At 45.6% G+C, this 141,431-nt stretch overlaps 2 protein-coding genes across 9 annotated transcripts; both read left to right on the top strand.

Annotated features, from left to right (window-relative positions):
- Positions 1 to 27,262: 27,262 nt before the first annotated feature.
- Positions 27,263 to 117,956, top strand: SLC4A11 (solute carrier family 4 member 11). 8 transcript variants are annotated; one of them, XM_032186418.1, is made up of 23 exons: positions 33,813 to 34,228; positions 36,599 to 37,399; positions 38,095 to 38,128; positions 44,186 to 44,236; positions 55,656 to 55,808; positions 66,046 to 66,092; positions 70,526 to 70,757; positions 71,380 to 71,442; positions 71,979 to 72,060; positions 80,515 to 80,638; positions 83,657 to 83,863; positions 88,676 to 88,760; positions 94,553 to 94,678; positions 95,344 to 95,457; positions 96,324 to 96,456; positions 96,768 to 96,841; positions 101,223 to 101,472; positions 102,196 to 102,302; positions 103,390 to 103,558; positions 106,498 to 106,671; positions 111,223 to 111,418; positions 113,486 to 113,655; positions 116,663 to 117,956. In XM_032186418.1, the coding sequence occupies exons 4-23, from the start codon at positions 44,203 to 44,205 to the stop codon at positions 116,724 to 116,726; spliced, it is 2,604 nt and encodes an 867-aa protein (XP_032042309.1). In that variant the 5' UTR covers positions 33,813 to 34,228; positions 36,599 to 37,399; positions 38,095 to 38,128; positions 44,186 to 44,202; the 3' UTR covers positions 116,727 to 117,956. The 8 variants fall into 8 exon arrangements, with proteins under 8 accessions (XP_032042307.1, XP_032042304.1, XP_032042305.1 ...); XM_032186416.1 differs by lacking the exons at positions 33,813 to 34,228; positions 36,599 to 37,399; positions 38,095 to 38,128 and adding an exon at positions 27,263 to 27,393; XM_032186413.1 differs by lacking the exons at positions 33,813 to 34,228; positions 36,599 to 37,399; positions 38,095 to 38,128 and adding an exon at positions 31,499 to 31,817.
- A 10,668-nt stretch (positions 117,957 to 128,624) lies between these two features.
- LOC116489288 (5-hydroxytryptamine receptor 7-like) lies at positions 128,625 to 137,424 on the top strand. The gene is made up of 3 exons (XM_032187534.1): positions 128,625 to 128,677; positions 129,508 to 130,061; positions 136,308 to 137,424. Exons 2-3 carry the CDS (start codon positions 129,556 to 129,558, stop codon positions 137,077 to 137,079), a joined length of 1,278 nt encoding a protein of 425 aa, XP_032043425.1. The 5' UTR covers positions 128,625 to 128,677; positions 129,508 to 129,555; the 3' UTR covers positions 137,080 to 137,424.
- Positions 137,425 to 141,431: the final 4,007 nt, after the last annotated feature.

Raw genomic sequence — 141,431 nt, 5'->3', positions numbered from 1 at the left:
AAAGCTGGTTTTAAAAGGGATTTGCTGTGCCTGAGGGTCTTGCAGAACCTGTCTAAGTTGTGTGATGCCTTTGGGTCTGAGCTGAGACCTCTTAACAAGCAGCCTGGGAGGATGATTGCTCTAACCTTCCCTGCACTAAAAGCACAGCTGTCTAAGGCACAGGATTATGGAACTGTTAGTGAGGGCTGCTTAGTTTGGGGATCCAAAAGCCTCATTTAGGGAAGTAATCCCATTGTAAACAAGCTTTTAAGTGTCAGTAAACAGTCACTAAGCTTTCTGAACTTGGAAATGGTGGAACTGAACTGCAAGGGGTGAAATTTAGGGGTAGACTCCTATTCTGCTGATGCTTCATTACCTTTCTGCAGGCTGTTAATTCAATAAAGCACTGTAACCAATCCGTTTCTGCCTCATTTTCAGATGGTATCACATGCTTTTATTGCCCCCTGAATAAAGTATGGAAAACTGTGAATGGAAAGCTGGCAAGGGTTAGAAAACAAGATAAAAGCACAAATTTGGCCTTAAGAGTGTGGGCTGATGGAGGGGGAAGAAAGCTACTGGGGTCAGAACTGAGGTTAAAATTTGCATAATGTGTGCATCTCCAGTTACACTGAACTTTAAAAAAAAAAAAAAAAACTTGGTAAAATTCTTGTTTGTTCAATCTAATTTTGGAGCTAAACTGGGGAAACCCAGTCTCTGCAAGTGGTATATTACTCCTGGTCAAGGGTAGACTTTCTGCTTTAGAGATCTGATGGCCATTGATTAGAAGTAGGTATGCTCTTCTCTCACCAACAAATAGTGAAGCTGTCAAATACAGTAAACAAGCCTTTGCAGTCGCATTAGCAGGATTTCATTTTAAGCATGGGGTATCGCACATGTTAACGCTTTCTTATTTGAAGTTTCTTTGAAGGAAGGATGAGATCAAGTACTGACTCCTCGTACAGCTTTGATGATACAAGTGACAGCAGATTACTTGAAATGTGCTTGTATTATTGATATCTCCTTAGGACTGGAGACGTGTCCTTTATCTGAATGCTGTAGACCTCAGCTATGGACAGGCACTTAACTGTGTAGCTGTACTAATAACCTTTGCATCCTACATAGCATGTGCATAACCAATTTCCATTTCTTGGTGCTATGTACACTCACTAAAGCTGGAAATCTCCAGCACAGTCTAACTGGTGGTAGAATCTGCTGTGGTTGACTTAATTTAGAAAGATGCAGCCCTAACTCACTTTTCTTCTAAAATACAGGGAAGAACTGAATAATGATCAGATATAAGGTTATACAGAAGTTAAGTCTGACTTAGCAAGCAGTGGTGTTTCAGATAGGTTTCCCTTGAGCATAATGCCCAAGACACAACTTCATACTAAGCTGTTAAAATGTACAGGCCACAAAGAGCAGTGCTCTAAAGCACAGCATAATGGAGCTAATGCTGACTGTTTTATGGTCAAATAATTAAAGACTGACTTATACTCTTTCACTCACAAAATAGGAAAAACTTGCAGAAGCTAATTCTTGCCTGCTACTGTGAAAGTGTTTCCCCATGTGCCCCTGATCCCTGTGCTGTCCATCAGCAGGTTTGTGTTTCCAGAGCTGCTGGGTGGACTCTGCTCCTTAAAATGATAACCTCCAAAAGAAAGTGGCTTCCTCACTTGAACAGCTCCAGAAATTCAAAATATGCTTTGGCCAGCAGAGCTTTCCTGACAAGGAGAGTGGGGGAAATGAGGCTTTCCCAAGATAAAGTCATGTTCTGCAGTGGAACCAGTAGAAGACGTCTCACAGTCTGCCTCAACATCTTGTTACAACTCCTTGGTCTTCCGAAGCTGCTAAGCCTGCTGGCTCACATGTGGGTTTTGAATCTTCTTCATTTACCAGCCCTCTTGGTAGCTCTCTCCTGCTGCTGCCAGTTGTTTGTTGGCTCCTGTTCCTTGTTACCTCCTGCCTGCCCTGTACCTGCTTCTAATTTTGCTTAGTGAAGCCAAAACCCTTGAGTCTTAAATTCTAAAGTCGAAGGGTTGTTGAGCATATGCAATTTAGTTGCTTTTTCTCCTCCCCTCAAAAGGCTTATAATTTGCCTAGATTTTTGGCGATGACAAAAATTAAATTTGACACAAAAAGCTATCCCCTGCTCATTAAAGTCCCAGTTCTAAATCATGGGTCCGAGGCTGTTCAAAAAAAAAAAGTCACCAGAAATTGAACAAAACAATGTGTTTATTCCCATGCTGCTTTCTGAGAAGCAGTTGAACTCACATGTTCCAAAACAACTCTGCCTGAGGCAGAGCCGGCTAGCATGCAAACTCCTATCTTGAACAGCCAGGACTTGGTGAATTTATAAGCAACTGAAAACAGTACTGGGAAGGGTTAGGCAGCCTTAATAATATTGTCCAAAGATGCAGTCTTGGAAGGAATATTATCTCTTTAAAGTCTCCTTAAAAAATCAAGCCCTGCTGAATTCCCCCAAGAATGCGATGGATTTAATTCAGACTTGCCACACTCTTGCGCAGACCTCCACAGACCCCACATCATTCCTGTTTAAATAGCCCAGTATTCTTGAATCTACCACAATAGCACAAAAGACAAATGGAAGTGATTGTGTGCTTGCGAGTCTATTTTCTTTAATGGATGCATTTCAGGGGTCATGGGCCATGTGGCCCTCCCTTAGATATACAATCAGACCCTGAAAGAACATTGTCTGCTGGAGAACTTCCTCTGACACACCACCCTGCTGAAACAGCATGACAACAGCCGTGTTTCATTTTTCAAAGAGCTGCATTCAGCCAACTTTGTAATTAGGACAATGAGGAGTACGTATCTCTAAAGCAGCGTGTCTTTTAATAGTTGATTTATTTTTAAGAATGGGTGTGATTTAACAACTTTTTAAAAACTTCATCTCCTACTGTCTGTATCTTAAGGAATAAGCCTGGTGTTGATCTAGTGGTTCCTTAAATGGAAGGCCACAGTTGGCTGGCTTCACTGTTTTGAAAGTATTTTTATCAGTTTTATACCAGTGTCTGGGTTCTCGAGACTTGCTCCTTGGCCTCTCTATTACCGGCACTTTTGCAGTATGTTCGTCTGACCTATTAAAGTGAGCGCCTTGCAATGGAGATGTTTCCTGTGAGAGGTTAGTGACATTTGTCTGGTCTGACATCTGTGCGTGAGCTCTGTGGTTGCCAGCATGAGTGCATGTCTTTGGGCTAGCCCAAGGGGACTGTTGGCCCTTAATTTGGGGAGGGAGAGGTGGAATGCTCTGTAGGTCCTGCTGCCTGCCCACCCCAGGTAGGGGTATGGTGCATCGCTGGGAGCTTCACAGTGGGCTTTTTATGAGAACGCTTATAAAATGTATTTTTTTGTCCTTTTGGCCATCGTTTGTGTAAGGGATGTAGCATGTTAATAACTTCAGTAGTCCAAACTCCACGCAGGCATTGGAGGATCCTTGCTGTCCCTTCCTCTGTAAGGGAAAGGGGGAAGGCTGTAGAAATAACCGGCTCCTGTGATGCTCATGTGGTGTGTCCCCTGTAAAAGGGGTTCTGCCCTTGCTGCTTTTTAATGCCATATTCTCTGGATATGGCAAATCATGTCATATCATATGATATTAATGTCACATACTGGAACGAGAGGGTTTCCTGCACAGATCCTCTCCTATGCCAGAGCTTTCTGCCCTCCTGTTTTCCTTCTAGGAGGTGCTGACATGAGTAATCCTTTCTGAGCAGCAACTATAGACTCCTTTTCCCAGGAGCACACAGCTGGCTGATGCTAGAAAGCAGGGCATGGTGCTGTCAATGGAGCTGGGCTTTGGGTTTTGCAAGAGGAGAAGATTGCAGTGGGTGACAGTGCTGTGCCTGCTAAAATGGTCTCACATTTTGTCACTTCTCTCCCCATCAGAAGGGTCCATAAATGCTCTCTGACATTTTGGTTGTTTGCATATAGTGATCAGGCTATTGTTATAGGCAACTGCTATCTCTGAAGTCCTGTATCTCACAAGTGCATCATCTCATACTCTGCCTTCTGCCCTTTCACTCATGGGTGCCCTGAGCCTTAAGGGCTGTTGAATGTTTATTGTGCAACTTGGGGTGAATGTGGGTGTCAAATACTGAGATGAACAAAATTTACTTTCCCTCTCTCTGCCCCTTGCTACCTCCTCTCTTCAAGTTGAAGCCACATTTACTGATGGAAATTTCAGTTGCTCTTGGCATCTTGGGTGGGCTGAGCATCTCCCTGATAAGCCCTTGAAGGGTCTTGCTTGTAATAATGTTCCTCAGTGCATGGCGTGGGCGAGCAGCACTGAACTCATGACAGAGCTCCATGGTAACAAGCAATGAGATTAACAAGCAAAATAGCCAGTTCTCCTGCTTGTGAGCTCTTATAAAATAGCCTTGCAGCTGGATGAGCACATGCCTGGACCAGGTGTCAGCTGGGTTCACCCTGAAGTTGTTGTGGACCTACAACTATGTCTTGTTCTTCAAACATTAGTGCTCTTGGGTTTTCCACCTAGAAATGCTTAATTTCTGTATGGAAGTGTTAAAGATTTCCCTCATGTGGCCAGACCTCTTTCTTGTCTACTAAAGATGCTGTTTGGTACCACAACGTGGTCAAGGCCTCAGCTGGTCAGACAGCTTCTTGTGGTGCAAGGTCAGACTTAGCAATGCATTTGAAATGTGTTTCCTCCAGCCATTCCTTTCCCCAGAGGAAAGGGATATCATCTCTTACATTGTACACTGGGGTTAATGAATATGAAACAAGTAGGGTCAAAAATACATCAAGTAGCAGGCTTAGGTGCTGAAATCTGAGAGTGGATTTGTCTGGGGTTCAGGGTAAGCAACATAGCTCAAGAGGAGTCTGGGCATTGGTTTCCAGCACTGTCAGGTGTTAAAATTGGGGATATGCAGCCCCTTGAAAGAGGCAGTTCCTGTAACTGCAGGTACTGAGAAACACTAGCTTAAATTTCAGTCAGGACTGAGTGTGGGCAAGGAAAGAGCTATTGAAGTTTCCACAACATGAGAGGGGAAATTATTCCACACATTGAATTCCTATCAGAAAGATAGAATTCAGTAGCTAGTTTTTAATTTGTTGTGCAGAGTACAGGAACAGCTAACCTGAATGGTGGTAACTGACAAAATATTAAATGTCTGCTTCTGGCAAGCTAAGAGATGTTTTTTCTAGTGATAGGGCTGACTGAGGAGCTACAATGAGCAATAATAGTGCTCCCCACTGCATTTTGCTTAAATGTACATATGACTGTTTTGTTCAAATGTATGTATGACTACCATCTTGATGTTAGGGATGAAAATTGTGCAGATAAGATGGCCCTTCTGGAAAGGCACTTGAAGAGAGAACCTTTCTTTATGGGAGACTTAAATGGTTTTCCCTGTTGAATTACCTGAACTTTTCTTAAAAATGGCTTTTAAGTGCCATCATGAAGTACAAAAAAATAACATTTCATCTCAGAAGTACTGAGTGTGCACTAAATTCTACTGTAACTCCTAGGAAATAAGTTCTGGTGATCAGCAGAAAATGAATGCGATGTTTCTGTATTTGAGTCATTGCACCTAAAATAGTAAAAGATAGGGGTCTGGCAGGCAATTATGTAGCCCAAGTGTGACACACTTATATACTGAGGAGACCAGTGCAGGCACAGGCAACTTGAAATGATGAGCAGTAATTATCTGAGGCAGGTTTCTATTAACATGACTATTTCTTGAGTAATTTTCAGCTGTAGCTCTTGTCTGAGAATCTTCAATGTGGATATATTAAATAGTACATAGTGTACCGGAGATAGAGAAATGTACTGGGGGACTGGCCATAACCACACGGAGCTGTGTGTGCTCTTCCCCTGGCAGACAAGGGTTTATAACCCAACTGCCAGAATGCAGCTGGAGACTAGCTGTGTGAGGATGCTACCTGTCCTGTTCAAGTTGCTTTTAAACAAAAGAGCTCTTCTTTTGGCAAAGGGGAGGGATGTATTTCTTTAAATGTGAAGGTTTTAGTTTAATTGGCATCCTCATGGTTCATCAGGACTGTATCTGTGGGTGATAGTGCCCTTCTAAAGGAAGGATAGTGTGGGTAGTGGTTATGAACATATTTGTTTTTCTTCATTCCTTTGATTTTAACCTCTTTTGACAGCTGAGAGTAATGTCTTGTTAGCTTGCTTTATCTTCTTGAAAACACTATTTCTCAGCTGCTCTAGCAGACTTAAAAGATAGATTCAGCATTAATTTGTGTATTTTTTTTTGTTGGTGTTTACGGATTCCCACATCTCATGGGGGATTGATTTTCACTGCTGATTTCTTTGGAGGTACTACAGTGCTACAAGTCCCTTTCCATTTTTTTTTTTGAGCTGCTATTAGTTGAAAATATGAATTCACTCCCTTCACACTGACAGATACATCAGTAAGTTGTCACTTTACTGCAGAACTAAAAACCTGTGTGGTGTTAACCAGCAACCTAAGCTCAGCAGAGCTTAATCTTTCTGTGACACTCTTTATCAGTGAATGTCCCTTCACTGGGTGCAACTCTGTTAAACTCTTCTAGAGTTTCCTGTGTGCTGTAAGGTCTCCTGTATCTTGTTCGTGGTCTCAAGATGTGGCCTTTGTCTGCTCCTACTTCTTCCTCCTAGAAAATGGATTGTTTACTTATCTGTGTTATTTAATATGCTGATGCCCTACGATGTTTCTCCCTTTCTATATGTGCACCTCACCTTGGAGGCTGGTTAATTATGAAGTAAGCCAGTTCCTTTAAAACCTGATGGTGTCCTTTGGGAATGAGAACCCATGGGTGTGTGGCTCTGAAAACAAAGCAGTTGGAAGCTGAGCCTCTTAAAGCCCAAGTGCTCAGAAATAAAAGTAGCTTTGCTTTCACCTTTGAAAGGCAATAGATGACAGCTTTGCTGGAAATCTGTGTAGAGTATCAGGAAACTGAAGACCACAGTGCTGCAATGGCCTGGTGAGATGCTCTAAATTCAGTGCTCTTTCTATTGCCATGCTGATGCTGTACAGTTGAAGTTCAGCAGAATCTCTTTAGAGGACCGGGGTTTGTGCAACATGACTTTTCCCCTTTGAGGTAGAAGTGGAGTCCCTTAGTAAAAAGGGTTTGCAAGACCTCTACCAGAGGTCTCGTGGCTTGCTCAGGAAGACAACTTAGTCCTTGGTCAAATTCCAGCTGAGTTTTGCCTGCTGGCAAGCTGTGAAGGCTCAGTAAGAAAATAGCTGTCATCCTACACCACACGAATGGCTAGGTGGGTCCTAATGTGTTGATGTGGGACCAAAAATAGTGGAAGGCTTGATATAGGTTCTGTGGGCAGCATTGCAAGGACTCTTGGTGGAACAAAGGGCTGTGTTTAACTCTGAGCCTGTCTTAAAATTCTTATGCAGATAAAGATTAACTGGAGAATATTAAAGTATCATGAACATGCCACGGTCACTTGGTCTCTCCAGCTTTACAGATGAGCAAATGTGAGAATGACATGTTTTTGGAGGAGTCTTAAAGGATAGGCTGCTTTGATATTTAAATATGTATCCAGGGAGGCGGGTAGTTGTGTGTGTTGGAGAGGAATGCAAGTTTGCTTGCTTGCTTGGATGATCGTTCAACCCACCACTTGTAGCGTGAAATATGAATTTGGAGAGCAACTAATAGAACAGCTCCAGAGACTGCAGGCAGATGTGGGGTGGGGTGTGCGGTCTTCAATGTGTATTTAACAAGCTCTGTTTTAAAGACTGGATATAGAAACACAGCTCTGCATGTGTATCCTCTGTAACCCTTACGAGATCTTTTGACTATTGGATCCTTAATTGTGACTTTCTGCTGAGAAGATTTGTGTGAAGGAATTGAGGGGAACCTTAAACTGTGCTGGGAGGTCCTGGGGAGCAGTACTGCTGGTAGGGCCCTACTGCTTGCTTCTCATCAGCTTTGGAGGTTTTTAAGCCTCAGCTGTTGCTTGAATGGAAGCAAGGAGTATTGCTTTTATCTCCTTGGGGTGAAATGAAACAACCTTTTCCTCAGGGTGACAGCCATCCAGTAGTCCTTCACTCAGCTATTTCTGAGATGGGCTGATAGGATCTGCTCTACTTGACACTGGGCTGGAGGACCTTGGGGAAGTGCACCTTGAAATAGATCTGTAGTATGGCCTCAGATGGAGTATACTGTGTACATGCAGTTTTAGCTGCTGTTAAAGTCCAGCTAAGAGCCAGTCTACACAATGACATCTTAAAAATGAATCTGATGGATTTTTCTTTGCTATCTTATTGTGAACAAATACAACTGGTTTTCTTTATCCAAGTACTAGAAAAAGCAGAACAGAAGATTAAAAGTAAACTTCTTCCACTGTATTTTGTCCAAAAACCTCTTACCAAAATAAATGCTTCTCAATGTGGAGAGAAGAGTGGATAGGAAGGAACATCTTTAGCCTTTATTTGTCTGACTTCTGCAAAAACTGTGGACAGGGTAGAGAACTCAGCTGTGGATCCATCAGGGCCCTCAAGATGAAAGGCCAATGCCCACCAGCAGTCCCTCTGCCTAAAACCAACTCTCATGGCCCTTAGGTCAGTACATAAGGGTAGATTTAGAAGATTGAAAGCAAAAATACTCTGGTTGCTGTGGTCACTTGTATCTGAGGTAACACTTCCAAAATAAGTGTGCTCTTGAGGTTGGTTACTGTGATACTGGATGTCAGTGAGGTTTTTATTAAGTGACTGATAGTGATGATCTTAATAAGTATGGTTGAAATTGCCAGTGGAAAAGTTTGAGGCAGTTAGCATTTAAAAAATAACACTAATACCTGCTTATATTACCAGGCATTATCTGAGCACTTAAAAATACATTTTACCTCAGGGTCCCCAAAGCGGAAGGTTATGTATCTATTACCTAGCACTTAAAGTAACTTCTTTTAGGTATGTGAAATTCCCTGTGGGTAGATGAACCTTTGGTTCATCCCATGGAACAATGGCAGTAAGAACTCAACAACAAAAACTGGTGCTGATCCACCTTAAACAGCTTTTACCTCAGTATCACCAGCCATCTGGCCTCTGGGGATACCTTGAGCAGACACTTCCTTCTGGTCCTTTATCTTCTGGGGAGGCTCTCAGGGACCAGCATTGTGGCTTGTGCACTGTGTGCTCTACTGCTGTAGATCAGAGTTGTTCCCTGTTCTCTCACAGTGCTGATGTGGCTCTGGGATGCTCTGTTCTGCCTGTGAACCTTCCTCACCTGCAAAATGAAAGGGGCTGAGTGCATTAAGACTGTTACAGGGCATCCCTTTTGCAGAGAAGAGGGAGGAGCTGTGGCTGTATAACTTGCAGGATCCCTCAGTTAACTAATGCACCCAAACTTGTTAGCCTAAAGCACTTCTTTTATCTTCTCTGGCGATGTCTTTTCTTTCAATCCAAATGAACTTTGAGATGAAATGCAAAATAAGTCTTTGAAATAAAAGCTTCTTAGGTTTAAAGCACTGCAAAATTCATACTGGATTGGAAGATAAGGGGTTTTGCAGACACAGAATTGATGGCTCCCATGCAAGTAATTCCTGTTGATTAAAAATAAAGTAAAATTAACCCTTGGTATAAACATCCCTTGAACTGGAAAGTGAACGTGTTCTTTTTCAGAGGCACTAAGTGTTTAATCCCTGAAGGTTCTCTCCCTTCAGACACAACTTGGCAATTTATAGCAGATCTGAGATTTGTTTGAACTCGGGCTCTGGCAATACTTTTTGGCTAAACATCCAGATTCACATCTGATGGCCTTTCAACTTGGAGTGTGTGAAAATAAATTCAGAACTTGCCCATCTGCAATCCAAGAGGGTAAGAGTTCAGGCACACTTCAGAGGGCTTTCTGTCAAGCCATCCTGCTCGTGGATTTGATGGCCAATTCATACTGCAAGTGTGTAGCTAAGGTGGTGGTGTAGAGGCAGCATGAGAAGTGGCTATGATAATGATGTGTGAGGTTGGCAAGGTTGCGATAGCTAAATTGTGTGTAATGTTGCAGGAGATTTCTCTATGAAACAACAGATGTCATAGTAAGGCCAAGAGGAATGCTGGCCAGAATTGAGCGGAGCAAACTGCATACCTATTCTGGACTTCATTTGGTTGGCTTATATAAAAGCATAGTTGTTGCATGGTGGTCGGGGTTCTTCCTTGTGCTGTCCTTGGATTTTCTGGCTGTGCAAATCTGACGTGCCCAGAAAGGCCTCTGACACTCAAAGGCTCTCGTGCTGGGAGATGTCAGCTCTCTAAAATATTCTTTTTGGGGAGAAAAAGCAGACCTCTGCAATTGAATTCAGTCAAATTCAAGATGTGCATAACAGGAATCCTACAGTGTGGGACAAAGCGGGACATGCTGTGCTGTATATTCTGCTGGGGTTTCCTTTCTTATTAAATGACTTCACAGAAGGAAGTCATAACCCAAATGTTCCCTCTTTTGTCTGGAAGAGTTAACTCTGCAGCACAAAAACAATCCGGCACAGCAGAGTGACCGCACTGAGTGCAACACAAATCCATTTATTAAATGGTGGCTTTCTTGAGGGTTTTGGAGAGTGCCTCTCTGAAGAGAAACTCTAACGCTACTATAGCTTTTTTTGATGTAGCAGAGTCCATTTTTGACAAATGCAAGATGCTTATTATGTGTGGCCTTGCTACAGTCTGTTACACTGCAGCTACCTCCTGAAATGGCCTTGGACACCAGCTTGGCTTCAGCTGCCTTAGGTTGTGTGAGGATGGTGTGGGCAGGGGGAGCTGGGTGTAAAACTGCTCATTAACAAAGTGAGCAAAACAGGCTGCACACTTTTCCTCAAAATCTAGGGAAAATGCATTTTTGGGCTATCTAGGCCTGATAGCTTTCTGTCAATAACTAGACTTTATCTGGGTCCAGCTGTAGCTAGAGCTGTGACAGCACTTGGAGGCAGATGAGTCCCCTAGAGGCAAGGCTAAAAGCAGAAAGGCGTTGGTGGCCCTGGCTGTGCAGAAGACAAACCCATTCTAAGTTTTAAAAAATAAAATAAAATCTAAGCAAAGAAGAATTAGTGGGAGAGGCCTCTACCAACAGGTTGTCAATGCCAGGTCAGGCTTCTTCTAGCTCAAATGTCTGGAGTTTGCCCAGGCAACTTTTGGGGCACCTAGAGAAAAGTCTGTTCTAGATGTAGATGCTCAAAAGTGGCAAATGCCTGTGCTTTGTATGCCTCTGCCTTCCTCTGGAGAGCTGAAAACCTCGAGAGCAGGCTTCAAAGACCTAAGGCCTGCTCCCAGGCCTGCCTCGATGTTTCTAAGAACTGAGTGCTGTGACCAGGCTGTGCCTGCACTGGGAATATTGTGACACTCAGAAGCGATGCCCTTAATTGGGTTCTGCCTTATGGACAGACTTCTTCAATAATAAAACACAGCGTTTCTTGCACACAATCCCTGATTATTTTTTTTTTTCACCCCCACCCCAGGCCAGGAAGCTTCAAGCGAATGTGCTGTTCTCGGCTGTGGCTTTGCTCCCTGCTGCTGCTGGCAGGGATGGGCTTTGTCCCAGCAGCAGCCCCTCTGTGGGTGACAAAGGACCAGGAATGGGGGTGTCAGGCTTGTCTGAGTGAGGAAGGATCACCCAGACACATGGCTGGGACAGAGGAGACCAAACTGTGCTCTCTTTGCTCTATTCACCTCCTGAACTTGGACTAGCAGCTCTCTCTCTGCCTCCATCTCCAACTCCTTTTTCCTTTCAGGCTGGAAGTGGGGAGGGTAGGGGGGAGGAAAAAAAACTTAATGCAGGAGCTGGGGCACCTCCCTGGGAGATGCTGAAAGGCCAAGCTGCTCTTTCGAGCATTGTTACCGCTTTCGTGGCTTTGCTCTGCTGCGTGAGCGTGGCCCCTGGGGCCATCCCTGCAATGGGTAATTGTTGCAAGCTGAGCTGAAATGCTGCGGCATCCCCCTGGCCGAGGCTGCCAGCACAAACAGCTTCCCCGGCTGGCCAGGAAGCTTCTTTGGGACTGCTTCCCCTCAGAGATTCTTCCGGAGGCAGGGGGTCTTCCTGCACGGGGACACCGGCCCTTTCCCAGCTATAGCTGGAGGAACTGGACAGCCCAGCCCTGTGTGACTCCTGCAGTGTGGGTCCATGCTTGGGCTATTGTGGGCAAAGGGGGGGGGGAAACCCACCTCTGGGTTGGGATGAAGCAACAGGTCTGCTGGGGGTGAGGTGGTTGCAAGGTGGTGGAGTTGGCATGTGGTTTTGGTCTGTCTCCTCCCAAAGAGGGTTGATAAATCACTCTGACCTCAAGTGGTGAGTCTGGAGGCAAAGCTTGCCATGGGGAATCTGCTTGGTTTGTGTCTTTGTGTCCCTCTTGGGGTGAGAGGTTCTGAGTGGGCTATGAGGCAGATGGTGAAAGCTTGACCTAGTGCAAGTTTGCACCTGCTTTGCAACTCGATATTAGTGTGCCATGCTATTGAAGTTTAGAAAACAAGATTTATCTGTGAAGTGAGTAGGTTGTGTAAGGTGCTAGTGGTGGTACATGTGGTCAGGGACCCTCTGGTGTCTGCACTATGGAGAAATAAAAAGGATGGGAGGAGGGCTTTGGGGATACCCTGGAGAGCTCCTGCACTTGTTGGTCCTGCAGTGGCTCCAAGGGAGTCACAGTTTCATGCAAAGCAGCCTGTGTCAGCAATGCCTGGGACTCCCAGCCCTCATCACCTCTCAGGAGCTGCTTGTGGGGAGTACTTGGAACGCACTCAAAAGCTGCTGGTCTCAAATTTATCAAGAGCTTCCAGCTCTGAGGAGGTGGCTCCAAAGGACACAGGTATAAGAAAGTTGCTTATTTAAAAAGTTTCCTGTGATTGTGCCAACAAACCATATTCTGAGAAAACAATCACTGCTTCTCCTGGTCTGGGTCTACCCGCCTGTCCAGTCTGTTCTCAGGAAGGGCTGTGTGGAAGTGTCTGTGCATCTCCCTCTAGGGAAGCATTTAGCTGCAGGAGGCCACTTCAAAGTGTCTCAGGTGCTTCCCCCAGAGCTCCCAGTACTGTTCTTGTTGGCTGCCATGGTCTCTGCCTTCCAAACCATGCTGCTGAATGCTTGCAGTCACTTTGCAAGTTACACTTGCTTTGGAGCACAGGTGCTATGCTTTAAGAACCAGACTTCTAGAAATCTTTCATGTTACCAGCAACTTATGTTAGGATAATCAATGGACAATTACTTAACCCCTTGAACTTTTGGTTCTGTGTTGCTCCCATTCACACTGTTAATCGAATCAGTCTTCATTAAGTCTGTGCTCCAGTGTCATTACTAGAGCATAATTCACAATGGGAAGTGGAATGTAAACGTGTTACTGAGCCCAGTTTGCTTAACCTACCTAAAATAGCCTATCAAATGTGTATTCCTCTAGGCCATGGCTAATTCTGTTTCAAAGCTGCTGAAGATCTGAATGACTTCACGTGATATGATCTTTATGTGACTTAGGGCGTCTTGGTTATGGGAAATGGAGTGAAAAATTTGTGGCTTACCCAGATGATGATGAGGGAAAAAGCACTTACCTATGGGAGCCAAGGAGAGGTGTCCTCATCTTTGTTCCTCCTGTTCTGTGAACCTGGCTTGTCTGCCTGTAACATGCAGAGCTCTAACATGTAGATGTCTGTGCTGCCCCTCCAACAGCCCTAGGAACCTCTATGGGGTCAGAAAGGCAACAAAGAGGACCACAACCAGCTAGGATTAATAGCAATTTAGCTTTTTTTTTTTTCCCAAGGTGGAAAATGTCACAAGGGAAGGGATTAAAGAGAGCAGTCGGTGGGAAGTTAAAGGGTCTTTGGCTCAAAATCTAGGAGAGAACACAGTCACAAGAACAGTTTGCAAGCTGTTTCCATGCTGTGGGATTTTTGAAGTGCTGAAATGCAGGTGACAGTGATTGACCCCTTCTGTGAAAGGGATTCACTGCAGGCTATGGAGCATGGAGGCCTTCAGACCTGCTGGAGGCTTAGGATATCCTGTATGGCCTCCCTGTAGGATGGGCTGCTGGTGCTAAAGCTCTCTTCCAGGTATTTGCTGGTAGTTGCTATACAAATTAGGCCACTTGCCTGGATACGTATTTCCTTGCCAATGGAAGGAGCTGTTCTTAAGCTCTCAAAATGCTTTTGTGTTCTGCACCATACCCATCACCAGCAATTCCCATTACGTTCAAAGCTAATGTATGAATAGCCATAAAGCCCTAGGCTTCACCTAGCTTTCTCTGAAGGACCAAAACCTTGATGCCATGTTTGTGGGAGAAGCATGGCCAGAAACTCTCTGGAGTGGTAAGGAGATGGACTGTGATTTTTAACTGTCTGTAACCTGCTCTGTTCCCAAGTTCTTACTAATCTGTTCCTTATCTTTTTCACAAGACTTGCTAAACTGTTTCCTCATTTCTGTTGCTTGTTGATGATCTTAACCTTCCTTACAGTGGAAGTGCACCAGGTGACTTTCTTCACCTTACACAAGGTCAGATAATAGCCCTGAATCTGGCTAGGATGGTGTTCTCAGCACTTCAAAGAGCATGTTAGAATTGGGACACTGGTGGTTAGTGACTTCAACCTTTCCATGAGCAAGGTTGAAAGCAATCTGGTGACTCAACCCACACGAGATCTAGGCAGTGATATTTCTGATACAGACTGAAATCAAAAGCAAATTGTTTAATAGTTCTGAGTTAGAGCATATACCTTGGGCAATAAAGGATAAGACAACAGGTTTTGAACTTCTCAAGGGCTGTCAGATATCACTTATCTGGCTTGAGGTAGTTTGAAATCTAAATTGTTCTGTCTATTGAGACAGAACCAGACTGAGGTGTGGACAGGCACAAACTTTTCTGGACACAAGCTGCTTCTCCAATCTTCTGAGGGACAGAAACCAGATGTATGGTGTGTAGGCAGGCTGTCTGGTGGAGGATTGCTCATGGTAGAGCTATGTGAAGCTGGGTAGCAAGCCCAGGTCATCACTTCAGTGAAGATACCTTGCTAAACCTAGCAAGCACTTAATTTAGAAGCATGGACCAAGATGGATATCTTACTCCCAACCTGTTGGGCATTGCCACCTCCTCAGGATGTAAGACTCAAAAGGCCTGGGAAGATGGCATTGTTCAACCAAATATGACCACAACAGGGCTATCAGTGTTTAGTAATCTATGTAGCATTGCTTCAGAGTACAGTAAAGTGTTTTGACTGATATTTTCTTGATTGCTACCGAAACTAGCCTAAAAGCTGTAGCACACCTTGACAGGAGATGGCTTCCAGTTACCTGATGTCTTTGTTTTCTGGTATATAGTTGAAAAACAACAAACACCTTGCAATGGCAGGCAAGCCCTGTATTCAAATGTGCTCTAGTCTAGGTATCTGCTTTATGCTTCCAGGATGAAAACAGCTGCAAAAGCAGCAGTCTCCCCAGATCTTTCATGCTAAATGCTGCTTTGATTTTGCTCACCTGTTTTTGCCAGCTCTCAGCAGCACAGAGCCTGTAGCTTGGACTGAAATAGGGGAGAAATATCTGAAGGAATAAAGCTATTGATGACTTTGACCCAGCTGGGGGAGTGTTGGACAACCAACAACCACCTTGAAATAACTGTGTGGCCAAGGAGAGGTGGTATATCTGCAACTTCTCACCTAAATGTTTCCCTTTCTTGTAGGGAAGGGCAGAGCTACTTATTTAACATATAACAAGAGTGCTTGGCATGTTGTGTAGAAAGGCAAATATACTTTTAGAATTGCTGTGGTGTTTTTGATGTTTTGCAGATCAGCATATTGGGTACCTGGAAGGAGGTGGGAGGTCACTCTTGCTGCTCTGCAGGAGGGATGCTCTGGGCAAGGCATTACTGGACCTCCCCTTCCCTAAAGCCTTGAGCAAGGTGGTGTTACGGTTAACTTGATCACTTAAGGACATCCTCTGCTCAACAGCATGTGCATTAGTTGGTTTAATGATATCAGCTCTGTGACCCTGATTCTAGTTACTTATTTGGTTCCCAGCAGGTCTCGAGTTCAAGATCTCAATGTTCAGAGACAAAATGATCCAAGGCTGGCACTGGCTCAGAGAAAGATGGGAAGCGATTAGCAGGTTTTTGGGAGGAATGAAATGCTGTGAATAGAGGAGCTGTTCCTAGCTCTGAACTAAAATGATTCCAAAATGAAACTGCCGTCTGGCTTACGAGGGTGTAAAAATACGCTCTTGTGGGAATAGCAATTCTAGGCTGGTCTAAGCTGAACCCAGCTACCTGCCTTCATACCATCTGCTGGATTTTCTCAGGTGGTACTGGAGGTCTTCAGGGGTTTTGAGGCATGTGATTTCTCCCACAAGTATTTTTTTTATTAAGGGAGAAAGCAAAACCTTTAGACTACCAACAGTATTGAGTAATTCAGTGAGGCTGAGTGGTGGTTCTGCATCTCTAGTGAAGACAGTACAAGGGAAAACTCCCTCTTTGAGCAGAGCCCAAGGTTTGTCTGGCTTGGTGCTGAGATCAGAAAGCCATCGAGCCTTCTACAGACCCATCTTTGTGGTAGTTTGAACTGTTTCAACTCCTGTGGATTTGTTGCACAAGGATCTGTTCCAGACACTTTACTCAGGCTCTTGGTGTAATTTCTTGTCCCATGCTAGGTCTTCAGGACCTTCTCGCTGGAAGGCTGGTAAAAGGGCAGGGCATGTGGGAGCTTCCCAGAGAAGGAAATTACTGTCAAGTTGCTCTCTGCTTTAATTTCAGTCTTTTCTATCTACTTCCTCAGTGCTCTTAGCCAGGAGCCAGCCTGTCTGCAGCAGGAAACCATCTGAATGGGTGACAGCGTGCCAGCATTTCTGGGGGTGGCTTTTGAAGTCTTCTCGCTATCTTCAGCCAGGACACCCAAAAACCTGGAAGCAAAGGACAGGGGAATAGGTGTTGTAATCGTAGCTGTCTGCAGAACTGGCTCTGCAGCTTGGCATACACGGGTCTGTCGTGGTGAACATCTCTGAATGCGCTTCTCAAACAGGCAAGTAAGGGCTGGTGTCTCTCAGTCTGTGTGAAACTCATCTCTGCTCACTGGGGTGAATATTGTCATAGTAAGGCATTTAAAGGCACTTCATGTATTTCTGCGACCTTGAGTGAAGATTGAGGCAAGGGTGGGGAAAATTGGAGTATGGCATCTCAAAAAAAAAAAAAATCTCAAATGAAAACTAAGTGGCAGAGTCCCAGAAATATTAGCCAAGCTTGAAAGCCACAACCTAGAGGTTTTGTGCGTTAAGCCTTCTGCACTGTGGATGAGTTTGGCCCATTCAATATGTAAGATGTGAAACTATCCAGGTGGGTTACAGACTCTTGACTAGGTAAGAAAAGCTCTTACCAGTAAAGCTTTGTAATTGCCTTGAAGTGTTTGTGCACTTAAATGTGATTATATAGCAGTGTGCAAACACAAGGTTTTGGAGATGAATCCTACACTGAATATCTTGCATCCTTTTACATATAAAGCTGTTTTCTGCCACAAGGAAGTAACTTTATATTCCTCTGGCACAGAACTAGAGGTAAGACACTGATTCCAGAGATAAGAACCACTTGTTTTCCTTCCAGCTCTGTTTTTCAAAAAAAAAAAAAAAAAAAAATGCTCATGTTTGCTGGATGGCAACCTTTGGGTTTTTCCAGTTTGTGCAGGAATAATAGTCTCCTGGGAGAGGATGGCTAGATTGCAGTCTAACTGGATTAATAGTTGAAGACTTTCCTGCTAGTCAGCCAAAATTACCTTGCTTGGGATTTTGTTCTGTTCTTTTCCAGTTCCTCAGTCTTGAAGCCTATCCACAATTGCTTTCCTCACAGGTCAGCCTTCCGAGAAACTGTAATCATTTTATTGTTTGCTCTCAGGATTTCGTTAAGCTCTGCCAACAACGTTGGAGTGAGCATTTCCAACTGCAGCCCTTAAACCTACCTGCCCAATGCTTAATGCCAAACCATGGATCTCAATTATTTAAGATGGTGACTATTAATACTCAGCTGCTTGATTCTGAATATGAATGGGACAAATGTAAGCCACAAAATAGCTGTAAAATATTCTGGTGGTCTGTCTGCAAGTTTTCATGGAACTGCTTTTCCTTGAGCCCTTTGTAGACTGACTGGTGACTTCAAGCTTGTTATTTGGGTACTAAATGCTTAGAAGTCTCCCCTTCTGCCTTACAAAGACTTAAAAGAAAACTAGAAACCCTAGATAGCTCTGAAACAGCTCCTTCCTTTTATGAAAGGAAAAAGCAGGCTTAAACATCTCAAGAACGGCTTGTCTAACTGCATGTGTCCTTGAGAACAGCCCTCCCATGGAAAATGGAGCTGTGTGGCTGGTGTTACAAGGGGGGGAAAAAAGCAACTAGTGTGGTGGTGGGGAAAGTGCAGGTAGGTAGGATCCAGCCACAGCCAGGTAGATCAGTGACCTGTTGCCTGAAAAGCTTCTGAGCTCCTACAGGTAGGGATTTTATGAAAGTTAGCTTGTCCTTGCTGGCAGGAAGTCCTTTGCTCAAAGCTTAGGAAAGCCCTGGCTGAAAATTGGTTGGCTCAATGTGAGCTGTGGGTAACTTTCTGTAGAACAAACCATGGACTGAAAACCAGGCCAAGGAGAAGGCCTCAAGCTTTGAGTTGACTCCCACCTACCCTTAAGATATAGCTTTGCAGCATGATTATTTGCATTTTTCTTCTGGTACCTAATACAAGTGTACATTCAAACGAGGTCTAAAAGTGGTGGAAATAGCCATCTTTCCTGTTCCCCCCTGAGCTTTGTTACTACTCACAGAGGGAGTAGATAAACCCTTGGTGCTATCAATTTGACTTTTACTGCAAAAAAAAAAAATATAATTATACTAGTATAGAGGTGCTTCCTAATGGCATTAAGGGTTTTATTTATCCAGTTCTCCAGGCAGTGAGACTGCTACTGGTCTAAACTAGTTTTAAAGAACAAGTGCTATCTAACAGCTTGCATATTTGGGTCAGCTGGGCTTTTAACATCAAAAGGGCTTGGTTTTGTTTAATCTGGCAGTAGGGAAGGTAACTTTGGGAGCTGGGTTTCCAAATCTTGGGTTTGCTGTTGAGAGGCGCTGCTGGTGTTTATGTCAGAGTGATGGGGAGGGTGAAATGCTGTAAACCCACAGTCAGTGATGGTCTGCAACCACATCTGCCTGCACATGGAAATAAGGCAAAGCTGTGAGTGTCTTCAGGCAGTGGCTTCTGCAGTCTATTATGCCACTGATCTTCCAGCAGCTGATTAAGTCTTTGATTAATGAGTACTATTTTAATGGCCTGTGCTTCAGTATGTGCATACCCAGCTACTGCTTTCATGCTCTAATTAGCTCTGAAAGGCTCAGTGGTAAGTGGGAGAATTCCTATCCCACATCTGTAGGGCTGGAATGGGATGGATTTTTAATTAAGCTCAAGCAGCTCTTAAGGAGATGAATGCTATCTGACTGCTCTGTGTCTCTTCCTGAGGAGGGTGGTGAAGGTGGCTAAGACATCCTTAGACCTGTCCTGGAGGCACATTTTGGTCACCTACATTTCCTAGTGGGAGTAGAAGGTTGCAAAGTAGACAGCTCTAGACTTTTACCAAATTAAAATGGGGGGGAAAAAAAAACTTTTAGCAGTTATCTGTGCCATTGAGGTGCCTTAGTAAACCCTGTAGATGTTCCTTAATAGTGGGGAAAACTGATCCCTGTTTCCTTATTGTAGCCTGTAGGTCATGTTGGTGCTAATGGTGTGGAGGCAGAGCCTCAGAATGGTTTGTCCAGGGCTGAGAATGAACTCTCCAGTTAGCTTGGCTTCATCTGATCACTTATGCATAAGCTTTGTGTTTTAACAGGGCTTTGTATCTTTACCTTAAACTCTTGTATGTGGCTGGCCAAGAGGCTCTCCAGTCTCTCCAGAGGCCAGGAATTAGCATCGGTGTTCCCTTCCTAATAATCAGGCTGAGTCCCAAAATGTCCCTCTACTGCTGAGTTGTGCTGCTGTCAACTTTTTACTTTCATTTTACTGGTTTTCAAGGGCATGTGTCTTGTTTAAGATTAACATCCTGTTAAAGCAGAGGGCTCACAAACCTGAGCAGACGCAATAGCTCATGGATATGTGGAAAACCTCTGCTCTCAATCCATGGGAATCCCTTGGGAATTCCCCATGGAAGACAGTGATGCCCATTCTCAAAGAGAACCTGAGCAGGGATGCTGCATCTCACATGCTTGGCTCAAACTGCCTTCTTGTACTTGACATATTTCTTAAAATGCCTCTACTACAGCATTGCTTTACCAGATACCCAGCTCTGAATCCAGTCTGTGCAGTGTCAAAGCTGGAGGTGCCAAACTGTAGTCACTTGAGTCAGAAAACCAGTGCATGCCTGCTACTGTCACACTGCTGGGGGAGGGTGGCACCTCCAAGAGAAGCGAGAGGCTTTTCATGCAACTCAAATTTAATTAAACAAGCATAGCAAACTGCGAATCTGTTTTAGCAGCGAGTAAAAACACTACAGGGCTTTGAAGCCTGTTGTGGAACTTGAGGTTTTTTTTTTCCTGTCCTTGTGTGTTTGCTGCCAGCAATTGTATCTGCTCGGGGAGATGAAAGTCTTCGTCCCAAAGTGTGAAGAATCTTCAGAACCGCATCCCAGCATATGATCCTTTTTCATGTCAGAAGTGGGGGTTTTAGCCTTGTTTAAAAATGGTCCCAGTTGCTCTTGACTACCAGTTGCTGTGTGCTGCGAGCCCTTGTGAACCTGCTGCTGAGTCTGTTAAAAGTGACTTTGCCTGGGAAATGTTGGGCTTGATCTGTCTTGTTTTCTTCTCTACTGCTTCCTGTGTGCTTTTGCTTGGTATGAATCTGCACCAGTGCCTGGTGCCCTCCTCTTCCTGGCCTTGAAGGCTTCAGGTAAATATTTACGTCTGTAGATGTAGCATGATCTAAGTGGATGTTAGGCAAGGGGCTCTGCGAGTGTGCATAGCTAAGATTTAAGGCTATTCTTCATCAAGCCTTTCGGTGTTGCTGAGTGTTCCTGTTTTTTATCTGTTGCCTTCAGTTGTGTAATTCTTTATTGCTCTATTACATGACATCATCTGGATCTGCTGCTCTGGTCTGTTCTTTGGGCTTCATAACATGTTCAGCTGAGTCTTGGGTAAGGACCATCATTTATTTCTAAATCTATTAGTGTTCTGAAAATAACTAAATAAATGCCATGCTAAACTCCTTATCGCCAGCACGTTGCCTCCAGCAGTAGTGAAAATATTCACATTGTTTGAGTTGCTGCTCAGTGCAGAGGGGAGGCTGGGTTGCCAGTGGCTGGACTGGGTTTCTACCGAGGGTTTCTTCTCTAAATTGTGCTCTTGCACACAAAAAAAGAGGCTGGCAAGTGTCTTCTCTACTGGAACCAACAATCTTCTAATGCTCTGAGGCTAAACTGAGGCTGAACTCAGCTATTCAGCTGTGGCTGTGTATGAAGCTATTGTGTGTTTATCTCTGCCTGGGACCTTCTGAGGCTAGCAGGACTCGTTGCATGGCTGTAATGTTTAAGGGGGTGTCACTTTCCCAAAATCTTCCCCATGTAGAAAGCAAAGAATGAAAAAACATCTTTATTGTCACCTCTTAGGAGACTTCAGTGGCTGGATCTCAGCAGTCCTGCTATGCCAGTGTGTGTCATGTCCTGTAAGGATGGGGATGTGTCTGGTAGAGCTTAGGGATATGGTTTAGTGGGGACTGCTAGTGTTAGGTCAGAGGTTGGACTCAATGATCTTGAGGTCTCTTCCAGCCTAGAAATTCTGTGATTCTGTGATTCTCCTGCCTGTGCTGGCAGGAGGGAGATGGAGCCCAGGCTGGCCCCTGCTGGTTACTTGCTCTCTGGTCCCTGCTTGCTGCCTGCTATGGGGTCTGGAGAGCAGTGGCCCAGGCAGAGATGTGGTGTCCTGTTAATGAGCCATGAAGTGGAGATGTGCTTCAGTAAGCTCCATGGAGATGCCCTTTAATTGTCATAAAAAGGTAAAAATGACTCTCCGGTGTTGGTGTCAGGCTGGAGTTAAATCCAGTTCCCCACCAGTAGCTTACAGCATCATACTTAGGGCATAGAGCTGGTTTGGAGTAGCAGTAAGCATCATTCCTTCAAATGCTGGCTCCAGTTTTTTCCCTTGGGTGGAACCTCCTCAGGTGCTGGAGGACAGACCGTAGCTCTAGGAGTGGTGAACTCTGCAAATGCATGTGCTGTTGCTCCTCTCTGAGCTGCTCTGTTCACATCTTTCTTGCCCTCTTGAGCATCCCTACTGATTGAAGGGTGGTGGAAAGCCTTGGGATGATGTCTGGTGTGTGGTGGCAGGATTATGAGGTCTGGGTGAGACTTAGGTTAGGCTTTTATAGGTTGGGTGTTTCCTTGGCTTCCCTGGGGAAGCCTCTCCTGCTTTCTGCAAATATTTTGCAGGGAGCTTGGGAGGCCCAGTGAAGAGTTGTTGTATGATACTTTAATCAGATAACCTGATCTTTAGCAAGCAGGAGGGTTGGAACCAAATGATCTGTAATATCCCTTCCAACTTGAGCCATTCTATGATTTAGATAGCCAACAGGATTGCTTGAGGCTAAATTGTCCAGCAGAAGCTTTCTGTGGCCAAAAGTCCATGTCAAACTGGTATTTCACAGGTAGCTTCTTGGGAAGAGATCCAGATAAATCATCTGCTTGCCAAGATTTCTAGAGGGGACCACCAAGTGTCCCTCTGGCTCCCTTCATTTCCCTGGGAAGCCTGACTAATGTGGATACGAGTCTGACCATGTCTTTTCTTAGTGCTGTGACCCCATCCTTCCAGTAAGGAGGGAGCTTGGCCAGTCTCAGACTGCTTGAGCAAGTGTTGCTTGTGAAACATCTTGGGGGAAATAGGTGGCTGGGTGAGGAGCCAACCTTTGATGTTCCAGTTATGGGGAAGACCTGAGTGTCCCCAGTTCATGGGAAGAGATGATATTCTGGCACTGTGCTCCAGGCAGCTTCCAGGTATTGCCAAGCATTTCTAGCTAATATTTTCGCCCTTAAGCTCCAGGCGAGGAGAACAGGGTCTGTTGGGTGACTTGTTCCCATTATGTGCTTGCAAGAGAAACTTAGACTTTTCTCCTGGAAGCAAGAGCATCTTTTAGACTAAAAAAACTGCATTGAACCTGAGTTCAGAGCAGGGGCTGTGCAGCAAATCGTTGTTTGAGGGCTCCATCCTGCTCGCATCTCTCTGCTCTGCTTGGTGGCAACACAAGCTGGCTGCACGGCGCTGGCCTAATAAAACCTGCATGCTGGTGTGACTTTTTTGCCAGGGAGTCTCTGCCTCTGGCTCTGGCAGAGCCTGCTGGGGAGGCTGGCTGCTTTCCCCAGCTCCTACCGGTGCCAGGAGGAAATCACCATCTGGGTGCAATCTGCATTACAGGAGCCTGACCTTCCCAGCAGCTGCTGGCCTCAGCGCCAGCCCTGGTCCTTGCAGGCTCCGAGTGCCTGCAGGAGAGAGCTAGAACTGCTCGAGGAGCTGTAAGAAAATGGATCTGCAGGAGGGAGACAAAGGAATGAGCATTTGTGTGCCTCTTGTTTGATGATAACTGGTGTCTCCTCCTGCCAGATGTGGCCAGCTCTCTTCTTAGCTGTGAATGTGAGCCTGGAGAGGTGCCACCTGTAAGGGGCAGAGTGCTGTCTTTCTTGCCTTTACAGCATCAGTTTTATTGGGTCAGCTCCTTGTGCTGCTACTTCGGGAGCTCCCTCGATTCCCCCTCCTGCTAAAGGTGCTGCTGTGCCTTTCCTTGGGCTTATTTTGTGACTGCTCCTCTGGTCCTGTCTCCTGTTTGGGTGAGCCTCCCTTGCACGGAGAGGTGCAGAACAACCCTGGGAGAACAATACTGGACTCCTAAGGTATACCTCAAGCTACTTTTTCACACTTGAAGGGACTGATTCAGTCCTGCCTGAGGCTTGTTTGCCTTTGCTGTGGGCTGGAGGAAAGGCACCAAGCAGTGATGACAACCGGGCAGCTTGCCCCATGTCTCCACCTGCAGCTGCTCGAGCTGCGAGGCCACTTGGCCTTCAAAACTGAACTTCCTGAACTTGCAAAAAACAAATCTGGTGCCCCAAGCCACCCTGGGCTGCTCACAGCAGTGTGCTAGAGCAACTTCAAACACATGCAGTGAAATGGATCTTTTAGTGCTGTGGCACTCCAGGGGTGAGGCCAAAGGGCGTTTGAAGCAAATGGTGGTGGGATAAACCCTTAAACACCCTCCCTAAAGACAAGAACTGAAGTTCCCACCTGGTTGCTGCTCCCCCAGAGGGGGATCCCAGCAGGACCCTGTGCTCCCTCTGCTGTGCTGCAGCATTTATTGCACTGCCCTGCAAGCACAGCTGCTCCCCTGCAGCTGCCTGCACAGCCCACTCGTGGAGCAAACTCCTTTCCTTGGAGTCGCAGTCGAAGCCACAGGAGGGATTTAAGGAGTTCAGGGCATGGTTTAAAAAAAGGATAAACCAACTCTAGCTGCAGGTTATGGTAGTGTTTAAATTTTTTTTGATCCCATGAGCAACTCTGTTTTAGTCTTGGCTGGATTGGATGCATGGGAATCCCAGCATTGCTCTGCATGAGTACTGGATAGGAGTTTCTCTGCAATGCTAGGGTCCACCTAGTGTTTCTTTCTGGGCTCCGAGCTCTGTCTTCAGTATTGGCCCACCAGAAAAATCATGGTCTGGGCAAACATGTCCCACTAACAAGCAAATATGCCTGGTATCTGTCCCTGACTTGGAGGAAACCCAGGAATCTTCTGCTCACCTAAGCGGCTGATCCTGCTGCACCAGGGAGTCTGGTCCTATATGATCTGGTCATAAAGACAAGCAAAAATCCCACTTCCAGCTGGATTCAGCCTGGGTACGAAGAGCTACTTCATGCCAGTCAGACATTGAAGAAATAACTTGCTGAGAGTATCACAAACATCCTCCTTTGGGGAGGCTGTCTTTGTTCATCACATCATTTTCCTGCTGGAGGCGATTCTCAGATGAGGCTCCTCAGAGGCTGATGGGTTTGGGGTAGGATGTAATGTGTGCTCCTTGGAGGCAGCTCCCTCTGGGTGGCTGTGCTCAGCTGGGCTGGTGGGGACTGCAGAGAGGTCTGGAGCCACCAGGGTAGACCAGATAGCGCCAGACAGAAGATATCTGGTATCTTCTCTGGTGCCTCGCCTCAAATCAGATAAGCTGATATCTGTGTTCATCTTCTCGAGAGCTATACTGGTGGTGGGGCTAATATTTCCAGCAAGGGATACCTGCTGCTGAATCTTCATTATGGGGGAGTAGGGTTTGGCTTGAGGTATGAGAGGAAATGAATATGGGGCCCTGTTCTCCGTCATTAGCTTCGTGGCTATAGGATGGAGGTCTTGAAGGAATTGTACAAACCTCTGCAGGACACTTCTGTGGAATAAAGCTCTGAAAAATTGCCTCTGTATGCTTTGCATCGCCCTACCAGTCTGGTGAACTCTTATCCAGTGATGGGTCTTGGTGGTGGAGCCATGGGATGGGTGTTATGTAGCACTGCTCTCTGTTAGTGCTGATCTTCAAAAACTGTAAGTGCCTCTGATCTACAAACTGCTTATTCTGGCTATTTTCCTCCATACCTTGAATTTCTATCGCGTGTAGCACAGCTATTGCCCGCCCAGCCGCCAAGGAGCTGGAGGAAGAGCTGCTTGCCCTACAGAAAATGCCAGGCTCCCACTTCCAGAAATGCATCCCACTTACTGGGGAAAAAACTAATCTCCAGATTGGGATCAAATGGCAGGAACTTAATCTGAGCATTTTGCCCTCCTGGCAAGGCGACAGCTTGGGAGACTGGGCTCCTGATCACCTGATATAACTGAAAGCAGTGTGCTCACCTTGTGCAAGGGGTTAATGGTTTAAACTGGCGACCTTTAACATAACATTTCAAATGCCAGATGAATTCTGCAGCATTATCAGAGCTTCAGCAGAACCACAAATCACTTAAAAACTTTAAAATATACCCTTCCTTGAAAACAAAATTGAATGAGAAGTAGATCTCCCCCCACTCTTCTTCCCAGGATGATTTATGGGTGGGAGTGGGCATTTCTTGTGGGCTTAAGGTTGCACTTAGGGTTGCATTATAAATGCAACTTAAGGTTGCATTTGAAACAGGAAAGAAGGTGAATTGCTTTCTACAACTGAATCTAGGTGCTAAATAAGCATGAACTTCTTCCTCCAGTATTTGCTACCTCGATCTGTACAGTCTCATAAGCCTTTAAAGGGGGCAGGTGGGAATTTTAGGTTTCTTTTTTGTCTGGGTGTAGTTTGGTATTCAGAGGATGACGGGGAAGGCTTAGTCTGGATAACACTGCCTTGAGACCAACATCTGCAGCAATCAAAAGCTGAGATGTTTTAAGATTTCTTTTCTATCCAGCTAGGAGACCCTTCTAGAGGAAGGAAAGATGGAGGAAACAAAACCAAAACATCCTGAGTCAGCCTTCATGGCAGGATAGCTATTCACCCTAATGTGTCATGGTATACCTGCTGCAGACAATACTAAATGTCCTCTTGCTAGCTTCTAATCGCCACCTTGCTTTTATTTCAGTGCAGGCATTAAGTTTCAGTTGCTGCCTTTCTCTGCGAGAAGTTACACCACAAACCTGTGATGGGCTCCTAGCTGAGCCCCTGTTCTCCAGCTCCTGGTGCTGGCACCCCCTTATTTCTGGGAGAGGGGTTTGAGCAGGGAAGCTAAAACCACCAGGCTGTGAGCAAATGAGGTATCAGCAACTGGGGGAAAAACTCAAATTTCTTGTTTTTTTCATAAAGCAGAGGCTTGTAGGCTGGGGAGCAGTGCTGTATGGTGTGTAGCTGCTTGGGTTTTGGGGGGGGACTTGTAAATCACTGCGGTGCTCCAGGGATCAGCTTGGAAACCTGGCTGCTTGAATTCCAACTCACCTGTGTCAGGCCATCTCTTGGGGGGAGAAAAAAGTGGTCCAAGGGAAGGGATTTGATGTACATCATCCCCCAATCTGTTTTTTTTTTTTTTTCTTGTTCTGCCTTGTTTTGGGGTTCCCAACAGCACCGCACCTGGCGATGCTCCGGCCGCATCGCGCCCCTGGAAAAACAAAATCCCGTTTTGTAACAAACCTCAGGATAAGGAGTTACGTGTGGGGAAGGGGGGGAAAAAAAAGGAAATGGCATGAGATGGTGGTGTTTTGAAAGCGGCTGGGAGGGCGCTAGGACCCGGCGGGGTGTGCCCGCTCCGTCCCTTCCCCTCGCAGCCGCCCGGGGACTTTCAGTTTTGGCTGCGCTGCCTCTTTTTTTTGGGGGGGGCGAGCAACTAAAAAAAAAAAAAAAAAAACAAAACTCAACAAAACAAGGCCGAAACCGCAAGAAAAGTTCCCCCCCAAAAAAGTGTGGCAAGATGGTGAAGACGGGATGAGAGGAAAAAGCGAGGCAGCCATGGCAGCGAGAAGGGTTTTTCACCTCCAGCCCTGCGGTGAGCAGCCGAGGTGGCAGGAGGGGGGCAGGCACCGGGGCTTGGATGAGATCCTACAGCTGGGGGGGGGTCCTGCTGTGTCCCTGCTTTGCTTCTAACTTTTTTTCCCCCTCCCCACAGCGGTGGAAGCATTTGCAATGGGATGCGATGGGGAGGGTGGGCTGGGGATGCGTGTGCTGCTGTCCTGGGGGCTCGCGGTCCCTTTTTGCTAAGGGCTGGGGGACAGGGAGGGTTTTGGTGGTCCCATTGTTGCCAGGGGGGCTTGTATGGGGTCGCCTGTTGGCTGGGAGGTGGGATGAGATGCTATGGGTCGGGGCTCCCTGGGCAGCTTCAACCCAGAGGGCACGAGTACGGGGCAAAGGTACTAAAGGAGGAGAAGGGAGCAAAGGGACTAGAGGGGGAGAAAGGAGCCAGCCCAGTTTGGGGCTGGTTTTGCTCTGGGGGGTGCTTTCGACCCCCTTTTGGTGTTGCTTTTGGTATGGGGTCGGTGGCTGCTTTGGGGAAGGAGGGCACCATGCGGTGCTGGCTCCGCTCGGGTGCGTCGCTGGCGGATGCGGTTGCTCGACTTGGTGCTGGTAGTGGGGCAACCACCACAAGAAAAAGGTGAAATCCGAGCAAAAAGGGGCTCGGGCAGCCGTGTGCGTTGGCAGGACCCCAGCCATGTGCCTTGGAAATGCAGCTTTGGAAGGCTGGGAGAGGAGGGGGGGGATTTACGTGCGCTTCCAAACGCGCTCGCGTCTTGGCTCTGGCTGAACTTTTGGGTTATCTCGTAAAGTGCCTCCCCCCCCCGCTGCCCTACCGAAGGAAGCACTTCCTTCATCAGCATGGCTGTGCTCGTGCTGGCTTTCCACTCAATTAAGGGACAGGGACTTGAGTTTGCATGTAGGGAAGTTTCTTCGGGAGTAAAAGCAACTGTAGGTGGCACACCAGCTTTGCCTGAGAAGCAGCCGGTGGGAGAACGGTCCTAAAGATTCCTGCTGGGAGGATTGTACGTCCCCCACCCCAGCTTAAACCGAAGCAAACTTCTCTTTTCCTTACTTTCTTCCTCAAAACTTTCTTCTGTAGTGCTATTTTTCACATCATTCTGAAGTCCCGATGGTGCAGGCTGTCTGACCATCAGCGGTGTGCACACCAACAGCCCCTGTTGGGAGCACACAGATTCCTTTACAAGCTGCTGCAAGGTCTGATGCATGCAGTATTTCTCTCTAAACCTGTAAGTTTTTTTTTTTTTTTTTTTTTTTTTTTTATCTAAGCCTGTAAGATTTCTCCAGGTGTAAGCACAGCCTCATCCCTCCTGTGCAGTCACTGCCTGTCAGGCTGCAGCTGAAGCATGGGATAAATTGAGTGAGGAAATCCCATAGTATCTCACCTGGGCTGCTGCTGGAGTTGATTTTGTGGCTTTTTTTTTTTTTGAAATGTGAAGGAAATGGTGATGCAAGGCTTTTAGCCCTGTCTACACTTCCACCTCAGTCACTGCCACCACCCCGTGTGCTGCACGCTGTTGCCTCCCTGCCATAACCAAGGCACGTTGGCTAACCCAGCTCAGCCAGAGCCCTCTGCTTCTGAAATATCTGTGGCTTTCATACAGTTGCCACTCTGTCAGAGTTATGTACCACAGAGGAAGTTCCTCGCCAGCTCTCGTGTCGTTCCTTGGCAGTTTGAGTGTTTCAGCTTGTTTAAATAAGCGTAGCCAGAAATAGGAGTCGGGCTTTTAGATGCTGTGTGTGCTCGACTCCCCCAGTGGCACAAGATCTGTATGGAGACTCGGAGACTGGACTTAGGGTAAAGCCTGCAGGGAATCAGTCGAGGCTGTGAACAGTCCTTAAAGCAAACTTCATTTTTCTGTTGAGTCAATGGGGAAACAAGAGGGCTTCAAAAGAGAAGGAATCCAAACCAGAAGCATTTTGTGTCTGAAAAGTAGGTTTTGGTGAAAGTTTGATAAAGGTTGGATGTTTCTTGCTGAAGGGAGCTTGAGCTTAGCTGTGAAGCTTGATTTTAGTCCTGAGTTATCAGACTTAGCCTGGTGCCCTGTCACTTGCCTGGTTGACCCTATGTAACAAACCTCAAACCTTGTCCTTGCAGAATTGTGGTGATGCTTTGTGTGTATGCTTCATGCCCAAAGGCAGGTGTGAAATCATATCATGAAGGGGGAAACTGTTTTTTCTCTCTTGTTACTCTAATGTTGTGCTGTGATTTAGGTGTCTCTAGGAAGCCCCAGTGACTGCAATCCAAAAGCTTTCTATTGCTGCACCTTGGGTGGCACTTAAGCTACCAAGAACGCTCCTTGTGCAAAACTACCTCTCCAAAAAGTCCCATTTCTGTCTGTAGGGCTTCTCTGGAAGTAAACAGCTCTGGGATGCCTTAATGACTTGTCATCATGAAGCTGTCATCCACCCTCTGAACGCACAGGCTGCTGCCAAGTGCCCCAGCAGATATCCAGCACGTGTTAAACCCAAGCTACCTTTGTGGCTGCCGCTAGAAGCAGCTGGGGCACGGCGTGATGCCATCACCGCTGGGGTTAGGGAGAGTGATGTGAAGGATAAACCACACTAAGGGTGAAAATTAGGAGTGTTGAGCCTGTTCCTCCAAGTTCATCCGAGTCTGAGTGGTGTTTCGTGACCCTGAGGTCTGCAAAGTGGCTCCTTTAGGAGTTTGTGATAGGATGTAGTGAAATGGGATTTTAATTTATCTTTTTCTCAGTGTGATAGAACTTTCTAAATATGATCTAGCATAAGCTCCCCGTAAAGCCTTGTCACCGAGCATGGTGCCATGCTGGCCCGGGAGCAGAGCGCTGCAGGCTTCGGCATCTGTCAGTGCTGGCTTTGATATCAAAGAGCAGAGCTGTCACTTGTAACTTCGTGGGTTTTTCTGTTCCCCCTTTCTAAATTCATCCTTGGCTCTGACTTGCAATTAAATTTAAAAAAGAAAAAGGCTGTATAAAGGGCTTCAGTCTAATTCTGCCTGCCTCTTACTGAAGAAGGGTCTGCTGGATGGACCGGTGGGAGCTGTGGCTTGGGTAGGACACCAAGGGAACAGAGAGGCCACTTTGATTTATTATGGATGCTGCGCAGAGAAACTGCAAGAAATGGGGGGATAAAAGCATAAAAACCTGGCATAAGCCACTGGATGGGGTAACACTGATGCTCTTTATACAGGGGCAGAAGCTTTTTTTTTTCCCTGTGGGTGTTTTTTGGCTGCTCAGGTTTGGGGGACCTGATGCGAACTGCAGCAGAAGGGCTCCCAGGGCTGGAGCTGTGCACCCCTGTGGCTGCTCTGTGGTGGGATGGATGGGACAGGTGATGGCAGGAACAGAGGGGGAAAATAAATTTGAAGCTGGTGGAGGGAAGATCTCAGCTGGGCAGCTTTTGTTTTGCGATGCTGAGAACAACAAAGGTGATGGGATGAGTTATTGGGGGTGCTACCTGCTGGTGAGGGCAGAGGAGTGGTAAGGAGAACTGGGAGGGGCTGAAGATGAGGAGGGGCTGGAGCTGAGCCCCCCTAAATCTTGGTGGGCTTCTAAAGATGAGGGTTGGTGAGGAGGGAGGCAGTGCACATAGGATTTGGTTGGAAGTGCTCTTCTCTCTGGACTTCTTGGTGTCAGGGCAGGTGCTGGCCCCCCACAGCACTGGGGGCTGCTGCTTGGGCTCACCCCCGGGGGGGGGAAAAAAGCACCCAAACCACCCCGTGGGTGCTGTGTCAGGCTTATTTTTCATCTTGCCTGCTGCCATCTCCTTCTCCAGGAGTTAAATGCCTCCTCTCCTTGCTCCGAGCCTAATTGTGTCCCCGGGGTTTAGCACGCGTGTGTTTGTTTTATTCAACGCGCTGGCTGTTCCCACCGGAACAGGCTGATTCTTTTTTTTCAGGGATTGGGATTTTTTTGCTTATTGTGCACAACAAGCTACAGCCCAAGATATTCATTGGGGGTGGAGGGAAGGAATTGTAGTAATGCCAATACTTCTTGAATATTATAAACCTGGCTTATCAGCCCGACGCAGGGCTGGAATTTGTCTCTTCCTGTGCTGCATCTCTGCTTTCTGAGAGACGCGTTTAAATACGGGCTGGAGACGCAGCCTTTCCAGTGTGCTCTGCTAGGCTGTGACAGCAGGAACGGAGCTTCTTGAGAGGCTCTCCTCTTTTCTTTCTTTGCATCAATTCCTCTCCAAAAAGGAACTTCTCGGGGAGAAGGCTCTGAGACTGCATGTCCCAACAGTACCAGCTGCAGGAGGTGAAGGGAGACGCGGTTTGCTTTGTACCTGGCTCTCCTCTCTTCTCCGTCCTCATGGAGCCAGCTTCTTTCTGCTACCCCCGGCTCACCTTCCTCCGCTCGCCCTACGGCCAGTTTGGGGCGAGCGCTGACTCTTCGCAGGATTTGGCCCCGTGGCCACAGCGCCTGGTGACGCAGAGATGGACCGGGGCAGTGGACGGTGCGTGAAGGGCTTGGGGACCAGAGGAGAGGGTGGCGTGGGGAAGCTGTGAAGCCCACCACGATTTGGGGGGGCTCTAAAGATGGGGTGATGGTGAGGAGGGAGGCGGTGCACCTAGGGTTTGGAGGATGTGTTGATGTTGTTGGTGCGCTCTGTTCGCTGGGCTTCTCCTGGTGGTGCTCGCTTGGCTGCTGGCACCTCCACCAGGGAGCAGCTCCGCTCCCTGCTGCACCCTTGTCCCGGCAGGCTGGCCAGGGGTGCTGATAAACAACCTCAGCAGAGAAAATTAAAAATAGAAAGCAATCTTAGCCAGCCTTTTGTTTCATAAGCTTGTTTGCTTGCCGAAATGAATCGGGCAGCGTTCGAAACCTGAAATACCTGCTGGAGGCTAGGCGGCTCGTCTCACCTTTAGGGCTGCGATGCTTTCAGCTCTGGCTGCTCAAACTGTTAGTGGAGGGATCAGGTGTGGGGATAGGTGATTTAAGCTCCTTTATTGTGAATTTTTCTTCTTACAAGAAAGTGCATTAGGTATGTTAACCTGGTTCAGGACTGTATGTGTTGCATTATTGTGAATAATCCAAATGGGGAAACTCAGAAAATCCTGCTGTGTTAGGAGCTGAGACCACTTTGACTGCTGATCCTGAGGTTTTATGTTCTGCTGAAACTTTTTTAGGGGAAGGCATCACTCAGATATCACCCAGATCACTCTGAGATGAGGTCCCGAGCAGCCTGGTGCAGCTTTGAAGGTAGCATTGCCTGGAGCAAGCAGCTGGGCTGGGGACCTCTTGGGTCTCTTCCACCCTCAAATCCAGCATCCCTTACATCTCAATAACGAGCTGACCGTGATGCTCCCTACCTGGAGAAGCTGTCAGGTGTCCTGAAAAAAAAAAATAATAAATATGGAGGAGACTGGATGAGCAGTCTCAGCAGAGAGAATGCGTGGGAGGTGTTTAAAAACATGCACTGCCTGTGGTTTTGTGCAGCGGAAACAAGTCTGTAGCAGGGACCGGGGACGGGCGATGTGGCTCTGAATCCCACTGCTGAAAGCGATGCCTCTTCCCCAGCTGTGCCCTGCCTCGCCTTGCCTCGCACTGGAAAGCCTCTTCTGCCTCCCGGTAAATACGTGATCACTGGGGATTTTTATTTAAATCGCGCTAATCAGTCACTGGAAGGGATTGGGAGATGGAAGTGACCCTGGTGTTTGGAGAACTTGCTGTTTATCTTTTTTATTTTTATTTTTTTTTTTAGGGCTCTGTCTTTTCTAAGGCTGGCTTGATGTTGCTTTGGGGAGCTGAGTTATTCCCCCCTCCTTTTTTTTTTTTGGCCAGAATAGACCATTCCCCTGTGGGCTTTAAGTATCCAGCTGGGGGAGACTTGGCTTATTGTTATGAAAATGTTGAATTGTGAGGAAAGTGAAGCAGTAGAATAGGCTGGAGGGAGGGGGAGAGGATGTGGCATCTTCCCTCCAAAGCTTTTTAGACACTGCTTAGCTGGCTGCTGGGCTGACAGGCTCGGGTATAAAGCTTCTTGGATCAGGTGAGGTCTCTCCAGCTCTATCTTCAACTTGCTGTAATAGTGTGGACTTAGGGAATGAGAGCCAGGGCACTAATGAAGGCTCCTCATTTGCTTCTGAATGCCTGCATTAACCCTTGCTTGTGCTGGTGAGCTGGATAGCTTGAGGGGGATTAAAAAAAAAAAATTGGAGCCTAGCTGTGCAGTCAGGCACGCAGCATGGTCAGTTCAGCATCTATGTCTTTAAGAGATTTGTTCTATCTACCTCTCGGCAGCAGCTTCCCCCTGCTTCATCCTGCATCTTCGCATCCTCTGTTTCCCCTGCACTTCTGGCCGCAAGGTGCGGTATCTTCTCTATCTTCTTCTTGAGCCTGGTTGCCACAAAGCCTCATTTAAGGAGGCGCACGGGCTTTCTCCGCACAGCATCCAGCAAAAAAGCACCGGCTTCGGAGCGCGGGCTGGCTTTAATCCTTGCTTTTCCTCCTTGCTCCCAGAGGCAAATAGCTGGGAGAGGATGCAGATCGGGGTGGCTGGAGGAGGAAAACCGAAGCCCAGCGTGGCTGTGCTGTGGCATGAAGTGAAGGCGTGAAGTTAGCAGCTTGCTGGCATCTCCTCTTGGGGAGCCAGGGCTCGGAGGTGCCCGGCTGGGAGCTAATGGGTCGCCCTCTCACTCCACCCATCCGCCGCTCGCCAATTGGAAGTGAGGGAGAAAGATGCTCCGGATGGATTAATATTGGAGCTGTTGAACAAGCACGAGCCATTGCCTCCTCGGCCACCTGAGCAAGTGGTGTGGGGGGTCAGGATTTGGGATCGAGCGTGCTGGCTCAGGGGGGAGCAGTGAGGAGAGGAGTGGGGGCTGTTTGAGTGTGAACAGCGTCTCTGCTACAGAAGTAGTGCAGGTAAGTTGTGGTCTTGAGCGAGTGCTGAAGCCCTGCTGGGTGATGCTTTTGGACAGGAAATCCAGAAAAGCAGCCCTGCCAGCTCTTTAATTATTTAATTTGCTGAAGTAAGGCAGGACTTGATGCGTTTTCAGCGGGCTTTGCTGCTTGGTGATGCTATCTGTTGCCAGCACCGGATGTCTCTGTATTGCTGTGCTTAAGGATGGAGAACACCTCCTGAATTCAGTTTACATCAACCAGTGTGCTGCCGTCCAGGGTTTGAATTTAATTTCAGGATATGCATGGGGAGATGAGTGAAGATACCTTACCTATTCTTTTTTTTTTCTCTGAAATTAATGCTAAAGCATCCTAACAGCCTGTCAGAAGGGCTTTACATACTGATGCTTCACGTGGGGAAAGTGCAGTGCTGAGTGAAAACAATGTGCATGCATGTAATCTGCCTGAAATGCTAGCAAGCATCATCCCTGTTGCTGTAGCCATGGAAGCCATGTAGACGAACCGTAAACAGTGTCCTACTGAATAACACCCTACGTGCACTGTCAGTCGGCAATGATTTCATCTCTGGACCAGAGTGTTTTTATTTCGGGTTGTTAATCCAGGGCAAAAACTGAGCTGGTGCTGCTGGATTCCCCCTGCCCATGCCTGCTGTGTTGTGGCTCACTGATGTAGAAACTGTACGGGGTGATTTGTGCCATCCTACCAAGCCTGTTGTGATTTGAAATCCCTTTGTGGAGAGGGCTGAGGCTGCAGAGTGCGTCTCGGCCACCTTTTCTATATCCCTTAGGCTATTTCTGCTTTTAATCCCAGTGTTTTTTTACTTTGTCTGGCACCACAACTGAAAATATTAAAGTTTTTGTTGACCAGGTGGCTGATCACTGCTCTACTTCTGTCTTTCCATGTACAAGCACAGACCTTGGTTTTGATCTTGTGGCTTTGAGTCAGAGCGGGTCTCCTGTCCCATCCAGGTGTCCTCTGGGTGCTGGAGGTGGGAAGAATTGCAGGATTAACTTTGGTGCAAAGCTTGGCCCTGCTACTGCTGCCTCTCAGAGCTATCTTCTATCTCGGTGGCAATGAGATGGAGGATAAAAACTTTGTGGTAATGCACTTTGTGTTCCAAAACATGATCCTGGTCCCCTGGGGGGATGCTGCACCTGCTCCTGGAGCAGCTCTTCCACCAGAGGAAGGTGGAACCGGAGGTGTCTGTGGTTACTTGTTTACACCTTGTAGCTGCTGAATTGTTGCAGTATTTAACGCAGATGAAATATTGCAGGGAACATCTGTTCCTCTGGATAGCTCTGAGCAGGTGAAATTTTATAGACTCTTAACCAAGTTTGTGTTTTATGCAGTACCACTGTGGGTACGTGGCAGGTGGTGGCCTTGGGAAGGACCTCCCTGTCCAGGGAAAGCATTTCAACAAAAACATCAAAAACACCTTTACAAAACACCTTTCCCAACCTGTATCCAGCTCTGAACAAGGTTTGGGACTGCTGCTTTATCTCTTCCGATTAAGAGTTATGAGGTTCTTTTGATAGGGCCCTGTAAGCAAAAGAGCTGTCTGGAAAGCTGTCAGTAAGAGTTAAAGCTTTCTAAATTATTCAAATGCTTCAGGAAAAGTGTGCTGAAGCCTCAGCTGGTCTGTCCTTGGGTCTTTGCCAACTTGTGGGATCTCCGGAGGTATTTGCTTTCACTCCTCGCTGTGTAGCACTCCTGCAAGAAATCCTTGCGAGTCTTAAATCACATTTCTAGAGGGCCCAGCAAAACAAAACCTTGGGGGGAGGAAAGAATGATAATAGCCCAAATTCTTCATCTGGCAGCCAAATCCCAAAGAGTCCTTGTTCCCCAGTTCCTCAGCTTGTCCTGCTCACCTGCTAAATGCTGGCCAAGAAACCTGGCTGAGGAGGGGAAAGAGATCCCATCAGCAAAGCAGCTGCATGGCTCTCAGTTTACGGGGTCGTTTCCTCTTGCAGCTCACCTCTGGGAGGCACCCTCGGATATTAATTGCTTGGGGTGGGCTAAATTGTGATGAGTCAACCTTGGACAGCCTGGTGCTGCTGGTAAACCCAAGCACCACTGACACCAAAACCTCTTCTGCCTGTGTTTTTTTGGGGGGAGGAGGTCTCCTTGCTGTCACTGCTGCAGCAGGCAATTTTTTATTAGGTGGCTTTATTGCAGTGGGTGCTCCGGAGGAAGCCGGGGAGGAGATGAAGAGGGGGATTTTTCAGTGCAGCAGCAAGGAAAATGCTTTTGCTTTGAAAGCAGGCATGTCTGATCCCCAAGCTCGTGTGTGGGTGTGTGTTTGCCTGGGAGTGAGCAGGCAGGAGGGATGCTTCCTGCTCTATCCTTTCAATATCATGTTTTCTATTTCCACAGCCAGCAACTGTGAAAATGAGTCCTGAGGTTTTGTGTACTGGAGTGACCGTGGCATGATTTAAGACCTCCTCACACCACTTTCTGTATCAGAAGAATATCCAGCTCCTTGCATACGATCCCCAATTAAGTGCTTTAGTGCTCCCTGAGCTGTGAAGCCAGAAAGTCCTTTCCTGTCTGGATCAGGACCAGCATCCCAGGGTGGCCGTGCTGTGCTGGGCACTTTATAGCTAGACCTAAATGATTCCTGCACCGCCTAGGTTAGCCTAGATGTCAGAGGGCTTGTGGTGTCCTCCAAAACATGAATAAATTGTTTTCTATGGGGGTTTAGAGCTATTAGCCTCAGGTCAGACAGACCTCATGGACTTAAAAGTGGGAGTTTGAGGGGTGTAGGACTCATGTAAGGAAGCAAAGAGGAGGGTGCAAATCCCTTAGGGATGCTTCTTTTTGGGATGAGGGGTGCAAGTGATGCTTTGCCACATTTTTGTGGCAAGAAAAGTATATTAAACATCCATACTTGTTTTTTTGAAGTGTCCTTGACTGGCTGTGTCTATGAATAGGGAAACCAAAGCGGGTGTCCTTGCAGGTCCAAACTTCTTGGCTCAAGTCGCAACTGGCCAGTAGATCGGGCTGCTTAAGAACAGCTTCCTCCTTAGTGCCTGTTCTGACCCATGTTGTCTTTGAAAAGCTTACCAAGGCGAAGGGGTTTGGAGTAGATTTAAATAGCCCTTGTAACAGCTGTCTTCAAGACTTCACAAGTTGATTTCTTGTGTTTGCAGATGCTGTGCTGAACAACCTGCTTAGGTAAAAGTCTCCAAAGAAAATCCCTGCTCTGTTGCATAGCCGTGCCAACTCCTTCCATACCATACCAGCACCTGCTTTAAACCTCTGGGTGTGCTGTGTGGGGTGAAGTCTCTCAGGCTGGGTGTGCTTGGTATGCCGTGGCCATCCTGCAGCACCCAGTTGTGTTTTGGGGCTCTACTTTGCCCTTCTCCCTGGTGATACCACCAAGATGAGTAGAGGACAAGAGGAGGAGGGATAATAGGGCACCTGCATGTCTTCTAGAAGGGTTTATCCCTGTTAGTCTCTGCTTGGGAATGATGATGGGTGTCTGCAGTGAAGAAGCATGCATGGTGCTTGCAGGGGAAGAGAGGCTGTAAGGAGGTCTTTAGTTGATCTTGGTTTTTATCCCTTCTAGGTGAAACACCCTAGAAGGCAGCTGAGTGCTGATATTGCCCATTTAATGAATCACAATTTCTTTTTACCCTTATAGAGTCTTTTCTATTATGTTGTCCTATGTTTTTGTGGCTGCAAACCAGTGCTTTCTGGGGAGAGGTCCGTGTTCAGGCTTGTCACAGGCAGCAGTGCTCCTATAGCTGTACTTCCCAGCTGCTTTTTTTCCTGCCCAAGTATTAACAAGCATGCCTTACTCATCTTACAGTTCCTTGAATTACGGTGATTAGTTCTGAAACCTGGACTTCTGTTTTGTTTTTTTCTAGCCTTTGTCACACCTCTCAGGTGTAGAGAAAACAGGTAAAATTTCAAGCTTTTGTCCTGTATGTCGATCATTATTGCTCGGAAAAGGAGCATATTGGCATGCTTCTTGTCTCTCTTTGCCAATATGAGATGAGTTCTCACCAGCCTCTTCCAGCTGAAGTATTAAAGGCTGTGGGAAGGGCTCAGCTACTTAACGTGTAGATAGAAATGAGAAGTGGTAACTTCAGGCAAAACAGCTTTTCACATGCTGCTGTCCATCCGTTCTTGCTGACTTGAAGGGCTTTAAATGATTTGCAGCAGATGTCTCCACCGGGAGACCTCGCAGCTTGGCTCTTCCATGAAAACTGCAAAGATCTTGTTCTGTAAGCATGATGCTATGCAGGGGAATCCTGCAATATTGATACCTTTCGAGTGTGATCAGTGAGTCAGTGTGATCGGAGTCGCAGCCTGGTGAGCTGTTTTTCTATTCCTCTACAGTGATGCAGTGGGGTTACAAAAGGAGCTTGAAGCTTCCTCTTTCTCCAGCTGTTGTTAGTCTCTTACTGTATACAGAGACTTTCAGATTCTCACTTACAGGTTCCTTTCAGTCAATGCTTCCCATAAATAAAAGCAGCCCCCTTCTGAAGGTTTCTCTTGAGATATTCCTTGTTTATTTTCTTACATCTGTCTAGTTTTCTGTGGACTTTGGGTGGAGGAGGGAAGTGGTATAACTTGGTTAGTAGGCAGGTGAAGCAAATATTCTCTCTCCACCCCAAATCCCATGGACCTTAGTGCATCTCCCTGGTCACCTGTGAAGCTGCAGCCCCTTGTCTTGTGGTGTTAAGTCATGGTAGGGTGAAGAGAACCAGAGTGATGATTGAGCTCACTGTTAATATTAAAATAAGAGGTTTGATGGAGCCCTGGTTAGGGGTAGCTTTGTATTGTCAGAATTAATCCTTAGATAACACCCTACACATCTAAACTAGGCTTGGCCTCGGATCTCAGTTTGAGGTAGGGAATCAGCTGCAAACTTCCCCATTATGCGGGGGAGCTGGCTCAACTATTTAGTGGTGGTGATGGATGCTTTTAGCATTGACGAATGTGTTCATGGAAGGAAGCCTGAAGTGGCTGATGACCTTTCTCAAAGCTAAAGCCCTGCGTGTCTTCTGGAAAGGACATTTATTTCCAGGTAAATGTGCTGTTTAGGGTGGCGTCATGCTGAGAATTGGTAATCCCTCCTGGGAGAAGACCGGGGAAGTCTGAAGGTTTTTCAGCTGACCCTTTAAGCAAGAAGTTAAAACAAACTGTCTGAAATGACTTGTTTTTCTTTGAAATCCTCCTGAAGGCAAGAGGTGTGTGTACTGATGAGTTCCAGAAGCATCCCCGGAGCAACAGCAAAACAGTACTGGAGGAAGGCTTGAAAGTGCTGGGGACTAGGGTATTGCAGCACAGGCTGGCTGAAAGGTGCTGAAGGTACCTAGGATGTTCTCCTCGGTACTTACCGAGTAACTAAATGTTCCAGATGTGCTACCTGAATTGACAGACCTAAGAGGTGCCATCATTAAAAGGCTCAAAAGTGATTTTTTGTCTGGTTACTCTTTAAAAATTGAGTTGCTTCAAAATAAGTTCTAGTTATAATACCAAGACACCAGGATGTAGAGAGCTTTACTGGAGGGAAATCACAAATGCTGAGGTTTGTAGTCAAAATTCCCATGCTACCCACTCGTTCGAAAGCTACATTTTGCTTCAGTAGAAGGCTTGTGCTGCAGAGCTGTTTACTTGGAAGATGCCAGTAGCAGAACACTTTAATCGAGTTATCGAAGTATCCAGAGAATGTGTTTTTATTTATAATCTGCTAATATTGCAAGGCTCAAGAGAGCTTATTACTAACCTTAAAACAAGAGAGTTAAAATGGGTTATTAGGAGATCTGAGAGGCATCCCCTGCAGGAATTTAATAATGGAGGATGGCATGGCAGGGTTTTTTCTGTTCCTTTTGTTGTGAAATGCAAATGTAAAAATGGTAAGAATGTAAGAAATCAGGAAGCTCATCCACTTTTTGTCTGATGCTTCCCCCTGTGGATCACTTCAGTCCTAAGACTGAGCACCTTAAGCTACAGCAAACTCGAATGTCCTACCGGTTAAAGTACTCTGAGCTTCATATACCTCCCCCCAGTGGCTCTTTCCAAGTGATTACAGTGGCTTCGAGTCAAAGGGCAGTGGCTTCCTTTTGAGATCTAAGCTCTTATCCCTGAGTCTAGAAAAATAAGCGCTGCTTTCCACTTTGCAGCACTTCACTGGGTTTTGCCTTTAAATTCAATGCTCATGAAGACGAGAAAACAAGTGTTTTATGTGAAGGAGGAACTACGTGGTGATGCTCTTAATGCCCATCCTATTTATTTAATGGATGTCTTTGTAGGGAGCAAGGTGGGGTGGTGGTTGAAGTTTGTTGGAGTAAATTAACTCTTAAAAATACTGAATTTATCAAAAGAGCTATACCCTGTGCTTTTGGGCAGGTAGGAGGTAGCATCCCTTTGGATAAGGAAAGCAATTGAAGAGTCTGGTTGTCCTTGTAGGTGCTGGATGAGAAAGGAGAGCCTAGAGAGTGAGGACGTAGCCTCTTCATCAGATATTGAAGGCATGAGAGGCAATTTGCTGTGGTGTATATCTTAGCTCCTCAGGGTAATCTGTTCCAGCTTTGTCTATAGAAGCCTGTCCTTATGTCTTGCTGAAACTGCCTTGTTTGGATTTTAATTGCTGAAATCTAAACAAAAAAACAAACCTGGGGGAAAGAAACTATATAAACATGGCTTTGCATCTGATGGAAGTGGCATGGGGAGAAAAATCCTGCCCTGCAATAACAAAATGCTCACCAGCATGTAGGTCTGTTCCTCCAGCCTGCAAAGGTGCAGGGGCTGATTTTACTTCATGGAAACAAGTCTGCAACTCCAGACACACCCTGGAGCATTTTAACATGCATCTCTAATGTACCTGAAGGCTCATCCAAGGCCAGGCTTCTTTAAGCTAAGCAAATGAATTAATTACTGCAGTGTTTTGTAGCTACCTCTTGGATGGGCTTTTGAATTTTAAGGACTGGAGGGAGGTGAGATGGGAAGAAATGCTGTTTTGTCTCAGGCTTTGGGTATGTACCTTCTTGATAGAGGAAAGACAACTCTGCTGTGATGTCAGTTGTGTGCAACTCAAACCCACTACTCAGGAAAACATGACCAAGGAGGCAAAACCTCATTAAAATCCCAAAAGCCTTGTGGAAGGAGAAGCACACAGAGCTTGCTGGCGTGTTTTGCCTTGCTGACTGCTGCTGAGCATCTACTGAAGCACAGTCTAGCTGGTTCTAGCTGGTGTTGCTCTTAGCTAGTAAGCCACAAATATAAGCAAGGCTTGCTTGTGCCAAACAGCTTGGAGAAATATGGGGGTTGAAAGGGAAAGGTGATGTATAAGGAGAGTTGCCCTTCTCTCCCTGAAATGTCTCCTTTTATTCTGTGTGGTTAAATTGGATGGATCTGGGGATGGATCTCGCTTTCTGTAGATCCTCTGAGATGCAGATGGTGTAGCCCCCAATTTACCCTTCCTACCTCCACTTCTGCGAGCACGTTGACCTTTAAGCTAGTTCCATAGCTCCATGTGTGTCTGTTTTACACTTGTGTAAACACCCCATTGCCTTTTACCTCCTGGGCACGTTCCCTACCATGCTTGATGTCAATGTGCGTGGCCCCTTCCGTGGGGGATGCAGCAGCTTCTGAAAAGGCTCCGCCACCGCTGTTCTGAAGCCCAAATCCCATTGGCACTCTGGGATGATATTACGTAGGGAGAAGGCAAATTTCCAGGGCTGAACTTCAGCCAGGACATAGTAGGGTGAACGCCCGACTTTTTTTTCCTAAACGTGCCATTGCATCTTTAATTATAAGGTTAAGACCTTTATTTTATGACTCATCTGAAAAAAAAAAAAAAAACAACACAACACAGCACCTCAAAATAATTGCCTGAGCATGTTGCCTAGGGGACTACTGCTTGTTTGTGACTCAGAGGAGCGAGTGCCACCTAATGAAATGGCACTGGTGCTGTAACACTCCAACCTTGCTCTTTTCATGCCTAGTCCAAGCAATGACCAAGCCAATCTCCTGTGAAGACACCAGGTCAACCCAGGCAATGCTGCAGATGGGTGTTCCTGGTGAATAAAGCACTGGGTGTTATCTGACCTGTAGAAATAAGTGTGTTCAGCTAAAGGAAAACCAAGTGGCCTCATTCTGCCTACCGAAGGATGAGCATGCTGCTTCAGGCTCCCTCAGAAGCCATAGTAGATGTGAGGGATTGATATACCATCCCAGGGGAGTGCTGGCCTCTGTTCCTTGGGTAATCCGTCTGCCTAGGAGGACTTTGTTTGTTTCTCTGAACTACGTAAATGCAATCATTACACAATAAGAGCCTCTTTAACAACCTTCCTTTGATCATTAGCATGCTAATCAGCCTGGATGGCTCTTCTCCTTCCCTTCCAGGTGGAGGGAAACAATTGACTCGTGTAATGGGTGCCCCTTGGCCACGGTGCGTTTGTTCCTCCGGCCCATTGTTCTGGGATGAACTTGGAACATTGTGTTTCTCTCTTGGACCAGACACTTGAATTGCCCTCGGATTTGTGTGTGTTTTCTTAATAGTCATCAGGGTGTCCCTCCAGGAACCTGTGCAGCTAATGCTGTCTGCTCTGAAATGTCTGAGCCATGCTGAGCTGTGACAAGTGTTAGGGCTGGAAGATGCTGTCGTCAGGGGTGTGACTTGTATCCGCCTGGTGCACAAAGGCTCCCGGTGGGCCAGGATGAATTGTAATGCTTGAAAATGTGACACCCTAAAGGGAGAGGGGAAAACAAGTGCGTATAACCTGTAAGCCAAAAGTTATGGGGTAGAGAAAGGGTCTTTGGGAAATAATCTCATACCTCAAACGAAAAAGCAGGAAACCTAATCTGCAGAACAATAAAGCAGGCGAGACCTCTTTCCTTGTTGGCCCAAATTCATCCCAGGCTTGCGTAGGTAATGTTTGATTAGCCTAATGAAGTGGGGAAAGACAGAGCAAACCTATTCCTCTTTCTGATTGCATTTTGGCTGGGAAGCTGTGAATAGAGAGGCAGCATCCAGGAGCTGCCTTTGCAAGGGACTGCTCAGGTGACCTGTAAGGCTTGAAATAGACCTTTATCAACTGGCTGCTAAAACAGGGCATGCACCTGTGTTTGAGTTGGAGTTGGTGTTTCCAGCTCATGCAGCCTGAGTTGTCAAATACTGCTAGTGTTATAAGCAATCAGCCTGGGTTTGGCTACCAGACTTTGATTGCACTTGAAAGCAGGTGCTCCTGTGCTGTACGAACATCTTGGTAAATACCAAACTTCCCAGCAGTAATTGCAGAACTGACTTGCTAACAAATAAAACATCCCATGATGAATGAGGGACTTGGTCCTGGTGCTGCTGTGTTGGTGGATTTGCTCTTGGTCAGTCATCTCCCACTTGTGGTTTCCTTGCAAGACCCTCTTGGTGCAAATGGTGCTTCCTGCAGGACCCCAGCTCAGGAAGCAGGCAAAGGAAGGCTACAGGGTTTTGGTGCTTATCTTCAAGTGCCAAGAGCTGTTTGGGGGATGTCTTAATGACTAAGATTGGTAGGACAGGATGCAAAAACCTGTTCTTATCTGAATTGCGTTGTTTTTACTACACAAAACTAGTTCTTTTTTATCCAAGACTGGACTTCATTATGGCCTATATTTTTAAAAAGGATTCTCTTGCACGCTTAGCATCTATTATTTGTGCATGCATTTGCTTAGGTTCAACAGGTCGCTGTGATACAATCAGGCTTGTCCTGATCTTTGGTCTCGCTGTTTTGTGGTCCCAGCCCAGGATGCCTGAGACAGCCTAACTGTTTTCATGTGGTAATTGCAACTGTATGGGATATTCTGGTAAATGCTAAAGTCAATAAACAAAAGGTTAAAAGTTGCCACATCGAGGAAAATTTTCTGCCTGTGGTATTTTGGGGCTGTAATCCAGGCTTAAAGTGAACTTAGCAGCGAGGTGAAGGCGTTCAGTATCGTGATGATTCTTACATTTCCTTTTTCTCTTTCTAGAGTCTCCACCAGCAGCGATGTCAAGAAATGGATACTTCTTTGAAGAGAGTGGCAAGTATTATTTGACTGACTTATGCCTTGTCTCACCTTATTGGAGTGAGAGCCGTGCTACAGGGTTAGCTGAGAACTCAAAACGGGTGATACAAAATTCATGTAGCTTAAGCAGCATGCGAACACAGGCTTGCATCATAGTTGTGTAATCTAGTACTGGAAGCAGACTCTGCATTTTTATATCCTGTAGATGGTCTAGATATTCAAAGCAGTAAATAATCACCTCATGTTGTCAACGCTGACTATTCTGGGTGGCTCCTTGCTTTTCCAGTTCTCTCAGGATGTTTTCCTGTAATGCAACCTGGCAAGTGCACTTGTTTCCCACTTTTTGGAGTGGAGATCAGATGTAGGTGTCTCAGATCTCTTTGGAGACAGCCTAAGAGCATCAGGCAAACATTGCATGGTTCCAGTAAATGCATCTTTTAGTGCAGAATGTCCCAAGGATTTCTTTTGAACTATGATTAGACTGAGGCATTTAGAAGCTTGTATCATCATCTGCCTTAGCAAAGGTGGCTGAGCTCTTAGATGTGGTACTGATAAGGGCAGAAATAATATACAGCCAAACTTGAGGTATGGGAAGTTCCAATTTTCTGTGGTTTTAAAGAAACACGGGCAGGAGGTTGTTAGGGAGACGACATCTTAAGATGTGAACCCAAGACCAGTCCCTGTGATATCTGAAGGCACAGGGTTTCTTGCCCATGAGGAGGTGGTGTAGTGCTCGGAGTGCTCAGGATTGCCAAATGGGGAGAGCACAGGACTAAAATGCTCCTTTATTTAGGTTATTTAGGTCTGCAGATGCTTGTAGTTGTCACAACACTCATCTTCCAGAGGGCCAAGCCTTTAGGTTAACATCTGGGAAGGGGAGGCTGAATATCTGCCAGATGCAGCTGCAGTAGATCCAGTGTTACTATTGACAATCCTTCCTCTGGCACTGGCTCACTCATCTTCTGCCTTCTCTGAAAGTACTATATAAGCCAATTTCTCAGAGGAAAAAGGATGAAACTGGGAGCAAGTCCCATCAGCTCTAGCAAGAGGTCTTTTGAAAAGGCTGGGTAAACTAAAAGAAGGGCAGAAGCTAGTGCTTGAACTCCAGAAGGCTTTATTTCCTTGGTATTTGTGGGTTTCCTAAAGGCATGTGGGGTATGAGGTTTGGGTAGCCCTGCTTCTACCCTCCCTGGATTGCTTGTGTCCCCTTGGGATGTGGCTGGTGCTTTCTTGTGAAGGGGAATGTAAGAGGGTGATCTGGGCTGGAGCCTGGAGAGATGACAAAGCCTCCAGTCCCTGGCTGAGAGCTGTGTAAGGGTTTGCTATGGGCTAAGGGAAAAATACAGCTGCATTTGTCCTTCCCAATTATGCAACAATCTCCTGGATCCACCTATTTCACCCTAAGCCCTCCTGCCACAGAACACCAGGGTAGCTATCTGTCCTGACATCGTATACTGTGAAGCTGCTGAGTGTCCATTTTCAGGATGTAGCTGCCTCTAGCAGATGAACTCAGTATCTTCCCTTCCTCTTATTAAAGAAAAATATCAAACCCAAGCCCCAGCAGATTTCTGGATGTTCTTTAGAGTACATGGTTTTTGCGTATCTTGTGTAAAGCTCTTCTTTGAGCTCTGCCTTTTTTCAACTTGATGCTGTGGCAGTGAGAATTTATTTTTGTCCCAGTTGTATTATCCAGCTCCTTCATCTTGAAGGAGATGGCACCTTAGAGCTACCAGTAAGGGCTTGATAAAACTGTGCTTTTTTTTTTCCTGTTACGCTTCTGTGTGGATTGGGGAAAGGAGGGATTGTTGCTTGCGAGTTCATCTTCAGCCTGTGTGTGGTATCGAACCGTGTTGTGATTGAAAATACGGTGTATTTTCCTCACCCTTAAATTTGCTGTCTTTCTTGTTCCTCAGAGCCTTCTAGTCATTACAAACTGACCTTTTTTGAAAGTTCACTTGGTGTTGGGTGATGAGTCACCTTATTCTGCCTGGTTGAGCCGAGGGTTTGTGTTTCTGCACAGAATATGCAGGCAGCGTATCCCAGGAGCCGCAAATGCCAATCCCCACATCCCTCTGCAAGGCAGCACCTTGGCTTACTGTAGAAATTCAATGTGGATTTTTCGAGGGGTTGCCCAGAAACTTAATCAGGCCTAGAGGAAACCGCAGAGGAAGAAGTTACCTTTTCATGTCGTTTCAAAACAGCTTGTTTTGAAACAGAGGCTACGTAATCATCAAGCTGTTTCTTTGCACCACTTGTTTGGATCAGCCAGTTCAGTCCTGAGACCAGTACATGCTTTAAAATTCGAAGAAAATCCTATTTTTTTATTTTTTTTTTTTTAAAAAAGCAACCCTTTCTTTGGTTTCCTTAGCACTTTCCTTAGCACTCCTTTCCCTCACCTCTCAGCTGAGAAATCTCTCCTGATGCTGTTGCCCTTTGCACAGCTGGGCTCTTTCCTTATCTCCTCCTGAGATCTCTCATACATATGGTTTTCAGTATCCTTCGTAATTAGGATGTTTTTGTTCCAGGCCATATCTGAGGCTCTGTTTGAAGACTGTGTCTTGCCAGCTAACTTTTTTTTTTCTTCTTGTTGTGTTCTCAATAACAGCTGCAGCAGTGTCAGACCTTAAAAGTTGAGATTTCAATTTTAGCTTAAATCATTATATGAGGGGTAATTGCTGCACCAACACAATGCTTTGTAAGACTTGCCTGGATATTTGCTGTTCGCAAAAACTTACTGTGGTATTTAATAATTTGTAGTTCTGTTTATTAGTCACCGAGGAGCTGGGAAAAGCCAGGAAGGATTTTCTAGCAAACGGATGCTAATATATGACTACTCTGAAAGCTCAGAGGGGTTTTTTCTATAGCCTCCTGTCTGATAACTTCTTAAATGGCTAAAAATCTGGAAAGTTGATCAAAGGAGCCCGTGTATTTAGTCACAAGTTACAAGTTTCTGGTGTACTGCAGTTCTCTGCTACTGCTGGAAGAACTAAGCTGAAAGCCATGGCTGTGTTCTTCAGTGCATTGCAGAAGGTAAATTGGTGTGATACGGCTGGCAGGAAAAAAAAATCTGCCTAACATCTTTCTGTAGAGGCAATATTAGGATGAAAAATGAGGAAATCAGTTCATGTCTGCCCAGTTAGAAGTTTTTCTGATGTGAAGTGTGGTGACAGCAGGTATGTGTGACAGTTGTTGGCCACATTTGGTTTTGATTCATGTATTTCATCAGACTTAATAGCTGTCTTCTGACAACAATATCTCACTGGAAATCTGTGTTTTCTACCCATTCTTTTATGTCTGGATTGAGCTTTTTTCCACAAACAAAATAACCAAATCTGGCATTGTGCAGTAGTACTTTTTGGTGCGGACTGTGCGTTTAAGTCGCTTGAATCATCAGCAAGGTTTTTCTCAAATGAGGTTTGTTCCTGGCAAATTCAGGTGACTAATGAGATTTCGTAGACCCAATCCAAAGCTGAAGATAATGGGAATCCAGATGAAATGTGGCTCTGCAATACATGTTCAGAATAACTCACCAAACTCTGAACTGTTCCCTGGCTGTCAACCTCCTGCACCTTCTTTATGAGGAGATGGGGGTGATGAGCAGCCAGTGCTCACTACAAGTCTATTAGCTCTAAAGGCATTGCTATTAGCTGCAAATGATTAAATTCTGCTGGTGTGTGATGAGCTGCTTAATTGGTGCAAGAACTTTCTCTGATAAGGCACAAAACCGGAGGCTTTCTAGTTCCTCTTGCAAAATCCCACGGAAGGAGTCGCAGCATAGCGTTGGGGATATCTGAATTGTTGCATTGTTTTTAAAGCTGGCTCAACAGATATTGCAGCATAAATTGTCTTCCAGAGCAAATCCCTTACTGCTTGGTCTCCTCTGACTTATTAATTGGTTTTGCTGGCACAACAAATTGCAGTTGTGCTGAAGGGCCCCAAGGCCCCAGTCTGGCTTGGGATGTTTGGATATATTTTATCTACTTGCTTTTGTTTTTCAGTTCGGTTTGGTATGTGTGGTGTTCTTGTGTATTTTTTTTTTTTTAGACTCATCTCTGTCTTGGAATTGTTTGCCCAACCAGGAGATTAATCTTAACGTCTTTGTGAAACAAATTCTTTCACAGTGGGTTTCGCTGATGAGATGCCCAACTTAACAGCAGATGATACACCACTGCTACCTGTGGATGGGGAGACTGAGAGGAGGGTCTCTGGCAGATGTATTTCTGAGAACTGTCTACCAGGAGGCCTATAATAAAATGAACACTCCTGATTTCTGTGGGTTCTGGTACAGAACTGAAATTCCACGTGCTGCTGTGTTTTTTAAAAAACAAAACAAAGCCCCACTGAATTACTTGGATTATTCACAACATTTCCTAGAAATCTGGCTGCAAAATACAATACTGGAATTAATTCAAAAGTGCCTGGGTGTTTTTTTTTGTAGCAGATCAGTCCTTTCAGTTCTGTTATGAATTATTACTGAAGTGGCAGGGGAAAGTTTATATTTCCATCTGGCTCTTCATGACAAAAGAGGGACTCAAAATAGGGTTGGAAACATGCAAGTGAAGTTATGGCTGGCTGGTAGTGTTACCTCAAGGATGTGGATCTTGTCTCAGCAACTCACCGGCTGGATGCTTTCTACCTTTTTAACCAGATGAAATTCTGGTTTAATTTGTGGCCTTGAAGCACTCAAAGCTCAGGGAACAGGTTGACATTTTCACAGCAGGTGGCCATTCATGCACAGAGCTGTATCTGATGGGCTCCCAATAGCTTTTCCAGAGCCAAGAAGCATCACCAGCACATCCCCAGCTATTCTGCTTCTCACAAGCTACCTGTGGAGGGGCTGGAGCTGGAAGATGCTTTCTAAATCTCACCTAAATGATCCAGAAAAGCCATTCGTATACCTGTGCCAATGAATAGCATTCAGCTTAATAAAGGAGGTTGTCCAACACAAGCAAGGGAGGTAACATTTGGATGCATCTTGCCAATTTGTTGTCAGAAGACCTCAAGCAGTCCAACAACACAGCCTGTGGACAACCCCCTAACCCCCAGTAGCCTTCTCCTGAGCTGGCATAAACTGTCCATGTGGCTGCCTGCCACTGGGTAGGTAAATCTCCCTAGGTTGAAAATAGTGAGATTTGCCAAGGAATACCTCAACTGTGAACCGAAGGAAAAAGCTTAAAATTCTAGCAAGCATCCAGCTGTATACAGAGCTGCTTTATTTAATCAATGGCTTAAATTTTTAATTTTGGAGACAGCCTCGCAAAAAGTGATGTGATAGCAGCTTTTGGAGACTGTTGCTCTGTGGCTGCAGCGCTAATTTGTCTTGTCGATGGCATGGAGTAATTTGTTAGGAAGGAGGAAATCTTTCATGATTTGCTTTTCAGACTCTTATGAGTTACCAAAAAAAAAAAATCTGAAAATAAGCTTTGAAGTTTAACCTCAGCATGAAGATATAAAATCTAGGCAAATGTTTACCTAAAAGCTGCTCTCTTGTTCTTGTCTCAGATGAATTTCTGATAAGAAATTATGCTGAAATCTGCCTGTGATGTGTGACCAGAAGCTTGCCTTGGTTAGTGTGTGTGCAGGATGCCATATAGATCCTTGTTTCTGAAATACTGTGCGGGCTGGAGAACTGGTAATGCTTGTGCAAAGTGCTTCTAACCCTCTCTGCATCCCTTGATAGCTTTATCCCTGCCAATATTAGCCAACTGTAAGGTAGGCTACCCTTTGGAGGCGGTAGGAGTCCACGTTTTTGTGTGTTGTGTAAAGGTCAATATGGAGGTGGAGGCTCTGTTATTAATTGAGTTTACTTTTGCACTCAACACAGGGAATTTGGGTGTTTTCTGAGAGGTGGGATGAATCCACAAACCTGCAGTGCTCAGGGAGCAAAGCAAGCCCTCTAACTTTCAGCTCAGGCTGATTACTTTAGGCTAATTAAAACCTCACACCTTTCTTGAAAATTAGTGTCTACTGTTAAATAAGTTGAAAATCCAAAGGATTGGAGAAAACAGATGAAGCTCACTGTTAAACTCAGTCTGAGACCTTTAACGTGGTATTATGGCTGAGCACTGGGATGCTTGAAGAACCAGACCTGATTTTAGGGTAAAGTCTGTATCTAAGTTGATGTCCCCTTATTTTTAAAAGCTGTAGAATGTATATTACTGCTCCTGTTCATCCTTCTATAATTAATCTGCATTTCCTTGGAGAAAGGTGGTGCACATAGTCCTTGGCCTACTCAAACAAAAATTAGCAAACTCCTGTGCTTGATCAAATACAACTGCAGCAGTGCTGGCCATTTGGCTTATGTGAAGCTTATGGTTTGAGACACTAAGGGTGAGGCCAATGGTTGGGTTTATTTCTGAATGGATTAGGATCAGTGACAAAAACATCTAAAGCACTGGAGTTAGAAGGCAAGTCTGACAGGAGCACAGCGCACGCTGCTAGCTACTCTGGTGGGGTGACCAGTGCTGCTTTACAAAAAGGACTGTCCTGTGACTTGCTACCTTCTGTGCCTAGAAATTAAATCATGAAACCAAATCATTTCAGCTTTCTTAAACGAATTTAATACGACTGCCTCATCTTGTTAAACTACCGATTGTGTGAACCCAAAAGAACTCATTTAATGGAACTTTTTGGCTTTTTGAAGAGATCTCATGGGCAGGGACAGCTACTGCTTCAGAAGAAGGGCAGATGCCATCCCAGTATTCTGGAAGCTGGAGTTTGATTTGGGTGAAGGAATTGACTTTGCTGTGCAAACAGGTGCTTGTCTGCTTTTCCAGGCTTGTAGTTTAGGCAATTTTGGAAGTTGAGGATAAAAATCAGTCTTTCCAGAAAAGCTGCTTTGAGAGTTTTTAGTGTTAAGGATCACATATGGCGTATTCAGAAATAAAACTTTTTGCAGAGATTTGGCAGAAGTAAGCAACTCTCGATAAGCTTTGATCTTAGCTAGATTGGTAGAGTAAAATAGAAAAACTGTGGATGTGTATCTTACTCTCATCTATGCTACTGCTGTATAAACAGTAGCAGCAATCTATACTGAAACAAAACTTTCCTCCTGTGTAATACACACACGCCTAGACTGTGCAATGTTTGGGTAACAGTAAAGCAAAAATTCCCAATTTTCCCCCTAAACCCTTCCTTAGCACAGGAAGACAAGTGAAGCATCTAAACAATCTGCAGTGAGGTGTGAATGGATGCATGTGTACTAACCTCCTGGATAGTGTGCACGCTTGCAGATGTTGATTTAAAATAACATGATTGGCTTTGTGTCCCCTCTGAGGCATACCTGAAAGGTTATGCTGGGGCTGTGTCTGGCATGAGTCTTGTAGCCTGGCATGTGGGATGATGTCATTAGGAACAGAGCTGCTTTTTTCCCAGGAGAATTTTCTGATTAAGACTTTCGGCTTCCTTGGAGAAGCCTGCAGCCCCTGGGCTGTGAGAGCTGCTCCCACGGAGCAATTAAGCTTTTCGAGGGAACGTGCATGGTGTTGGAGTTGTGCTTTGTGATAACTATTCCTCCACTGATTTTTATTGCTGCAGGTGCTGCTTAGACAGTGGTGGGAGAGGTAATGCCACCTCCACTTGCTGCAGCTCAATTCAGGGCTCTTCCAGTTCAGAGCCCAGAGCTCTTAAAGTCCAGATAAAAAAGCAAAATATCTGCAGGGTAAACACTTCATGAGAGGGTTGATAGGAACAGAACTGGGGTGGTGATTGGAGTGAAGTTGAGGCTGGGGATGGGTATTGAGATGGTCCTGGGCCCTGCATGATTTACAGGGAGACTGAGGAGGAGAATTAGGATCAGTGATCCTTTAGAGGATAATGTCAAGAAAAACTGTAGCTTCCTCCTAGCCATGCTATAAAATGCAAAGGTGGCTTATTTTCCTATTCCAAGTGATGAGCTGAGGTGCAGAAGGACTTAAAGTCAAAGCTCCTTCTGGCTGCACACCGTGAGGAGCAGATTTTGTTTCAGTAGGATGATGCCTGCTGTGCTTGGCCTTGTGGACTTCTTGTGACTTTTCATTTCTGTCCCCTGTGAGATGGGTCCTGTAGGGCTGGGGGAAATAATCCTGTGACCACAAGGTGCTCTTCAAGGTACAGGAGGGCTGTGCTGATCTTCTCAGCAGCCTTTGCCTTTCTACCTAACTCTAGCCTCAGGCTCAGCAAAATCTCTTTTCTGTATCTTTTCTGTAGTGGTTTTAGACTGTTTCAGGCTGCAGTGGCCTTTCCTGTGCTCAGGGGTCTGACTCACCCTGTCATGTAACTCCTGGCATTTCAGCAAGTGCTGCCTTCCTATGAAGATAGCAATCTGCAGAGATAAAGATGGGGTGTCAAGGTGCTGCTTTGGAGGTCTTTAACTCTTCCCCAGCCAATTTAAGGCACAAAAGGTGTTTAATTACATCCCCTGAGCAACTACTAGCACAAGCCACAAAGCACCAGAGTTCTTCCATATGGAAACACGATCAATATTTTCACAAATTATGCAATGGCCGCATCAGATCCTGCTCCAAACTTCTGCAAAACACTGCCAAAGCTTTCAGAGAAACAGAACAGCTTCTGCTGTTGCTTGTGGCATCTGCCACCCCTCGAGGAGCAGGGGTGGCACTTGGCAGCCCTTAAGGTGATGAGGGGAAAGCAGCTGCTGGGGCTGGAGGTGGCTCTCAAGCTCTGTGTCCACAGGGAAGGTGCATCTGCCATGCACACCGCTCATCTCCTTACCTCGAGGAGACCCTGTGCTTGACAGGTATAAGTTGTTTGCATTTTAAAATACCTGGCAGGCTTAAGCAGATGAATTCAAAACAGCCTGGGTTGAAGCCTTGAGGTGGTTTAGTGATAAAGCAGACACCTGCCTGGGAGTGCAGTTCCTGTACAGCCCAGGTTTGGGATTATTTGCAAGCAGTGTGTTTTGTCCGCCCCTTGCCCAAGGGACAGGAGACTCGGCTGCCTTTTGTTTTGCTCTTTCCTCCCCTAAGGAGGGAGGAACTGAGGATGCTTCCCTTGCCAGAGTCCTCACTGACCTCTGCCCAGCCCTGTGATCTTACTCCACCCTTGCCCTTCTTCCAGCTCCTGCACATTTTCTCTCCCATCTCTAGCCCTTTCTGCTTTCAGGGCTTACCACTATTGCTCTCCTATCAAGCCAGTTGCACTGGGATTGGGAAACAAATGCAGAAGTTTTAATGCCTGGCTCTTACCTATTTGTTTTGAGATGAGGTGGTGAGAAAACTAAATCTCATGCTCTGTGAAGTGTGCTTAAATGACTGTGTGCCTCCTGTCTGACCCACTCCTCAGGAAAGATGAGACGCAGACCTGTTGTGACATCTTCCCTGGGATTGCCATCCAGGATATAGCTGAGATGGAAAAGCCAGGATCATGAATTTTGGCCCACCTGTAGCTGTTTTTGTGTTGCAGGGCTGCCTAAGCTTCTTGGTATCAGGGGTGTGTCAACACCAGTGGGTGCTCAGCATGGGTGAGGAGAGGTTATGGTGTCCACTAAGTGTTTTGGAGGAGCTAAACCCCAGGTTTTGCACGTTGCTTGAGGCTGAAATGCTTGTACAGGAGTCTGTAGTGCTGGCAGGCAGCCTGCCTGGCCCTTGTCTGTCCCTCCAGGGCACAGGCTGCCCCTCAGTCCTGGTATATCTGCCAACCCTATTTCATACCTGATGTGTTTGTCTCCTATGCTCTCCTTGTCCCTCTTTCTGGCTGTTTTGGGCAAATTTCCATTGTGCAGGGATGGAAACAGCTGCTTGAGCTCCAGCAGCAGCAGAAGACAGAGCCCTTGGTGTGTATTACTGGCTGTCTGACAGGCTGGATGGGGACAGCAGGAGCTTGAGTGCTTTTTGAAGCCTTGAGAGCTGTTCAGATGGGACCGGTTCATGCTTTCCACTGCTGAGCAGGCAGATGGAGGCAGAGATGGAGAGGGATAATTAATTAGATTTTTTTGATAAGTTTCTAACACATCAGAAAAGTGGCTTAGAAGTCACGTGAAAGTTTGAGCCCCTTTTGGTCTTTGAGTCCTTCCTTGGAAGATGCAGAGCAGTGGGGACGAGCCCGTGTCGGTGCAGGGCTCGCAGCAGGAAGTGCTGCAGCCCCTGTCCTGCCTCACAGTTCCTGTTTGTGGCTTCCCTGCTCACAACTTGTTTTTTTTTTTTTTTTTTTCAGTGGTGAGCTGTTGGCTCGAGATCCCTCAGACTGTGTGCACTGTTTTTAGCTGCTTCTCTTGGTGCTGCTGCATCTACATTGGCTCGTATGAAGCTTTAAAAAAAAGCCATCAATATTTTAGGGTTTCTATTCAGGCTCCTGCCTTGAAGCTCACCCTTTTCATTCTGCTATAGTGCCTAAAGCAAGCTAATGAAATATATCCCTCCTGCTTCAAATTAGGCATAAAAGACTTGTCAGAAGATGGGTAGGAGCTGCTGAATAATCCTGGTAATGTAAAAAATTGACGTTCTATAATGTCCCTAATTCTTCTAATTATACATGATACATGAGCACACCACAAGAGTTTTCCAGCTGCTTCATAATAAAATGTTGCAGTGAACCAGCTTGCTGTTGAATGTGACTAGGTTAAACTCTAATTAGAAACGTTGCGAAAGGGTAAGGAGTTGTCTGCTGTAATTAAGAAACTTGTCTCTCTCTCTCTCTCTTGGTGCTGCCACCTTCTGTGACCTACTGCTTGGCTCTGTGGGGAGCGACAAGTCTGTCTGTCCATCTGCATTGGGTGTCTCCTTGGAAACCTTTTTTTTTTTTCCCCCTCTCTGTTTTAAATTGCTAAAATGCAAGCACAGCAACCACCCTGCCAGTGGGTGAACACACAGGGTTTGGCCGGGGAGGGCTGTGGCACTGTGCTTGCTTCAGGGTCACTGAAAATTGCAAATGTTTTGAACCCCAGTCTGTTTTCATACTGGTTTTTGATCCGAGTGAGGTGGTGCCTAATGAATTTGGAGCTGATTTACTACATGCAGGGCCTGAATTTCCACAAACAATAAAAAAACTGCTTGGTGGTGCACCTGGAGACTTGATATGTGCCAACCCCACCGGTGGGGTCACACAGAATTGATCTGAAACCGCTTGCTCCAGGCGCAGGGTGCTGAGGAGGTTTGGTTGGTGGCATTCAGCCCCTGGTGACACTGCTGGTGCCAGGGCCGCCACTCGCCCTGACCCCACACCCAAAATCAGGCCCATGTTTATGTGCTAAACTGGATTGTGGAGCGGCCATTTTGGACACAGGCCTCAGCATCGCCAACAGAGCCTTGTGGAAGCCGATTCTTGCTTCCCTGTGGCAGTTGCTGGTTGAAGGCTCAGAGAAGGCGCTTGTGAGGCCCTGGTGCCTCCACAGCTGCATGGCTCTGGCCATTAGCGGTGATGATCAGTGCGTATGCGTGCCCCCATGGCTCTGTCACAGCACGCAGCGTGGCTAACTTCATGTCCTTCTTGTCGGCAGGGTACCTCAAGTGCGACACGGACGATGGCTGCGAGGCCAAGGAGGAGGCAGGGGGAGAGGAGCTCTTCGATGCTGTGAACTCCTCCATCGTTTCGGGGGACAGCATCAGGTTCTTCGTCAATGTCAACCTGGAGGTGCCACCCAATGCCACCGGTGAGTATCACCCTGCCACTAGAGCTTGGGAGGACAAAAACAGGGGTGAAATGGCTGACCCTGCTTTCCCCTGCTTCCAGGCTGCACTGTGAGCGTGTTGGTTTTCAGCTTTGAGATTTCTAGAGTGTTTTTTGGAAAACCCAATAAGAATTGGCTGCTGGGAGCTGTTCTTCAGCCATCTGTATGAAGTGTCCTGATTCCTTTTTCCCTATTTTTTCCCCCCAAACAAAAAAAGCAGCACCCCATGGTGAATGCTTACCTATCTGATGCAGTCACCTGGGCCATACAGCACAAGGCTGTCAAGTGTTGTGCCAGGTGACTTTGAGCCCACCCTTGCAAAATTATTTTTTTTTTTTTTTTTTTTTTTTTTTTTTTTATAAAAAAAAACAACAATAAAAGTGTCCAAGAGCCTAGATCAGGCCCAGTAGGACTCAGTTCTGCATTTGTGGCCTGAAGACCTTCAATTGTTTTTCGTGCTGCAGGCTGATCACTGGAGGAGAGATCTCCTAATGACAAGTCTTTCTTGTGAGAAATCAGATGGGCTTTCTTTGGTGCATGTACTGTCTCCAAGTAGCTTTCATGTGCCTCTGGGATTTCCTATGATGCAGGGGTTTTAGAGCTTTTTTTTGATGTTCTACATTGATTCGATGCTGGAGGTGAGTCAGGGCTATGGTTTGTACAGGTCAGTTGCTGGTGGTAAAAAGTGTGTGGAGGGACTTGTGGTGTCGTGTATGTGCCTCTTGATTTTAACTGTGCTGTCTGGAATCAATCTCCACACCATTTGCACTGAGACTGGAAATAAAGGGGGAAAAACAGCCTGTTAATCCTCTGATAGAGGTCAGGTCCCTGCAGAGTAAAATCAGAGATTCACCTGGTGCAAGTGTAGCTTTGTATCAACAAATGCAATCGCTGTTCCTGTCCCCTTTGTGTTGAGCAGGGTAAGCATGTGCATGCAGGACTACAGCCATGGGTGGTTTTTTGTTTGATAAGCTTGCTGAGGTAGGCTAGTCCCTGTTCTTGACTCCTAGAGGAGCAGCAAGCCACAGGACAACACGGTGTTAGTGAAAATTGGTTGTTTTTTGGTCCTAACCAGAAGCAGGCTTGCTGAAAAAATTGGCCCTTTGATTGATGGGGAAGTGCAACAAAGCATCAATTGTGCATGGGCATCCAGTGTTGTATTTAAATTATTCTTAATCTGCCCACAACAGAGGGGAATGCTGTTGTGTGCCAAGCTCTGGCACTTGGCCCTGGAGCAGGTAACTCTATAAACAATCTCCCCTAAGCCTTTAGCAATATTCATGCGTGCTATAAGGCAGCTTCATGAAGGGGAGGAGGGCCTGTGGGACAGCGGTGTTGGCATTGGTGCAGAGTAAGCAGTGAAAACTGAACCCATGGGACTTCTACCCTCATTGAGCTGTGGTGTCTGCTTTAAGTGGTCAATTGGTTTCTATAGGCCAAGTGTTTTGGGAGGGGGAGAGGAGAGCTGCTCAAAAAGCAAGTGGCACGGAGAGCACCAGATCTGAGTGCAGGGATTTCAGGTCAGCCTGATTCTGCTGGCACCGGTGCTGTGCTACTCCTCAGGGGGAGAAGACTGAGAATAAAAAGGTGGTTGTGCAGCTGTGTTGCAGGGGGACATGCCTGCCCAAAACTATGTTCTTTGTACCCCTGCCAAGCTGACATCCCTTATAAATTTTGCCTGACATGGAGAGCAACATAGAGGGGGCTTCCAACCAGCCTAGTTAGCACTGAACTGTGAAAATATCAAAAATGCTTGCTATGACTAAAATACTTTTTTTTATTATTATTTTTAGCTTTTTCTATGGATGACTTTTGCCCTAGTACACAATTTGAATGCACTCTGCAATGCATGTGCTAAATGTAAAGGAGAAGGGCTAGCTAACCTGGCTTTTGTGCTATGTGCTTAGGAAAAAGTGGCCTCTGGAACATGAGTGACTTGGCTTTTATCCTGGCAGCTGGAGGAAGCCTGCAGCCTGCGTGAGTGGGTACTGACTGTTCTGGAGGTTAAATGCAAGGGCTCTGGATTACACTTGGCATCACATTTTCAGAGAGTCCTTTAAGTTTGCTCGAAGTTATTTTTGGATTACAAGCAAGTCCTGATTGATCTATAGCATGCAGTTACTGGAAGTGGTGATGCAGAATAGCCATAGCACGGCCCTCTACTTGGCTATATAGAAGCCTGCTTTCTGAATCTGAGTGGTGACTTTAAGAGTAATATCTAGCAATTTTCAAGCCTGCAATTCTACAAATGCCATCTCAATTGAAAGACCTAAGGGGGACTGTACTCAGCTATGACAAGTCTGGGCTTAATGCCGTGGGGTGCATTGTTCAGGGATGAGGAATGTGAGCGCGGTGGATTCTTCTGTATCTGAGGAAGCTTGACTTTCCCTGTGTGTCCTCCTGGGCTTTTTTGTATTTTCCCTTCCATTTGAAAAAGGACAAAAAGGACTTCCTTATCTGCCTCGAGCAGTGATGTTTGTGACTGTGGTATTAGTTGTATCCCTTTTCTTCAGCTGAGATGTTTGGAATGCTTCAGAAAAAATGGACTTCTGATGTGCTGGAATCTCCTTCCCAAACACAAGGATGGAGGTTTTAAAAACAGGCTTCAGGCAGAACTGGAATTGAAATTTTCAAGAAGGATAGGTGTGAAGTGAGATGTTGATGCTGTCAAGGAAAAAAAAAGTGGGACAAGCAGCAAAAATCCAGGTCCTCTGAGTATCAGCAGTAGGATTCATCAGACCCCAGGTGTTCATTATCTAGGCTGTCAGCTCTTTCTCAGAGGTGGCTTTGAAGTGTTTTCCAGAGTTGATTTTACATGTCACATTGGTCCCTGGCTGTAGAAGAAGCATAACTGACTTCTCAGGTGGTTGAAAGTAGCCAAGATGAGCCCTGGAAGCTCTTCAGCTGATGGAAGTAGCCTGAACTTGGGGGAGGAGAGATGCTCTCTTCACAGTCTAAGCTCTTTCCAGAAATGAGGTTGTCATGAAACCCATTGAGGGACCCCAACCATGGGCCCATCTTCTGAAGAAAGTCCTCCAACACTGTCTGTATTGACTTAGTCCCTAGCATTTGATGCACTCACTGCTTAAAATACACTTGTTCAGTCTCCTGAAGGAAAAACCTGAGAAAAAATGCAGCTCTGTAGTATCTGTGAGCCTGTGGATGGTTCTTCTGGTCATCAGTTTAGTTTCTTGGCTAAGCGTGGTGTCCAGATTCTCACTTGTTGGCACCTTTTCTGGCAAGCTGCTGCAAGGTTCCTGCCTGCCTTAGCACAGGGCTAACAAAATCCAAAAATCTCCCTTGGGGAGGGGATGAGTTGGTACCCCAGGGGCTGGGTGCTGGCAGGCAACGTAAGTCGAATCACAGACCCGGTGACAGCTCTGCCATCATCCTGTCGAGCTGTTAATCTCCGCATGATGGATGTACAGCTTGCTGCAAGCGTAATTGGATGCACTTCACTGTAATACTGTTTTTAAAAAGAGCTCTGCGTGGGATTAAACATTGAGCCAACAAAACCAAGCACGGCCCATAAAACTCTGACAATTAACCATTGTCATAAAACGCTGGGCTGTGTGCACAGATGTGTGTAAACCAGGAAAGCCTGAAGAAATTTAGGGGGTAAGGTATGGCCTGTCTCATTTTTATTAATACTGGCTGCTGTTGCATTGAATATTGAGCCCAGATTGGTGCAGATTCACAGGCTCTGAAATGTTTCTCTGTCTTGACACTTGGGTCCTTTCTCCCGGGTGTTTTATTGCTTCCTTGTGGAAGCTGATGAAATGCTTTTTTCTTTTTTTTTTTTTTTTTTATTCTCTTCTGCCTCTGAGCCTTCCAGCTTAGGGTTTGGTGATAAGACGTCTGCTTTCAGCAAATGCTGGTAGCTCTGCCATATGAAGGTGGGTCTCATCTGAAGCTGGTTGGTCTTGGATTTGGGATCTGCATTTTTGGGGGAAGGTCAAGATGATTTTTAAAGAGATTAAGCTGTATGCTGAGGTAGCAATAAACACATACAAGTAAAAAGTTAGGTCTGTACCCTGTTGTATGTGCTCTTTCAGGAGTTGGTGCTGCAGTCCTGCCCTGGATGAAGTACCTCTCCCCTGACATCCCTGCCCCAGGCCAGAGGGAATCCCTGCTGCAGGAGCAGAGGGATATTTCTTGTGCTGCAGGTGGAAAATCAATCAAGCTTGGTGCTCTAGTCCCTGGGGATTCATACCAGAGGATGGGGGCATCAGCACATTACTATGCAGGCTGGGAGAACCTCTTTCCTCTCCAGACCTGTGCTACAAGCCCTGCATATTTCATAACCACCAGGCTAGCCAGATAGTGTCTTGCAGGCTCCCTCGCCTGGCTTTAAAACTCCTTTCCTATTCTCACCTACCCAGAGGTGTGTTAAGCTTTCTGTATTAGTACTATCTGGATGTGAATTTCATTTTTTTATGGAGTCTGGTTTGCAGCTGCTTCAGCCTGCTGCAAAAACATCAGACAAAAACATCAGACTAGGGGGTAGCTTCATCCGCAGCACCCTTGGAAATAAATCCCTGCAAACCAATACAGAAATTTGGTTTAGGTGCAGCCTTGGAAGTTGGCAGTGGGTTTGCAACAGGCACAGGGGAGGCTGCTTTGCAGGCAGCTGTGGTACACCCTGATCTGCTTGGCAGCTCCCTGAAGCCAGCCAGCTGAATATTTTCATGCTTCAGACCTGATTCTTGCAGCTTAGGGTTTTTCAAGCAGCTCGGAGTTCGCCTTCTCTTCCTTCCCCAGATTTCAGTAGTGGCTTGCATGGTTTTTTTCAGGGTGTGGTTTCCCAGGGATTTGCAGAGCTGTCATTGCTGAACTTTTTGCTGTATGCGTTGCTACTTGCAGCCGATGCTCATCCTGGTGGCTTCAGCTGCAGAGGGGGGTGCCTGGAGCAAGATTTTTGGGGTGGAGAGGAGACAAAATCCCGCTGGCAGCGCGAAGCCAATCCACGGCCAGGCCGGGGCTTTGTCGGAGAGGGAAGGGGGGGAAGTAGCGGAACACGGTTTACGCTTCACGAGAAATTAAAGCCTGTTCCACCCCTCCGGACAATTGATCCTTCCTAGATATGGAGAATCAACAGTTTCCTGTAATCTGCTCCAGCGGCACGCACGTGCACGCCTGCCACCGCCGCAGCAAAACACGGTGCTTCAGCTTCTCCTGCTGAGAGGGCTTTTATTTTATTTATTTATTATTTTTTTTTAAGGGGACGAGGAGAAAAGCTAGATGCTGGCGCCAAGGATATTCCAGGGAGAGTAGTGTCCAGAGACAAGTGGTCTGGGCCTGAATGGGTATCATTCTGCACACAATAGTCACATTTCCTCACATTAATGCCGAGGTCCTTTTTATGTCTCACGGCACAATGCTGACCCACGCGTTCCATCTGATAACTCCTGTTTTAGCAGTTTGATGTCAGCCTGGGATGTTGGACTCCCGAAGCTTCCTATACCCTAATGGAAAGTGGATGCACCGATTGTGCTGGGGGGGGGGGCCGGCCGGCCTCCCTCCGAATTTCCTGACCGGGGTGGTTTCAAAGTGGTGTTTACAGAGGCGGGGGGGTCGTAGTGCATGAAGGCAACATTTGTCCTTCTGGGTGCTTCACCTTGTGCTTGCCTCAGGGCAGCTCCCCTGGGATTTTTGGATGCCCTGGCCCTTCAGTTGGCACGAGAAAAAAAAACACCTTTCCCCCTGTCCCTTCCCCTGCTTCTAATTTAATATAAAAACCTATTGCAGCTTTTTTTTTTTTTTGAAAATTCACTTTTGTGTCTGAGTTAAGGGGTGTGATAAGCGATGCTGCTCAGCTCCTATCCTGTCCTTGGCTCTGTGCAAAAGCCCTGGTCAGTCTGTCTGCTTCTCTAATCCCTCTGCAATGGTAGGAAAGCAGTGTGAGGCAATAAACCTTCACCTGCCCAGCTTATAATGCCTGTGCTGAGCATTATTCAGGTGAGGTTTTCCTCTGTGCCCTGCCAACCCCTTTCCAGCCTGCTCCAAACACCAGCAGCTATTGCCTTGCCCCCCTGCTTTTAACCCGGGTGTCAGTTTAAGGATGAACCCAGCTGGTTTTAGGCTTTCTCCTGCACCTCAGCCCACTGTCCTGTTGTGGGAATGTGGGATAGCAGGGGCATAATTACTTAGCTAACAACTCTATCTAACCAAAATTACTCAAGCCTGTTGGGAATGAGTCCAGGGTCAGCACAGACATGGCAGGACAGCAAAGCAAAGCCCCCCACCTTGAGATCCTGCTTGTGCAATACCTCGGTGCCAGAAAAAAGCTGGTAGTACCTCTGTAGCTTCTTTGTGAACTGCTCTTGTCCTGTGTGTTGATGGGCTTTAATTTTCTGAGGCAAGAAATTCAAAGACCAAAACAGTTTTTGCTGCTTGCGACGTTCTTCAGTGCCAAGTGATTGAGGCTTAGATTTGCTCAGGGCCCTGGAGAAATCACCCCTGCCTAGATGAAATAGCTGTTTGAGAATAAATACTTCCACTTATGTCAGATCCTTGTTTGTTGAGGAAAACCATGGAAATGCTAATGTAGGATTCTGCTCTGATTTATTAGTCTATTTACTGTGCGGGCATGCTGGGGAGCACATGTAGATCTAAAGCAATGTGCGCTGACACCTGCACAGCCAAAAACTTCCTGCTCTCCAATTTTGCACTCCTATTTATAGGAGAGATGCTGTCAACATCCAGAGGTGCTTTGGACCAAAGGCTTTTGGTCTTCTCGGGTGTTAAGGGCAGCACTGGGGCCCTGTGCAAGGAAGGGATGGTGAAAAAGCAATCTTAAGTGAAAGGGGAGATAAGGTAAAAGGTGAAAAGCCTTGAATTTTATGGTGTGACTTCCATGGGTTTGGTTTTGTGTTTTCAGGGCTGTCTTTGCATAAAAAAATATTATCCAAAGAGGGAAAAGAGGGGCAGGGAGGCAAGTAGGAAGCTTTATTTCTCTGCATTGCTAGCAGTGAAGTTATGTAAAGGGGAAGCTAGGGTGGAATCCCTTTTAGGTGCAGCAAATGCATTTTTTGCCTCCAAGTATTCAGTTGCCTTGTGAATGTCTAGAAGCTGGTCGAGTCCTGTTCTTCCCCAAGTGATGGGAAAGAAAAAATGGAGGCATGCCATGGTGTCCCTCCAGGGCTCGGAGTGTGCTGACACGAGGCCGCGAGAGCAAGTCTGATGTTGGCAATTCATCACCGCTGCTAACATAGATGTTAACTCCCAGGGAGCTGCCTGCAGCATATTTGGTAATGCTGTGAGCTTGCGTGCGTGCCCTAGAAATTTGGGATGCGTGCGTTCCTTGGTGGGGCTTCCAGGGGATGTCAGAGATGCGCTGCTGACTTTTTGGTTGTCCCATGGGCAGGAGCTGGAGCGCAGCCTAACAGATAAGGCTGGCCAGCCCTGGCAGCTCTCCTTTAACTGTGTGTGGGGACAAAGACAGCGAAATGCCCATAACTAGCCTACGTGCTTAAAATAAACTTCTGCAGCCTTTGTCTGTCCAGCAAAGCAGAACCACAGAAATAGAAATGGGAATGTTATGTGACCCTGATCTCTTTCTAGTTAGGTGTACTTCATCCTGACTCTCAGGTGTGAAATCTGGTGATTATTCCTGGTAGTAAGGCATAATTGATGGTTGATGGGTAGGATCCTCCTTGCTGTTAGAGGCTGAACCTGTGGCTTTCTACATCCTTTGTGCCTCCAGTGAAGGGCTGCTCCATGAGATTGCAAGGATCCAAAGGTATTACATCTTTCCAGCTCCTCCAAAACTGGAGGAAAGCAATGACAGCGCCAGAAGGAAGAGGAGAAGTGGCAGGCACATCTGTAGGTTTTAGCTTCATCCCAGCCACCCTTTAATAGCATAGGCAGCCTCCTGCAGGGTTTTATCCTGGGTTTGCTTAGCAGGTTCCCCTGCAGTAGGTAAAAACACACTTGAGGTGTATATTTCCATTTTTCATGTCCCAGTTAACTTGCTACTCTCCTTTTCTGATGCTACCGTGCTCCAACAGCCCTAAAAGTGACAGCTCAGAACTGGTGACATCCATCAGCCTCCTTTTCCCTGGGCTGAGTCTAAGCAGCGTGTTGCTTGGCTGAAATGATGAATGAGGCTCTGAGCCTTCCAAAACATCACCTCTGTACCCAGAATGGTACATCTGAGAAGTCTTCAGACTCCTCTTCTTCTAAAACCCCTGTCCAAGGGACGTAATGAGATGTTTTTGCTCGCTTTGATAAAGCACGCTCGGCGCTCACCTGAGATGAGAACCAGAGAGCTGTCAACAGAGGATTGATACGCGCTTAAAAGCGGTACGAGGAGCTGAGAGATGCTGTGTGATAAAAGGACAACACGAATTTCTGCTGTCTTCGTGCATCCCAAAGGGTGGCATGAAGGACAGGCTGCGGATATCGGCCTCAACGCGTGTCCGCTATTGTTCGGGGCTGTGGGTGCCTTTGTCTATCTGGAGCTATTTCATGCGAAAGCTGCAAAAACCAAAACATGTTTTCTCTCAATGAATATTTATGGCCTCCAAATCTTCCAGCATACTTTTGCATGTGTAATTAGGCTGTAAATTGAGTAAGTGAGCACTGGAGAACTACAGATGTAAAAGCCCGGGGAAGATGCTTGATGTTTCTGGTTTAGTTGGGTGCTTGCTTTTTAATAATAAATAGCATTTTCAAGATAAAAACAGCTTGTGCTTTCCAAACGATGTGTCAAAAGCAGTAATAATTGGGGCTGTTGCACCAGCAGACTTGTCTTAAGTGATGCTTTTAATCACATGCACAGCATCCAAGTGAACTTTGGAAGAAGTTGGGTGATGTAACCAAAGCCTCTGAGCAGTCTTATTTTGTTTAGAGATAAAGGCAACCCTCTCCCTCTTTTCCTCTACTGCAGTCAACTCTGTTCCCAGTTTGAGTCCCAGTATTTTAACCTTTTAAGTGGGAACATGACTTGAATTTCTGGTTTAGGATAAAGCAGCTTTGTGTGTAATAAATCAGTCACTTTGTGGAGTTCTGGTGTTTTCACTCTGTATGCAACTTAATCGTGTTCTCAGTCCTCTCTTTTCGGAGGGCAGCAGGGCTGAGCTTGTAGCTGCTTTCATGCTGGGGTCAGCCTGCGAAATGGGATCAGAGCAGTTCTTGTTGGTTGGGACTTAAAAATCCAGCTAAGTGTAGGAAACAATCTCCTCTGAATATCTGCAACTCCGTCTTGCATCTCTGTACTTTTCCACAGCTTGGCCTCTGGAAAGGTTTTTGGTTTTCAGTGGGGTTTTTCCATGCTGTCACTACACTCATTCGAATGAAAACTGTTCATGTGTTTCCTGTGTAATATTGGTAGCAGCACAATCTTGGGGGGCTTTTTTTTTTTCCAAGTGTGAAGACGGGGGAGAAGAATGAACAAACAGCAAATGCAGTATGAGTGGTGTTGCAGAGAAACTACCTTGGATGCAGGCAGTACAGAGGGGGCTGTGGCAGAAACAGCTGGGTTTTATTTATGGCTTTTCAGCTCTATACCAAAAAAAAAAAAAAAAAAAAAACTGCTTCGTAGACACTCTAAGAAAATAACGTTGCTTGGAAGTCTGCACCGGGAACTTCTGGGGTACCCCTGTCCCTGTAACTCAACCGCCTAGTGACACTTAATAGCCTCTAAACAGCAGTTTTCTTTCTCAAGAGCTCTGTTGCTTTATGCTTAGATTTATGGAGGCAGAGTGGTGAGTTGACAGGACATTAATGTGCTCATCTTCAAGTCACTGTGTGTGATCTGTCACAGCCCGCTCCCTTGGAAGTGCCTGGGTGTTATTGTTGACTTTTTAACGAGGACAAGAATGGTTTCCAAGCGAGCGTGACTCATGCAATCTTAGCCTCAATCTATCAAACAACGATGCATGGGATTAAATGATTACCTAAAGTATTTGGAATTAGATTTTATGGAAGCGGGGGGGTGGAGTGAAGGATAAAAATACATGGGGAATCTGAAAAACAAAAAGCTGCAAGGCAAACCCAGGCTGATCAGATAACGATAAAGGATGCTTCTGTACTTGGTTTATATTTCCTAAATGGGAAATGTTGTAAAAATTGAATCTCTGCTTTTCTCTAGAGAGGGTTCTCTGCCAAGAGTGATACTTCACCTTGTTCTGAGCCTCCTGTTGCCTGTCATATACCTGTAATCGTAATGACCTGTTATAGTAACGCTGTCTACGTACCTTTTCTTCTTGTTTTCCAGCTGAAAATGAAAGTGCTGGCTGCGTGTTACTACACACATCAAGGAAGGTAAGCAGGAATTCTGTGTGGTAAACTTATTTTTCATATACTTAATCATTTAGAAGCAGAGAAAAGGATCTTGTGCTCTGTGGGGATGGGAAGGAGGTTTTTACTGGCCTAACCAGGGCTTGTTAATACCTCTTTTCCTGAATTCCTCTGTCTTTATTTAAACCTAAAGATCCATGTGCTGCTTGTACTCCAAACAGTTTCTATGTAATTCTGATTGTTTCACTGTTTTTTGTCCCAGACAATTCCTTGACATGTTAATTCATCATTTTCTTTCTGCAGCTGCCTGCAAAGGGATCCAAGTGTACACCATAGAGATTCAGGCTGCTTAGCTGCTCTCTAGCCGAAAGCAGAAACACCCAATAGACACTGCTGTGATTTGGTTTCCTGTTTATTCCAGCTAATCAGATCTGCCTTCACGAGGTTCAGCAGGAGCGAATTCCCTGGAAACATGCAGTCTAGGAGGAGGATTGGGAAATGTTTAGTTTACGCTTGCGTTTGAGACCGTAACTCGATAAGGATAAGGCGGAAACGCACCAAGCCTCGTGGAGGCTGGAGTAGTGCAGACCTCCATCTATGCAAGTACAAAGTTAGCAGGGAGGAAATGAGCTGATATTTAATACCACTTTCAGTCTTTGGGGCTGCCAGGCATGACTCACGGTGCTCGGAGTTGTTTCAGCTCTCATCCTACCTGCTGGTTGGAGGGACTGCCGACGTGTAAACTTCTAGCATCGCTGAAGCTGGCAAATCAAATATTGCAGGCTTCGTTGCAGGCTGTAATGTCGGTATTTAAATCTCTGCACTGAAGCCCTAAGGGCATTTTAGAGAATCCCGGAAACTTCCTTGACTTCTTTTAGGCCTCTGAGCTCAGATCCTGAAAGGTGTTTCAGCAGGCTGAACTATTATGGGGAAGAAAATGCGTAAATACTTCTAGCAGAAAAAACTTTCCTCTACTCCCCAAGTTTAAAAATACATCAAAAAAGACTAAATATCGCTTGATAATAAGGCATGGAAGTTAAAATCAGCTATTCTGTGCTCAGGAACGGAAATGTCTGTTAATAATTTGTCTTGTCTAATACTACTGCCCAAGCTGCTTTGAGTTCTCGACACTTGACTGAAAGTAACCTAAGAACTTGGTAACTTAAAGTGCAATTTCTAAGCCTAAATGCAGGATCTGCTGTTGATAAGAAATAGCTGGAAGCTGCTAACGTGTAAGTGGCTTGTCTTCTGCTCTTTTCTTTTCCAGAGCTGTAGGAGTCCTGCTTTTCTGGCCTATAGTTCATGCTTGAGCATTTTAGTGTGCTGTTGAGCAAGAAATACCAGAGGGATAGCAGGCTTTCTCAAGGCTTGAGGAAAATATACTAATTGCCAGTTATTGCTTCCGTGGAGGACATGTAAAATTGTTGTGCTTGAAATATTAAGGAAATTGGGTCCTGGGTCACAGGAGAAGTGGCTCCAAGTGCCTGGGAAGAGAGAATTGTTAAAATAAAAGTGGTTGGGTCACAAATTTTATAGATGTTTTCCTTGGGTTGTCACCACCTCTGGTGGTAGTCCATGGTTCCTGTGCCCCTTCTGGAGCCCTGGAAGGGCAATCCATGTCTTGGGCAAGGTTGGCATGGTCCTTGGTAGGCATAAGGAGGAGCTGCTGACAGCTCCAACTGCTTAATCGCCATCCCAGAGTCTTTCTGAAGAAAGTGCCATCAGTATCTGCAGCAGCAGCATGGAGGGAGCAGTGCTCAGGGCAACGTGTATTTTAGGAGCACCTTTTCCTAAGGTTCTTGCGGTGTATATAAACGTGGGGTTGGTCTCTAGAGCAGCAGCAAGGCTGATAACTTCCATTTTGGACCTTCCTGATGAGCGTTGAGGGCTTTGTTTTGCATGGATTGAATGTGCAGCTTTGTCTTATGGTGGTTGACCAAGAGTCCTGCCTGCCTGATGTCAGGAGAGGCTGTTCCAATGTGATTGCATTGCATGACAGCTTCTCTTGCCAGTGTATGGCTTTGCTATTAAGGGTACTTGATGCTATTAAAATAAGTATTGGGTAGCTGTCTCATTTCTTTCTCGGCAGTTTCCAGCATCGAGTCACACCAGGATACTGGATGATCTAGCTAAAAATATTTGTGAAGGAGTAGTCATTAATTTCTGCTCAAAGCAGTGGGTGTCCTGACTGGAGTAGGTTCTGTTTGAGCTATCTCTGAGGTGTTGCTGTACCAGCAATCCAGCTAATTTGTTCTTGGTTTGTCTCAGCTAGGCAGTGATGTATTTATTTCCTCTCATCATGGCACGTTGCCTTGTGGTGTTTTACGCATGTATCATACCCAATGTTAAGGGAGTGATAATAAAGACAGTTATTGCCCCTATTTCTTGTAAAGGACCAGGAGAAGGAGGATAGAGAGTCTGATTTACAGAAGGCATTGCCAGGAGCTGGAGCTGAACCTTTAGGACTTGTATTAAGTAGCTGACAGAGCTGTCCTGCCACAGCAAGCAAATGGTGCTGTCTCGTGCAGATCGCTGGGGAATCAGTGTTGATTGAGATGATGTGGGCAGATAACAGCCCTCTGAATGCCTCTGATTCATTCCTGCTCTCCATCAGCCAACTTCTTGCTTCCACAGTTTTCCTTCTGGTGGCATCTCAAGCGTTGGGAGCACGATGACACGAAGCCCCTTTTGCTTGCTTGAAAGCTCCTTGATGCTGCAGCACTCCAGTTGCTCTTGACCTTCCCAATACTTCTTTTGCTGCCTCCTTTGCAATCCATCTCAAGTTCTCTCTAGGTTTAGTCCCTTTGCTGTCCGAACCTAAGCCCTAGGTCGGACTCTGCGTGCCAGATGAGCTGAAAGAAGACCTCAGAGAAACAGCTGCTGGTCACCAGGTGATCCCATGAACATTAATGGGTATTTTAACCTGTAATTGATGGGTATTTTAACCTGCTCTCATACAGGGATCATGTAAGGCTGATTGGGCACTTGCAGTTAGACACCTCTTTTAGGGGGGTGATAATATGGCTGTGTCACCCTCTCCTAAAAGCAGACAACATTAAAGCCTTGGGGGTGGCGGTGAAATCCTTCAGAGAATCCTCGGTCCCAATCCTCCAAGGCTCTGGAAGAAGTGATTGATGCAAAGTAAAACAGTGTTAATTGCAATGGATGTGTACTGACAACTTGATAGTTGCTGTGATAATTACAGTAATTAGTGAGATGTTAGTGTTTTTCCCTGTGTCTAGGCTATAAATGGAAAAGGTAGAAAGGGTACGTGTGAGAGGAGCGGATCTGTGACTCAGGCAGTGGGGTGGCCCCATAACACGGGGAAATGTGCCAAGGTCCTGCTTGTGGAGGCAACTTGGTGGCAGATCTGTAAAAGCAATCCAGAGCGTGCTTCTCACTGAGCGTAATAGGAGCTGAAGGCTTAAATGTATCTCTAAAATCTTGTCCTGACCTCGTGAATTCAAGCTTGGCTGGCCTCCTGTGGGATGGGAGATCTGCGTAACAAAGTGAGATTCCTGGGTTCCCACTTCCTTGCTTGGTCTCAAGCTGTTGAAGGACAGGACTGTCGGCCGCTTTTGACTCACTACCGTGAGCGTTAACTGCGTGCACGGATTTCTAAGAACTGTGAAACGGGAACGACGCATCTGTAGTTTGATAATTCAATTAACAAATGTCATAGCTGACAAACGCAGAAAAGGTTTGAGGTTCTGCAATACAGCGTGGCTGTTCCTTCCATCTCAAGGAAGACTCCGTGAGTCTGTCTGCGACAGCAGAGAGTTGAGGCAGTACCAGCCTTTGTCTGCCATCTGTTTTTCCTCCTGTCATACATAGATTCAAAGCTAAATGTTATGTAGAGAGGAAGAAAACTTCCTCAGGAGTAGGAACAATAGGAGTTTAAGTATAAAAAGGTGATGAGCTGGATGGGATTCCATCTCCCCTTCGAGCTCCTGAACTAGGAGGACAGAGATGGCTCTTGGAGAAGAGCTGGCTTAGATGCACTGAGATGCACACTGACAATTCTTCATGCTTCTGAGCTGAGAGTTCATTTCTTCCTAGTAACTTTGCCTGTGTTGTTACAAACATCTTGAATTGTTTAGACCAAAAGAGGCTTCTAAATGCTCCTTAGGCGTTTATGCTTTTTAGACTTAATTCTGTGCTTTATCCTCGGCAGTGAAATTGATTTTTTTTTTTTCTGCTTTCAACATCAGGGTGTAAAACTGTGCCTAGACATTCACCCATGGTTACTAAATGAGCAAAAGCGTTGATTTTGCAGGCCTTCAATGTGTTAATAACATAAAACAACTTCTCTTCTACAGTGGGATTTGGAAAGAGTGATTCCAGAATCACTGGTTTTGTGGCAGTAACTTGAAACTGTCTTGTGGACTACACAGTTCCTAGTCCTTTGCTAGGTGTTACGTACACCTGTCTAATGCTCTGACCTCTTCTTAACACAGTACCTGAAGTTAAAGAACTTTGAGGAGGAAGTCAGAGCCCACAGAGACCTGGATGGGTTTTTGGCCAGAGCCAGCATCATCCTCGATGAAACAGCCACCTCCTTGGATGATGTTCTTAGAGAGATGCTGAAACATTTTGCCGAAGATCCTGAGAACACAGAGCCAAGCTGCAACTTTGAAAAAATCATGAGCACTTTATTCACAGATTCAGGGACCCCACGAGAAGGGAATGGTAATTAATTCCTTATTTGCAATTATTATTTGTTATCCTTTCTATTGGGGGGGGTGTTGATTACTCACTATTGCATGATCCCCAGGTTTGCATGTTGCATGTGACACTAGGGTTTTATTTTTTGTGACCTAGACTGAAGGGACTCATGTCTCCAAGGTTTTGTTTTGGTGGAGTTTTGTGCCTATTTCATTAAGATGAGATGTACTGGTGTTTTTTTGGGGGGGGAGGAGACTCCAACACTGGAGTATCTTGTCTGGCCCCATCAGGTGTGATTGTCCATAAAGTGTTAGATCTGTTTTTTCAAAGAGATGCTTGCTGGTGTCCCTTCAGAAGTGGCTCCTTTGCCTTGTGATTCTCCATCTGAATTCACACAGGCTGGGAGAGTTTGACTGCTTTGAATGAGTAATTGGCTGGGGAGGGCTGAGCATTTGTGTTGCTCCCAGCCTACTGGAAGGGGTGATAAGCTCCTTGTTTTACTCCAGAAATTCAAAACTGGGGTAGCCTCAGCCAACTTCAGCTTACGTGTCACTATGAGCTACCACTGAATGTCATAGCATAGTCTAAAACACTGCCTTTTAGCCCAAAATGTGAAGAAGCTTAACTAAGCATTGTTTCTCTGTAGGCACCCATGACGTTTCAGAGCCAACAGGAATGAATATACAAACATGTACATCGCATCTCAAATGTAACTGTCACAGCCTGAGTGAATTTGTTTAACAGATATGTCAAGTCCTGAGCATGTAGTAAGCATGTTCATGCTTTGGTTACTTCTTGCTGCCTGTCTTAGAGCTTTGCATTTATAATCTATTTAATTTAGGCTTTCTGCCAATAAAGAAAAATTAAGCAGTGCCATGAAATGATCAGAGAATAGTAATTACAAAGAGGGGAGAGAGGGCAGGGGAGTTGGAAGATGAAGTCTCTTCTAGTCCTGTGTGTGTTGAATAATGCTAATATAATGACTTAATATTGCAGTAGGCTGCTGTTAGGGGGAGAAAACAGCTGCCTTCTCAAACTGGAGAGTTTAGGGACAGAATTCAAAAGCATCAGGTCAAATGCTTCCACTTTCTCCTATTGTCATCCCCAACCCCTGCATCAATCCAGTATGCGGTTAAATAAGTATGCTTGGTATTAGCATTTAGCTTCAGTTGGAAAGGAAATGTAATTTGCAGTGGCAAAACAAATGTAGACAAACCTGTAATGTTTCTATTTTTCTTCTCCTAGTTCACCTCTTATCAGATACAATTCAAGGGGTCACAGCAACAGTCACGGGGGTGCAGTATCAGCAGTCCTGGCTCTGTATCATGTAAGTACCTGGGTTATTAATTATAAGAATACACAAACGGCTTGAAACTTGCAGCCCTTTTAGCTGTAGGAAGGAACAGCAGTTCAGAACATGCCCTTGTAAATTTGAGTTGGTGATGTCTTTGACCATCTGTCCTGGCCTGTGGGTTCTCTGAGCATTGTGCTGCTCCTCTCTGCAGATGGTCATGGTCTCTGCAAGGCATTAAGTTGCTGGATACTGTCTAAATCTGGGGTTAACAAACTAAGAATGCTGAAAAAATCTGAGCCAAGAAATGCTAATTACTGAAAATGTTAATCAGGAACTCCTGAATAGGGCAAGTGAACTTGATCATGGACTACTTTGGCAAAGCCTGAAATGTTATCCTGAAAGACTTCTTAGACCCTTTGAAAGCGTCTAAACTTTGTAACTGAAATTGAATTCAGAAATTCATGCTATTCAGACAGTGATTGTTGTCTGGCAATTAATTCAAACCCTGTCAACTCAGTTAAATGTTGGATCGGTAAAGACTCCGTCACCTGGGATTTATGAGGCATGGTGGCTTCACCCCAGCTTCCACTTGACTAAAACTGGATTGCTGGGTTTTGAAATCACTGTCCCAGAGTCAAGTATGCTGGGTGAGCCAAACTGTCCCTCTGCAGAAGAAAGCCAAAACCTGAGTCACTGAGCCAACCAAAACAATGCAATTTGACTTTCTGTCACAGTATGCAGATGTAATCTAAGTCAAGTTGTCAAGAAATACCCCAGTAATTTCTCTGGGAATTAACCTATGTTGGATGGGTGCCTAAAGGCTCTGAGTAAATGCACATACTGTAGCAAAATTCACAACTGGTTTGCTAGAACTGTCATAGTAGCTTTCCTCCTCCTAGCTGTGATTTTCCTATCCTCTGCTTATGACTGGAAAAAAAAAAAAAAGTAGATTCTGCCTTAGAAATAGATTGTTTTAAACTTATTTCTAATCTCTTATGAAAGAGAAGGATGTGCTTTCTACGTAAAAAGGTATCTAGTTCACTTATTTAATAGAACAGGAACCTGACATGCAGTAATGTCTAAGTGCTACTGTCAGCCTCTACTTTTTTGCCTGGGATGTACAGGACAGCTTGTATGAATGAGAAAATGAGTTCCTACACCAAAATGGTCTTTCTGTGCCAATCAACCAGGAGGGCTTCTGAGTTTTTTTCCCTTTTGCATGCCACAGGCATAAGGGCACTAAGGGAATGTGTGTGCTACTCTAGGAAGTGCAGAGGGTGGAAGCTTCCATGACGGTATGTGACATGGCTCTATAGAGGACTTTAGAGAGTTTAGAGTATTGACTTAATTAAAAAGCACTTCTAGAGGTCATGATACAAATGCTGTGGTTATATACATGAAGCTGAAAAGGGTAGGTTCAGCCTTCCTACAGAAAGTGAGCCAAAACTTTGAATGTGTCCATGTGAGTAATGCTAGCTTCCATGACAAGACATGATTTGAGGAATAAGCTTACAGCCTAAAGGTGTCTTGTGCAAAACTTTCCTTGTTTCTCCCTTTTGTTGCTCTGAAGAGGGAGAAGAAAGTGGTGGGAAAGCAGTGATGAGTTATTAACTATAATTATATAATTATTGCACTGTATTTCTGCTGCAGCTATTGTGCAACAGATTGAGAACCATATTTTTAGACCTTACGTTTTTCTTGAAGTCAGATTGCAAAACAACTTCCAAAACTCTGAAGTAGAAGGAATTTGTTGATGATTTTTTCCTGTATGAGTGGGAAGAACCTTTAAGATATCTTTTTACTGTTCTTTCTCCTTGTGCTTAATATCTATACTCTTTGTTAAATCTTAAATCAGCGCTCCTGTTTTGTGTGCCTTAACTAACTTGTTATTTGTAGCAAATGACATAGGCTTGAGTATCCTAAGATTATATTGAGGAATAGCAGCTCAGGGATGGCTTTGGTAGTACTGCTTCTGCATTGATTTTGAGGAGAAATATTAAATCCTAAATTAGCTTAGAAAGAAAAACATACCTGTGTGTGGGATCTTCACTGAGTTTTACAGAACCTATTTGAGGAGGAGCATTCCTAAAGGACACACAAACTTGGTTCCTTCTCTCTTCTGTGCTGGGAAGAGAGACTGTTCTTATCACTCCACCTTAGGTTTTACACTGCATGCTTCTGAGGTTAAGTAGCTATTCTGCTCCTGCTGTAATTTGCACTCTCACAGTTTCAGGTCTGTTGAACCACTAGCGAGGTCAGATACCATATGCATCTGGGCTACATCCACAGAACAGAATAAGCTGCCTGGGGAAATCAAAGATCTCAAGATTCAAATGTTCTGCTGAAGTCCAGCAAAGCTGGTTTCTGACTCAGACTTCAGGGTTAGGTTTTGCCAATTCCTGACAAAAATGATTTTTCTGAAGCCATTACAAGAGTATGTAAGCATATGAAAGCCTTGAGGTTGCTTCATTAAAATGCTGCTTAGCTGAGTGCTGATGTCCCACTACCAAGTGAGTAGTGGGCACTTACTACCCTTCAGCTGCAGAGGTGTGAAGATTGCTTTTTCTAAGGAGAAAGCAGATCTTCAGAGATGCAGCTTAGCTTCATCAGTCAAGTTTGTAATCACATAGCTTAGAATCCACGAACACAGCTTTTTTCTTCTGTTTTTTCATTTGCCAGAAGAGCAAGACAAAATGGTATGGACACCTCCTGTCTCTTCAGTGTGAAGCTGATTCATTAGAGAACTTGGGACAAGGGGTAGCCAAGACCTGTTTGAGAGTGGGGAGTGCCAGGAGTGCTGAACTGTCATCTGCAGGTTTAATTGGTCATTTAGCATGAGGAAGCTCAGATTTTAGGAGTTCATAGACACTGTGGTACCCCTCTAGCATGTAATGATTGCAGCATTGCTGAGTTCCCCAAGGAACCAGCCAGATCCACCCTGATCCAGAGTCTGGAGGGGGTAAACTGAGTATACTTCACATATCTGGATTCAGAAAGCTGGGGAAGAAGCCCATATAAGAGCTATTGGTTTTGGTTATGCCCAGCTCTGTGGCTCAAAAAGCCCAAGGATAGCCCCCCTTGTCCAGCGGAGAGCATGTGGAGGAGTGGTTTTCATCACAACTAAGTCCTGTCAAACCCAATTGCTTCTTTCACAGTGTGACAAATGGAGATGCAAATGCCAGACTTTTTTTTTTTTTTCCTGGGATGTGGTGAAGAATCCCTAATTCTAAGGGTGTTAAAGTTACTGTCAGTTGACTGCTGGTATATTTCTTTACTTGATGTCCTCTAGGAGAAACAGCAGCTGTTTGGATTATTGAACAAATGTTGCCTGCGCTGAGTGGAACTCCTCAGGCAGTACCACCTCCAGGCTATATTCTCCTTGCCAGGAGATGGGTATGATTTGTTTTCCAGAGTTGAGTCCTTAAAAGAACACGGAAGCAAGCTGCTTCGTAGTCTGTGTTCAGTAATTGAAGAGCTGTTTCCTTTGGTTGGGTTGGTAAGGCACAAGAACTGGTGAAGGGTTTACTTTTAGTGCATTCAACTGATTTTTTAAAGCTGTTCTAACAGGTAAAGCAGAGGAAAAACCTATCTGCAGGTGAAGAGGGTGGTTCAAAAGCTTGCGTCATCCATGTTGCTATAAAACTGCTTGTTTTCATAGTATGTCATTGTGAAAATTCACATGGAGGGTAGCTCAAAAATACCAGTAGCCTTTCAAAAGTTAGTGGTGTGAGGTGACTCGAAGCAACAGTCTGGCTTGATATCCCAAAAGAGTAGCATTTAAGAATATTAACTTTTTTCTACTGTAAAACCAATGGTTGTATGAAACCTTGTTACCTATGCATCTCTGAACAAAAGTAAAGCCTATTGCACATTTAAAAATTTGCCCAGTCCCAGAGGCATGTAGGTCTACAGAAGAGCCACTTACTGCTGGTTTAGGTGTTGAAAAGACTTCAAAGAATTTAGATTTCAAAGAAATCTTAGTTACTGTGTACCCTGCAGAACAGTGCCCTTCTTTCAAATGTCTAAATGGGATGCTGTGGGGAATTGAACGGTTCAACTCTTTAAAACAAAACAACAAAAAAACATTAAAGGAATGATTCCAAGACTCGAAGTTTGCAAAACAAGCCCATTCTCCACACTTTGCAGCAGTCATCTGTCAAGTGCTATTTGGGTTCAAAGATCTTTAAATACATAAAGGCACCCTCGATGGACTGTCCCAGGTAATGTCAGTCTTGCAGATGCTGTGTTATGGAAGGGAGTTCTCAAATCCAAATTATTCACTGCGAGTTTGAGTCCCAAAGGAGAGCTCTTGGCAAGAAGGATGAGTCACTCCAGTGCCCACAATGTGCAGGGCTGTCTCCTTATGCACTGACCCATAGGAAATACTTTCTCCCTAACTCCCCTAGAGAGGATTTGTCTTCCTAGAGCTCCAAATGCATGTACTGCTCCAAGACGATACTCATCCTGGAGCAATTTTTCTCTGGACTGCTGAAACAACCCTGTGCCAAACTGCTGGTGAGCTGGCCTGCTGGTCACAGCTTCATTCCTCGCTTGTAAATTCTGGTTTCTGAAAAGCCTGTGCCTGGAGCTGGTTCACAGAAGATTTATTTGCAGTGGATGCGAATAAGCAGTGTCATTGTTGTTCTGCACTGGGACAGGAAAAGGCTGGCTAGCTGATTACCTCTACTGGGCATTTTTTCTTACTGCAGGGGATAATTTGTTTCTGAATTGACTTCCTTTCTTGCCCTGCTTCAAGGTGGCTTCTGTTTTTCTTGGTCTCTGAAGTTTGGCCATTTTTAGGATTTGTATGAGGAACGTGTTATTGATCTGATAACATCTTGGGTGTGGGGTGGACCAGCAGCACGTGCTACTTAGGGTATTGATGATTTTGGGGGGATGTTGTGGGTTCTCACCATCCAAGTGCCACGCTGGATGCTTGCAGGATAAGCAGCCTGGAAGGAGGAGGACAGCAAAGCAGGAAAGTGTGTTATAATTCAAACAGCCTTTTTTTATGAGGTCAATTATTGGAGAATAATGATGAAATTGCTGAGAATGCAACCTGGTGTCTTGTTAAATCATAACCCAGTATTTCCATATGTGTGTAATACTGGGTGAAAATAGATTTTTCAGCGTGCTGTCCAAACCAGACAAGAATCAAATTTAGCTCAACACAGACCAAAAGGGAACTTGGAGCCTCTGGCCAAACCAGACTGAGTTTAGTCAGCTGAAAATGTCTTGCTAGCCCTCAGGTTTCTGGAGGGGTTTTAGCTATTTGCCCTTCAGATATTTTTCAGTGGGAGTTTAAGTGCTGCTTGGAGTTGTTTTGTTTTCAAAGTGCCTCTGTTTTGGCCAGACCTGTGCAGTTTTACCTACAGATCTGCATAGCTTTTGATTTCTCCATGTGAACCAAATTGTTGTTGTTGTTTACTTTACAAATATTTGCACAAATCTAGGAAGGGCTTCAGTATGAGCTCTTTTTATATTTGTATCTAGCTTCTGGAATTAAAACAAAATGGAGCAGGAAGTGCTAGACCAGGAACTAGCTGGACTTAGGTCAGTTAGGTAACAGCTGAGATTGAGTTGCTGATTGACACATGGGCAGAAGGGACAGGGCCTTACATTGAAAGTACTGAGAGCAGGTTTTTGTCCAAATAACTGGATACAGCAGTAAAACCAAGCTTGGTGTGGATGAGGCTGCACTCAGTGGACAGGCACTGCTCCTCCACTCCATGTAGCAAAGCTCGGGTGCATCAGACCCCGAGCAATAATAATCTGGCAATAATATATGTGCAAAAGTTGACCATAAGTTTAGTGGTCTACCCCCAGTTTTACTGGTGTAAGTGGTATTGGGATTTAGCTGAATGTGTCAGTGCTTCAGTTGACCTCTTTACAGAAGAGTTGATGGAAACTGTCTCATAGGTGTGAAAACCTCAAACTCCAAATCTGTGCATAAAACTGTTCCAGATAAAGATGTGTAATGATGACAACAGGTTTGTCAGTGTCTTGTGAATGTGTTCAGTGTTGTTAAATCTTTAGTAAATCTAAGCATCCTAAGTTCTTTTTAGGGCGTGCTTTCCCAGTCCTTCAAAGTAAGAAATCATCAGACTCCTGATTTAGAGAAATGCAAAGTTTTGGGGTAGCTGCTTAGAAAACTCAGGACACCTCTAGAGAGGATCAGCAGGCTTTGTGGCTTGTATGTGAAAGTGAGCTGTCTTTGCAGAGTTAAGTTTATCCCTTCAAGCTGAAGAAGCTCTCAGGTTGACCTGATATTATAGACTGTCACTGTTGGTAGGACTGTCACCTCAAAAAAAGCACAGCCTTACAGACGAGTTACCAGAGCCCAAGCATGTCCCTGTCACTTCAGGAAGAAAGCTAGCTGCAGCATTTAACCTGAAGAAGAGGTGTAGCTTGCTTAATTATAGCCCTATATAATTTTTTTCTTCAAGTAACCTGCAATCTCAGGAGCAGGGCTCCTGCGCCTTGGCTTTCCAGCCTCAGGTAGGAGCTGAAATCCTGTGTTTTTTGTTTTTTTTTTTTTGAGGTTTCATTTCTTGGATTCATTCAGACATGGTGGGATCAGGCAAGCTGCTGAGCAGTACTACTGAGAGGTGTCTGAGTTCCTACATGGTGTGTAGGTACAGGTTATGTTCCCATGTATGCCTTGGTATCCTGCCCCACCTTCAGCAGTGGGGCACGTGCTGGTGTGATCATCCCTTGTCCTGTAATAAGGCCGTGTTCTGTACTTCAGTCACTCCTTGCTTTGTCGGGAACTGCCTGATAGACACAGTAGGAAAGGAATGATGTCTGGAAAGGGTTGGTACAGCACTGTGAGCAACAGGTATCTAATAACTGTTTCTGGCCATCTCCAGAGTAGAATTATGTTCAGAATGACCAGAAATCCTTCATTTTCAAAGCAAATTTAGTGAGCTTGACAGCTGAGGTATGAACCTCAGGCAAAGCTTGCACTCCATTTCAATTACTTTAGAGAAGACTTATTCCTAACCTTAGGACCTGCCTTGGTTTTTTCTCTCTTCCAATGCTAATTCAAATGACCTGAGTAGAAAGAAGTCAAGACCCCACGGTGGAGGGGAGGTAGGAAATATGAAATGCTGTTTTCTTACTCATAACCTATTTTACAGCTTCATTTCATTACAGTGAAGCTGTTTGGTTGCTTTCAGGCAAGTGCCTTTGTCAGACTAATTTGTGTAAGTAGCTTGACTTCCTGATGACAGACTGGAAGCAAACTCACTAAGAAAATATTTGATGGGGTGTCTTGGTATGCAAGTTTCTGGGAACTTCATGAGAAATGTGATGTGCTCCTAGCTAGTACGTCCCCAGCCAAGGATCTTCAGGAGCCATTACTGGAAGTGACCTTCAGGTTATGTGAGTTTGAGAATACATCTTAAAAAGAAAGACGAGTTGGAATGATGGAAGAGATGATCTAAGGACTGTGATAGGTGACTGCTGGATGAATAAAAGGCAGCAAGCAGTCTAAATGACTTTGAACCATAGGGGAAAAAAAAAAAAAAAAGCACTTTGAATTGGGAAAGCAGACTTTCATGCCACTTTCTGTGTTGATATGCAAAACCTGTGTGTTTCCCTGTGCTTTCTCGGGGACTGTTAGAAACAAGAGAGCTGCAGTCAAGGCTGGTAATAACCTACTGCAACTATTTCATGCCAGTTTGTTGCTTTTTCAGAGTTTCCCAGCAGCAGAAGTGATGATAACGCAGATCACAGCTCTGTTTAAATATCCCATTGTGGTGACAGACCTGGTCTTTCATGGCCTCCAAAAATACCCTGTGTTTATTTCAAACAACCTGTTGCTAGTCTAGGTTGTAGTGGACAAAGAGCCAGTGGGGCTGGCCCCTGAGCAGTAATCCTGCCTGCTACAGCCTCTGCAGATCCTGAGCATAGAGATCAGCTTGGTTTCTGTAACACCTGTACCAGAAAGGGGAAAACAACAGCTGAGAGCAAATTGGGAAATCCATTCAAACAGATCTGCCCAAGGCGAAAGAAGTGGAAATATGTTGGTTTGGCATCTTGCCTTAATGTTTCCAAAAGCGTTTTAGAAGATCAGATGAAATGAAGTGTAAACTGCTCTCCCTTAATGTAGGTGTTATTTTTAAGAGGTCTATTTTGCAGGAGTTTCTACAAATACGAAGTATATTGCAATCTTTTGATTTGTTGGTTTTAAAAAGCTAAAAGGCAGATGGGGGTGAGGGGGGGAGAATAAGCCTTGTAACTTTTAAAGTGACTTCCTTTTAAGAAAATGTGTATAAAAATCTATAAAACTAGCAGAATTGGGCTGAATGTAGGTTGAAGTCACTGTTAAAGACTTCAGAAATGAACCTTTCATAACCAGCAGCACTTTGTTTTTAGAACCAAAATGTGTTTTATAAACTCTCGCACCAAGAGAGCACAGCATGTTTCAAACTTGCACAGCATGTTTCATAGTGCCGAGTATAACCATGCCATCTTTCTCCACAGTTGCACTATAAAGTCCCTTCAGCGACGTCATGTTTGCATCAGCCGCCTCGAGAGACCTCAGAACTGGGGTGAAAACTCTTGTGAAGTGAGATTTGTGATATTAGTCTTGGCTCCTCCTAAAATGGTGAGTGCTGCTCTCGTTCCTTGTGTTACTTCAGGGGATTCTCCCAAGATATTTTCTTGGTCTCCTCCTAGAGTTAATGACAACACGTTATTTTTGAGACATAATGGGATATGAAAAGGCCTGAGATTTTCCCACCCCTTGTCAAGATGGCTTATTCTAACAGTGTGTGAAGGGTGGATTACAATTGTCTGTGTCCTCAACTTATTCTGGGGAATAGCCTCTAGCCTGACACGGGAGAACGCTGCAGGTCAAGTGTCTGCAGTCCCCATACTCTTAATTTTTGCTGGAGGTACAGCCACGATGTGTGTAATGCTCCACAGATTCAGCTTTACCAGTTTAGCTACCTGGTTTTGGAAGTAAAGGCCATTCCTAGTTAAAATAAAGGCTGTTTCTAGTTAAAACCATGCTTGTGAAGGACTATTATAAGTCTGCAAAAGCTTGGGCTGCTCTTTATGGGACAGTTACGCTGCAGATGTGGCTGCATCAGTATAGATGGAACTACATCTCAATTATATCAGCCCATGAGTTCTCTTGCAGTACAGGTGAAGCTATTCATATTCAGAGCCTGGAGTGCTGTGTAAAGTCACTGTGCCAAAGTGTTTTTATAGCTTTTGGAACTTGAAGCAGTAAGGTTAAAGTTTGCTCGGGTGTACTTACTGGTTCTCAGATGCAGACAAGGCCAACAAATGACCTTGTAATGTGCTTGTTCATTGCAATATCAGGGGAGGCATCAAGGTCAATTAGGGATCAACATCTTCCCTTCCTAGAAAGCAGTGGCTTAATCAACTTGGTGTGTCCTGCTAACTAATGGTTGAAAGGTTCAAGTAAAAGACCTTTTCACACTTAAGTTGGCTGTTAACACCTTGGGGTTACTAGGTCTGTGCTCCTGGGAGGTCCTGGAGAGGTTGGGGACCTTGTCTGGAACAAGACAGATCCAGGTTTAATTTCCTGCCCTTCATTGCTATCTGTATGACCCTGGGACCTTTTAGGCTGCTCCGTCTCCTCCCCCTTCCACCATCACTGTTGTTTAAATGGAAATACTGGTGTTTCCTTCTGGCAGATCTTTTCCCAGCTGAGCACTTCAATGCTTTTGGCATAGATCTCAAACCCAGCAGGCTGAAAACAAATTGATGTTCCCTGTGAGAAGCAGCAGGCAAACAACAACCTGCTCACAATTGCATCGATCTCTCATTGTGTGGCAGCTCACTTATCTCCAGCCAGCTATGTGCAAAGCGCCCAACAAATGGCTCTGCATCCGCTTGTGTCCTGAAAGCTTGCAATTCCAATGGGCAGCATCAAATTAAGGAAAGGGAGTGGAGGCCAAGCAGAGATGGAGTTGCCAACATGCTTTATTTTAAATGAGTTTATCTAGCCAGCTCTAAGTACGCATTTCTGGTACAGCAGTTAAAATAATTAACCTGCTGACATTAACAGATTAAATGAGTCTTGGTTGGGGGGAGGAGGAAAAGTCCAGAAAGTAGGCATCTGTTGCACTGAGGAATCTAGTTCCTTATCCATCACTAATATGGAAGATGGAAAAACTAGAATACTCTTTCAAATCTCTATGGTTCTTCAGCTTCTCCAAACTGTTCTTCTGTCTCTGGGAAAGATTGGTTAGAGTGGGGAAAATAAAGCAAAGGAGCAGTGTTGGGTAGCCTGAAGTAACCCACTCTAACACCCAGCCCAAGGAGACTGCTCCTAGGTAAGGAGAAGCCTTCCCTGCAATGGCAAATCTAGGCTGGTTTAGTTTGAATGGATCAAGATTACAAACTCTAAAAGCTAACCCCAGAAGCAGGCTATCTTCTCTTACATCCAGACTCTTCTCCAGAAACTTAAAATGAGCATGTCCTAGCAAGTGTCTGAAGGGAACTTCCCTGTGATGGAGGGAGAACAGATGAAAGGAGAAAGCGGGGCAAAGTGAGTAATAGAGCAAGCAGAGCGTTAGTGGTGACAGTGCTACCTGCATGTCCATGCCTCGGTGTTGAGCATCACTGAATTACTCAGCTGCGTTCATGAAGAAATTGTTCATCTGCTTTGTTATGAATCATGACAGCTTAAATTAATCACATGCTCACTACTACCTTCTACAGTAATGCGAGCAGTTTGGAGGCTGCCCAAAAGAGGGTGGCTGTTTGCGTATGGGTAGCAGTGGCTACCTGATGGCTGTTGAGTATAGCTAAGAGAAGAGGGGAGTTAAAACATTTCATCAAAAGGGGACTTTTAAGGAGCTCTGATTCTGTAAACTGCCTTGGTAAGCATCTTACCTGCCTTGACCCATGTATGCAAGCAGATAAGCAGATCTGGGTTTGCAGAGCCTGGGTTTTGTAGGTTTGTGTAGAGATGAAGAGCTCAGTCTCCTTTATTCCTTCCATATGTACCTAATTTCCAAGGTGCTCAGAGCAACAGGAGGGCAGGCTTTGGATACTGTTGAATGTCGACCATCAAAGACTGGGCCTGTGGCTTACAGAAACATTAACCTAAGTGGGCACTTGCTCCTTTCCTTGGTTGTGGTCTTCTGTCCCTTCCAGGATTTGGTGAAGATGGACAGTGCTGCTTGTGTGTGCTCGCTGCTTTTCTCCCTCTCTGCTTTTTTTCCATGCCAGTAGTTGCTTTAGCTGAGAGCTCTCAATCTCCACTTGTGCTGCCAGAACTGCCCCAGAGAAGCCAACGGGATCGATTTTTATTTTAATGCCCAGAAAACAGGAAGCTGAAGCAGATATGCACAACTGATCTCTCAGAACAGATATCTGTACTGCAGGAGCCTTTACTACAGTCTCTTTTCACCCCAGTAGTAGTAGTGCTGAGATGTTGCAGGGCTAGCAAAGACTTAATTATTTAGTTATAGCAGCCATGAAGAGGGAATAGGGGATGAAGTGCATGCTTAGCTTGATTCAGACTTGGCTCAAGTCCTGGAGTCTTGGAAGATGATGCCTAGTGGGGCAAATATTTCATTTTATGTTCCGGCAGTGAAAGGAAATAGTTTTAAATTTTTCATATTTCTCTTTTTTCCCCCTTCAGAAAAGCACCAAAACTGCCACGGAAGTGGGCCGGACCTTTGCCACGATGTTTTCAGACATAACCTTTCGCCAGAAACTCCTAGAAACCAAAACCGAAGAGGAGTTCAAGGAAGCCTTAGTCCACCAGCGCCACTTGTTGACGGTGGTGAATCAGAGACCCTCGGCAATGAACGATGGGCACAAGTCACACAGTCCTAAGCCCCTCAAGGTAAGGTTGGCCAACATCTCCCAGTGGTTTGGTGTCCAAATAAGTAAATGCAAGGGTTTTGGGGTAAAAATTTGAAGAGCTTGTGGTGCTTGCATCCATTAGGCTTGTCTAGCTAGCTCTCTGAACTGAGCTTTCTATAAACAGCTCCCATATGTATGTCCACTTTCCTCAGCTCCTGCTGTAAATCTAAAGAAAACACTTCAAAGGTGCAGGTGCTGAAGGGACACAGAACAGTAGGGGGGTGAAATGGTTGCAGGACTTTGAATCCAGATGCCTAGTCGAGTGGGGGACTAATGGATCACTGTGTCAGTCCAAGGCACTTAATCCTTACAATCAGAAGTCTCTGAAGAAGCTGCTGCTTGTCTTTCCTACAGCTGAAAGGCTTCTTGGCTGTCCCTGCTCAATAACTTCACTTAAAGGTTGCCTGTCAGTACTTGGCCTGATTTTTCTGTGTTTGATCTGTAGCTCTGTAAAACGTTACTTGCTTTGTACTCAAGTTTGAGGGAAATGCTGTAACTCCGCTTTCTTTTCTGGAATTTCCTGTGTATTGGTCACTGCTTTGCCTTTCCGTTCAGAAATTCATTCTTTAACTAAGCAGCATACCTGAAAAACAAACTGTTTGTACCATCCCTAGTCGTCTGCTCCTGCCCTACAATTGCAAATAATAACCTTAAAGGACAACTTTTGGGTTGTCTATATTGCAGAGGCTGGCAAATTCACCAATTCTTTTCTTACTGAAGTAGATTTAAGGAGTTTTGATATGCACATCTGGAAACAAGTAATGCTCACATTTTTCCAGCATTCTCCCCTTGTTTATAGGTAGTGCTTTGAACTTTGTTAGACCCCGTACCTGCTCGTAAGTGGTGGTTTCCACCTCTATCACTGGGACAACAGCTTTGGCCAGACAGAGCTTTCAACATCTCTGAGCCAATGCAGTGTGTAGTGACAACTCTTTTTTAATAATTCTTCTTGACATTGGTTGTTCTTGGTCTGGATTTGGTAAATGAAGGGTTTTGAAGTTGTTTTAGCCTGCATCCCTTGAGAGCTGAAGGATGTGCAGTAGTAAGTCTGCTTTATCTCTTTTGAAAAGCTGCCCCTGCTTGCCCAAAGTGGGACTTGCCAGGATTGATTTTTAGGAGCTAGGCTGGAGACTTCTTTCCATGTTCCTGGCAAGCCAAATTTTGCCTGGAGAAGAAGGGTTGATTTGAGGTCGTAGCCTGCATTCATCAGTTCTAAGGAAAGCCATCTCCAGAAGCCCTTCTCCTCTGCCTGTCCTGTGTGACAGCCCTCTAGAATGAAACCATTTAACATCAGAATAAACTGATATGCAACCAGAGGTGTAATTTCAACCTGTGAGCCACCCTGAGTGAAATACATACCTTAATCTGGAGCTGCTGTGTTATTACAAGCAAGCCTGCAGGAGGGTCAGATCTCTCAGTGGTATCTGCCTCCCACCTCCCTTTATCCCTTGATCCTGCAGTGACAGGAGAAAAATGGACCTCAAATGCTGCGTGAGTGGGATTTTTAGCAATTGCTCATTTCTATCTGTGCTAAAATACCGAAGGGGGCATGGCAATTGTGTACCATGCTGTGCCCACAGCACAGTTGGTTTGCTTTGCCTCATCTCAGGATTATTTAGACAAAACAGCATCCTCACAGCTATAATCAAGTCAGCCTGAAATCCTTTTGTTTACTGAGGCATCTAATTGTGATATTGCTCATGGAGGAGGCCCTGATGGTTTTGATGTTTTCTAGCTGTGACCATATCCGTTCCATACCACTGTGTGTGATGGAGGGGTGTATTTTCCAAAAAGGGCTGGGCTGTGCCTGCTCAGCAGTGGCAGGATGGAGGATGGTTTCTGTTGCATGAACTTCATCTAGAATAGCTCTGGGAAAGAAAAGCCTTCTGAGTAAGTCCACCTGGTATCAGTATGTCAAATCCAAAATATAGCAGGGCCAAGAGAGCTACCACCACGAATAGGAGTAGAAAGAAGGACAAGCCACACATCCCCTAGTGAAGGGGAAAGAAGCAAGGAATGGCAGGCCAAGAAATTTCTGGCTCCTGAAGGTGTGAGGAAGCCCTTCAAAAAGGGTGAGGATGGAGTGCCAGTGTTGTCCTTCCCAAGATTTTATTAAAACTTTGGGTGGTGAAGACTCAGATGGCAGGAAGTGAAAGCCAGATTGAAACCTGTTTGGAGTAGAGCTACATGATGATGATGCACAGTTGACAAAAGTACTGCCCAAAAATGGCTTTAACTTGAGATACAGTCAAGTTTACTGATCTCTCTACTCAATGTAACTCAAGCTGAGCATGAGGTTAGAGCAAAGAGGAAGGTAAGAGGAGGATCAGCCATCCAGGAGAAACAGCTTTCCCCATATTTAACCACAGACTTGATATCAGTGGTCCACATAGAAACAGCACTGATCTTGATGGCCCCATCCCAAGCTAAACTTGCCCACTGGCAAGAAATAAAATGCATAAAGGGACGAGGAGTCTCAAAAATAACCCGTTGCCTCCCCTTTTCTCAAATCTGCTTCAATGAGTGTCGTGGGGCAAGAAGTTTGGCGGTGTTTTTCTGCTCGTCCACTGCTGCCTACGAGCAGGCAGTGTGCATGAGTGCCCCTTCCAGCCCCAGGCAAGCAGCAGGCGTGTGGATTCTTCCCCCGAAGGTGAGCTGCACTGAGCATCCCTTTCCCATATTCGCCGCAGTGAGACAAGTAAACATATTAGTCATTAAAGCTATTGTGATTCTCTGGCTGACTCGTGCCTTCAGGAATGTCTTTCTGGGGGGCAAAATTAAATTGCTTTTCAAGTGCGTATGGCTTTGATGTCCAAATATGCCTGTTGGGTGAAGTTCATAGTTCTCAGAAATGCTTAAAATGCAGAAATGCTGTTGTCTGTTTTCCTTCCCTCCTGATTTTTCAGGGTAGAGATCTGAAACTGTCCTGAAATAATACAGGTGTATTGGCAAAATGCAACAGAAGTGACTTAAAGAGCCGAAATATAAGAGGTGGTAACGACTGATAAAGGAGTTGGTCCTTTGAGGGATCTCTTACATTGGGGGTTTTGGGTGTGTGCTGTGGAGTATTCCCTTTACAGGCGGTGTTTTTATTTTGCTATATCTTGTGATGTAACCCTGAAATTCCAGACACTGCAAGGCAGATAAGCCCCATGAGAAAAAGCAAAGCTGCACAGAGTCTGTTAAATGAGCACTGTAGGGCTGAGTCCCTTCTAAAGCAGTGCTTTCTATCAGTTTCTACCAGAAAAGAAGTGGGGGAGAAGAAAGTATTCTGGAAAGGAAAAAAAAAAGGGTGGGGGAGAGAGGGTTATGGGTTGAAATAAGGATAATTAAAGGGAAAAAGGAGGGATGAAAGGAGGAAGGTACAAGCAAAGACCATGCAGAAGCACAGAGGGAAGGAAAAAACTCTCCTGTAGAGCCTAGTGATATGGTTTAGTGGAGGACTTGTTATTGTTAGGTCAGAGGTTGGACTAGGTGATCTTCTACCCTAAATAATTTGGTGATTCTGTGATCAATGAGCATTGTTTGGCCACATCCTGTGAATCAGGGCCTCAATACGCCTACCACTTTTTTGGGAGGACTTGATGTCTTCATAAGAGCCCCCCTTCTCCTTCCCCACCTTTTATTGCTGAATGTGACAACGTATGGTAAGGAATATCCCTCTGGTTGCTTTAGGTGAGCAGCCCTGGTGATGTCCCCTCTTTGCCTGTTGGCTTTTGTGGGGACTTGGAGGGAGTCTTGGTGCTGTGCCAGCACTGCTCAGCAGCAGACACAACACTGGTGTGATACCAGGGCTGTTCTAGCTCCAAGTGCAGAGCACAGCACTGCATGGGGCTGCTGCAGGGAAAGTGAACTCCAGCCCAGCCAGACCCTGTGCTCTGAGTTGAGGATAACAGGAAAAAAAATAAAAATCTGACAGGTGCCTCATTTGCAAGTGTTGCCTGCTTTGACGCTTTCCATGTGCTTTTTGTAAGGATGTAGCTGAGAACTGGGAGGCTGTAAGTCAATAGCAGCTGTCGTGTGTTTCTAAAAAGCTCCTTGTTGCCTGTGCAGTGTGTCAGCTCATATAAGCAAACATATTGCACCTTGCAGGCCCCCAGAGCAGGAGTAAAAGGAATGCATCTGAGTTTTTGGAACCCTTTCATGATGATCTTATTGCTTTTTAATGGGCAGAAACTCACAGTTTGACTGTGAAGCTACTCCAGCTTGTTCCCTTGGGGTGGGGTTTGGGGTGTAGATGGTCTTAGTTCCCTTACTATATCCATTTGAGGTCTCTTCTGTAGCGATGCCAAGGAAAAGAGCACTTTCTGGGGATCTCCTTTTAGAGGCTTAACATGGATTTGGGGAAGAGTTTGTGGTAAAATACAAAGAAAAGTTTGCTGAAGCAGTGGGAGGACACCCCTGACCTCATGTTAATCCAGTAGGGACCCAGGCATTACCCAGTGCCCTGAGGTCCAATCCTGCTGTCATCCAGGGTGTCTTCAGCAGGTAACTTCTATGCTGTGCATCAGCTCCCCCACTTGCAAATCAGGGATGCGGATATGAATGGGAGGGGAAAGAGGGAAGGAAGGGAGGAAAACAGGGTGGTCTGGGGGATTTTTCTCTTTTACAATGCTTTTGAGGATACAATTTGAGGTGTGAAGGGTTTATTTTTATTATCATTACAAAATCCAATTTGAATGCCCTATTCAAAATGACCAGTTTTGCTCCTATCAGTATTGAATAAGAAGGTTAATCTCTTTAACAATGCATGAGCCTTTAAACTGACACAGCATTTCCTTCCTTTCTTTAGTTGCACGAGTTTCTCAATGTTGGCAAGGGGATTTCTGATGACATTGCACGAAGATTTCCAGTGTACGCTTTGGACTTCACTGATGGTATGTTGGCCAATGTTTATGGAAGCATTGGCCTGATTTTTAATTTTTTGTGATACAATGTCCTGTTTACAGTGTGCATTGAATGTTCTTTGATATGTGTAATGGCTCTCTTATTTGTTATTCAAAAGAATATGTTGATAAAAGCTGGTGAATAGGTGGCGTGGCACATGGTAGATGAGAAGCTTGCGGCGTTCCCTTAACAAAGGTGATAGCTTTATGGAGATCTTGTTTCTTATTAAACAATGAGGCAGTTAAATAGATTGATTATGGGTGTGTGCAAACACAGATCAACTCATAGAGACCTAATTAGTCAGTGGTGGCCTAATAGAGCCTTTCTGCTGTCCTGGTAAGCCAGAATCTGCAGCAATTATGATGCTGTTGGAGCTGAGAATGCTAAAAGAAAACCCGAGCAGTGCTAACTTTGGCTCTGTACCTCTTAAAAACAGGATAGAGCTTGTCTGCTGTAGCCAGATCACTGGAGCATCAACACAATGTTTACACTGAGCCTCATATTTTGGGCTTTATATAGCTCCATTGATGGCCTTGTCGGTTTTCAGAGTCACTTTCTCCCTTTCTCCTTGGGGCTTTCAGAGATTCTTAAAGGCCATGAAAAATCTTAACAGGGTTACGCAGCTTCAGCCTGATATGGAAGCATGTTCAGTTTCTTACAGCTTTTGGGGGATTTGTTTAATATCTTCAAGTATCTGGTATCAAACCCAGAAGGTTTGCATGAAATAAAGATGTAGAGTGTAGGCAAGGAGAATCCAGGAGCTCTATCAAACGCCTTTCTGCTATTAAACTCCTTATGTAAAGGCACAATTGTCCCAACATGCCCCTCTGAGGACTGTTGCCCTTGGAGATGATATAAGAAGGCAAGATGCCCACCCAAGTCCCATTTTACAGAGAAGTATTTTAGTGCAAAGCCACTGAAGTCTAGCTAACACTCCATTTTTCTGGAGATCAGGGGCACATTGAGGAGGAAGAGGGACAAATTATTTTCAGGGTAACAGCAAGGAGCCAGATTCAAAACAAAATTGTTTCTTGGCAGGTGTATCATTAGTACCAGGTCTGTCAGAGGATATAAGCTCCTGATTTGGACACCTCTGGAATAGTTTCAGGATACTTCATCTCCATGACTCTTGCTTTCTAGGGCTGTCAAAGTCCAACTGTTCATTGTAAAGGGGTAACAAAGCACTTCAGAAGGGAATTGCTGCAAGACTGCTGTTCAAGGAGAAGCATCCTATGGGGAGCATTGAAATGTAGCTGTCTGCTTGCTCTACCTGTGGCTGTCTGCATCCTGAGTGCAGGAAACAGTTCCCAAAGTGCACCATTTGATGGTCCTGCAGCCAACATTGGCTCTCAGCAGATCTTGGAGGGTTTTTTTGGGGGTCCACGCTCTGGCTTTGCATACAGAATAACCTGTGTGTGCTGCTTCTCAGCTCTGGGTCTGTCAGCTATAGCAGAGTGAAACTTAAACTATTGCAGCTCAAATGTGAAGCTCACCTTAAGAGCTGTTGTGCTTTCATGTATGATATGGGGGAGAGGAGGATTTTCAAAAACCTGTATATATTAGGATGCGCCACTTCTTCCCAGAAACCAGAAATTAAGATAAATTCTTTAAGGATCTGCGTGGAATGAAAACCAGATGGAGCTTAAAGCATCTGCCATAAACCACCAAGACCGAAGGTGATCAGGAATGTGAAATTCCTGGACCATCTCAAAGCAGCAGTGTACCAAAACTGTAGGGATTTGAGCTATCCAAATATCTGTGCTCCAGACAATCACATGTACATCATCAAAGAGCTTTGAATTGCAAAGATGCTTCTCTTTTTGAATGGTCAGAGCCTCTAAATCCTTAATCTGAGAAGCATCCTGGGATTTTGGTTTAGACAGATAAACCGATTAAGAGCAGGGTGATAAATAATAAGGCTTTTGTAGGGCCAGCAAGTGTTTTGTCAGTTGGACTTTTTGTGCGATTGATCTCATTCACATGCTGTGCAAAGCTGGCCTTTAAATTATCCTTAACCATCGTGATTTGAAAGGGGCAGAAAGGAGTTATCTTCCTTTATTTTTTTTTTTCCCTCCAGATTAGGAATTGTAGTTTAAGTCTGTTTTGGATTGTGGAAGTCGTGTCTGTTTAGTGCAGCTTGACTTCAACTACTGAACACTCAAGGATCAAGGAAGAGTTTTCTCGACTGTTCCTCCAGAATTGGTGATCTTTATAGAGGAGAAAAAAAATAGTGAATGCAGATGGGCTTCTTCCCTTAGTGCTTCTCCTACCCGAAGTTAGATGTTGGGGTAGCTCCTGCATCACTTCACAGCCCTTCATTCCTAAACATCACCTGGGTGCAAGAGTTCAAAGCCCAGTTGAGGTCTGACTTCTTGGCTGCTTTCTGGCATCATGACCTGCGTTCACAGGTCTTTTTCAGTGGTTGGATCTTCAAAAACATGTTTTCTGTGTGAATGTTTCTCCAACAGGCTGGAAGGAATGAGAAGTTTAAGCTTTGAGTCTTGGATTTGTTTCTTCGAGCTTCCCTAGTCTGAGCACATGCTTGGCTTCTCTGTCACAAGATCGGCTGGATTTCCTTTTTCCAGCAAAGTTCTTGGTCTCACTTGTAATGTGATTTACTCTTCCCAGGACTTTAGGAAAGATTTGTCTTCTGTTCATCTTTAGAAAACTGGGCAGACTCCAGCACTTATTAACATAAGTGAAAGTCCAGCTTGAGAGCTTTAGCAGAAGTTTGTTTTGTGTCTTATGACTAAACTTACGAAAACCTACAGATATCTTTAATGTTTTTACCATTGAAAGGTGACTTTTTTTTAATCCAGGTTTAATAGGCACATCGTTGCTGATGCAAATCCATATAATTAAACTTGCTTTGCATTAGAGATTTCAGAGAATTGGGAAGGAATGTTAGTCAGACACTTCACAATGTCCATTTGTCTCAGGTTTGGTTTAATCTGCAATTAGTATACTTGAGGAGCTCTAGTCCCAGCCTCTGGATCTGTTGGTCTTCACTTATTGGTGCGTAATACCAGGCAAAATGAAGCCAGTAATGCTGCAGAATTCTCTGAAACTCTAACCTGGTAATTTAAAAAGAGACATTTTAGAAATACGAGCAAGTAAAATAGAGCTGTCACGTTGATGAACATAATTGCTTCCTCTTTCAGTGTGTAGATGTACCTTAATTTCAAGGGATTGCTTCTGTAATAGGCAGCTACTCAAATCTCACAGCTGGACTGAGTTGATTTTCAGCTATAAATTTACACGGTGCAGTTGGAGTGACACACTCCTCGATGGCTTTATGAGCCTGCTGCGGATGAAATGCCATCATAATGCAGCCCACCTTCCTTTAAATGAAGTAATGTCAGTCCCTGGGTTGCAAATAAACCCTGGAAATATTTAGCCAGATGTCGATTTTAAAAGGTGAGTTGTGATTAATGCTGGAATTTGGTGCTTGTCTCATCTGAGTCTGTACAAGGAGACAGCACTTGATGATGATTTTTAACTGCAACTGAAGAGTGATTGTTTGTGTGAAAGGGTATGTTAGATTTGTTGTTATTGTCTCCATTATGAAGTGAATTTTGCTGCCCACCAGAAGGGATTCATTGCTATTTAGATCTCTCGTGGCTGAAAACAGACTTCCCTTCTACTGGAAACCTTGAACCCGACCATGATGTGACATAGGGTCCTCCATGGTCAGCATGGACTCCTGCTCTAACTCCTGCTTTGCAAGCACTGAAGCTAAAGCCAAGAGCCACACACAAGCTTTTATGATGCTCTTCAAGGCTTCTCCCTTCCCCCTGCTTTATGCTGTGGTTTATTTAACTGAAAGCTTTTTAAAGAGAGCCTCACCTCTTACAAAGCTTTCTCTGCTCAGAAAATGAGTACTCTTTGATTTATTTCTCTGGTCCCGGTTGCCTGTTCCTTTATGAATGCTTTCAAGTGGTGCTGCTTCTCTCCTTTTATGTTGAAGAGACTCCTTTGTCCAAAACTGCTTTCTGAAGCCACGCAGAGTAACCAGAACAAGGAGTGACGATCTCTACTTGTAGAACTACCACTTGGTCACTACTTGCCCTTTTCTCTAAAGGTCTCAGGCACTTGCGAGCATGAGGTAAGAGCCTGTAGCTGTTTGACTTGATCACATGAGAAGACTTCATCTGCAAAAAAAGACGTTTTAGGCCCTGTGGTTGCCAAGAGTGGTCAGGAATGTGGTTTGTGGTTTCTGAATCTTTGCAATAAGCTGAAAAGAATCTGCCTCAAAGTGGCTGGTCCCATGACTTGTGGAAGGTCAGGCTTATATTTGCATGTTTGAGATGTCTCCCGTTAAGTTTCAGCACTGCCTGTTTTCTCTACTTTCTTTCAAGGATGCTGAGCATCAGAAGTCCTGTTCATGTCTGTCTTGTCTGCAAGCAGCAGCCATCACAAGGTGTCCTTTACTCAGGTGTCTGCCTGATCATTATACACCATCTCTGGTTTTTGGCTCTTTCATCCTCCTTCTGTCCTTATCTCTGCACTGCAAGTGGTGCAGAAAATGGTGCAGAAAACAGATGTTTGATAAGATCTTAAAGTCATTGAGTGATTGCTTTTCAGTCCAGTGATAGCCTGTTGTGGCAATGCTCAAATTTTCTCCATTTGGCACCAGCAGCCTAAGATGCAAAGTCCTCCCTTCTCTGATTCAACTCATTGGCTTGTAGCTCCCTCAGCAAGAGACTGATGCTAGCAAAGGCTTAGGTGGGATTTTTTGGGAGCTTAGGGGCAGATGCCTGTGTGGGTGTTCACTGCTCAGGTGGCTTCCACAAAAGGTGATTTGGGTGACTCCAAGCTTGTACAGGTGTCTGCAGGAGCATCATCAAGGGTGGTAGCACAGGCAGGTTGTTGCAAGAGTGGATTTTCTTTGGAAGAGGCTCTCTGAGGCTGCTCAATGAAAAAACTAGTTCTTGAACAATATCAGATGTTGTCATCTTGCCTCCTTTCTCTTAAGGGGTGATATGAGCACACTGAGGATGGACACCAGCCTGAAAACTGGAAAGGGAAAAGATAAACTACTTCAGAGGTCCTTAAAGTCATAATATGACACTTGAATCCTCTTTCTGGCTGCTTTTGTTGTGGCCTGGCGTATGTTTTCTGATGGAGACGAGAGGGGGTGAGTGGATGGAAAGAAACGAAAAGCCATTCTTTCAGAAGGCTTTTTTAAAGCAAAACTCTCTTAATGTACGCATTCCTGACCTCTTGTGCTATTTGTTTTTGTAAGTCTGTTAGCACTAATTGGCTCAGCATAGCACATTATTGATTCAAGCCCTGTAACTCAGATTTCTGCCTAGGGGAAGATGAAGTGCTTTGTGTTTTCTTGCCCAAAGCATTGTGAGTTGGGAAGATCAAACTTGTTAGGGCTGTAACAGAGAATACCTAAAAAGATGGTATTAAAAGGCAGGGGGTAGGGATTTCTGAAGCCTAAATTTCTGGCTTCTGCTTTGATCCCCTTCAAAAGTTCTTGGGCTGGTAAAAACCAAACTGCTGTTGGTGTTCCCTGTTTTTGATGATACCAGAAGTCTGAAGGACTCTATCTGGTGGCATGTTGGTGCTTCTAGTTCTGGTCCCAGATGAATACAGGTATGAGTGTGCAAAAGCAAATGTCAAATACCACCTATATGTTTAAGAGTAAAGCATGGAAAACTTCTACTTCTGCCTTCCAGTATTAAAAAGCTAATGGTACACGTGGCTGTTGTGAATGTGGTTTGAATGTTTTCCAAGTGAGCACCACTAATGTGACTGTTTGGGTTTACACTAGGTATTATTGGAAACAACAAGGCTATAGGAAAATACATCACAACTATGATATTTCTGTATTTTGCCTGCCTCCTTCCATCTATTGCATTTGGGTCCCTCAACGATGAAAACACCCGAGGAGCTATTGGTAAGTTTTATCCTTTTTTTGCATCTCTTTTTAGGATCCTGTGTATTCCAGTTGGGTAGCTCTGGTCACTCAAAGCTTTGATTGCTTTTCTTTGCAGACTAAAACACCACTGGAGATTTTTTCTAACTTAGGCTCATGAGTTTTTCTCACAAGACAAGCAGTTGAACACTTTGGGCACACTTTGGGCATTCTCATCAGTCTCTGATGGATAGAGATGTATTCTACAGTATTTTTAAATAATGCTTGCTTTATAACAATGCCATTACCTGCACATCCTTCCCCTAGGACAAGCTCCCATGCTTTTGATCTGAATTTGATTGCCAGTGTCCAAACCACTGGTATAGTGGATGATGATTTGCTTTGTTCCAGCTGGGGCCCTGAAGCAGTTCCTGCTGCTATTGCGGTTCATTAGATTCGTAGCTGAAATCTTGTCCTGAAGGTCTCCTGAATGAAACTTGATGGCATCCTAAATTATTGTGCAGTTGGACTCTGTCTTTGTAGGTCCCTTCTTGAACTATTTTATTAATACAAGTTTGCCAGGAAAGGATCTTTTCATGTTTTCACAAAGTCTCACCTCTATATGTTTTAAATATTGTTCTCTGTGAATTCAGTGTTTGTTGATTAGAAAACAAATGTGTTTTTCCATCCTTCCCAATTCTTCATAGACGTGCAGAAGACAATCGTTGGTCAGTGTATCGGAGGGCTGCTTTATGCACTCTTTTCGGGGCAACCTCTAGTTGTACTCCTAACTACAGCTCCTTTAGCACTCTACATTAATGGTAAGCCTATTAAATGTGTGTGTGTTGGGGTCTGATGTCATTGCAGTTGGTGGAAAGGGACTTTGGATGTGAACCCTGCAACCCTGTTAGTGCCCTTGTTGTGTTTTTTTCATATATCAATTTTAAAGGGATGCTTTTGGTGCTGAGAGAAAATAAATTTGATTCATGTTTAGTTAAAGAAAGTTGGTTTTCAATGGAATCATCTTGCACAGAAAACATCTTGAGAATAAGCATTTCTGCTTCAAGGAGGAAATCTTTTTGTCAGATGGTTTTCTTGGGGAGGTGCATTTAATCACCTTGAAGCTAAGAGGCCAGTAGCAAGGGTTCTTTGTTGGTCTCAAAGTGTGATAAGTAGCTTTCCAGTTACGGCTGTGAGATATTACTGAGCTGGAAGTGTAAAGGAGCCAACTCGATCCCCATCTTTAGAAGTGATCAGATGGGCTCCAACTAGCTTGAAAGGTTTAAGACATTTAAAGGTTTAAGGTTTTAGTTCATTGAGGTGACTGATTAAGCATGACACAGAAGTGTGAGTTCCCTTGCTCAACAGCACCTGAAGTGTCAGTGAGCAAACTCTAAGGGCTGATTCTGTGGCCTTGATTCTTAGGGGAAAGATGCTTTGAGCAGTGTGGGAGAATGTTTTTCATGTGCTTCTCCCTGTTTACAGTGGAAGGGGAGATGGAAAAAAAAAAAAAAAATAGTTTGCCCAAAGTTTGTATGGATAATGTAAGAACAGGGTTTTAATGGTGTCCACAATAGGTGTGGTTGGGCTGCCTTGAAAGGGGTTCTCTTTGCCATCAAGCAAATGAGAATTTTGGGGTGGTGATGACAGAAGCTTAATCTGACATGTAAATGCTTCAATTCTGCAGTCATCCGAGGAATCTGTGATGACTACAACTTGGATTTCAGTGCTTTCTACGCCTGGATTGGACTGTGGAACAGCTTTTTCCTCGTGATGTACTCCCTCTTTAATTTCAGTCTTCTGATGAAGCTCTTTAAAAGGTAGCTATTTTCAAGAAGTCATATTTTGATCAGATTATTCAGCAAATGGAAAAATTATACATTCTACAAGCTCCTTAATTACAAACTTGCTGCAAAATGTATTTTGTGAGATGAGGCTGGTATCATTTTGGCTTATTGTTCCAGCTTGAAAGAAGCTTTTAAAGATTCACTGGGTTTTCTTTCCTGAGTTGGAGTCTAACTAAAATTGGTATATTTTCATGTAAATGTATGAATATGCTGATTTCCTTTGAACGAAGTTGAATGCAGACTCTGGTAATGTCTGTATTAATTCATGGGATTTTTTTCCACAGGTCAACAGAAGAAATAATTGCACTTTTTATATCCATCACGTTTGTGCTTGATGCCTTCAAAGGCATTATTAAAGGTAAGTTTTGCAATGATACTCTTCAGTCCAGATCTCTGCTTTGCTTCATTGTCAAAGGGAAATATGAGGCTGCAAATATGCATGACACTTGCTTGTTCCATGTTCTTTCAGGGTCTTCAGGAAAAGATCAAAGTGTTTGAGACGTAAGCAGCTCTGTGTCAGCAGTTTACATGGATATGCAGAATTTCTATCGTCTCTAATTTCAGTTAGCTGAGATAGGATTAGGCTTTTAGCTTTCCAAGAGGAGAAACCATTATTAATGTTGCTGTCAGTCTTCCCCTGATATCACTCCTTTTGAATGATCCTAGCAAAAAAGAGTGATTTACATGCAGTGCATCTAGACCTTTCCTGTCCACATTATTAAACTATATGGATGGAAGTAGTTTTTTTTTAAAAAAAAAAAAGTGCCTCCATTCTTCTGAGCTGACACCCTTCTACCTTAATGGCAACTAAAAGGCTGCAGTGCATTCCAGAGTGCTGCTAAAGCTATTCTGCCTTTTCCAGCCATGTGCTTCCCATTTCTGGGTTAACTTCTGGATGTGGACCCATGAGTAGCCTTCATGTTTAACACATTTCTCTAGCACCTTTTTCTGACCAGGATTGGCAGGAGGTATTTGTGAAGGTAAAAGTCATTAACAGAAATTACATGTGGATGACAGCCTTTCTGTTCATCCCAATGAGGAACTGGCCAAGTCTAAATTCAATGTGTTTTTGATCAATTGTCCAATGGCCCAAAGTTTGGGACTGTTCCCTTGAAGTCCTTCAAGATGAACCTAACCACACTGAGCATGTCATGTAATTTCAATGTCCTCATGCTTCTTCATGGTATCTTGTGTATGAGAGGAACACCTTCAAAGAGGAATCTTGATACTGAAAAAGAAATTGGAGCAAGACATTTCCTGGATTTATTGGGAATCCTTAATTTGGCTCCATGGGCACATGCTTTGATTGTGCAATCAGTGTTTTTTCTCTGCAGAACACCTGCCTCTTTCAAATATCCTGCACAGGCAAAGCCTGGTGAAAGAGAAGCTGCTCTGGGGTGCTTTGCTTTCTCCTTGCTCAATATGCAGCTGTGTTTTTACTAGAAGTGTCCTGTTAGTGCCCTGTTTTAGAGACATGGAACAGCCTCCCTGTGGCACTGAGCAATTGAACAACTAGCAAATGTTTGCAGTGTTTCTGTAGCAGAGAGCTGATTCCCCATAACAAGGGCATGGGATGCAAGTTAAAAGTGCAGAAAGCATCCTTTCATCTTTGTTGCCAAACCTTCAGGAATATATAAGCAGTACTTCAGTGGGGACAGCAGAGGAGGCTGAAAGCTAATCACTAATTGGTGAATTGGAGTAATTCTCCTGTGAACTTGGAAAGGGCTGAGTTTATAGGAAAACGGTAATAAATCAAGCCAGTGCTCTGCTTGTTTGCCAGGTCCTATTGGCTTGAGCTGCATCTGAGGGAGTTTAAGTGCATCAACAAAAGAGATCTCATGTCCAGCCAGGTTCCCAGGTGTAGAAGGGCAGTGATGCTGGCAGGCACAGACTTTACCCTAAACTCTCTCTGTACTCATATTTAAACATGACACCAGCACAGCTCACAGCCACGGGCTTGTTTTTGCTCTTCTTCCCCCATTTTGTAGCAGGAGGTGATGCTGCTGCCATCACCCTTCACACTCAAAACTTGGGTTGAGCAGTTAAGTGGGAGGAAGAAGCTGGTCCTGGTAATGGCTAGCCAGCTGACAGGGACTTTTGGGCATGCTTAGTGTTGAAGTAGATGTTCCTTTTGCTCAGATATGTTTTCCTCAGTCTGTTCATAGCCTCATTTTTTGCAAGGTACCCATAGATATGCAGGAAAGAAGGGGGGAGGGATGTGATACTGTACAGATGAATTGGGCTGTGTGTTGGAGCCATCCCGGTGACACTTTGTTTTCGGCACGTGGCCCAGCCACCAAAGCTGTATTTGTTTGATCTTGACATCTGCACTCTGCAGGAAACAGCGACAAACTGGCCGAAGCAAATAACACAAGTTAATGTTGTTGGAAGGAACTTGAGCATGTGCTAGGCTTCGGGATGGCTCTGTTTCAGCAAGAGCACCACCTGCTTTGCTCTGAACAGGGGCAGCAAGATTCACTTAGCTTTCTGTTATCAAAACAAACCAGTGCCAAAATCTGCAGCAGTTTGGCGTTTTATAGCAAATCATGGTACAGGACAAAGGCCTCCCACTACTGTATTGACACATTCTGAGTGTAGTAAACAAAATAAGGAAAGTTATTCCTATGTATTAAGGTTGAGATGTCAGCCCAAAATGTATTATTGGGGCTGTAGCAATGTGTGGTAAACTGAGAAAATCCCCACGACCCAACACAAAATAACTTGGATTTTGAGTCCAAACCTAATTAGAGGTGTTCAAATGCATTCTGTGTAGTTGCAGAGCTGTATGTGCTGTTTATGCTCAGTAACTGCGTGTGTTTCTGGGACTTAGTAATGGTTAGGGTCAGCTGAGACAGTCAACAGGCTTCTAGCTCTGGCAAGCTGCTGATCCCCAGGAAATACTTCCATAATTTTTATGACAAGAGCGTCCTTTAACATTCAGAGCCGGAAACGGTGAGTCCTCCAGCAACCTGTTTGATGCTGGCGTGCAGGTCGTGGCAGTGTCCCGTGCCTCAGTTTACCTATTTGCAGAGCAGATGTGGGTGTCCTGCCTGGGCTTGGACACAGCTGCGAGGATGGAAGGAGGAAATGACAGCAGCAGAGCCTCTTCCGCAGCATGCGATGCACAAGTACAGGGTGCTAACAGAGGCCATAACGGGATCGCTCCTTGGGGGAAGCTTTCTCATGCTTAAAAGTGCACTGATCTCCTCATTTCTGGCTGCTGCTGCTGGGAGCAGCTTGAAAGGTTAAACCTCAAACTGCAAACTTTCTTCTGTGATGTTTACGCTTGTGTACAAATGTTTTGAATGTGAAGTAACAGGTCTCTTCTCCTGTGGCCTTCGTGTCCTGTTGGACCCTGCTGTTGAATGCCTCAGTTTCTTTTTCAAAATAAAGGTGGTACAAGGAGGGCTGTAACTGCTCTTCAAATGGCACCACAAATAAACGTGAGGCATCTTGCATTGAGATGAGCTCCAAACCAGCAGTAACCCCAACTGCTTCAGCCAAATCCAAGGTGGTTGCAAATACCAGTTGTGCTTCGCAAGAATGCTTAAGGGTTGTTTTTGTCTCCTTTTAAATGTTTAGAATTTGTTTTGCCTGTTTTCCCTGTAGCTGCTGCAGATGGAAAAGCTGAGCTGCTTTGGGGTTTTCAGAAATTATTTATTATTTGAGGGGGTGCAGGGTGGAGAATGTTATGAAGAGCATTATAGCCTGAGTTTCGCTGCTGTATTTCTGTTTTAAAGGGGATGGTCTTGCCTGAAAACCTTTGAGTTTCCTTCTGCAAAGCCTGAAGGAATATTTTTGTCTAAAGCAAAGAAAGGCAGAGGGACTGTAAATTTTGGACATGGTGGTTTCCATCCTCCTGTATCTCCCTGTTGGGGTGGGGAAGAGCGGGTGCTGCCTTGCAGTCACACAACACAGGAGTAGCAAGGCTGCAAAACAAAACTCCTACCTTCTGATTTTACATGCTCCTTGTGACATTTCAGGCTCTTGCTCCAAAAAGAGGTGAAACCACCCCAACACCACATTTATGTGCTTGGAGCCAGCCAGTGCCATAGGAATGGCAACATGACTTGTCTAAATGCTCAAAAGCAAGAGTGCATTTACAACGGTTAATTACTTGTATAAATGACTCTTAACTGAGCTAATCTAATACATTTATGGACAATTCCAGAGGCATTACCGTTTCACTTGTACAGGTTTACTTCAGATGCTCTATTTCAATTTGCAGTGTGAATTTAAATGTTCTGCCAGATTTTGCATATTGTCAACACTTATCTTTAAATCTGGACCAGCCCTGGAGGAAAAGTAATTACTGTGCATTGTGCAGTCCTTTTAAGGATCCAGGCAGTCTGTCTGCTCTTAATTTTTTCAGAGATCCTGATGTAATTTTTTAGCAGCCTGCTTGAAAGTAGGTGTCTGTTTTCTGCTTAAGAGCAGTGATTTCAGTGCTAGGAATAAAATATTATAATTAGCACTGTAAGCACTTACACTTCATACCTGTTGATTTAGATCCGTGTAATTTTTTTATCTGGCAAAAGAAGTGAAAATTTTGTAAAGTGCTTGCTTTATGAGAGAAGCAGCTCTCCTGATTTCTTTTCACTGGTTTGAGGGGTAGAGCTATAAACCTGGTGAAGCGTAATGTTAATGCTGCATGATCAAGCAAGAAAGAACCACATTATTTTACTTGCTCTGATTGTCACAAACCTATCCTAATGCTTGCCTGTTGGTTGTTTGTACAGTTTTTAAGAAATATTACTACCATGGGCGCACAGGAGACAGTTACTTGGAAAAAGCACGAACTGATGCTATTCCAAGCCTCGGCATCAATACCACCTTCTTGATGAATTCATCAGTGAGCAGATCCATGTCCCTAGAGAATCAAACAGGCACGCATGATGTGCATTATGGACGTGAAACTGCCGTCCTTAGTCTCATGTTGATGTTGGGTACCCTTTGGCTTGGTCATACGCTCTATCAGTTTAAGAAAAGGTGAGTTTACTTTAGTCTTAGAGCTCAGACTATTGATTATTTCATATTATCTATGAGGAATCGCTAATGATTTTGTGACCCAGGGAAATCAGGTGGAACTCTTCCATTAGCAGCTGTGGAAGCCAAAGCCAGAGACGAGCTTGGCTGGCCACCTGGAAAATGTTAGAGCAGAACAAAATGTTCAGTCACTGGATGATGCCCTTCCGTATTTGGTTTGGCGTTGCAAGTGACATTCTGGAAAGCTTTGGGTGAATCATGCATTTCATGTTTGGAACTCTTGTAGCTCATCAAGTAAGCATTGAACCATTCTGGGGGGGCAAAATCCCTTATGGTGTAGGACAGCCTACTGGGAAGGTACCTTCAGTGTACTCTTGGAAGTCAAATGGCCACCCCTAACATGGGTTTTAACCCCATTGCCTTTAAAAACTCTTGGAAATGCTTGAGTAAGCAATTAAACTGATGTGGAAATTAGATGCCAATTGGTGCTGCAGGACTGCATTGTATCTCTTGTTTCCTTCTGGGTTTTGCTCATGCATTCATCAACTATCAAAGGCGATATATTCCAGAGGATTTAAGCTGAATTGAAGACTAATTCTTTGCTCCAAACATCTCTTTAGAATGGCAAGATTGGACTGAATTTTCATTTGTTAGTATTAATGCTGTCTGGATAAAGCAACTGTCCGTTCAGTGTGGTGTTGATAGTTTTTTGTCTTTAAATTTCAGCCCATATTTGCATGCGAGAGTCCGTGAAATTCTGTCCGACTGTGCCTTACCGATTTCAGTTCTGACTTTTTCTGTTGTGGGTTCCTACATCTTCAAGGAAATTGAAAGTAAGTTATATTTTTTTTGTTCTCTGAAATACTGGGGGAAGCTTCTTAGGGTACATAAGAGGAATTAAATCCCAGGAAGGCTTTGCTATTTAAAAGAGGCAAAGTTCTCCCATGTAATATTGCGAATCCTGTGTGTATTCCCCCTAACCCAGCAGCTCTGATTTAATCAATATCAATTTAATTCATTCAAAACAGGGCTGAGTAAAGTTTTTTTCTCTAGATAAATTACTTCAGCCTGTCTTTTCATCTCAGTGTAATTTAAAGTGTATCTCTTACAACAAAGGGAATCAACAATTTCTGGCAAAGAACAAAGGACAGTAATTAGCAGACAGGAACTGTTGTTGCCAGTTGTGCAGACGTAGAGTTGATGATCCCAGTCTGTCCTCTTTGTCTCCACTTTACGTTTTCCTAATTTAGGTGAAATGGTGCAGAGCATCTGGGCAGTTTTAAGTTACATGAGGAAATCTAAAAATGATACACCATTCATTGGCCAAAGAGATCAGCTTTTCCATATCAGGAAGTGATAATGGGGACAGGAATTGCATTGTCCTGTGGTGACGTGAATGGGTGATGTGAGGAAATGTATGGAAACAAATAAGAAATGACTTTTCTGTGATGACCATTCCATCCAGTTGTGGCCATGTGTAATTTATCCCTACTGATGGATTACTTCTACTGGCAGAAAGTAGGGGCACAGCTTGTTGCATGTGGGAAAGTTTTTCAAAATGTTTGCTCAGTCAATTAACTGAGCAGGAGGGATCTACAGTTAGGAATAAAGATTTCTAATCTAAAAATGCTTTGCATCTTTGAAAAATAAGCCTTCCGTTTTTGTTTCAAACATAATGTCTCCCTAGAACTAGCCATAAACCATCAAGTAAGGATGGTGGCCAAGCTTTGAGAAGGGAAGAAAATCTGAAGTAGCTAGATGGGCCTGTCTTTTCTGGCCTTCTGGTTCCCACATGCCAGAATGTCACTAATTTTTTTTGTTTGTTCCCTGTAGTGTGGGTTAAAAATAAAATGATTTGAGTCCTTGTAGATGGTTGGTCAAGAAAGTTGCATCCTAACATCACTCCTCTCCTCTTTCCAGTGTCTAAATTTAACTACAACCCATCCGAGAGCTTGTTTGTGCTGGCCCCAGTCCAGTCCCTCTCCATTGGGTCGGTGATGAGTGCCATGGGGCTGGGGTTCCTCCTCTCAATGCTCTTCTTCATAGAGCAGAACATCGTGGCATCGCTCACAAATGCCCCGGAGAACAGGTAATGCTTTCAGTGTGCCTCTCCCTTTACCAAGGTGCGTTCTCAAGCCTCTTCCTAGCATTGCTGTAGGTCAACGGGATCTCAGCTAACGAGCTGTTATTTGTTGTTGTAGCACTATGTTCTCCACCTTGCTGTTCAAGTAAATTCCTCTCCATTCCGGTAGCTTTCCGAAAGATAGCCTTGAATATTAGAGAAGATATTCAGGGAATATTCTGATAGAACTCATCATCACCATCCCCCAAAAACAATATTGGAGTGGTGAATCAAAAGTTCAAAGCATTGGTGACTTACCACCTCAGCCCATTTTCTTCTTTGCTCTGTGAATGCTAAGTAGATATTTGGTATGTTCTGAGATTTATAGGTGTACCAACAGATGTGTAGGGAAAGTCTGGCCCCTGTGGAAACGTACACTGCTCTTGCAGTAGAGAGAACTCCTTGAAAAGGAAGAGTCAGTGATCTGGACAAATGTCATAGCACCATATACTGCAGCTGAACATCAGAAAAGCGTTTGAAACTCTTAAATTCTATTAGAAGTGAGGTAAAACATATTGTGGTTTCATTTTTATCTGGTAGGTCTGATTTATGCATAAACTTGAGCAGAGATATTACATTATTAGAATATTCCCTTTTGTTTTTTCTGCAAACTGCAATCAGATGATTTCAAGAGTGAATGTGTATGACTTTGTCAGGGAAACTACCATGTCTTAGGATTTTTCTGCTAATGTAGTGCGTGGGAGGGTTTTCTCCTTGCATGGCGCATTAGCATTCTCCATCTTACAGCTGGAGTGGCACTGAATTGGGGCAGAAAAGACGAGCTCAAATTCAGTTATACTAATCTGATTTTCTTTGACCACTTTTTTTCCTCATCTTGATTATATCCCCTTTTAGTTAGATATCCCCTTTTACTTACTGTTGCATAAATCTCTAATGTAAGTGGGTCATCTTTTTCCTAGAATGTTTTTCTGAAAATTTGATGCTTTCCTCTACAGTGTCTTTAAGGAGTATAAAATATTCTTTGTAGTTCTTGATAGTGTTTTTCATAACATATGAGGCAGAGCTTATGCTGATCAGGTAGCAGGGCATGGGTTTGTAGAGAAGGAAAAAATAGAACTTGACAGCTTGTGTTTGTGGTACCATCACAGAATAAAAATTCCATCGCCTATCCCAGCCAAACAGAGAACATGTTTTTGGTGTCTTACCAAATGTAGTGATTTCTTCCTGGAGAATAAGCAGGGAAAATATGCTTGCCTGAAAGTACACTGATGTGCTTTGCCAAGGAATAATCAAAGCATGTGTAGGGGACAGTCCAAGGGATAATGGGCTGTTTGGGCACTGTGAAGATAACCCAGGATAACCTAGAGCTGTTATATGCATCTTGACCTAGACAAACTCAGTGGAGCACATCCATTGCTCAAAGTACCACATCATGCTGCAAGCCTGAGGCGTTCTAAGGGGACTAAAATGATGCTGGCATTAGACATTTGGCCTTTGTACATAGAAAACCCTCAAAAAACAGCAGCTAGGACAATCAAATAATAGCCTTGGGGAAGGTGGGAGATGCCTTTGCTCTGAGAAATTTGCACATGGGCAGGGGCCATGCTTTCCAAGCGTAAGCTGAAGCAGGAAGCGTGTACAGCCCTACTGAATCCCACCCTTCCTGCCAGCACCTTCCAGCTTCAGAGGCGGTGTAGACATCCATCTGACCTAGTCACCCCGTGGCCTCAGTCAGTGGAGGGGAGCACTTTCAATGAGACAAGTCTTTGTTCCAAAACTGATCCCCACCCAAGATTTCTGCTGCCCAAATATTGGTATCTGCTGCTGTTTTGAGATACCCATAAGGCACAAATCTTCTGGATGTACTGTGTTGTCTGCTAGCTCCATGCACCTACTATCCTGGAGGATCTCAGGTGGTCCCAAGTTTCTGTCAGGTATTGAACTGAGCCTTCCTGGGCTGCATTAAGACACCTAAAAGATGCCTGAGTTCATTTTCCCAGTCGGTGGTGCCTGGAGATTGATTCAGCTGATCCTTTGTGTTGTGTAGGGGTGAGCTCAGTTGCTGACTGTGCCCTGGTTCAGCCCAGGGACAGAAACATGGCTATAGACCTTTAATTTGGGTATCAAAGTATGAGACCTTTCCCTAGCCTTCATCTAAAATTACTAAAAGTATCTGAGAAGTTAGTACCAGATAAATATGTTCATGAAGGGGACAAGCCTTGCAAGAATTGCAAGGCTAAATGAGGTGCATGGTTACTCTTAGCAGCTGCTCTGTATGAAATCCTTGCAAAGTGAATGATGTGGCTGACTCCTTGGTGGAGGCTGCCAATTTCACCCTCCCCTAACAAAACTGGTGAACACGAGGTAGCATCCCCAAATTAGGAGCATGTCTACTTGGCTGACTACTGAATAAGAGCTGATGTTTAATAAATTTCTGTTTTCTTATGCAGTAGCAATAATTGTAGGGGATTGTTGTAGGGTACCAAGCATGTGTTCAGCTCCTGGGTCTGCTTGTGGGGAAGGAAGGAGATCAGGGTTAGAAGTAAGGCAGGTGGGAAATTCCAGTGTTGCTGGTTTGGCAGCCTGTGCCCAGGTTTCAAACCACTGCCCCTGAGGACTCTGCTAGCAGGTATACTTTATATCTTGAGTGGATGCAGTAATAAACGTAATGGCAAAATGCTGATGTAATTTTTGTGGGCTGTTATTTTTGTGGGTTGCCTTTCTGCTCATTGTTTTTTCCAGCAGATGATTGCTTTGAGGGAAAGCTAGCAAGTTTCATTACCATCCGTGCTCAAGTAACGCCTGCTGTAAAGCAGGAGGTGTGTGAAATCACTCTGTGCATGGAAGTGCACTTTGATATTTAGTGTTCCAGCTCAGGTTCAGCAAGAGCAGCCCTGTTCCTGTTATAGCACCATTTGTAACGTGTCAACACAAACCCATTTCAGGTTGGTGAAGGGAACAGCCTACCACTGGGACCTCCTGCTTGTTGCGCTGATCAACACGGGGCTGTCTGTCTTTGGCCTCCCATGGATCCACGCCGCCTTCCCTCACTCCCCGATGCACGTCCGTGCTCTGGCCTATGTAGAGGAGAGGGTTGAAAATGGACACATCTATGAGACGTAAGTAGGAGCCACAGAGCTATCTTGGATCACTTCACTTTGATTTGTGGTTTCCTTATCCTTTGGGTACAGCAAGATGCATGGTTGGGGAGCTAGCTCTTGTCTTGAGCATCTTCCAAGATGAGGGTGGAAAGAAAAAACGAACCAAACGAAGCCACCCCAAGCACCATGGCTTTGTACTCTGCTTCATTCCCCTTCACCAGAGCACTTGTTTTAGGAGAGCCACAAATATGTGCTCCTATCAGTGGCTAGAAGTAGCCTGAAAGGATTCAGCCTACTCTGGTGTAGATTGTCCTGTGAAAGAGCCAGCCAAGGCCTTTTTTGGTTCTATCCCTGAAGAAAGCCGAGGAGATGTTCTGGCCAAACTTTTCCAGATGTCTTCACCAGAAAAAATCCAGTCTGATTCATTGCATTAGACCTGTCTGGTGGTTATTACAAGGGGTGGGAAAAATGCAGTGTTATTTGAGAGCTCCCATAGAATCTTCCACCATCTTTTGGAAAGGCTTATTAAATTCTATTGTTTTTTAAGCAAAAACAGCCATGAAACCATGCTTGGGTCATGCCTCTAAGACAAGTTTTTTGTCCGAAGTTGTCAAATGCTTTCTTATCAGACACCTATTTAAAAATAAAAATCCAATTTCTTATGAAACCTCCTCCCAAATAGGGATTATCTGGTCTGCTTGATCTCAGTACATTACACTTGAGTGCTTTTACCTCAGAAGTGGTAATTTCTACTCGCATGCCATTAGTTTTAATTATCTCATCTTGGTTTCCATTTTTGGAGTTGTTGCTTACCAAAAGTGAGGCTAAGTGGTCATTTACTTCAAGAGATGGAGTGGGTCTGCCTTTTAATTTCCATTTTGCCTTTATGCTGTTCTTGGTGTCTTCTGGCCCAGCCCCACCTGGCACGGCTGCCTTTCAGATTGCTGATTTCACATGCCACATCCGGAAACTGCTGAGTCCAGCTGCTCCCTGCAGAGCTTTTGCAGTCCTTTCCTGGCGTATCAGTTCCTGGGATCCTATTTCCATTAGTATTAGTTGCTCCTACAACTATATCTTTGTCTTGAATCAATGCTAAGCCCTACCTCAGGGGAAAAAATGTAGAATTTGAGTTGCTTTAAACAGTTCTGTAGAGTTTTAATCCATGCTGGTGCTCGTGGTGTCCATGTTCTGTCCTGTAATACCTCTGCTCTGTTTGAGATGCAGAAATTATCCTTGGAAGCCTATGAGCCAAGCTTCCCTTTTGTCTTCTATTGTTGATTTTTAATACTTGGTGTTTTTTAATTTTGCCACCGTCTTTATTCTACACCCTGGCTTTTCCCTGACAAAGCCCAGTTACCCATTTGAATTAAGGACTACCTGCTGTCTTTGTCCCATGCTTTGTCACCCAGTTTCCCCAAAGGAGCACAGGAGAACCCTCTCTGGCCATGTTAATATGAACATGGCTCCAGCAATTACCCTAAAAAGGGCTGAGGGATGAACTAGTCTCACTGAGTGCTCTTGCTCTGCTGGAGGCAAATTGGTACATAAATGAGTGCAACGAACTGGATATAGGGAGTGAAGACAGGAACAAGAGTTGCCTAGCTGTCTGAACTGCCTTTGAGACCAAAGCTGCTTGTTCTCTGCAAAGCAATGAGCTATGAACAGGAGGATCTGTGTAACATTGTCGTATTTTTCGTAGCCAGCTCTGCTGGAAAAGAAAATGTACTGAAGCTCAATTAGAAATCAGGAGTTCTTTGTGCTGGCTCCCCTAGCAGGTTCCTCTCCTCACTGAAATCAAAGCTCTCAGTGAGGATGATATAAACAAGAATAAAGATTTATCAAAATGAAAGCAAACTTTTCTTGTCCCCTGTAGAGTAAGCACCTGAGCCTGTGAGCTGATCTGGCAATCTGCAAACAGGCTCTCATCCGGCCCATGGAGGAGACTGGGAATGGTTAATCCCATGCTAGCCATATTAAAGGATTCTGGGGAAATGAGCCTGGATTATGCTCTTTAATCTCCATTAATGACTTCATTTCCATTGCAGGCTTTCTGGAACTCTTTCCTCAAGAGCCACACCAGGTTCTGAACACATGCAAGCTGCAGGGTGGCTTCTGTTATTGTGTTGATGTCCTGTGCTGGAAATAAGAGAGGTGCCAAAGTTAGCAGAAGACCAGCTTGAGGCTGTGAAGTTGAGCTTTAAAGATTTCAAATTTGATAAATGATGAGCACCTTTATCTTCTGATAAGGAGTTCCAGACTACTTTAGCAGGAGGTGACAGGAGTAGTTGCAGAACTTGTATGTGATCAAACACTCCAGTACTGATTGCTCCATCCCCAAGAGAAGACAGGTTCATGACCTTCAAAAATCCATTACCAAAGGGCTGCTACTCTGGGCTGTTCTGTTCCTGTCCTTTCAGGCTTGTATCTGATTCCAGTGTTATGGTTTTGCATTTAACTTTGATCCCGAGCACTTCAGTTTCCATTGCTTCACTCACAAGGAACCCAGCAGACATACGAGTGCTCTGTTTGCAGGTCAAAAGCATCCCCAGAAGTGGGATTTATTTTTTTCTGAAATAATTCCCCTGTAGTTTGCCCAAAGACAAAGTCAGGGGAACTCTTGCTGTGCCTGGATGGGCTAAATCAGTTACTGTATCCCTTCCCTTCTGCTTTACAGTGGCACTTGAGAGGCTCACAGTGGTTCTGATAGTGCTAAAGTGGTCTGCCTGCTCCTTATTGTGTTATCAGATTAGCCCCTGCAGTTGCACTTAAAGCTTGCTTGGCTCTCTCATCTCCGAGACTTCTGTTCTGTGGTGATACAGGCCTGGAGGCTGTGAAAACGATGCCAAATTATATCCACCTAGCTGATGTCCCAGTTCTTCCAGAGCTGGCGAGAGCAGTTTGCAGATAACAGGGAAGATGTGCTCTGCTCTGCTCTCCTCTGGCTTCTCTAGGCATGGGTGAGGATGTCTAGACATAGCAGACTTGTTCGGATCCTCTTACAAGTGTGTTTGGAAGGAGGAAACCTGTGGTTTCTGCTGTTTAAATATAGCTTGGGAGGAGGAAGAGGGGTTACTTAGAGGTTAATACCTTCTGTGTATCTCTTCTGTGCATCTTTTGGCAAATGTCTACAATCTGCCCCATTACTCACCAAGGAATTCAAGCGTTGCCCTCATGACTTTGTTCTGTTAACAATATCTGTTATTCATTAGGTCTCATGTTAATTCCCTTATGCTATCCAAATGCTAAGAGCAAACCTTAGGCTGTTATTTCCCCCTACATACAGGTGTGGAAGACTTCTTCATCCATCCCCTCGCAACTTCCTTATATTCTTAAATATATAAACAGTTTGACCTGACCTTACTTAAACGGAAGACTCAAACTTAATATTGAAAGAATTCACTGTGAAACAATCTCCTTTAGGACAGAAGGGATTGTGAAGTGCCAGCAGTACATATGTAAAAGAGGGAAATGTGTTTTCATAGATCTTGAGGCTGGCTCTTATGTTAATCCTCAGAGCACTTTGTGGAGGGGGTTAATTCAGAATGAGGTCTTGCATGCAGGGAATGAGGCCAGTAGATGACACCAAAGCAGCCTGTGATGAGAATTTCACCTGATAATAGGGGATTTACTCACTAGCTTATCCACTGAATTGGTGGATTTATCTTCTCAAAAAAAAAAAAAAAATTACTTTAAGAATCTCCCTTTTCTGTATTTAAGCACTCTTGAGAGATGAGGGTTTTATTTCCTCCTATTGTTTCTAGTAATTTTTTTCAAACTAAACTGAAATGCTCACAGGTTTAGTTGGAGTGCAAACAAAACAACCTCCCCTCACTCTGAAGTAGGCTCTGAAAGTTCCTGCATGCTTTCCTGTCAGTCTTTTATTCCCATAAAAAAAAAAAGTCAGTCTGTGGTCTGTCAACTCCAGAAAATTTGCATTAATTAATTACACGTTTTGCATGGTAATAGGCAATTTGCAGCACAACTGCTGTAATCTGCAGCAGAATTAAACTTCTCCCTGCCTAGTGCTCTCAATATCTCCCTCCATATAAACAAGGAGATCCTTGTGTACATCAAAAGTGCTGACTCTCAGGCAGAGTGCAGACCATCCTTTTCTTTTTTACAGGAGGTTCATTAGTTCCCGTAGAAGTCAATGAGTTTTCTTTTTGGATAGGAGCCAATTGCATATCCATTGGGTAAATCAAGGGAAGAATTAGTGCCCAGAAAGAGGATTCTTGCCTGTTTTCTCACAATGTGCTAAGCAGAATTAGCTTAGAGGGCAATTTAGTTCAGGATAGGATCTGTTGGAGCTTCGGAGAAGGGGAATTTGGCGTTTTTCCAGGTGCTCTGTTTGAGTTGTGGATTAAGTGCCTGGCCTGGATCCAGCAGAGCTCTGCCTTCTCAGTGTCAGCACGGGGCCAGAAGTGCTGATCTCAGTGTGCTGGAGATGAGTTTCCCTTTCCCGAGTGGCACGTGTCCTGTGCTTAAGCCGAGCTGTGAGCCCCGATAATAAGCTTATGTGGGTATTGGGGTATTATCCTTCTCCCCTAATTCCTGTTCTCATGCTTCTAGGATTGTGAGCGTGAAGGAGACGAGGCTGACAAGTCTAGTGGCCAACTTCTTGGTTGGCCTCTCGCTCCTGCTCCTCCCTTTTCCTCTCCAATGGATCCCGAAACCAGTCCTCTACGGCCTCTTCCTCTACATCGCGTTGACTTCCATTGATGGGAACCAGCTCTTTGAGAGGGTGGCTCTCCTGCTCAAAGAACAGGTACACAAAGCGGTGCACCAGCCTAATGGGAATGAGAAATCACGTTTACAACCTTGGGACCAAGCAATGCCAGGCATTTGGGAAGCTGATGGCGTTGGGAATGGGGTTACCTCCAAAGCTCAGGAAGCTGGCTTCTATCTTCAACCTGAACCTTGCGTATTTATTTCACCTTTCTCTGCAAAGAGGGAGTGAAAATTGATGGGTCTGGTTTAGTCTGGCTGCCACTGAGATGTGAGCAAGAGAAATCTTTTGCATTGAAGCAGATAAACAAATGAGAGAATAACACAGTGTCAAACAATAAAAGTGGCAAGGTTTTTGTTGGGTAGAAAAAGGTGGTAGCTAAATTGTTCATAGAATTGTACTGCATCTCACATCTCCCTCAAATTCTGCATAATTTTTTCTGCGTTTTCCCTGCTGTAAAGGCATTAAAGCTTTCCTTTACAGAGCACTGTCCCAGGTAATCCTGTTCTTTTCAGTCTGCTCCAGAATTGCTCTGGAACACCTTTCTTCAGGAGGCAAAAAGGAGTGCATGGATGCAGCTGGGAGAGCTGCTACCTGGGAAGACAGCCCCTAAACTCTCTGTATAAAGCACAAACAAAATTGCATTCAAATGTTACCTTCAAAATAAAGCTGCATGAATTATTGCCCACTGCATGCAAGGTGTCTGTAAGTCTTAAAAATCTCCTGTGGCATCTGTCAGCTACAGAGTACGTTCAGCTTAAAAATGAAAACAAAAAAACAGATGCATAGTGATGACTTTCTACAACAAAGCTTCAGGAAAGGTCATTTTTGCCTCATTTTACGCTTTTGTTTTGACCTGTGTGAAGCACGAGGTAGGATTTTAGACTCAAAATGAAATGACTTGCATTATTGAAATGCTTCTGATGTGGGATGAAAACAAATCTGGGAGATCTGCTTTCAAGCCATCTGTATTACAAGTGTGAAGAAGGCATTCGTTTGCAGTGTAGGTGGTACCTGGAGCAATAACGAGTCTCCAGCTCACCTTCTTATGTAACGAGGGTCAAGGGCTTCATAAGCCCAACATTTGGCTCTGTACTTCTGCTAATCTTTTTTGATCTGATATTACATCTCAGGTTAAAACTGTGAAATCTGGGTGAAGATTACGGTTGTCACGTTGATTTTTTTTTTTGAGTGGAGATTGAATAGTTGCTGATGTATGTGGAATATTACTTCTGGTTTTAATACAAATTATGCGTGGAATTTTCCAAGCTTCAGTTTGGAAAATTAAAAAACATTCTCAAATATGGATCTCCCCCCTTTTCTGGAAACCTTTTAATGAGTCATGGCATAATCTGAAATCCATCGAGTCTGTATCAGTGCCAGCAGACAGTCGCTCATATTCTTCATTGATGTATAGACAGTGAGTCAAAGCTTGTGCTCAGACATGAGCAAGTAACTGTCAGAGGAAACCACGAGTGATATTTAGCCTATTAATGTCACTTTTCCTCTTTCTCAAAAATGAGTAGTTGATATGAGTTGGGAAAATCACTACAGTCTGAGAACAGCCTCTTCGAGCACCTCCGCAATCTCATCTCCTGCTGTATCAGGGTTCAGCTGGAAAATGGGACCACCAGGGCAAGCATAGTCTGATCAGCAGAAAAGTTTATAAAAATGATGAGGAGCTGGATTTCAGGTGGAGAAACCATCCAGCAGTACCAACACTTGAATGTATCTGTTTACCATCACCCTCTGCGCACCCCCACAGGCACTTCACATGTTGCTGCAAAGCCCTGATAATCCTACTCAGGGGAATCTCATTACTGTACTTATCGAGATATTTTCTTGCACTCCAGATGCTCCCCAAGGCAATCTTGGTTGTGTGGTGTGTTTTCTCCTCCAGGTTTCTAGTGCCCAGTCATCTGTGTGTCGTTGCCAATGCTGCAGTTGGTTCGTTATGTGCTTTAACCCTACAAACCCTGTGTTCAGCTGAATGTATTAAGGACTGTTGGTGCAGTGTATGTAAACTGACCTTAAAAGCTTGTGCTGTGTGCTGAATTCTTAAGTCCAGGTTGTTTTGTGTCTAAGATGCTATTCTTCCGTTTGCAGACTGCTTATCCTCCGACACATTACATCCGCAGAGTGCCCCAGAGGAAGATCCACTATTTCACAGGCTTGCAGGTCCTGCAGCTCCTTATTCTCTGTGGTTTTGGCATGTCACCATTGCCCTACATGAAGATGATCTTCCCACTCATCATGATAGGAATGATCCCAATCAGGTATGAAACTTTTCCGAGCAGAGTTTGGCTGTATTTTTCTCATTCTCCCATGCACTTTGCTTTCTGCCTTGCACTACTGGAAGTCTGAATGGGTCTAGAAGGGTATCCAGTAGTCTCCTGAGCAGCCAGACCTTGGAAGTTGATAATGGTGACCTCTTCTCCAGCTGCAGGAGGAGGAATAGTCCAGAATAGCTTGAGGAGGAATAGTACAGTCTGATTTTACTAATGCTGACTGTTGTGCAAAGGGACGTGGGCTGACAGGTACATATCTAGCTGGTGAAGAGGCAAATGGCTCTCCTTTTGCAGAGCCTGTGAGATGTCTTCCTGAGAAGCTGTGGTCTGAGCCTTTCCTCTAGGTGTCAATAATGTTCCTTCTTGCTTTGTGGTCTGATTTCCAAAGACCTGTGCTCAGGGAGGGCAGAGCTGGAAATTTTCCCTTGCACCATATGAATTTAAAGAGGAATCCTTATCTTTTATCTAGTGCTGTGATGCTGTGCAGGTGGTCTATAAGGTCAGTACTGAATGTCATTGTAAATAATCAAGTCAAATAGAGCAGGTATAGACTTAAAATGTGTCTGATGTAAAACAGGGAGTACTGCACACTATCTTGCAATTTTGAAAGAGAATTACTGAGGAGTTGAACTTCTTCCCTAATGTTCATTAGACAGTGACTGCCCATCATTCTTCACTCAAATCATTCATGCTGTCCTCTCCATTATTTGGATGTAATTAGAAGCCCTAATGAGATCTCGGAGAGAACAGATGTGTTTCCAGTCCAGTTGATTATTTTTAGACCTGTGTGGCATCCGGTGGTATCTGGTTGTCTTTGAGCTTGCGGCGTTGGAGGTTTTCCATTTGATCTGAAAGTTCAGGGCTACCAATGTGATAATCTGCAAAGGCAGCTGCTGTGGCATTTTCCTTGGGTGGTGAAGATGGATTCAATTCCTTCTAAAACAAAAGCAAATGTCAGAGCTCCCCTGGCTTTTGACAGGCTCCTGTTGGAGCTATTTGGGTGTGGTTTTTAGAAAGGGACAAAATTGTAGAGAACACTAAAATGATCATTCTTGTGGTAGGAGTGTCTCACCCACCTTTCACATAGGTGGTACTTTAGATGCCTAGTTAAATGGCTGGCAAACATTTTGTGATGGTAGATGATTGAGCCTTGTGGAAATTACAAGTCTGCATGGAGCAGCTCAGGATAGAAAAGAAAACCCTTTTTTTGCCAAATGTTCAGGTGACAGATTTATTATAATGTTACTGTGGAAAGTGCTGGGTCAAAGAACTGGATTTTGTGATGGTAGATAATTTAGTCATGCAAATGTATCTCTTTTCAGTAAATAAGATACTGTCATCCTATCCTATCTCTGTTGCTGACTTGTTTCTCTTTCCAGAGCAGCTTTTCCTAATAGCCTTTTTAATTAGCCCTGCTGCTAATGGGGACACGGTACTGCTACCTGGTATAATACAAAAATTTGTCCTCTGCTTCCCTTTTCTGAATTTTGCTGCCTTCATGGGCAGCATGAAGCTGGAATCTGGGCTCCAGCTGAGAAGGCAGCACTGTGATGTATAGCTCTGTAGCTAATGATGACTTTTTCATGAAGATTTGGCACTCTAAATAGATGAGGCAGAGTGGGAAAAGTGAATTGTTTTTAAAGAAGTGGAAGGAGGAAGAGGAGATACGGGAGAATAGCCAGGGGTCAAAGTAAAGAAACAAACCCAGATGAATGAGTCATGGCTCAGTGTCCCATCCAGAAAACCAGCCATATTTGTCTCTCAAGGACATATTTCTATGTCCAACTGCATTAAACACATGATTTGCATCATCATCAGCTGAGGGACCAATCTTTTTCCACTGGTACAGTCACCAAAATCTGTTACCTTTCATACTGGCTTATTGCAGTGGAACAGCCAGTTGGGAGAAAATTACTTTTTTTGTTTGTTATCCCAAATTTCTGGGTTTGATTCAAAGCTTTGGGGTTGACTAGTTTTTGGTTACACTCTAATCCCTGCTCTGGGGCATACTTACGGTTTCTCAGGGAGGGATCTTTTTTTTTTTTTTTTTTTTTTTTTTTTTTTTTTTTGCAAGTTCTCTGTTTATCTGTGCTCCCACAGCTCTCAAGCATTTTATTTCATGGCAGGTCGACCTAAGCAGATACTGGTATTTCTCAGTAAGTGCTCTTTGGGATCTCCTGTCTAGCTGTTGAAAATGCCCTCCCAGCTCTTAAATGGGCTTTCTAGCACTTTGTGCCCTATTTTAACAGCTGAAGAATAGCTTCCTTGTAAAGCAAGAGGTGTCAAACTACAGCTGTGCAGTAGGATTTAACAAGAGCAACTTCATACTATACTGTTAGTGGCTTTCCTTTCTCACCCAAATACATTAATTCATGAGGATGTTCATGCAAACAAACCACCACGAAAACAAAGGAACCACTACCTCCATGACCCAAAGGAAACCAGACACCAGGTAGGGATGGAACTGGTGGAATTAATGTCACAGCCCTGCTCAGCCTCTCACCTTGGTCTCAAGTCTTGCTGATATATTTAGTGCTTTTCAAAAGACTCCTGAGTTGCCAGGAAAGCTGCATTGTGAGAAGAGCTGGAAAGAGTGACCTGAGATACTTGAAGAACTGGGGAAGTGCAAGACAAATGAGCTTTGTACCCTGGTCTTTGAGACAGCCCTATAAATTCTGGGGAGGATTTCTCCTGTGAGTTCTTAATGAATGGTGTTTGCACTGTTGTAATGGATGTAAGGCTGCATCAGGTGGGTTTTTATGTTGGGAAACTGTAGGAAGAGTGCTAAAGAAAGGATAAACTAAATATAAACGGTGATTTTTAGCCAAGTAACCATCTACTAGTGAACTGGGGGAGCAGGAAGCTGCCTGCCACCCCAGCACAAACCAAGAGCACAGCCATGGGAAAATTTAAACAGTCTTGGGACACACAAAACATTACACAATGGTTTAAAAAAAAAAAAAGGACTAATTCTCTCTCTGTTGTTCAACCTTAGGTATAACCTGCTCCCTAGAATCATCGAAGCCAAGTACTTGGATGCTATGGATGCAGAGCATTAAACGGGGTCTGCCACACATGGAGCAGCAAGGATGGCTCTTTTGGAAGGATGGGGCGGCTTTGCCGAGGCATAGAACAATCTATCTGCAGTTCTTTCTTTCACCACTTTCTTTCTGCTCTAATATGGTATTGGTAATGCACATATCAAAGACCAATTGAGCATTGAAGTGTCAGACCAAAACAGCCTTGGACTCGAGAGGCTAACGCTCCTTGGAGCTGTGAGGCAAGCAAGCTCTATGGAAATGCTATTTTCCACATCCCAAAACTGGAATCCCCAAAGATCAGCATGCCCATACAGCTGGAGCATGCATTCAGAGCTGTTACGTGTTCCATTGTCTGAGGGGTGGGGGAAGAAATCCCTTTTTTATGCGCCACGTCCCTGTTTTCCAAAACACTCTAAGGACAGCAACTGACCTTTCTCTTACAGAGTGACAGTCCTGTTCTGGCCTTTGAATTCTATTTCCCATGAATCCAGTATTCCCGAATTAGTATTCCAGGTGGGATGGCCTCATGGTAAATCACTGTCAGGAGAGACGTCTGGCTGTCTCTTCAGACTGCCTAGCAGAAGGGTTAGAAGCAGATTTAATTCGTACTGATACAATCCACAGCTTTGGATGAATATTTCATTCCTACAGATGAGCTGGAAATGTTCAGAGGTTGGGCTCGCACGGTGATGTTGGTGAAACTGCACCTGGGTCTAAGCTATTTGGGAATTATTTTTGGTTCTTTCTGCCGTTGCCACTCGGTAATCAAATACAGACGTGTAGTTTTGCACAACTGCAATGTTCTCGCTTGTACCTGGAGTCAAATGCTGAAACTTGTCAAAGGGCAGTTGTGTTAATGATTGCATATACATATGTACAGTAGTGCCTATGTGTACATATATACATATGGATTTGTGTATATATTTTGCATAGATATACAAATAGGCCTGATTCTTTCAAAATATCAAAAGTGTTTTGTGCAATCAGTGTTACCTGTGATGTCTTGACCATATACTTGTTCTCTGCTTCAGTGCTGCTTTTTCTTGTTGGAGATATGGTCACTTTTAATTTTTTTCCTTCTGAAGCTGCTCATTTACTGTTTTTGTTCATGTGTTGCTTTATTCGAGGTGTTCCTTTGCTTTCTTCTTTCCATGGCTTGAGACTACCTTCATTCTGTCTTGATGCTCTGACGTGTGAATTTTGCATTTAATTTTAATGTACAGCATGCAATGAAAATTTTCCTCTTTTGCCTAATCGATATTTGTTGGTCATTTCATTATTTCTGTTCTGTAGCTAATCTCCATTTTTCCCCCCCACTCCCAGACATTATATTATATTTCTGGATGAATTTAACTTCTGTCTTTTATAGTTCAGTTTATTTAATTTTGCTTGTACTATGGTCAGTTTTCTTATTTGAAGTACTGTGAAACCAGCTGCCCTTTAGTTCAGTGCTTGCCCATTGCTGCACGTTACAGATCACAGGTGTAAAGTGTTAAGGAAAATGTGGAGCTCTGAAGATAATGAACTTTCAAAACAGCAAAAATGAGGGAAGGGGAACATAAAATGAAATGTGCATATACTGCAGATTAGCACAGAGAAATTTCTTACCAATTGCTTGCTCAGTCAATGGTGTGCAGGGTTTTATCAGCCTGTTCCCTACAGATTGGATGTCTCTCTGTGTGAGGAAGGCCAGCTTTGTGATGAGGGAGAAAGGCTTTGGGGAAAACGTTTGTATGCTGAAACAGAGTCAGACTCGAGCCTCTGAAGGTTTGGTGTATTTGCACTAAACATTAGATGGTATCGCATCGTAATGGAGTTGCCTACAGTTTTAAAACGTGCTTGAAAAAGTTTCCGCTTTCTTATGGAAACTTTTCATCCTTGTATTAATATTTAACAGAAGAGAAAACGTTCCTGAAAAACGTTCCTGAGAATGTGCCCTTGTGGGCACGGCCAGTAAGTCCTACAGCTATCCCAGGGGAAAGCCCCCAGCTTTCTTAGCAAGAAAAGCAGCAGCACGAACAACCTTCAGGTCACACCAGCCAATTCTTATGGGAATGCTGAGAAGGCTCTGAGTTGGGGTTTGGTACACCGAAGCAGGTAAATGCATTTGGTTTTCAGTCAGTTTTGAAGGCAGCAGAGGCAACTCATGCCGTGTCTGGCCATAGCATGACAGCAGGCGTGAATCTGTTTTCTGACTGCCTTGGTCAATATTTTCTGGCTTTGAGTCATTCTGTGGTGAGGTCACAAATGGCTCTTACCAGGGTCTGCATGTGGAAACAGGATGAGCAGGCAGCAAACAGGATTTTGGGGCAGTGCGAAGGCAGAGGTGGTAAAAGCATGTCTGATCTCCAGTCAACAGAAAAAGAGCAGGTGACAGCAAACAGTTCAGTATGTCGTAAGACAGTGATTGTAGAGGCCTGATGATGCTTAAATAATCATTAATTAAATAATGTGCTTTTCCCATGGATGTCAGATTGACCAAAACTAGAATGAGAAGCGTCATCTTATGGCTAAGCTCTTAAATGCAGGTGTCCAGAGGGTGCGTTTATGGTGTCTCAGCTCTTGGTTGGGAAAAGTTACCCCTTGGGGTGGCTCGACCCACGTTGTGGGTGCTGTAGCTGCAGGAAAGAGGATGTGCCTGGTGGAGAGTAGCTCTGGTCCTCTTTGAGGAAGAGCAGAGAGGGTGAAATTCCCTCCAGAACAGAGCACGTTGGGATGAACTGCACGTGGGTCTTGTCAGAGGAAGTAGTAGTTGTCAGAAATAGTTCTCAGATGTGCCCCCTGTCCCCCAACTCACAAGGACCAAAAAAAAATGTCCCTTATTTAAAACCACTTGAAAACATCAAAAAAACACTTGAAAACATCAATTTCAGATTGTCAAATGCTGTTAAATGAGATCACTCAAAGCCTAGCTAACCGGGGGGTGTTGTTCGTTGCTGTTGCTTTACCAGTACGACTTCAGTCTTTGTATTTTCTTAGTGGCGTCAATAAGAATCTGTTTTGTGGACTTTTCTTTCTGCAGAAGTCACGGGCCAAAGAACCAAATGATGGGGAAGCAGCACGACTCCCGAAGTGAAGCTGTGCTGGCTTAAACTGCTTGCATATCTTGTGTCTAGATAAATGGGTAGGAGGGGTTCTGAGACTCAAGGCCTCTTGGCTGTTACAGGGTCGTGATGATCCCACGGAGGATTTATTTTTTTTTTTTGTACCTTTTCTCTTGTTTGCTTCTGGTTTTGCTGACAAAAGTGCAGGCGCTTCCAGGAGGTGGGCTAACTAGGGAAGGAGAGGTGGTTCAGAGTTGATTGAGCACTTTAATACTTCTGTGAAGGTTAAGACAATTAGAATGTACAAAGTTTTATTATAAGCTCTTTATATACGCACAACGCTATGTATAACTGTTGCCAAAGAAGTGGGTTTGAAGGATGTCGATAGCTTTTTGACAGTCCACGACGTTCACCTGGAGCCACGAGGTGGTGGAGCACTTCTGAAATGGGTGGGTTTGGGAAGTTAACCTTTTGACAGTTGCCAAAACGATCACAAACGGGGAATAGAATAAATTTCTGCTCTCAAACCTGTAGGTTTTGATCCTTGCACTGAATGTAGGAGCTAGAAATTAGCTTGACGATTAAAATTGGATTTATACCTGAATAGTTCTGTTGGTCTGAGACTTATTTTGTTGCCTTCAACGATGTTGACACGCTGATGTATGGAAATAGATGTTTCTTCATGTAAATTAAGGGAAGTTGGTGAAACCTGGACTGCTGAACAGGCGATGCAGTGCTTTATGGATTGCTTAGAAAGCAGATCTGACAACTTCACTAGCAACAGCCTCCCAGATTCTCTGGCATCGACATTTGAAGCTATTAATAAATGTCAAACTCGAGTTGGAAGATGTGTGTCAGTGCATCACTGCAAAAGGATAGGGATGGGGTAAAATTCAACTGGTTTGCTTCAGAGCTGCTGTCTGGAGAAATGTTTGAAGAGGAATCCAACCACTGTGGGATGTGACATACGCTTCCTGATGGCCTGCATGAACTGGGATGCCCTGAAAAATAATTGGTAGATGGTCACGTACCCGTATGCTGTAGATCAAACAATTCTTCCTGAAAGGCCCCCCTCGTTCCCAGCTGTACCAAAAGACTGAATCTTTGTAAAATTTTTGCATATTGTATTTCTCTGCTTTAGAAGATGCTGCTGGACTGTGTTCTCTGGGCACTTTTGGAGGAAAAACAGAAGGAAACATGAAGTTGGGTATACCTGGAGAACACTTTTTGGGGTGGGGGTTGTGGGGTTCTCAGCAACATAAAAGGGACCTGAAGCACGTGCCATGTCACAAAAAGTTCCTGCTGTTTTCCAGTCGGTGTCCCACTAACATGCATCTTTTACCTGTTGACACATGTTCGTGTTATTCCTTGATGAAGCTTTTTTCTTTTTCGCTGTTCTGTATCTGTCCTTTGTGTTTCTGCCTGCCTCAAAGGTTAACGGGCAAAATTGGGACTGGGTGAAAGTCATCGCTTGCATCCATTTCCCCCAAAACTTCAGTGCAAGCCCCTTCCTCTCTAATTTCTAATAATTTGACTTCACTCTCATCCTCCCTAGCCCTTCTCTGAAGGTTGCCTCTGGTGTCCCCGCTGTGAAAACGCTGCCAAAATGCTGAGTGGGTATTTTTATCCGGAGAGCTCGAGCCTGTGTCTGAGCAGCAGCGTGGCAGCAGCCGCTCTCTTGGGGCTCGCTTTGCCATAATAGGCAATTATGAAGGATTCATAATTGTCCTACAGTTGCACTGTCTTCTGCATCTCGTTAGATGATTACTTGATGGCACAGCGTTCCAGTTGGGCTGTCCTCTTTTCATCTGTCAGGCTTCCAAAACAACTTAAATAGACATTATGGGATGGGCTTGCCCCATTTTCTATCTGTGCTGAGGCCTGTGGATGTTAGAGAATAGTCTTCTCTAATTGTTTTCATATCTAATTAAGGCGTTTAAGTACCAAACCCTGTCCATTACACTCGTGGCTCCAGATCTGGTCACAAAGAGCGAGCCATCAATATTCTGTGAAGAGCAGACAGACGAGGGAGTTGCCCGAGTCCATCCTTTAGAAATACAAATTAGCACTTTCCTCTTCAGCCTGTGTGTGTTTTCCTTTCAAACTAAGACAATCCCTGGCTGCGTCTCCTTTTTCTTGTAGAAAACTCTGCCTGAGCTTGGATCGCTTGGCATGATCCTGACGCCGCATTAAATATTAAGAGCGTGTCCTGGGGGACGTGCTGCCTTCTGCTCCCCATCTGCATCCCTGCTGCAAAGATCTCGCTTGGAGAGCTGAAGTCCCCCGAGTGGAAGAGGGGGATGCGTGGGGCATCTCGGTCATCCATGTGGCCAATTCCTGCTGCTGCTCCAAAAGCCATCAGTGTCCTTTGCTTAGCTGCAGGTGGGAGACCCAAATGTGAACAAAATGGCAGAGTCTGGGGGGAAAAAAAAGTTTTTCTCTTTTTTTTTTTTTTTTTACTTGAGCTATGCTAGCATTCAAAAAAAAAAAAAAAAGAGAAAGCTCTGGCAGTAATGTATTTGTTATGTGCTCAGGGTTTTTGCAGAAAATCAGCATATCAAATTCAGCAGCTGGAGCATCAGTTTCAGCACCCGGGAGGCTTGCCAAAGGGCTGAGCTCTGTGGCTGGGTCTATCAGCAGCAGTCAGTGTCTCAGCGTGCTTTTTCCAGGCATCGCTTTTAGATAAGTTTCCCGTGACTGGGGGACTTGGACAGTTCCTGCAAGGGTCTGTGTGAGCAGTGGCAGCACAAGGGGGCTTGTCCTGCCATGCGGCAGGCAATTGATCCCTTTTCAGAAGGATGTTGGAAGGATTGATGGACATCTGGGTGGCACAGCTGAGCTCAGGCCCTGTACCCTTCCCTTAGGAGCAGCGTTAGCCACTTGTTTTTTAACGCATACATCCATAGCACTGACTAGCTCGGAGTTTCTCAAATTTGGGACCAGCACCATCAATTTCAAAGCGCAGAGCCCCAGCCTGCACAAATAGGCTCACATCACTCCTGAGCTTGCTTTGCCTGCCCAGGTGTTAGCAGGTACGTCCCTTCTCTTAGACTTATTTGGCAGAGCTGCTCTGATGCGGTGAGGGTGCTCTGCTATTTTCAGACGTGGCTTTCTTCTGCTTCTCCCCCATCCTTTTCACTGATGTTAACCTCTAGCTTGTTCCTATGCAGCTATTACCCCCGAAAAATGGGAATTATCAGAATTCAGCCCTTGGAAACCCTCCCTTCCCCTGAAATACGTGCTCCTGTATCAGTGTAAATCAACCCCCTTCCCCTTGACCCAACACAAAAAAGGGGCTGCACCCCCAAATACTCTCATATGCTTTCAGTAGAGGGAGCAAAAATGCAGAATGACCGGGAGCTTTCCCTCACAGGCTGCTTGGGAACTATTTAAAGCGAAGGGAAAGCACCAGCTCCTATTTATGGAGGCACAGCCTATAGATACTGCACTTGCTAAACATGCTCCCAAAGCGCATGCCCCTGCCTGGTGTCGGTTCTGCAGTGGGTGATTTCTTTTGATAAGAGTTGCTCGGGAGGGAGGAGGGAGAGGGAATTCCTTTATTGTCATAAGGAAGCTCTGTATTTAAAAAGGAAATAAAAAGAAATGTACTGTTTATATATTTCTACTCTGTGCCTAAGCGGTGTCCTTTATTTAACCTTTAGCTCCCTGCGCAGCTTGGGTTTGTGTCCCAGGGCAGGGTTATGAGTTTCTTTGGTGGTTTGGGGATCAAAAAAAAAAAAAAAGGGAGGGGGTCAAAAAAAAATTAAGAGACCCTGTAGCTGATGTAGCTGAGATATTTATGTAATTCCCAGCACTGGTGGCATGGGAGCATCTCAACTGTGTGTGCAAGATGTGCTGGCTTAGCAGTTGGACTCTGACCCTTGTGGGTCCCTCTCACCTTGGGACATTCTATAATTCTTACAGGTGGGAGCCTGGGTAGCCAGAAATAGGATTGCTTTGTGATTTAATGGGGCAGAATGAGAAATAATTGCACCTTAACGGTGCACTGAGTGTGCCTAGGCTGGGCTAGCGCTGCCCTGTGTCTCTGGTTTCCTTGGAAGATATTGATGTATAGATGTAGACAAGCTATTGGGGGGGGGCGTGGAGGGGAAAGGGGGGTAAGAAATGACTTCAAATAACCTGTACTCAGCAAGAGGCTCAGCCTTTACCCATGGGAGCCCTTCTGAGAGCAGCACGTGGCATACACAAGAGCCACTCAGCCCCTGCCTTGCTGAAATCACTTCCCAAGGACTCCATCTCCATGCGAGCCTCTCAGCTGAGAGCTCAGGACTAAATATCTTTGGAGGAGGCTTGAGGTGTGAGTACCCTGCTGTATGGGTCCCAGAACCACTTCTCGTGCTCTCACAGGCAGAGGGCTCTTGAGCATGAGAGCAGCCTCAAGTCTGGGGGCCTCGAAATGACCTTGAGGGGCTTTGGGGTGGGTGTGGGACATCGTGGGGAGGTGGGGAGAGCTGGGTGCTGTGTGCTGCTGCAGGAGGCCTCTCCTGGGCTGCCAAAGCCAAAAACTTGCTCTGGCATGGTGATGGGGAGGCTTTGCCATGCACGAGGTTGTAGCAGAGGCTGGGGGGAGGTCAGGCCCTACAAACTATGAACAGTTGGGCTCCATGGGGAAGGTGAAGCCAGCTGACACCCAGCCTCACAGACCTTCACGCCTCAGAGTTTTGGGATGTTTTGCTAATTCAGCAGCCCCCAAGGGAAAGCCACAGCATCCTTTTGCTCTCCCAGCTGTCTTCCTCCAGTGGTGATGCCCAGGACAGCCCCAAATCCCTTCAGGGGGCACAGGAGCAACCTGGAGAAGCCGGGGAGGGGATACGGGGTGGGCAGGACACCTCTGTCACCTCTGGCTGTCACTGCGGGGACATTTAGCTGCTGGGCATCCACTTGAGACCTCAGGCAGCCTGGCAGGGCCCTGTCCTGCGAAGTGCAAGGTGCCCTGCTAAAACAAAGCCTAATAATAGTCTGCTGGCACGTCAGCACCCTTTGGTGCAGGTCCCAGCCCAGGAAGGAAGGGGTCAGCTGGGGACATGTCCCCTCCACCTCATCCATCCTTCCCCACCAGGATGCTGCCAGCAGGGATTAAACACCCTTGGGCCAAAAATAACAAGGATAAAGGGCTCAGAGAGGCGTCAGGCCCCACGGATGCAGTCTGTGGGACTGTCAGCGCTGGTTTTTCCCTATAGCAGGTCTTGGTATGGGAGCACGGAGACAGGGGGAGCTTTTAGGGTGGCTGCCTCTGGGCTTTGCTCGCTGACCCAAGGAGCGTGTCAGCACGATTCCCCTCCTGATGTCCTGATTTGATTTAAAATCAAAACACAGTTGGTGTATTCCTCCCTTTCTGGGTTTCCCATCCCTATAAAGGATAAAAATATTTCCCTGGGGTGAGCCAGGTCTGTGGGGGAGTCCATTGCTGCCCCCAGATGGGGCTCAGCTCCTTCTGTCAGTGGAGTTTGCTGGGGAATTGAGCACCCAGAGGGAAAAGCAGATGAAAACAATGCAGGGGTCAGATAGCTCAACTTCCAGCTGTAAGAGACAACAGGGCCTCAATTCTGGATTGTATTATTATTATTGTTATTATTATTTTGTGTTTGGGGCGTTTCTTGTTTGTTTGCTTTTCCTGTTTTGTTGCTGTTTGCATTTTTCCCCCTCCCAGGCACCCAAACCCGCTGTTTTTCACCAGGAATTTAATCTGCTGCGAGCAGGTGCCATCTAGGGGACAGACAGAAGAAGACAAGGAAGGTTTTTTTGGCTGTCAAAGCTGCCAGCTTTGCTCCAGCACACGAGGGAGGCTCCCACCGCCTCCAGCCCACCCCTGGGGGCTCTCCTGGGCACTTGGGCACCCAGCTTGGGGGGAGCATCCTCGGGAGCCTCCCTGCTGCTCCTCCCCGGCCTCATCCTGCCGATATTTGGAAGAAGCTGGTCCAGGAATACTTTTTCTGCACCACCTGCTCCTCTCCAGCTCAAATTTGGGTAGGACGGAGGCGTAATTTCATCACTCTTGTTGAGGGGGGATGTATGGTGCCTTTATCTCGGCCCCCCAAAAATGAAATCAGCACCCACCTCGCTGCGGACACCTGAAATTAGGCTCTACCCTTTGGAGATGGGAGAGCAGCAGGTGGGGACGGTGCATCTCCCCCACTTGGCCATCACTTGGAGCCAGAAATGAGCTCTAACGAGAGCAGCTTGCTAATGAGAAGTTGGCAAACGGGTGCCCGGGGCTGCGAGCCAGAGCTGTGGGGCTGAAGGGTTTGTGCTGGGAGCTCCAGCCAGGTGCTCATTTCTCACCTTTTCCTCTTTAATTGCAGGCTTTTCGCTTTCTCTCCGCTTGCTTCATCAGCCCCACCAGGATTTAGTCCCCCTCATAGGCACCTTCTGCCCCTCAAAGCTCCCCAAGGTGCCTTTCAGAGCCCTGGGGGCTCACCCAAGGGCGCAGACAGCTTCAGGCTGTGTGTGCAGGCTCCAGCAGAGGGAGTGTGGCTGCTTCTTCAGCAAAAAAATGTGATTTTCTGAGATGAGTTATGTGCACAGCTCCTCTGGATGGTGTTTTCCTGCGAGGTTTCCAGCTGCACCCCAGCACAATGCATGGGGTGCCTTTAGTATAGTCCAAAACATTTTTTTTTTCCAGATTATTTTTGTTTCCTGACTATTTTGGGAAAGGTCCAGCAGGAAAAAAAAAAATAATAAAATAAAATCATAGAGCCAACTCTGAGCGTTTTAAGTCACTATTAGGTCATTAGCTTCCCAAATCTGCTTTGTCTTTCCCTTTGATGGAAAAAGGATTTTGTGCAGAAAGCATAAAATGGTCTGCACGTGGTCAGGTTGTTGGCCACCCCTCCGTGACGGTGGGTTTAGCCCCTCTGGTTCCAAATCTGGGCAGGTTTGGATGCTCCCTGGGGTGTCTGGAGGCAAGAGCAGCCCGTGCTGATGCTCCTTGAAGGCACCAAGAGATTAATTTCACCCATCTCTGCATGCTCGGAGGGAGAAATGTCAACACCTGCGATGCCTGCCTTGGGATGCTAATCCTACAGACTTGGAGAGCTGGAGGACCTGGGAGTTAATGAGATTTCTCAACATTTGCATATTAATAACCGCGCCTATCACCTTGCCATTAGAGTTAATAGGAATTAATGGGAACAATTAATAGCTAAAATAGCCGCTCCTACGTGGAAGATGGAAGAAGACAGCTGGGCAAGGATTTGGGGGCTGCCTTCGTGTGGCACGGAGAAGATTAAACTGGACTTGCTTCTCCAAACCCTTGCCTTGCCCTCAAGAAGGGCTTTGGACCATGGCTACTTGGCATCTCCAGCTTGATTTTCTGCTGGGTTCATCCATCGCTCTCCCAGCTCCCCCAGCCCTCCGCTCCCTGCCCAGCCAAGGCTGCAGTAAGCAGCTAAAGGTGCCCTGCCCACTTCCTCCCCTAATTGCCATTAAATGCAATTAGCGCTTCCCAGAGTGCCCCAGAAGCAAGTGTCTTAGCAAGGTCATTGCGGCCTGCAGTTAAAGAAACATCTCGCTAAGGCTTTCAGCAAGAAGGTTTAATTATTATTATTATGACTTTTAATCCTTCCTTTGCATGATTGGCTTTTTCCCTCCTGTTTCCCCCAAAATCAGCCGCCAGACCCCATAAGAAGATGCCCCCAGATGCTCCCTGTGAGTCCTCTGAGCCATCCCATGCTTTTCCAGGGCTTTGCTGAATTATCAGAGCTGCTCATCCCACCTAGAAAAGGGGTAAAAACCCTTCTTTTGGAGTACCCTGAGCTGCAGGGCTGTTGGAAGGCATAAAATGTAGGCTGTGTCCTACAAAAATGGGGCTGGGAGGGGAGAGAGGGGGGTTAACCCTGCTCCCTGAAGCTGTTGCAGGCAGCTTATAGGGGGTGAAACAGAGCAGAGAGGCCACAAGGCTGTAAAAGCACCTCCAGAGAAGCTGGAAAAACCCCTCCCAGTTGGATGGGATTATTTTAGGGTGAGTTTTTGTGGCTTTTTGACACAGCCAAACCTTTCCGTCCCGCGGCAGGGAGTTCTGCAGCCCTGCCTTTCTCTCTGGAAACGCAGGGTGAGTTTTTCCAGCAGGTGTCAGGATGGGGCCGGCAGGTTGTCTGGGCATCAGGAGCATCCCGTCCTGTCCCCTAAGAGGGAAATCCACCCTCGTGTTCCCCCAGTGCTCAGCACACGGCAGGGCACCGGGAAACACGTCCCAAATGTGCCAGCAGCTCGTGTGCTCCTCTCCCGAGGGGTGCAGGATGGGACCCACTTTGTCGTCCCCCTCCCAAAAAGGGGATTTCTCTCCCCTGCTTTTGCCCCTGGTTTAAAAACCGGAGGAATCCCGGCACCAAAGCATCCACGAAGCATTTAGCAAGGGGGAGCTGGTGGAGGGATCGGTGTGCTCCTGCCTGGTTTGGTTTTCCTCTCTGCTTCCATTTCACTGGGGTGAGGAAAAGGCTCATCCCCCCAGCCAAGGGAGCGCAGGACCTCCTACCAGCAGGAACAAAGGCATGGAGAGGGGAAAGAAACCCCCTCCTGCAAAATAATCCTAGAAAAAAAAAAAAGCAGGGAAGGCTGCTCCTGATCCTGCACGCCCCCAGAGCCTGATTTCACTCTCACAGGCTTCTCCTCGCCGCAGGATCGCATCCAGGGGCAGCTGCCCAAATCCCAGCCCTGCGCTCCGGGTCCCCAGGTTCCTGTAGGGTGCAAGGACCCGAATTTTGCTCTCATCCCCAAACCCCTCTGTGGTCCTTGCTGTCCCCCAGGGGCTCGGGCAGAGCCTGGAGCATCGGGGTCCCTGCCTGGGAGGGGCGGTGGGAGGGACCGGGGAGGGAAGGAGGATGCTCCGGGGGTGGCTCTTCGCTTTTTCGCCTGCCCGGAGCTCGCAGGGGCTCGCTTGGAGGATGTCTCACCCCCTCGGCACAGGTAACGGGACCCCCATCGCCCCGGGAGGGGAGAATGGGAAGGGCAGGAGGGGGCTGCGAGATGATTTAGGTTTATTTAAGCCCAATTCGAGGGGAAAAGGGGCTCTGAAGCAGCGAGATGTGGGTTGTGCGGGATGCTCGGAGCCCTGCACCGGGCGAGCCCTACCCCAAAGTTTCCCCACCGATGGCTGGGAAATACCCACAAGGGATGAGGACTGGGGTGGGAGCGTGGCTGTGCTCGTGGGGGCTCCCGTGTGCTTTGGGGGGGATGCCCAAGGCTCCGGGAAACCCTGACCTGCGTGGTACCCAGGGCAGTGATGCTACCCGTGTGTACGGCACGGTGCGCTACCCTGACACCCCAGTGCACGGGTTTGTGGTTGTGGGGCTAAAATTTGTGTGCTGACACCCTCAAGAGATGTGTGGGCAAGGGTTTTTGCAGCCCTGGCTGCGTTGTCACCCCCTCTCCTGTGCTCACACGGGGGGGAACGTGGCTGGAGGTGCAGGGCGTCTGCACGGATTTACGCCTTGAGCAGCATCACGGCTCGGCAGCAAGGAAAGACAGGCAATGACAATTATCCGCTGGGGTCTGTCCTGCTGGAAAATCAGGCAATTAAGCAGCCATTGCAGATGGAGCGGGCAGCCTGTGCTGCTTGAAAAGTGGGGGGCGAGCTCTCCCCGAGCAGCCTCCCGCAAAACCGCGCGCCTTCGCGCAGATTTGGGAAGCCGCAGCTCTGGGGGAAAAGAGAGAGGGCTGGGGAAAGGAGGAAGGAGGTGGGGGGATTTTATTTTCGTAGCCCGTTTGCGATAAAATGTTCTGGTTTGTCGGCGGAGGTGTCACTGCTGGGAGGAAGCCGCTGCCCGCCGCGGGGAGCTCGGAGCATGCTGCTGAGGGCTGGCCCCAGGAGGTTTCTGGAGCAGCACCTTCTCTTCGTGGGGAACGCAGAGCAGCAGCACCCGGCTCGGAAAGCTCTCCCGAATCCCTTCATGCCTGAGGAACCCTCCTCAGCCGAGCCAGAGCTGCCCTCCTCCAACCTCACCAACGCCACGGACTGCGGCGAGGAGATCCTGCTCTATGGGGACACCGAGAAGATCGTCATCGGAGCCGTGCTCTCCATCATCATCCTCACCACCATCGCGGGCAACGGGCTGGTCATCATCTCCGTCTGCATCGTCAAGAAGCTCCGGCAACCCTCCAACTACCTGGTGGTGTCCCTGGCGGCCGCCGACCTGTCGGTGGCCTTCGCTGTCATGCCTTTCGTGACCATCACCGACCTGCTGGGGGGAGAGTGGCTCTTCGGGAAGGTGTTCTGCAACGTCTTCATCGCCATGGACGTGATGTGCTGCACCGCCTCCATCATGACCTTGTGCATCATCAGCGTGGACAGGTAAGGGGGGAGGCGGACGCCACGCAGGCTTTAATATTTGGTCGGGGGCCACCAGGATTTTATTTGTCTTGGGTTGGTGCTGCTGCGTGTGTTTTCTGGGTGTGGGAGGTGGGTGAGGGCTTTCTGTACGGATTTGGGGCCCTTTGGAGGGGCCGAGCTTAAGGTGCTTTCTTGGATAACTTCTCTAAATCCTTGCTTAGTCCTCCCCCTCTGTGCGGCTGCTTCGTGTTCGTCCCTGGCTGGTGGAACAGAGCCTAGAGGAGAGACTTTGCCCATCCACAGCTCGGTGGAAGGAGGCTGGCCCATAAAAGCATTCAACAATTTTTTAAAAAAGTGCATGCACTGTGAAAATCCAGGGATGGAGCATCAGGAGCCCAGTCCTGTGGGATGCTCTGCTGCTCCCCGGCCTCGTGCCTTGGCCAAGGGTGCCAGCAGCTCCCCCAGCCCACCCCAAATCCAGAACCCCCTGGTACCCCAAATCCAGAACCCCCTGGTGTAGCCCAATGAGTGCATTTGTGGGGTGTCGTTGGCTTCAGCTCCCACACCTCGAGTGGAGAGGGAAAGGCCGAGCCCGTCTGGCAAACTGGCGAGACTCGGGCAAGCCAGCACCCCCGTGGGGCTAATTATAGCAGCTGCGTCATTAGGGACATTGTGCTGACGAGCTGGTGGGACGGATCCAGATCTGACGCGCTCGCTGGCTTTTTTTTGGGGGGTTGGTTTGGTTCGTGCTGGCACCGCGAGCCGGGCTGGTTGGTGATAACAGCTCAGGGAGGGATGGAGCCTGCGTGCCTCCAGCCGTGAGCTGGTTTTTGCGGCCACCCTTGCCCATGTCCTGGCCACGGTGGCCATGCCAGCACCCTGGTGGCTCGCCATCCCAGTGTGGCACCAGCTGACAAAGCAGAAAGGCCAGGGAAAACCCTGCTGCTGCAGCAGCGAGCAGCATCTCACGCTCCCAAGCCCTCTCCCCTGCTCCCGCAGCAGGTTTGCTGAGCAAAATCCCCGACTGACCACACAGAGAGGTCCTGCTCTGCTGCTGGACCTGCCGTGGTAACATAAACAGCCTGTTCCTAAAAAGCTGGTGTAGCCAGGAGAAAAGTCTGCCTTGGTGAGAGGGAAGAGAGCAAATGCAGCAGTGGGATACATGAACGTCTCCTCTGGATGAGTGAGGAGCAAAGCAGCAGCTACGTATGAATCAGATTGGCTTTGCTTTCCAAATTTTCCTTTTTCCAAATTTTCCTTTCCTTTCCTTTCCTTTCCTTTCCTTTCCTTTCCTTTCCTTTCCTTTCCTTTCCTTTCCTTTCCTTTCCTTTCCTTTCCTTTCCTTTCCTTTCCTTTCCTTTCCTTTCCTTTCCTTTCCTTTCCTTTCCTTTCCTTTCCTTTCCTTTCCTCCCCATCTTCCCCATCTTCATTCCCCATCCCTCCTTCAGAGACCCCCATCCCAAACACACCACCCAGGACAGACCCTTTAGGACAACCATTACAACCCATCCCTGCAGCCCGCGGCACGGCCTCCTTCCACCGGGAAATGACGGAGGTGCTTGTGGGCACCCAACTTTTTGGGGCCTCACCCCTGCCCAGCACACCCAGACAAGCTTCGGGGGGCTTTGAGGAGTCCCAGAGCAGGGCAGCATCCCAAAAATGCTGCCAGCACCCTGCACCCATCTCGCACTGAGCCCTGCTGCAGCATCTCCGGTGCTGGCTGTGCAAGCCCTACTGTCCTTTTTGGGTGCCAGTGAGGAAAAGGGAGCTGCAGTGAAGGAACCAGCATGGGTTTTGGTGCCTTTAGACAAATCTTGATCCTTCTGTGCTGCAGACCTCATCAGGGTGATGGAGGAAGGAGCTGGGAGGGCAGGAGGCTGCTGCAGAGCCTGGCTTTCCTGGCACGGGCTCGTTCCTTGTGTGCATCCACGCAGGGACTGTGCCATGTCGGGAGGCATTTGCTCCCAGACCTTCATCCCCCTGCCAAAAGTGTTGAAGTTGAGCAGCGTGAGAGGAATTTTCAGAGATGTTTTTTGAGCAGAGGACATGAGAAAAAGAGTAAAAGGCTGTAATTTCAGCCAAGGGAGGGCCAGCAGAGCAATGGCACGGGGTGGATGTCCCGATGGCAGTGCCCTCCTCAGGCTTGGATGGCTGGATGGGCTCAGTCCATCCCATGCTCGAGGAGGGAAGGGGAATATTTGGGATGTCCTCTGATGCCCTTGAGGAGGAGCAGGTGGCCAGGGCACCATCCCACTACTTTCTGCCCCAGGGATCCCAAGGAACAAGCTGCGGGCTGCAGGGATTGCACTGAGCACCCCCAAAATCCTCATTGCTTCTCCTGGCCTTGGGATGGGCAGGATCTGGGGCTTATCCCAGAAGCAGACATTTCAGCTTCTGTGCTGATGCAAAGCAGAGCTAAAACAAAAGGGTTGCAGAGCTCGCACAGAACCTCCAACACTTGCTCCAAAAGAGATGAAATGGCTGTTCAGCGGGGGGCTTACTGAAATTTCCACCAGTTCCCAATTTCTCCTGCCCTGCAAGAAAGAAGAGGGACAGCACCGGTACTTCCTTCCCTCGGCATATCCTGGGATGCACAGAATCATCGAGTCACAGATGGTTTGTGTTGGAAGGGACCTTCAAGATCATTTAATGACCTTAAAGATCGTCTAATAGCATCAATGCTTCCTCTAGCCCTGTCCTGATGGCGATGTGGTCCGCACCATCAGGCAGCTGCCTGCCCCTGCCAGAGAGGAGGTCATAAATTTTATCGATGGCCAAAGTGTCCTCACACTTTGGTTAGCTCAGGTATAAAAGATGCTCAGTTTGCCCAAGATGACAGGCGCTATTAAAATGTGGGCTGCTACTATTGATTATTAATGCAGAGCGCTTTCTAAAAGCCTCTTGATTGAAGCTGGTAGAGAGAGTCTTGTCTGACGGGGAGTTTGATTGATTTTCTTTTAAATCAGAAAAAAAAATAAAAATGCTGGAAACGTCCATCTTTCTCTTACATTTTTCTTATATAAAAGCCTGCCAAAGTTATAGATTCTTTATTGCCAAAAAAAAAAAAGGAAAAAGGAAACAAAAAAAAACGTTCGGATGTTCAGCTTTTGATGAAACTCTGTAAAAACGCCAAGCCACTGATAAAAGAAGCCCCTCAAAGTGTTTAAAATTTTCTTGGTGGAGGAAAAAGTCTGTGTCCCTTTCCCAGGCAGAGACTGGAGCTCTCCCTTCACCCTGGTGAGTGTTTCCTACCCAAAATCAGACAGCAGGCTTCAAACTGATGTTGTCCTCAGTAGAAGGAATGCCTCCTGAAAGAGTCAGGGTGAAAAAAAAAACCATGCACTTTTCTGGTTTGCCTCTCCTGTGTCCTTCATCTGAGTGTGTCCCAGGCCAGGTGGGTCCCTGTGCTGCATCTCCAGCTGGCTGAGAAGCTCCCGTGGGTGCTCCCACCATCCTTGGCCTTGGGCATGGGCACTTGGCCCCCATCTGCCCACCATCCTCCACCTGGAGGTCCCTTCTCCTTCAGCAGGATGAAGCCTGGAAGCAGATATGGAGCTTAAACTTGGCCAAAAAATGGCAAAATGGGGTGCAGAAAACCTCAGCTCTGAGTTCATTTAGGCTCAGCTGACCTGCATGGGTACGGGTTGGTCCTCTCCCAGCATCTTGGAGAGGTTTTGCTTCCCTTTGTTGTTTAATCCCTGGTGTAAGGATTCAGTGGTTGCTGTTCAGCTTGGAATAAATGTCCTGAATTGGCTGGTCCAGGGGGCTGGGGCAAGGCTAGGGCTGCACCAGTGAAGCAGGGATGTGAAACATCCCCTTTTTGTTGTTTTTTTTTTGGTGGAACGGCAAAAAAGTGGTCACCATCAACTCAGCGTGGCACGGTCCCACAAAGTCACACAAATTGCCAGCAAATCGCTGTTCCAGGAACTGGCTTTTGTTACCTGATTACTGCTAAACCTGATTAACAGCAACACACACACACAAATGAATCAGAGCGAGGGAATTCGATTTGCATCCCAGTGCCTGCCTGTGCAAGCGCACCTCCTGTGGATGCTGGTCTCTCATCACAACCATAGGCAGAGACCCCAAAACGGCCCCGTGTCCTCCAGCAGTGGTGGCACAGGGCACACACAGATGAATTGTGTCAGCTTGTCCTGCCTTTTAAATCTCATCACTGTGCATTTTGCTGGGCTTGCTTGTAAATTCCTTGAAGTTTCAGCAAATCCTGGGTGGATCGGCTTCTAAAGAAACCTCGGTGATGGCATAACGAAGGGCATCACACGGTGCAGCAGATATTAGCGTGCAAAGTTCTTGGCCTGGATCTGTGATTTTTGGGTGCTGAATTTGGAGATGCATCAGTAGGGCATGGTTCTCTCCCAGCTCAAAGGGCACCGAGCCTGCAGCAGAAGGGATTTGGGGTAGCATCTCTCCACCCCAATCCTTCAGTCCCATTCTCACTGAGCTCAGACCAGGCAGGAAGGAGGAGGTGGTATTTTTTGGAAGTACAGCACTAAAACCATCCTCGTTGCCTATCTCCATCCCACTAGGTCTCATCCTTCCCGATGCAGACAGGTTTTCCACAGGGTTATGGGGTTAAAAGCTCTTTCTTGAGAGGTTGCATTGCATTCACACCCCCGAACATCATCCTGCAGCCTGTGCCACCTCTGGGTGTTCAAACAACATCAGGGGGTGTGTAGAGTTGTGCTTGGCTTGTATTTTTTGTTTGTTTTGTGACTTAGACCAGCTAAAGAAAATACAGACAAAAATAGAAAAAGAATAATTCTTCGAATGAAGTAAAATTCATTTTATTTGGGATTCAGGTGAGAATAGTTTGGGCTTTGAATTTATTTGGCACTGGGGAGGGAACAGAGACTTGGATTTTTTTGTTATTATTTCTTTTTCCACTCCTGGGGGACGAATTGGAGAAGGGAGAAAAATAAGGGAAGAAAAATCTACTAACACCTACAATGAGATGGTTTGAGTGTTGGGAAAAAAAAAAAAAAAAAAAAAAAAAAATGATACATCAGGGGTACAATTCTCTGCAGAAATTTTCCTTTTGGCAGAAAAGTCCATTCTTCCCCAGAAATGCTTTTAGCAAAAAACTGTCCATACAGCTGCTGTTCTCACTTCCCCTCCGGCCTGACCCAGTTTATCCCAGGCAATTAAGAGGTGACTTGATCCTGCCTAAAAGTGCCTACAAATTCCTGACAGCAGCCAGGGTTTGAGGCAAAGAGGCTGTAACCCAAAACCACGCAACAGCTGGAGGGTTTTGCTGCACTCATTGAGATGGAATAGGAGGTTTTCCAGTGGGAGCACAGGCTGGCAGTGGCCAAATCCCTGCTGATTTATTAGTGTGCAACTGCAACCTATCAACTAACAGCTGACACGATGTCTAAGTCATACAAATCCTCCCAAGCCTGGGGATGTTTCAAAATCACGTGCTGTAGTCTAACCAGGAGCTGATGGTTGATGTTGTCTCCATCCTCTTTCAATCAGACTAACAAGATTAATAACTCCGGGTGTCAAAATTTATGAATCCAGGGGTCACCATGTGCTTTTGGCATGTCCCACTGGGACCCCCATCCATTTTACTCCCCAGGGACACCACCCCTTCAGGAGCAATCAGCTGTCCGTGGGAGCAGCCTGCTCCAGATGTTTGCAAGAGGCTCTTGCTCCAATCTTGGTTTCCAAATATCTTTTCCAGCAGATGTTGCGGGAACATTTGGGTTTGCCCTAATATTGCAGGCTGGATGTGTTGTACTGACTGCGGTGTGCAAGCATTAGGCTGCAGATCACCCACCTCCTCCCTGGGGGTTTCCCTGGGTGGGCAATAGGTTGGAGTGAGCTAAGTGCCATCACTGGAATTTGTTGTGAGTTCTCTGTATAAAATAGTTCTGGTAGAAAACTAAGCCTTTCTTAACATATTTTAATCCCAAGGAAGCTATGTGGAGCCCAGACTGACCTCAGCAATTCAATGGCATCTTGTGTCATGAATGAGGTGGCTGCAAGAAATCAGAGGAGAAAAAATGAAATGGGATTTTAGGTTAGAGAGCTGAAGGGTGTGAAGTTGGGGAATTCACTGCTTGTGAATTTCATTTGGGGAATTCACTTCTTATTCCCTCTCCAGGCTGAAATTCTCCCGTGATGGAGTAGGGAAAGCTGATGAGGAATGAAAATCTCCCAGTGCTAACCAAGTGCGATCATGTCTTGCAACCCTCCTAAGCTCTGCAACTCTTCCCCTAAGCTTTGCAACTCTTCTTTTTCCAGGTATCTGGGGATCACCCGGCCGCTGACGTACCCCGTGAGACAAAACGGGAAGCTGATGGCCAAGATGGTCTTCATCGTTTGGCTCCTGTCCGCCTCCATCACCCTTCCTCCTCTCTTTGGCTGGGCCAAGAACGTCACGGTGGAGAGGGTCTGCCTCATCAGCCAGGACTTCGGGTACACGGTCTACTCCACGGGGGTTGCCTTCTACATCCCCATGGCCGTCATGCTCGTCATGTACAGCCGGATCTACAAGGCCGCCAAAGTGAGCGCCGAGAAGCACCGCTTCATGAATTTCCCCAAGCACTACGAAGAGGAGGGCGTCTACTGCCTGGAGGCCTCCAGCCGGGGCCATCACAGCTCCAAGCGCACCAAGGCGGTGGAGGAGTGCGCCACCCTCTCCAAATTGCTGCGGCAAGACCGAAAGAACATTTCCATCTTCAAACGGGAGCAGAAAGCGGCCAGGACCCTCGGGATCATCGTTGGGGCCTTCACGTTTTGCTGGCTCCCGTTCTTCCTGATGTCGACGGCTCGGCCTTTTATCTGCGGCATCCACTGCAGCTGCATGCCGCTGCGGCTGGAGAGGACTCTGCTCTGGCTGGGGTACACCAACTCCCTCATCAACCCCTTGATTTATGCTTTCTTTAACCGAGACTTGAGGACTACTTTCTGGAACCTCCTGAGGTGTAGGTACAGGAACATCAACAGGAGGCTCTCCGCCGCCAGCATGCACGAGGCCCTGAAAGCCACAGAGAGGCACGAATGCATCCTGTAGAGCCGTGTCCTCTAGCTCAGTGCCTGACCGATGAACTCCTGCCCCTCCATTTCAGGTTCCTTGCTTCTCCTGCCCCTCAGGGCTGGCAGAAACCACGCGTGCCGTTGCCCCCTGTCAGATGTCATTGCTGAGAGCAGCCCCCTTCCCTCACCCCAGGAGGAGATGCTGCTCTCCTTGCCCTGAGGGGGAACGAGCGGGCACCCTTCCCTTCTCACCATGCCCCAGGTGGGAGCTGAGACCGGGGGGGGATCCATGGTCTACCACCAACTGTGGGCAAGTCTCACCACCTCTCTGTGCCTCGGTTTTCCCATCTGTTAAAAAAAAATATATATATATATAAATATAAAAAAAAAAAAATAGGAAAAGCAACTCCTCCCCCGACCAACCAAAACAAACAAAACAACAAAAAAATACCACTTGATAAGACTATGGCTCTCCACCTTCGAAAAGGGCTCTAAGGTCGGTGGAGAGTACAGGATGTACTCTGTAAAGATGATGCTGGCCGCACTTCCCTTATCAGCTACAACAGCAGCTGCAGGCTCCATCGTAGATCCAGGCACTCGTGACATCCCAGCTTCTAGGACCTCTTCCCACCGATGTGATTGCATTCTACACACTGAGCTCATGTCCAGGTTTGCACGTCAGAGCCGTAATACCAATGACCCTCCTTCCCCTCACACTGTAGCACTGCGGCACGTGAAAGAGGCACGCTCGTGGGATGCAGCACGACCGAACACCAAGTTCCCTCTGTGGTTGGATAGGACAGTCGGATGGCGTCCTCATCGGGGAGATGGCCAGTGAGCAAAGAATGGATGTGTTCACTGGAGTGTACCCTAATTCATTCTCAGACAAGTGATGTGTGTTCATAATTTGTGGCTAATTGACTCTATAAAAGCACGCTTTGGTTGACAACAGAAAAAAAGTATATAATTTCTCTGACAGCTTTACAGTGCTTCAGTATGATGTCCAGCAAGCTTGAAAAAATACACTAAAAGTGATGTATCTTTTTTTAAAAAAAATACAGACTGGTTTCTTTATTTCTGTGTATTTTCTTTGGGCATTTGGGTTTATGTTCATGTGATGATAGGGCTTGTCTTCCTGCAGCCCCCTTTGCTTTTGACCTTGTTTTTCTTCAACAGGGTGTCCAGTTTAAACTGGAGATTCACAGCAAGTTTCCAAATGAGTGGGACAACTGGCTCAAGCCCACTGGGAGTGTCCAAGGGGCCAAGAGGTTGGGAACAGCAAGGTGTCCGGTTGTTCTGCTTCACATTCAGAGCCTAGCCTCTTCTGCTCAAGGAGTGCAACTCCACAGTCCCATAGTCCTGTCCAGAACCAGCACAAAACCCAACCTCACTGAACTGCCTGGTTATATGCCAGTATTTAGGATGTGTCCTGCAATGTTCTGCCTAGGAGGGATGTCATTGCCCAGGAAAACCTGGGCGGTGTCCCTGTGATGTCCTGTGGCCTTACAACCTGCAAACCAGAGATTCCAGGGACACAACAAGGCAGGACAAGGTGTGAGCACACCCTCACCGTCTTTCTTCATCTGTGGCCCTACATGAGTGTGTGCTAAACCTCTTTCCCATGTCAGTGCCTGGTCACCCTGGTGTATTTTGCTACTCATCACCCTCCCCCAGCTTGGTTGGAATTTCTCCTGATGCTTCTGCTTCCAGGTCCCTACAATAGGTCCCCCCCCCCATACCACATCTCTAGGGCATACTTTGACTGCCCATATCAGGACCATTTATCAAAAACAAACCTTCTCTTTCCAGAAAACACCATAGGCCAGCATTAGCTCTATCACAATATTTTAGCAGCAGCTGGTCGCTGGATCTGACCAGCCATAGGGACATGAATTTGCTTCAGGGTCTGGTTTCCTCCCTGGGCTCCACACCTCCTTCCCTGCCATGGAGCTAGCAGTGCCCTTTTGACTGCGCTGCCTGGATTAAAACTAACCAGCTGCTAATTCAGAAGGTCTCATCTGGATGTGAAGGTCCCAAGGCAGCCCACTTCACATTCAGCACATAGCAAGAGTCTGGTTGTTCTGCTGTCGTGTATATATACATATGCATAAGGTCATAGTGACATGGTTTTACTCATTTTCTGCATTACGGGTTCTTAAACTGCCTTCAAAATTCATAATCTTATTTAATTCCACTGAACATCCTTGTTCCGGTGGCATGTCTAGCGCTGCTTAAAAATAGACTGTAGGAGAGCCTTGAAAAAGTGTTTGGTTCTTTTAAATGAAGTCATATGGATAGTGGAGGTTTTTTGTTTGATGGTTCTTCTGGAGGAAAAAGAGGAGAGGAAAGAATATGATTCTGGATGGTCCAAAGCAAAACTTCCTGTAAGTTAGGGATCAAGAAAAATGGTTTGTTTATCTTAAAAATCAACACTTACCCTGGAATTGAATGTTTTATTTTGGTCTATGGTTATCTGTCTGATATTATTATTATTATTATTATTATTATTATTACTATTATTATTTCATTTTTAGCTATAGTTCCACTTGAAAGAATATCTTTGTTCCCAGAAACTATTCAAAAAGCTTACATCCAAAACCATTTAAATGTGACAGGATAGATTTATTGAAACAAAACATTTTGCGCAAAAAAAAATAATGAGGTGGCTTGCATGATCTTTCCAGCAGTTACTGTCCCAAGCTATATTGATCTCAGCTTAAACTCTTGCCTTTTAACTCTCCAAGATGAGATTGTGCTCAGATTAAACAAAATAGCGTGCATCCAAAGACAGCAAGGCCTTTTCCGTGCACGAGTGAGCACCATTTAGTTAAGCCAGTCAAGATCCTTGTAGATGCGCTGCTAAATCATGCTGAAAATACTCCGTGTTTTGTTGTGTATTATTTTAATCAGACAGGAATCAATGCATTTAGCATCTGTAAAAAAAAAAAATGCTTACAAAAAAAAAAAAAATCAGAGCCACTTTGAAACCAATGTAAGTGTGGTTGGAAGTGTCCAACCAAACTGTGTAAAATTTAAGAGGCAAAAATCAAAGTTCTTTGAGAAAAGTATCAATTTAGGAGGACAAAAGAAACTTTCACAGGCAATGAGAGATTCCCAGCAGACTAGTAGCAATGCAGTCAGAAAGAATGAGGAGCCTCGGGCAGAGAAAATTGGAGTAATTCAGGCATAAAACGAGTAGGTCTCAAGTCAGCTCTTTATTCCACTCTGCATGCAGAGGAAATATGTACAGAAACACATGCAAAAGTGATCTGGGGAGCAAAGACAATTCTGACAAACCCCTACGGCTGCCCCAGCTGGGGTTCAGAAAATTTTGATAACGACATTGAGCACAGGCAGGGGAGATCAGCTCGAGATGTAACGACAAGCCCAAGGCAGTGAAAGCCTGCATGTCTTTGCCCAAAGAGCACCAGACCCTCTGAAACCAGCACTTTTGTGAATGGGTTTGACCAAGAAACACATGCTGGAGATCCACGAGGACAGCTCGGCAAAATCCCCGTGGTTATCACCTCTGTTTGAGTCCTGCTGCCTCTACCATCTCCTGATGGTAACACAGTATTAGGAGAGCTGCTCCATGTCAGGCTGGAGCTAATCTATCCCTGGACTCCCCCTCGAGCAGTGGTGGATGCTTACAGAGAGAGACTGAAGCCCAGAAAACGTGTTGTGATACCTCCAGTGCATCCTCCTCTGCCCCAGCAATCAAAGGTTCAGCAACTTCCTGAGCCAGAAACGCTCTCGTTTAATAACCTCCCATGGATGCTTCTCTTCTAACCTGTTTACGTTTTTCCTCCTCTGACATCCTGAGACAATGAGTTCCACAATCTAATTATTTTTTTCAGGTGAAGAACTATCTCCTTTCCCTCGTTTGGAACCTGCTGTCTGCTGAGCTCATTAGGCTGGCTAACCTTTGCATTAGGAAGGAGAATGAGTGATCATCCCTATCCACCCTCCCCGGGCCAGTTATGGATTGTAGACCTCTGCCTTATTCCTTCCCCAGCAGCTGGGGTTCCCGGTTGTCGTTGTGCCCACAGGAGAGGGACAGGACACCCCATGGGATGCACACTGCAAAGGTAGGGCCAGTACCACTACCAGGGAGATGCTACACACCATAAATGAGGTATAAAAGCCCCCAACTCCTTCTGTTTGCAGCTTTTTTTGCTCCTGAACAAAAATTAAGATTTATTGTGAAGTCCTCCCAGACCTGCCGGAGCTGCTTCTCACCCCAAGTTGATCAGGGACTGAAGGCTAAGTTTTTTGAATGGCTTTGGATCAGATCAAAGCACATAAATCCCCCAGGTACGGGGACTATCAGGGTTTCTGTGTCTCTCTCAGACGCCTTTCAGCTTTGAAAAGTGGGGCTGTGCAGCAGTC

The sequence above is a fragment of the Aythya fuligula genome, chromosome 4, assembly GCF_009819795.1.
Source record: "Aythya fuligula isolate bAytFul2 chromosome 4, bAytFul2.pri, whole genome shotgun sequence".
NCBI classification, from domain to species: domain Eukaryota; kingdom Metazoa; phylum Chordata; class Aves; order Anseriformes; family Anatidae; genus Aythya; species Aythya fuligula.
This window is presented reverse-complemented; position numbering and strand designations above follow the sequence as displayed.

What these genes read in the sequence shown, in the direction of transcription:
- SLC4A11 (XM_032186413.1), top strand. Translation starts at nt 31,592, where the DNA reads ATGTCCCAACAGTACCAGCTGCAGGAGGTGAAGGGAGACGCGGTTTGC. An exon ending in TCTTGGCTCCTCCTAAAATG is followed by an intron (nt 80,639 to 83,656) that starts GTGAGTGCTGCT and finishes TTCCCCCTTCAG; the next exon opens with AAAAGCACCAAAACTGCCAC. An exon ending in CGCTTTGGACTTCACTGATG is followed by an intron (nt 88,761 to 94,552) that starts GTATGTTGGCCA and finishes GGTTTACACTAG; the next exon opens with GTATTATTGGAAACAACAAG.
- LOC116489288 (XM_032187534.1), top strand. Translation starts at nt 129,556, where the DNA reads ATGCTGCTGAGGGCTGGCCCCAGGAGGTTTCTGGAGCAGCACCTTCTC. An exon ending in TGCATCATCAGCGTGGACAG is followed by an intron (nt 130,062 to 136,307) that starts GTAAGGGGGGAG and finishes TTCTTTTTCCAG; the next exon opens with GTATCTGGGGATCACCCGGC.